The sequence below is a fragment of the Schistocerca serialis genome, chromosome 3 (genome assembly GCF_023864345.2).
Source record: "Schistocerca serialis cubense isolate TAMUIC-IGC-003099 chromosome 3, iqSchSeri2.2, whole genome shotgun sequence".
Lineage (NCBI taxonomy): Eukaryota > Metazoa > Arthropoda > Insecta > Orthoptera > Acrididae > Schistocerca > Schistocerca serialis.
In genome coordinates, this window is record NC_064640.1 from 93,547,737 (window position 1) to 93,691,915 (window position 144,179).

Consider the following 144,179-nt stretch of genomic DNA (forward strand, 5'->3'; position numbering starts at 1 on the left):
AGGGTCACAGAAATTAACATCCATAACATAGTGATATCAATATGTGCAAAAGTTACAAAGTGGCCTGAAAGGTCTGAAGGAAGGCTCTTGAATAACAAACTTGTGAAGTTGAGGCGACGGCAGTAGGGGCGGCGCCATGGTGTGTGTGTGTGTGTGTGTGTGTGTGTGTGTGTGTGTGTGTGTCGGCGGCATCAGTGGTGGTGGGTACCCAGGCGATGGTGAGGGACACCGGAGCACAGCACACTGAAACACTCCACCCTCGTGGGGATGAGAGAATGCTCCCAGGCCTGACAGTCACAAGGGGGCTTTTGCCCCGTAATATTACTTTTTCTTAAATCTAGGATTACAATGGTAATTACCCAAGTGGATGAATGAGAACATTACAAAATGACAATAATTTAAAGAGAAAACAGAATGACTTACATGAGTGTTAAGACTCGACAATTAATTTGGGATTCCATAGACATTACATAGAAATACAAATCCATTACAAAATTAGTTCATTGACCTGACACCTAGACTACAACTTAATTCTAAGGGGGGGGGGGGGGGGTCATGCCTGATCACATGCACCAAGATTGGCAGGTAGGTTCAGGTGTGATATTCACCTTCAGGTTGTGGGGGTGGTACTACAGAGTACTACAGAGTATCCAGGATACTATAATCAGAATCATTACAGTGATGATTACCGAACCAGCGCTGGCTAATACAACGGTGGTTAATCCCTTGGTTTGGTGCCAATTAGCAATATGTGAGGCAACTCGGTCACTAGCAACTTGGTTATGTTCCTGGGTAAGGAGATGATTGATCGATTGGAGTAGATCTGAATCATTGGTATTCGCTAAATTCTTTAGCTTCTCATGGTGATGGAGTTTCAAAGAGAGTTCAGGAAGGTATAAGGTAAATGTGGGAATGGTGACATGAAAGGTGGAGTGCAATTGAGCTGATGTCCTCATAGAAGCAGCGTATGCGTCACATCTTGACCTATTATACACTAGCCCACTATTATTCAGTGTTAACCGATACGATTCAGTTTCTGACATTGAACGGTAGCACACCAGGGTGGCGGTGACAGTCTGTGGAACAGCGAATAGAAAACTGTTGCCAACAGGTTGAATTATTGATTGACGAAGTGAAACTAGAACACGAGGACATGGAGGTGTAGTAGTTTCAGCTAAAAAGAGTGGCATCTCGCACTCAGTAGGTTTAGCGTGTAAAATTAGCGTGGAGCACAAGTAATGTGTTGTATGGGTGCAACTGGATAGTTCAGCGCGAGAGAGAGTGGCGTGGATTTGCCGATCCCGACTAACTATTTAAAATTCTTGAGTGTGCCAAACAGCATTGTGGTGAACGGTGGCCCAAGAGACTGGAAAAGTGTATATTTGATAGCAAGCGTATTCTCAATTTGCGCACCTGATTGGCAACCTCATTCGCATCCGAATACCATCCAAATTACGGGTAAGTCGGACCTCCAACGCAGCATAGAAAAAGGGGAGGTTGCTTTTCCGCACGGCATAAAGCATTTGTTTAGGAGCCAAAATTTGCGACAACACATTGTGTAGGATGTGCAAGAAGGGCTCTGAGGGTAACAAGTGTGGACTGAGTTTTCCTTGCAGTCCGAGTTGAATGGCTGAGTGTAACATCTGTTCTTCTAACTGTGCTGTGTGAGTATTAAATAAAAGAATCTGCGTGGTCTTCAGTGTCCAATGTGATAGTCAGATTACGTAATCCCGAGCGAAGATGAGTCCATTCTCGGTTAAAGGATTGTTCAAGTGCACCGTAGTGCCGTGTTAATCTTTAATCTGTCGGCTACAACTTGTATTTGTCTAGTTGTGGCTAACAGGTTATTCTCAAGATGTGTCGGGCGCACCTGTTGATGTACAACACTTCGTGACTAACTTGTGTTTCCGAAAGCGCTTGCTGTGTGTCCAGATCCCAGCGTTTTGCGTCTGTTTCGTCAGGAGTTCCAAAGACAGTTTTTAATAATTGTAACTGGGTAACCTCTTTTGATGCTAGTCAATTGACAGTATGAGCAATACTGCAAAGGGCATTTGATTCTGAAGCATTATGTCAGGGTGAAAAACAGTAAATAAATTACTTTTTCTCTCTTAACATGTGGGCAGGGTGGGTTCTTCCTTCGCTCAGGTATGAGGTAGAATGAAACAGCAGTTTTACATAAGATAACATGTATTAAAAGATTTGTACAATGGTTTCCTTACTGGATTGTTCTGGCTGGGAGAGCGGCAGCTGTGTCGTTTGCGAAGCCTTCTGCTGCATGAGCGGCAGCTTCTGACTACGCCTGGCAGTGTGTATCTCGTGTCGCTGTTTCGCCCAGTTGACTAAAGACGCGCATCGTGAGGTGGCCCGTTTAATTATGGAGAACGAAGTCGTGAAGCGGATGTGGCGTCCAAGTGTTTGTCTTCTCTATGCGGCCGCGTGTGTCAGTGTTGTGCGTCGGCCAGAGGGAGAGGCGTGGCGGTGGAAGGCCAGTGTCCCAGACTCGAACAACAGACTCCAGCTTGCCAGTCTTCGGCTGTCAGATCTTCATCACCAGCTCACAGGTGACTGCTGATGTGAGGCCGTCTCCTTCCCATCCTCACGAGTCACCCAGGTACGTAAAAATCAGTCTTCAAATACCTTCTAACTTCTGTCTTCTGGCGGCGAGGCTGCTGCTTGCTATTCCATTACAGTGGCGGACTTGGTGCTTCTGTGTACGACTGAACTGTACTGGAACTGAACTCGAACCGAAACTGAACTGAAAACTACTTTCGTGCCCACTGCGTCTCGCGTATTTATTTACTTCAATTCACTGGAGGTGAACGACTTTCCAGTCATTGCCTCTTCTGTCACGTTGAAAAGCTTCTCGAAGAATCTTCTTAACATCGGTCATTGGCTCTTGGAATGTAGGTGAGGGCCTTTGATCACATGTGACAATTGAGAAGCACGTGAGCCAGTCAGGCGATGCCCTGACAGCTGAAACGACAGCTTCCGCTTATGTGGGAAGGGCAATGGCTTCTCCTCAACGTGCTGACTTGCAGGCGCCGGTCGTTGCCACTGCTGCTCTGCCCGCTGTTTGCCATTGTGTAACTCTTCTAAACTAAACTAAGTTTTTCATTTATTTTCTAATTTATACTTCACTTCACATTGATTTCACTAATTTATTTACCTATCTGAAGTACCACTCAACAGTATGTAGTGGTTTTATAAGTGATTCGCTGAATCAGTAGCTTTAGTACCAGATGTTGGGGTTTAGGAAGAAAAGAGATTTGACTGATGGGAAAAAGCGTGTTGCATTTAACGCGGACTTTGTTCTGGGTATATTTGTGTGCAGCTGTCCACGATCGGAACGCCAGGGTCGTCCGACATACTGGCCAGCTATACCGAGAGACCCACCCATGCTGAACCGGAGGGTGTTCACGTTAAAGAATAAGGAATGGAGGTTAATCAGGAACGAGTTCAGGTAACAGGTTTCAAAGAAAAACTGATTTAGTGGTGATACCTACTAGTTGCAGGGTGTGGAGATATGGGATCGGATACACACTTCTACTGGATGATCGGGCACTTGCTCGGATAACTAGCCAAAACGCAGATTTTTCCCAACGGTAATACCTCAGAAAGTAGTTAACGGACCACTGCAATCAAGGGAGGAGCAATACCTCTATATAATGGCTGAAAAAGCGTGTCTAATATACAGGGTTATATTAGGTCTTATGGTCCTGCCGGAAGGGATAGCTAAGCTACCCTTCCCTGACAGAAGGAAAGAAGAACATAGAATAGAAACGTTGACCCGGCAGTAGGGTAAGAGACAAAGGGGAGGGCAAAAAAAAAACATCTGCTGCGACTAATACGGCAGCAGCGCATACCATCCACAGGGACTTCCACAGCTGAATGAGTCGCCTATCCCAGCCAAGCAGGAGAGTAAGGAACCAAGTCAACGAATTTGGCCTCTGGTCTTAGTCTTAGTCTTAGTTAACCGGCAGTGAACCGACTACGCAGCTCCTTGAAGAGGGGGGTGGGGTGCGATGTCCTTAAAGCAAAATAGATGGGCACGGGCAATTACCAATATCAACGCCTCGACAGTAGGAAGTGTTAGTGTGGGAGAACAGTGTCAAATATTCGGGGTTACTAGTGGGTGACTGTATATTTATGTTGTTGGTTGAAGAACAGCTCCACTTAATTCCGGTGCCAGGGAAAAGTAGAGGGTAGACAATCTTAAAACTACAGAAACTGGAAGTTACTCCAACTATTGGACAGCTGGTTCTTGCTCATTATCATCAAGATGGTATTTGGTATTGGCAAGTGGAAGGGGGGAGGCAACAATTCCTGGATGGAAGGGGTAAGTAGGCGATCATATGATCGCCTCCTTGGGCTGAACATAAACTCTAAGTGTGTTAATATTCAGTCCAAATAAAAATGAGACCAGTTTGATGCTGGTGGGGCAACGCATTGCCTGGGACTATGTAATGTCGCATACCGTCGACGATTCAGGAGTGCCAGTAAGGGTGGCACAACAACACCGGTAAGATGATCAAACTTGATCATTTAGAGGTAGTAAAGGATAGAGTATCAGAAAGGAGCCCTCGGAATTGGCAGAACGTTGAAATCGGCACTTTATTTAAAGTGCACGCAGGATATATTGAACGAGGATGGGATCTGTCAAGATGCGCCATATTAAAACTCGTCCAAGGTTCCCAAGTGATTTATTATTTCCAGCTACAGTGGCCCCATTCCTCTTGGTCTGTGTCACTGGGTCCCACAATGCTGAGGACACCACTTCGCTGTCTGCAAAATGGCTTGGCATGTAATGGCTGCCTCAGCCACCTGCGCAGTGCACTGCTGTGTGTCGGCCTTGTATGGCCATGGAGTTGTGACTATGTCAGGCTGTGCCGGCAGTTGACGCAGCGGTCTCCATCCCTGTTGCCTCAGCGCTGCTCGCAGGAAGTTGCAAGGTGCCTGAGCCATGCTTACTCACCGGCATGGCTAAGATCACAGCGACAACAAGCCCCTATGATCCGGCGTCTGAATCTGAGGCCTCTGGCGTGTGTTGGGAGCCAACAAGACTGACCGAAGTAGCAAGCCGTGGCATGGCCTGCCGCTGGCTGGCTGCGGACTTCACGTTGGCCTCTCAGGGTATAACCAGTGACCTGCCGTGGACTGGAACACTGACACCCCATCTGCTGCTGCATGTAATCGGTGGTGTGACATGCTCCACCATCCTGGAGAGCTGTCACACTTGAATGCATTGTTGGTGAACCGGCAGCTATTTATACATGGTTGTGCATCTCCCTTTTGCTAATGCGCTGCTCCAAGTCATGTACACATAACACCTGGGTTGGGCCAGTGGGCCCCTTCTGCTTGTTACTTGCGCCATGCACACTGCTGGGTTTACTCTTTTCAGCGGGTCTATGGCGCTGTGGCCTCCATTCGACTTCGCAACCGCTGGTAGCGTAACTTACTGTCAACATGCCCGCACCTGGCTGTAACTTGTGCACTCAGAAATATTGCACCAAATCTAACTTTCCTGTCTTAAACGGTGGTGCTGGTACACCTTTGTAACAATCCCATGAATGGCTGTGCTAAATCTGTAAAACCCTTCACGAACTATCGGTAGAAATTGTAAATTCCGACGAATGATTGCATTTCCTTAACTGTTTTCGGCATCTGAAAATTTCTTACAGCCTCTACCAACTTCGGATCTGTTCACACTCCGTCCTTACTGATGATACGACCTAAATATTTCACTTTTTTCAATGCAAAATAACTCTTCTCCATACTCAACGTTAACTGCTCTTAACCTCATAAAGACTTCCCTTAACTGCTGTCTATGCTGGCTGCTCCATATGTTATCCAAATAGACAAGACACTGCCGTTGTTTCAAACCCCTCAGCACACTGTCTAGTAACCTCTGAAACGTTGCTGAAGCGTTTTTCAAACCGAATGGCACTCTGATACACTGATAATGGCCTCTCGGAGTAGAGAAAGCAGTTTTTGGACGATCCTCTGGAGCCACCTCTAACTGATGATAACCACTTGTCAGATCCATCGTAGAAAAGTATTGGCACTCTCCTAAGTGACCCAAAGTCTCCAATATGTTTGGAATGGGGTATGCGCCCGTTACTGTCTTATTATTGAGGCATCGTTAGTCACAACAGAACCTGCATTTCTTACATCCATCCATAGATTTTTTAGGCACAACGACAATGCCCACGCCCCAGCAACTATTACTATGCTCCATAATACCGTCCGCAAGCTGCTGATCAATGAAATCTACCACAATTGGCTATAAATACCTCGGTATTCTGTGTGGTTTATGGTAAACAGGCGTTTCGTTGCCTGTTGATATCCTGTGTTGAACTAGTGGAGTTGCTGGTAACGACCCTCACGGAAAGAACAAATCCTTAAATTCACCAACAATTCTTCTATATGCTCTTTTTCTCCTCCTTTCATATGCTTAACTTGTTACGCAATGCAGTTCTATCGGCAGTTAGTGGTTGATCGCTACGCCTATCTCTAGAACACCAGTCTTTGTCATCTGGTATATCCAAATTCGCTACTAAAACACCTTTTCTCAAATTCGCGTCTACAGCGCTACAGTTATCCACGTGCACGGGAACTACTGGCCCATCATTTCCCTCCTGTACGTGTACAGTGCTACGCTTCACAAAACAACCTAATGGATGCAAGACTTCATTATTCTCCAATGGTTCAATAACACACCGTACCCACAAGTAGATTTGACTCTACACTTATCCAAAGCGACTTCCCGTTGCCACTAGACACACACTCATACGAATTAAGCCTTAATGCTAATGTATGTGGCTCAATTGGTTTATTCATTATGTTGAACGCCCCTCGTGACAGTTCTGCATCGAAACTGGTTTCCCCTAGCTTAAATAACACTCCACCAAGTTCCACAGTTCGTTGTCCAAGGTCAATTTTGGCATGATGTTGATGCAAGAAATCTACTCCTAGGATCATGTCGTAGCCCTCGCTTAAGCTTGGTACTACCTCTCTGCATGCATCAAATCGGACTTTCCTATGCGAAAGTCAACTGGCACTGTCCCCAAAGGTGTGACCTCCTTACCCCCCACTCCACGCAACCTATAACGTGGTGGGTCTAACTTCCTTCAACCCATTAAACTCTTAGTAGCCACTTACACTTGCGCCCCTGTGTCCAACGAAATCTTAAACGTTTTAGTTCCTATGGCTCCTACCACTGAACATTCCACCTCTGCATACATATTTGTAGCATTGAAATTAAACGGGAGTTCCCGTAGGTGGGTCTTTGGCCACTCTGCCGTATAAGAATTATCCATCTCTATTAACTCCACTTCTCCAACCTCTATGCCTCGCTGACTGGTACACCGGCTCTGCAGACGTCCCATACGACCACACTAATAACATTTTATACCTGCTGTGAACACTGTTTGACTATCACGTATCCCCGTTACCACATCTATTTCCTCACTTTGGATTGCCAGCTGAATGGCTGAATACAAATGTTTTAGAGTCCCTTCACGCACTTTCAGCGACATATACGCCGGTAACCCCCATAAAAATACCTCAAGTGCCCTTTGCTCGGCCTCCTGCAACAGAACACCGTTCGCTTCATCGCTCTGACCCAACTCGTAAGTATACTCGTTAATTTCTCTCCTTCTTTACGCAAATTTCTCTACCGTCTTCCCCTGTCTCTTCGTCATTGTACTCAACTTCTCTGTAAGTACCGAGCGCTATTCTGTTTCTTGTACCTCTGTAAAAGCCCCTCCTTCAACAGCTTAAACTGTCCTGCCTTCCTTAAGGCCTGAGAACACCTTACATATGTCTTCGCTTCACGCGTTAATCTACTCTTGGCTACATGTAACAACTGTTCATCAGACTAGCCATTCATCACAGCTGAGGTTTCCAAGTCTTCCACAAATGAAAGCACATCCTCAGATGCCTTGCCTGAAAACGGAAGAATAAATCTTGTGTAGCTGGATCATACGCCTGCTGCGGCACCCGAAGCAAAAACGACTGATCAGATGCTGTTTCCCACTCACTCCTAGATGTTAATACACTCCTCAACTGCGTATTGTCCGCTGTCAATTGTGCTTCCTTTTCCTACAAAATCCATACCACTTCTGGTTCCGACACACCTTGCGCCCCTGACTGTGCCATTGTGTTGCTCTCGTTCCCAGTTAGTCTCATTTCAACCTATAAAATCCAATGGAAACAAAACTTTTAACTACAAAAATAAACTTACTTCCTACAGCTCTGTATCTCATTTTACGTTTTATACGATGATTTAATAGGAGGAAATAAATAAAACATCATACTCAACCCAATACAAAAGTAATTAAATGCCGCAAAAAAAATCTTGCTGCCTCAAACACAGTAACACTTACTGTGACAACGCAAAGAAGGAAAATGTCCAGTACTCAAAAAGAAAAATTATTCAACACTCACTACATTTTGTGACTGTAATGCAGGCGGTGGGCTCGAATGTTGTACTGTACAGACGACGCCCGCTATTCTGTCACCAAATGTACGTGTCACTGCCAAATGTAGATGTTGGCGTGCGGTGGAGGAATGTTGGATGTGGATGGAAACTGTCAGGATGCGCCGTATTAAAACTCTGCCTTGATCTTCAAGTGTTTTATTATTCCCAGCTACGGTGCCGCATTCCTCTCTGTCTGTCACAGTGTCCCGTGATGCCGACGACGTCACTTTGCTGTCTGCAAAACAGCTTGGCGCGGAAGGGTTACTTCGGCACTCGTGCAACATACTGCCGGCTGTATACAGCTGCGGTCTTTTGACGACGTTTCGATGCGCCGGCAGTAGATTCAGCGGCCTTTATCCCCGTTGCCTCAGTGCCGCTCGCTGGGAGCCGCAGGGGAGCTCGCTGCTTGCTTCTTCGCCATCATGGTTAAGATAGCGGGCGACAACAAGCGCCTGCGATCCGACAGCCCAAATCTGCGCCCCTCGCCTCGGGATGCCTCCGGCGTGTGTTGGGAGCCAACAGGACTGCCCACGGTAACGAGCTGTTGAGTGGCCCACCGCTGGCAGGCTACGGACCCCACGATGGGCTGAGAGGGTCAAACCAGCAACCCGCCATGGACTGGAATGCTGCCACCACATCTGCTGCTGCTTTTAGCCGGTGGTGCGACATGCCCCGCCATCCAGGAGAGCTGTCACACTTGAATACCCCTTGTTAGTTTTTTTTTTACTTTATTGTTATTTTGACACCTGAACAAGCAGGTAGGCCGGCAGCAGCACAATACGCCGCTCTTCAGCCGAAGAGAGTACAAGGAAATAAACAGAGAAGAGACATCACTTAGAAAAACGGCGGGAAAAAACAGTAGACACATAAACATAAAACCACAAGAAGCCGTTCACACTCGATGACAATCCACACTATGAACTGTTGACACGACACACAAACACTGAAGAAGACGATGGCACTGGTGAACAATGCAGTGTGACGGCGAAACTGAACACTAAACATGACGGCACACACGATACACTGATGGCGGTGATCTCCGGCGCGCGAATGTCCACTGAGCGTGTGCGAGTCCGGGGACCTGCCAAGAGGGGAACAGGGGTGAGGTGGGGGAGAGGGGAGGAAAAAAGGATGCCAATGGCTTAGGAGACGGGGGCAGGACGAGAGGGACAGGGGAGGGGAGGCCTGGGGGAGGAGGGGGGAGAAAAGGAGGAGGGAGGGAAAAGGGAGAGGAGGGAGGGAGGGTGCCCAGAGGAGTAAGTACAGGAGGAGGGCGGGAGGATCAAAGTTGGTAGGAGGGGTAGATGGAGGGGAGGAGGGCATCATCAGGGAGAGGGAGCTGGCGGAAGCCACCTTGGTAGAGGGTAAGGAGGGTGGAGAGATGGAGACCGGGTGGGACGTGCGAATACAGGCGCGGCAGCGGGCGGGGGTGGGAGAGGATCGGGGAGACGAGCGGGTGAGGAGGATCGAGTTTGCGGGAGGTGTACAGGATCCGTAACCTTTCAAGGAAAAGGAGGAGGTGGGGGAAGGGGATGAGATCGTAGAGGATCCGCGTGGGGGAGGGGAGACGGATGTGATAGGTGAGGCGGAGAGCATGGTGTTCAAGGATTTGGAGGGATTTATAAAAGGTAGGGGGAGCGGAGATCCATGCTGGATGGGCATAACAAAGGATAGGGCGGATGAGGGATTTATAGGTGTGGAGGATGGTGGAGGGGTCCAGACCCCACGTACGGCTGGAAAGGAGCTTGAGGAGACAGAGGCGGGAACGTGCCCCCTTGTCAGAAAACTGGCACCTATTTATACACGGCTGTGTGCCTCTGTTTTGCTAACACGCCACTCTGAGTCTCGTACTCGTAACACCTAGGTTGGGCCAGTGGGCCCCTTCTGCCTTTAACTTGCGCCATGCAAACCACTGCGTTTACTCTTTTCAGTGGCTCTACGGCCCTGTGGCCTCCAGTCTACTTCACAACTGTTGGTAAGCGTAACTTACTGTCATCAGGCCTGCACCTGGCTGTAACTTGTGCACTCAGAAATATTGCACCGAATCTAAGTTTTTCCTATTTTAAATGGTGGTGCCGCTACATCATCAACACTGTGTAGCACCTCCTGCGTTTTGCTAAGGCGTAGGGAGCCAGCTGCGCAACCTGGTCCCTCTTTCACCTTCCATCCAATGACACGTGAACCCACCACTGTCTGCCACCTACTGATATGGGTGAGGATGGACTGGTCACATGTTGCGAATCAGAAGACGCAGCGACATCCATATCCCAGGGGACTCTAAAGGCACCGAAGGTATCGCAGGTCTCGTCTCCAGCGCCCTGATGCCACTGCAGCTGTTTATAGACAGGAGCCAATCTCCTCCTTTCCACTTACAACTAGCACAGTTCCTAGCGATATCGTAGTTTGTGAAAATAAGGTCTCAAATGACGTTACTGAGTTTGGAATGTACGCAAAATGTAAAAAGGAGAATAAAGAAACACTAAAAACTGTTCAGCAGGTTTCTGACTATACCCTCAGACGGCAAACTCTTAAGCAGAAACAAATTTCTCTACTGAAGTGGATGTATGTACAGTTACTTGTTACTGGAAATTTTACTTACCGGAAAGCTTCTGCACAAGATAAGAATAAAAACTAGATTGCACTAGTCTACACTGTATGCTATGTACCAGCACGAGATTTAATCTTAATGGTCTTTGCAGGAGCACAAGAAAACAGAAACTAAACTAAATTACTATTTATCAGGCAAATGCTGCTGCTGCTGCTACCGCTGCTGGCGCGTCCGCACGGCTCGGCATCTGTCTGGTTCCACTAGCATGCTGCATGCACAAATATCATTACCAGTTACCTGTGCCAGCTGCAGATTTGAGTGTTACCAGTTACACCCGTTCCCAGTAGCTTAGTCTACAGTTCAGAAGCACATACTCTGGCATACTAGTGACATTCTAATACTCAGTAAAGATCGTAAAATTCAGGCCACCAAGCATTTTAACGAAATTCAAACCCGTATACGTGACAATTGCTACATGTGTCCCACATTATCATTCAACACTGGGGTGAGGAACTGCTAACTTCCGTTATTCCTTGAGGTTCCAATATTCCACCTTGCCCTAGTATTATTTTTACAGTGTCCAAGCCTTCGGCAACAGGTTATTGTATTCCGTACACCAGTCTACTACTGTGCTTTTTCTTTTTGTTTTTCTTTTTTTTTTTTATCAACCTATTGCCATGTCCCAGACCTTTGAGATCGCTTTAGTGGACAGTGGTCTTTCGTTCAGTGTTTCTTCGTGTGATATAATCGCTCCTACTGTCAAGCTTTTAGTACATATAGTTTATATCCATAAGGTTCTTAGGCGTTTCTTGCTGTACCTACCTGAAGTGGCAGTCCCCTTGCCATAACTGCATAATTCCCTGAAGTTATCTAGCACATCTCGGAGTCACCTCTTAGAATCCATCAATAAATTCCTAGCCAAGGAGCATCGACAAATTTTCCTTCATCGTGCTAGCGCATACCTTACCAAATAGCATACTCAACATTATTCCAATCGAGTGGTCATTCCGTGTCTTGCGTCTGTGGCTTTATCTCTACTTGTCATTGGCTTTACTCTATGGATTTTATGTAGGTATGGCTACGGTAAATCACGTGAGCTAGCACGGTAGGTTGCATGAAATCCCCAACCAGATGGTGAATATAGGGATTAAAAATGTCATTTCATAGGCATGACCCTCCTTTAGGTTAAGATATGAATTCTATTTCTAGTAAGTAACCCAGGTCTGCTGCAGGTCTAATCAGACTAGATTTGTAAAGGGAAAACCTAGACCTACAGTGCACCACAAAGGTATTCAGCCACTCTCATCGTTCTTGAAATATGAAGTTCTCTTCGAAGCTCGTTCACAGCATGCCTGAACGCTTGGAACAAGTGATGAAGCAAAAAGGACTGCACACAAGGTATTATAATGTACAACGTTGTGATTGTTATACTTGCCGCCCAAAAATTTTTGTGGATGTGATAGTGGGCATGTTTTTTTGTGTGTTAATGTTGATGTTGTTTGAGTTAAGCTTTAAGAAAATGCTATTCTGTTATTTATTACATAGTCCTATATCATTTTGTGCCGAGACTACTCCTGTAATATGTGATACCTGAATTAATGAAGCAAAAATAAAACATAGCACTGGTGGCCGAATACTTTTTGGGGTCGCTGTATTTGTTTACTTCACATATAAAGTGTTTACTAACTACTATGAGTTACGTCAAGTTTCTTTAACTCATTTCTTTTGTAATAACGTCTTTAGTGGCAAACTGTTGTATCTGTAATGAGAGTCATAATTACTCTTCTGCCCCCCTTTCTGCAAAATGTAAACTACTGGTACCCCCACCGATGCTACTCCTGTTCGCGAGTGTTGCAGTCCGACCCACTTACTGCACGTCAGCCTCGACACCTGCAGTTTATCACGGCGCCCGTGTGACCATGCGCCGGCTCAGCTACAGCCCAGCTGACTGCCGCTACCATGCTCACAGCCACGTCTGGTTGACAACCGGCCACTGCAACAACACCGACAGCGTCGCACATTTGGCAAGAAACATTTTGAACTAAATTGTTAAGCAAGACGCTTCAAGAACTAATACTTGTGAACATGATTTATTGCAATACTGAAATTTTGTACCCCCCTAAACCTAATATGTTTAACATTTTATTTACAAGCTCTATCAGGATAAGTCCCCTTTTGTTAAAACATTAAATGTCGACCAACTTCCGAGGAGCCACTTCAACAGTAATACATTTCTCGAGTATGAAACTTGATGTAAATCAGTTAAAGGCCCATTACCAGCCCTCACGGAGACGATATTCCTTAAGCACACAATTTCACTACAAGCCGCTTGTGTGGTACAGTGTCAAAAGCCTTCTGGGAGTCTAGAAACAGGGAATCAATTCAGTATCCCTTGTCAATAGCACTCAACACCTCGTGGGAGTAAAGAGCTAGTTCTGCTTCACAAGAACGATGTTTTCTAAATCCGTGTCTATGTGTCAATAGACGGTTTTCGTCGAGGCAATACATAATGTCCGAATACAATATAGGGTAAGGTGTGGTAAATCCGACCTAGTAATTTCTTGTGGCTATAAAACGCTTATCCGAGGTCGGATCTTAACGTTAAATACGTTGAATTATAGGTAATATAAAGGAGCAACTGCTTGCAAAATATTTGTGTTATATCATCAGTAGTCTTTGATATATCCGTATTTTAAGAAACGTCCATTTTGCCATTTGCAAAAATGGTGGGGTATATTCGACCTCCTATTCGTTTGGCTGATTTTTCACAGAAATAGTTCTAAATTGACGGTTTTTTGTGAAATAGTTATATGCAATTATGTTTTTTACATAAATGAACAAAAAGTATTCAAGGAATAACAATGTTTAGAGTACTAAATGTACTGAAAGTTAAACGAATGTAAATTTTCATAGAAAAAAATTGATTTCATTGCACGGCGGTGCAACAGCGGTGTCCTAAGGACATTCCCATTTGCATTGCAGCAACTGCTCGGGGAATATCGTTTTGATTGCGTTTTGTGTTTTTCGTTTGCAATTTTGTACCATTTTCCTAAAAATTAACAAAAATTCACTTTGTTTCCATAAACAAATAATTCTATACACATAAAAAATATGTGGACGGATTTACCCCACCATTTAGCTGTCGGATTTACCCCACCATGCCATTTTTCATTTAACACACATAGAAACAATTTACACGAAATTTTCAACAAAAACGATACATACACTGAATAGCTCACGAAATGCACTACAAAATCACTTACCGTTTGTTTTGCGATCGCTTTATTTAATAAGGTAAATCTAGTGGTGCAATTTGCACAAAAATTAAATTGAAACAATCGGAAACACACTTGATGCCATTTGAGTGTCTTAATTTCAAATGCGGCAAAGCTGTCAAGGTGAAATTTTCGTTATTTCGACTGCTCTATATGGTAACACTAATGAGAAAACGCTCCGCTCTGCCGTTTCTCATAAATACAGGGCGGTCAGGTTTACCCGCCCGGTCGGATTTACCTCACCTTACCCTATGTTCGAAAATCCTGCTGCATACCGACGTTAATGATATGGGCCTGTAATTTAGCGGATTAGTCCTACTTCCTTTCTTGAATATTGATGTGACCAGTGCAATTTTCCAGTCTTTCGGTTCGGATCTTACGTCGACCGAACAGTTGTATGTGATCATTAAGTATGGAGCTATTGTACCAGTGTACTCTGAAAGGAACCTGTATACTGGTATACAGTATGGAGCAGACGACTTGCTTTTGGTAAGTGTTTTAAGTTATGAAATGGCTCTGAGCACTGTGGGACTTAACTTCTAAGGTCATCAGTCCCCTAGAACTTAGAACTACTTAAACCTAACTAACCTAAGGACATCACACACATCCATGCCCGAGGCAGGATTCGAACCTGCGACCGTAACAGTCGCGCGGTTCCAGACTGTAGCGCCTAGAAACGCTCTGCCATCCCGGCCTGCTACTCCGAGAATATCTACTTCTGCGTTCCTCATGTTGGCAACTGTTCTTGACTCGATTTTTGAAACATCTACTTCGTCTTCTTCGGTGAAGGAATGCCGGAAGGCTGTGTTTAGTAACTCTGCTTTGGGAGCGGTGTTGTCGATAGTATTTCCATTGCTGTTGCGCAGAGAAGGCATTGTTTGTGTGTTGCCGGTAGCATACTTCACATAAGACCAGAATCTCTTTGCATTTTCTGTCCCGTTTCGAGACAAAGTTTCGTTGTGGAAATTATTATAGACATCTCACATTGAAGTCCGCGCTAAATTTCGAGCTTGTGTAAAAGAACGCCAATCTTCGAGATTTTGCGTCCGTTTAAATTGGGCATGTGTTTTTCGTAGTTTCTGCAACAGTGTTCTGACCAGATTTAGCCGGCCGCGGTTGTCTCGCGGTTAAGGCGCTCAGTCCGGAACCGCGCGACTGCTACGGTCGCAGGTTCGAATCCTGCCTCGGGCATGGATGTGTGTGATGTCCTTAGGTTAGTTAGGTTTAAGTAGTTCTAAGTTCTAGGGGACTGATGACCACAGAAGTTAAGTCCCATAGTGCTCAGAGCCATTTGACCAGATTTGTGTACCAGGGAAGATCAGCTCCGTCGTTTGTTAATTTATTTGGTATAATTGCGTAAAAATCGTAGAGGGAGACCAAGAGATGAATACACCAAGCAGATTCAGAAGGATGTAGGTTGCAGTAGGTACTGGGAGATGAAGAAGCTTGCACAGGATAGAGTAGCATGGAGAGCTGCATCAAACCAGTCTCAGGACTGAAGACCACAACAACAACAACAATTCTCTCATTTTCTGGCGATACAATTTCCTTGAATTCAAGCCACATCTGGCCCACACTTCTATTGTTAATTTGGAAGGAGTGTAGATTGTATCTCAGGAAGGTGTCAAGTAACTTTTCTTCTGCTTTTTTGAATAGGTATATTTTTCGTTAATATTTGGAGGTTAACCATGTGTTCACAACATATCGCAAAAACCAAAGTACATATAAATTCCAACTCCATACAAAAACTGAAATGACGACCAACCACATGATTTCAGGCAAACGTGAAACTAACACTGAAAAACGTTGAACATGCACTCACAGATAAATAGAAATACTACATAATACAGAATAATCCACAAGCACGACCACTCTACAGCCAACCAAAGAGACATAAAGGAGATACAACAACCAGAGCAGTTATTAGCTCCAGGAATGTCCCAAAATATCACATAGCCAAACTTCTCCAAAAGTTAATCACAATACAGTATAAAACAGAAAGCAACAGACTAGTGATAAACACAGGAGACCAAATAGAACACATCCAGAATATACAGGTACCATACACAGCATCACTGATTTCATTCAATATGGAAAACTTGTATATATCCATCTCTTCACAGAAACGTAGGACTCATAGAACAAAATCTCATATCCCACTGCAACATTACTACAGAACCAATAACAGAAATAACAAATATACACAGATTGATAACTGAACAAAACTACTTCCAATTTGAGAATGAATATCACCTGCTGTCCATGGGATCCCTAATATCAGGAACTGTAGCCAATATTTTTATCAGTCGCCTAGAAAATCAGATATTGGAAACGATAACAATTAATGAAGGATTTAAAATCATATGTTGGTACAGATAAACGTGTGACATTATTTGTCTTGTAGATGAGCCAAACGGAAAAAATAGATGAACTCGACTTCGAAATCAACGAAGCATATCAGAACATAAAACTCACACTTGAAAACAAAAACGAAGACCAAATAAATTTTCTTGACATAACAACAATAAAAAAAACGGCATATATACATTTAAAATTTTCCGACAACTAACAGCCACAGACTCAATAACACATTCAACATTTAATCACCCCCACAACCAGAAGCTTCTTGTACTAAGACGTATGTTATATGGACTATGAAAAGAAATGCATACAGTCGTACAAATAACTAGGAACAATGGGTATGACATACGTGTTTTAAACAGACACAATCAAAAAAAATAAAAACACCAATACAAAACGAGCAAAACATACCCGACATTTCCAGAAGACAAGAACACTCATAAGACACAAACTCACAAATACACACAACACACACACAATGACAACATCACAGAGAAAAGAAGCAGAGGGTATACTTTGACTTACACACATAAATTAACATACAGTGTGACAGACATACTAAGGAATAGGGCTTCAAAATAACATTTAAAACGATGCAAATCCTTCAGTCAAACATAAGCCAACCAACAATCAAGAGGGAAAACTTCCAGGGATCAGGAATACACTAACTTGAACGTCAAAATTCTGATGCAATATGCATAGACGTGACATGCAAAAATTTTAAAACATTGTGCAAGAACACATCAGGTATTGGAGGTATGAAACAAACCATTCCACATTTACAGAGCATTTGCAGGCGTCATCTCGCAAACATGGAACAAGATACGAAAATAATCAGAATAAACAACCATGACAAATACCTTACAGCAATGCAAGAAAATTGTCCCACCCATAAAGCCGTTGCTGAACATAAATATGTGATGAATGGTCAAACATACGACAATGCAGACTCTCTACTAAAGGTAATAAAGATATAACATAAAAATCATTTCAATTGCACATGCAACCACATTAAAACAAATACATATCGTCTCTCCTTCTCTCTCTCTCTCTCTGTCTGTCTGTCTGTCTGTCTCTCTCTCTCTCTCAAATCATACACACACACACACACACACACACACACACACACACACATACATACACAAAATAAAAAAGTGAAATAACAGTTTTAAAATATCACAGCAAAACAAGTACTATTTTTCAAATGGCAATTATAAGAAGAAGAACAGCGCCAAACATGAAACAAAAACACAACATTTAGAACAGCATCCACGAAAGCTGTTCGCAGATCTTTAAATTATTACTATACCACAGAAAAGCAAACTTCCAGTAATGTTTATAAGCTATGTACATGTGGTGTCACCGCCAGACACCGCACTTGCTAGGTGGTAGCCCTTAAATCGGCCGCGGTCCGTTAGTATACGTCGGGCCCGCGTGTCGCCACTATCAGTGATTGCAGACCGAGCGCCGCCACACGGCAGGTCTAGTCTAGAGAGACTCCCTAGCACTCGACCAGTTGTACAGCCGACTTTGCTAGCAATGGTTCACTGCCTGCATACGCTCTCATTTGCAGAGACGACAGTTTAGCATAGCCTTCAGCTACGTCATTTGCTACGACCTAGCAAGGCGCCATATTCAGTTACTAACAGATAATATTGTGAATCATGTACCGTCAAGAGCGATGTTCATCATCAATGGATTGTCATGTTCCAGACCTCACGTCAGTATAGTTCTTCCCTCTTCACGCCAGCCTGCGTGAGCTAAAACGCGTGCATTCGTAACACGGTGTTGGTTCTTCTGCCAACACAACAGTATACATCGCCCCAAAGTGTAATCTAAATAGTACAAACAAAAATCTGTACATATTCCAGGCCACTGAAACATTCAAAGAATAAGGGCGAAACGCGTATGGCACGAAAATTGTGTTTCGCTCAATTGTAGTTAGGCAGTCCTAAAGTAAAAATTAGCAGCATACCGTAATAAAGCAAAAAGTGTGAATGTATGTTTATGTACACAGGGTGATTCTCCAACGAGTCCTCAGGTGCATTTTCTCTGGTGTTTCAGCACGTATTTGCAATTTCGTTTTTGCGACATGTGGCCAGTGTCAGCCCAAAAAATGCTGACCTTCATCACTTCCCCGCGACGTCTAATGTCAACGGAAAACGTCGGTTTGTTTCTCGTTACAAGTAAAGCTGTTTTTAAAGTGGAATTTAACGAACCCATTCAACAGATTCGCCCCTACCTTTTATCGTTATGTATTAACAGGGACAGTAAAACACGGAGTACAATCTGTACTACAGCAGAGGCTCAGTAGCGCTGCGCTTGGCGGTAGCAGAAAACTCGAGACATGGTGGCACGCGAGAAGGGGTAAGACAGATAAGGAAGCTGTACCGAAGAAATTTTTACCAACATAAAAAGTGCTATAAAACATTCGAACAGACAGTGGACGAAGTTCAGTCTTCTTCGCATCATGCCATATTGCAGAATACAATATGTATATTTACAGTGTCCGCAGCTCGTGGTCAGGAGGTAGCGTTCTCGCTTCCCGAGCACAAGGTCCCGGGTTAGATTCCCGGCGGGGTTAGGGATTTTCACCTGCCTCGAGACGACTGGATGTTGTTGTGTCGCCTTCATCATCATCGTTCATCCCCATTATGGTCGGAGGAAGGCAATGGCAAACCACCTCCACTAGGACCTTGCCCATTGCGGAGGTGCGGGTCTCTCGCATCGTTCCCCTACGCTCTGTCATCGAGTATGGGACTTCATCATCATCATCACTCCTTCAGAAGTAGTAGTCATGTTTCTGATAATGGATAAGTGCTGCTGAAATTTTATTGTACAAACACCCTGTTTAGCTCTTGCTACTGTAGTGGATATTTGTGTAAAGTTTCCGTATTACTAATCACGTTTCTTTAGGTATGTGTATTGAGGTTACCAGAAGGGCAGCTAAGTTGTACACTGAAAGGTATTCTGAAAGAGAAGGTAGGAATCCTTGTGCAGAGTCGATTACGACTGTAGTACGAGCTCGTGACAGTGGATTTGCGTCCAGCATAACGCCAGCGAGGCGGGCCTATTCTAAATCGAAACAACCCGATTGCTTTGGATATGGTACACAAAGCAGTAGAAGGGCGATCGGTAGGAATTTACACATCTCACGCTGCACTGAAAGACTGAGACATGTACCCACGTGCACCAAATGCTTTCAGTGGATGATGAGACCAATCTATAATTTTTTTGTGAGTGATCTTTAAGCCAACCTATTAAATTTCTTAAAGAGACTCTATTCACAGTCAACGACTTGGGCACACGTCTGCCAAAACATACTGCCAGACACTACTTGGCCACCCTGGAGAACCATTGGTTTTGTGAGGAAGATCATCAACATCGACAGACTGTCAAGCGATGAGCTGGTATTATCATTAAGAGTGTTATTGGTCCCAACTTCATACTGTATATTGAACTGGACAAGGTGCACTTTTTTTTTCGGAACGACCTGCCGATTCTGCTTGACGATATTGATTTAAGAATGAGGTGTGTGATGTGGATGCAATTGGATGGTGTACCCAGCCATTGCACTGTATGTTCACGCCAAGCAGCATGGGATCTTTTTCCCAATAAATCAATATGCAGATAAATGGATGTTAACAGCCAACTAGGTCACCTGATTTGTCTGTCCTTGACTTCCATTTCTGGGGTACAATAAAGCACATGGTGTATACAGAACAATATGAAAACAAGGACGAGATGAAAAATCGCATCAGGCAAGCCTTCTTTCATTTGATGGGTCATATGATGTACTGAGTACTACAGCTAGCATCCGTTGTAGACTGGAGCGTTGTTCAGAACAGAAAGGCAGTTCGTCTGAACACCTACACAAAGGGACAGACCCAATGAAAATGCGTTTAATTCTGGTTTAGCTTTTTTCCATAATCGTAGTTTATTATGTAATGGAAATAAGTTACAGAGAATTGATAAGGTGGCAACTAAGTAATTTAGGTTCCTGGAATTTCTGTGTAAATGTATATAGTCTTGTCAGTCATTAAGTGCAGTAAGTAAGTTAAATTAATCGTTTTTCGTCTACTTCGTGCTTTGTTTTATTAATCTCAAATCTGCTAAAATTCATCAGATACACAGTCGAGTCACCACCACATATTCAACGCCAAAGTGAGATAACCACTCACAGACGATAAGTAGCATGACCAGCCGGTGGGGGACTGATGACCTCAGAAGTTATGTCCCATAGTGCTCAGAGCCATTTGACCAGCAGTGGAAGGTAGACAAAGCGGGTGGACGGACGCGAAAAATAGAGCACTCGTTGTCACAATGCAGAAACGGAGCGATTTACATGAGTTTCAAATGGGCATGATCGTAGGCTTTCGGGGTAGTGGTGGATGCATTTCTCAAACTGTAAACAGTTCACGTGCCACCGTAGTTCATGTATACTGTGGATGGTAAAATGTTGTTGTTGTTGTTGTTGTTGTTGTGGTCTTCAGTCCTGAGACTGGTTTGATGCAGCTCTCCATGCTACTCTATCCTGTGCAAGCTTTTTCATCTCCCACTACCTACTGCAGCCTACATCCTTCTGAATCTGTTTTGTGTATTCATCTCTTAGTCTCCCTCTACGATTTTTACCCTTCATGCTGCCCTCCAGTGCTAAATTTGTGATCCCTTGATGCCTCAGAACATGTCCTACCAACCAATCCCTTCTCCTAGTCAAGTTGTGCTACAAACTTCTCTTCTACCCAATTATATTCAATACCTCCTCATTAGTTATGTGATCTACCCATCTAATCTTCAGCATCCTTCTGTAGTACCACATTTCTCTTCTTGTCTAAACTATTTATCGTCCATGTTTCACTTCCATACATGGCTACACTCCATACAAATACTTTCAGAAACGACTTCCTGACACTTAAATCTATACTCGATGTTAACAAATTTCTCTTCTTCAGAAATGCTTTCGTTGCCATTGCCGGTCTACATTTTATATCCTCTCTACTTCGACCGTCATCAGTTATTTTGCTCCCCAAATAGCAAAACTCATTTACTACTTTAAGTGCCTCATTTCCTAATCTAATTCCCTCAGCAACACCAGATTTAATTCGACTACATTCCATTATCCTCGTTTTGCTTTTGTTGATGTTCATCTTATATCCTCCTTTCAAGACACTGTCCATTCCATTCAGCTGCTCTTCCAAGTCCTGACAGAATTACAATGTCATCGGCGAACCTCAAACTTTTTATTTCTTCTCCATGGGTCTTAATACCTACTCCGAACTTTTCTTTTGTTTCCTTTACTGCTTGCTCAATATACAGATTGTATAGCATCGGGGAGAGGCTACAATCCTGTCTCACTCCCTTCCCAACCACTGCTTCCCTTTCATATCCCTCGACTCTTATAACTGCCATCTGCTTTCTGTGCAAATTGTAAATAGCCTTTCGCTCCCTGTATTTTACCCCTGCCGCCTTCAGAATTTGAAAGAGAGTATTCCAGTCAACATTGTCAAAAGCTTTCTCTAGGTCTGCAAATGCTAGAAACGTAGGTTTGCCTTTCCATAATCTTTCTTCTAAGATAAGTCGTAGGGTCAGTATTGCCTCACGTGTCACAACATTTCAACGGAATCCAAACTGATCTTCCCCGAGGTCGGCTTCTACCAGTTTTTCCATTCGTCTGTAAAGAATTCGCGTTAGTATTTTGCAGCCGTGACTTATTAAACTGATAGTTCGGTAATTTTCATATCTGTCAACACCTGCTTTCTTTGGGATTGGAGTTATTATATTCTTCTTGAAGTCTGATGCTATTTCGCCTGTCTCATACGTCTTGCTCACCTGATGGTAGAGTTTTGTTAGGACTGGCTCTCCCAAGGCTGTCAGTAGTTCTAACGGAATGTTGTCTACCCCCGGGGCCTTGTTTCGACTTAGGTCTTTGATATGGTAAAATGGCGCTATCGAAGCCTGGCGCAAAACCAACTGTTGTGCACCATGGGTGATAGGTGCCAAAGGATGAACAACACTGCAGAGATATATATGGGGGAAGAGACGTCCAACTCTTCAGCAACTGACGGCCCAGATGAAACAAGGGGCTACCAACAGTGCCTCCACAACGACCGTTCAGCCTCCACAGCCGGCGCCTGGTTCATGCACCCACGACGATTGCTGTTCATCGGTGACGAAGGCTGGAACTTGCACGCCAGTACAGCCATTGGACGTCCACAGAGTTTCGACAGGTGGCTTTTCCAGATGACAGGTTGCTGTTGGCGTTTACGGCGTGAAACGTCCGAAAGCAAACTACCCGAAAGACTTGCTGGAAGGGTCTAGGACAGTGAAGGAAAAGTTCTGGATATTTGTGGTAAGTTCTATGGGACCACAGTGCTGAGGACCCTGCGCTCACACACTACCTAAACTAACTTACGCTAAGGACAACATACACACCCATGCCCGAGGGAGGACTCGATCCTTCGACGGGGAGAGCTGCACGAACCGTGACAAAGCGCCCTAGACCACGTGGCCACCCCTCGCGGCGCCGGTGAAGGGAGTATTATTGTCTGGGGAATGTGGGAATGTTTCTGTGGTACCCCCTGGGTGACCCCGTAACTCTGTAAGGCACAATAGATCAACATAATGATACCATTTACCGCTGGGGACCATGTTCCCTCTCACCGCCACCTGCATGCTATACTGGTTTCCGGGGCACGATGGTATCTATCAGCAGGACAGTACAATGTGTCACACACCTCGGAATTTATATTTGAAGAGCACCATGGTGAGTTTAGCATTCAAGTGTGGCTACCAAACTCGCTGATTTTAAACCCAGTCAAGAATCTGTGGGATTACTTCGATCTGGTTGTGTGCACCATGGATCCTCATTCGAGAAACCTAGTGTACCTGGCCACAGCACTGGAGTCTGCATAGCTCCACATCCCTGCCGGCACCTTCTGGAATCTCGTTGACTCTATTCCTGCGTGTCTCACGGTGGTCTACCCTGCAGGCAGTGATTATTCAGGTTTTTGAGAGGTGGTCACTATTATCTGACTGGAAAATGTTTTGTAATATTAGGGGTATGGAAACTGTTACAGCTGGCCGTCCTATGAAATCGTCTTGAAAGTGATATTCTATTGGGTTGTATTACTACAGCAGCTACGTGGACTGCTCTCAGCCAGTATCTAATGCAGTTGATGCCCTCAACAGACACCAAACGATCAGTAAACATTTGTTGACCACATCTTCCTTGCCTAACTTCTCCTATCACCTGTGGCACCATGCTGCACACTTTTCCTGTTAATATGAATCAATGAAGCGAATATCGCACTAGAGCTGTCAGGGTCCGCTCTATCGAAAGGACTCGTTAGATTTCACGTGTGCGTGTGCGTGTGTGTGTGTGTGTGTGTGTGTGTGCATTGCTATAGTATGACGTTTGTTATGGTACTGTGCTGTGCTCGAAGAATATGGAGAATAATAGACGCCACAACAAACAGTTGTTGATGTGTTGAATTCCTAACTTTAATAGGAAAAGTCAGCACTGGTGGCAGGATAGGGTAATGAGTGCTGCTGCTGTAGATACACTCTCACAAAAGTGAGAGAAAATGCAGCATGCAGCTGCTGCTGCTATCGAACACTGTTGTTGCTTAGCACAATAGTTTAACACTTCTCTCTTTTTCTCTCTACGTGTGAAAAATAAAATCTTATCTCGGCATGATTACATTAGTTAAACAATACGTAGGAAAAAAAAACAAAAAAATCAGATGCTTAACTAAAAAACTCATTCTGCCCCTCATTCATTATTCAGTCTATACTGCACTGGAGTATACACTTGTTAGGAAAATAGCAAAGCTTCTAAGAACTACAATCACTAAGTGGATATTACCATTGAGTCATATGTCTGCTGTATTATTTCACATGTCCTCTCACTTTACTGAAGTGTTTTGCATGTATGATTTACTTTATTTTCCATGATATATTAATGATTTTAACCATCATCCAGAGTTAACGGACTGTACAAACACACACACATACACACACACACACACACACACACACACGCAACGTCAAATGTACCTTAAAGTGTCTATTTAATACAACTGTAGACCTTGTTCTATAAGATCGATTGAAATGTGGAATAAACTAACAAACAGAGACTGCATAACATGCAGACAGACGTACAACTGCGTTTATGTGTTGAATTTTATAGTATGTTGGTACAGCTGCATTGTACACATCCAGCGTTTACACTTCATTAAAGGTATTGTAATATTACCTCACTTCTGAGACATATGAATACACTTAGCACTACCCATACATTTGAGCTGGTGGCAGTAGCAGTGGCAGCTGCGGTAGAATCATCGGCACACACACATTATCAGCTGGCTGGTCTGATGATAGCTCTCTAAGGTATGTGTTTCAGTCCCTCTTTTATTACATCATAGTCGCTGTCAGGAACGCAATTCACATGTTCAAGCATTTAGATCTGCTAGCAGTCAAACTTTATATAGGAGTACTCTGCTGAGGCTAGGAGTGCAGTAGCAGTATCACTGGGTTACATGTGACAGTAGATAGGATATTTGCAAGTCTTGAAGGCTGACACATATAGCACTTACATAAAATGTCCAATATTTTACTTCTAGAAGCAAAAGCCATTAGTTATGGTAATATTAGCTACCACTTTTTTCCAGGTTGGATAGCCTCCAGACACACAACTTACCTAGATAACTAACATTTTTTGTAGAATTCACCACAGTGTCACACACAAGTTAATGTTAAAATATCTTACGTTAACATTTTCCATAATTTTACATATACACACTCCACTGTCAGGAAATCTTACCTTCGTAAACTAAGGAAATATTAGTTATAGAGATTTGTATTTTAAAAGATGACTTCAGGTAAACAGTGGCATCGAGATGGTGTCTTGTTGGCATTGCATACGCCCCACCCTATTGTTGTCTATTCTACCAATCTTTACAATCAGTTTTGCTATAGCCATCAAAGCAAAGAATTTTGTGGAAGTTTCACCACACATACGCTCCTGGAAATTAAAATAAGAACACCGTGAATTCATTGTCCCAGGAAGGGGAAACTTTATTGACACATTCCTGGGGTCAGATACATCACATGATCACGCTGACAGAACCACAGGCACATAGACACAGGCAACAGAGCATGCACAATGTCGGCACTAGTACAGTGTATATCCACCTTTCGCAGCAATGCAGGCTGCTATTCTCCCATGGAGACGATCGTAGAGATGCTGGATGTAGTCCTGTGGAACGGCTTGCCATGCCATTTCCACCTGGCGCCTCAGTTGGACCAGCGTTCGTGCTGGACGTGCAGACCGCGTGGGACGACGCTTCATCCAGTCCCAAACATGCTCAATGGGGGACAGATCCGGAGATCTTGCTGGCCAGGGCAGTTGACTTACACCTTCTAGAGCACGTTGGGTGGCACGGGATACATGCGGACGTGCATTGTCCTGTTAGAACAGCAAGTTCCCTTGCCGGTCTAGGAATGGTAGAACGATGGGTTCGATGACGGTTTGGATGTACCGTGAACTATTCAGTGTCCCCTCGACGATCACCAGTGGTGTACGGCCAGTGTAGGAGATCGCTCCCCACACCATGATGCCGGGTGTTGGCCCTGTGTGCCTCGGTCGTATGCAGTCCTGATTGTGGCGCTCACCTGCACGGCGCCAAACACGCATACGACCATCATTGGCACCAAGGCAGAAGCGACTCTCATCGCTGAAGACGACACGTCTCCATTCGTCCCTCCATTCACGCCTGTCGCGACACCACTGGAGGCGGGCTGCACGATGTTGGGGCGTGAGCGGAAGACGGCCTAACGGTGTGCGGGACCGTAGCCCAGCTTCATGGAGACGGTTGCGAATGGTCCTCGCCGATACCCCAGGAGCAACAGTGTCCCTAATTTGCTGGGAAGTGGCGGTGCGGTCCCCTACGGCACTGCGTAGGATCCTACGGTCTTGGCGTGCATCCGTGCGTCGCTGCGGTCCGGTCCCAGGTCGACGGGCGCGTGCACCTTCCGCCGACCACTGGCGACAACATCGATGTACTGTGGAGACCTCACGCCCCACGTGTTGAGCAATTCGGCGGTATGTCCACCCGGCCTCCCGCATGCCCACTATACGCCCTCGCCCAAAGTCCGTCAACTGCACATACGGTTCACGTCCACGCTGTCGCGGCATGCTACCAGTGTTAAAGACTGCGATGGAGCTCCGTATGCCACGGCAAACTGGCTGACACTGACGGCGGCGGTGCACAAATGCTGCGCAGCTAGCGCCATTCGACGGCCAACACCGCGGTTCCTGGTGTGTCCGCTGTGCCGTGCGTGTGATCATTGCTTGTACAGCCCTCTCGCAGTGTCCGGAGCAAGTATGGTGGGTCTGACACACCGGTGTCAATGTGTTCTTTTTTCCATTTCCAGGAGTGTATTAATGATGTGACCAAAGAATATTACACATTATAACTCAGCATAATGTATATCACTGGTTCTGTATCGTGTTTATTTGTTTCATATCGTGATTTTCATTAACACACTGTTTATTTACCTTAAAAAGTAATTATTATTGGGGAACATTGTATTGTAATTCGACGTGTTTTGTCGTAAACTGATTGTGACGTATGTGTGTACTTGAAATGTATGAGGGTAGGCACATCTTGTATTAACATGATACAGCTGATATCTACAAGACTTGGCTTCTGCACAGTCTCTAGAAGTTTTTACAACATCAAATGACCATTACAGCTGGCACATGGATTCATACTTCAAGGCACGACTTATATCAGCAGTTGTATATCATTTCTCTCTGTTTCATGTCTTAACATACATAGATCGAGTGTGGCCACAACAAAAACAAGGATTTTCAATCAGTTTAGCTTACAGAGTTTAAATCCATAACTCTGTGTATGTACTTGATAAGTGTGGGGGTGGTACATATCCTGTGATACAACCGACAGGTATGTGACAGTGCTGCTGCAAGTTCAGCTGCTGGCACTTTATAAACTGCAATTTTATGTGCTGTTATTACTGATCAGGATGAAAATGAAAACACTTTTTAGTACATGTTTATTTATATCATCTAAATTACACACACACTTAGCAACTCCCTCTAGATATTACTTCTTCATTCTTCGCTGAGAGAGCCATGCACATTTATGGCAGTCGCTCACTACATGACCTTACCTCCTGATACTGCGCAAACCGGCCCTGGCTTATATTGGTTGCATCCCAGAGCACAGTGGCCTGAGAGATTACATTGCATACATCTGATGGGATACAGGCAACCTCCCATCTCTCTTGTATTACCTATAAATTCATTCTAGACTATTGGAGGCTGTTGTGGCTGTGTCTTCATCAGATCATGGACTGAAGAAGATGGAGAGACTTCTCCAAAACATGTGTGGGTAGCAAAACAAGAAAAATTGTGTTCGCCCAACTGCACTGTCTCCTTACTTAGCTTGTATTTACAGCGAATCTCCCGCCTAGCGCAAAGTCCCAGGGGACTGAAAAAGAGCGAAGGTGACACCTGTACATAAGAAACGTAAAAAACAAATCCGCAAAATTACAGACCCACGATCTATTGACACATAGTCGGCACCGATTCAGAAAATGTCGTTTTTCTGCAACACAACTAGTTCTTTATTCTCATGAAGTAATGAATGCTATCGACAGCGAGTCTCAAACTGATTCCGTAATTCTTAATTTTCACAAGTTGTTCTAATCGAATTGCGTGCTTGTGGAGTACCGTCTCGGCTGTGCGTATGGGAAGGTCACAGTTCTTAGTTACTGACTGAAAGTCATCAAGTAAAACAGAAATGATATTGGCGTTCCGCAAGGAAGTTACATATTGAGCTTTTCCTGTGTTTTCTTAGTTGCGTATATTGCTTAAATTTCCTTCGAGATTTTCTGTTTAAGAGGCTTAATCTTCTACTTTGTAAGTATCAATTCCGGGATTCTGTAGCTCAGTTGTCATTTCTTCTGAACAGCCGTCTACACAGTTCATTAAGGTATCAGCGTCCAATGGTGAAATGTGACAAGTTTTATTTCCAAGTATCTGTCAGTTTTTATATTTTACTGCTTCAGTTAGTCTTGCTAGGTTGGGGAGGATGTGCGCGCGCTGTGTGCGGACGCAGGAGGAACTTCCCGCAGTTCGCGAACAGCTGAATGTGGTTTTGGCTACGATTCGCAGCCTGCAGGCTGCTGCCTCGCATGTCGTGGTGGCGGACGGGGCACCTCAAGCGACGCTTGTTTCACCGACGTTCTCTGTCGCCGAGGGACCTCCAAGTACACTCGAGGCGGTGGATCCACTCTCACAGCAGTGTGAATGGCGAGAGGTAACTCGTTTCCTCGCTCGGCATGGAGTCCAATATGGAGGCTAGGCGTCTGGCCCCACCTATTCGCAGATGGCCGATCCTTCAGCATGGTCCCAGCAGACAGATGTTGGCAGGGGCTTGCTAGTTGTCGGGAGCTCCACTATTAGATGGGCTATGAAGCCCCTTAGAAAGATAAACTTCAGGGTTGGAAAGAAAGCATTTGGTACGTCTGCCAGGGGACCTCATTCGAGATGTGAAGGCAGCCTTGGTTCAGAAAGTGGCTCTGAGCACTATGGGACTTAACATCTGAGGGCATCAGTCTCCTAGAACTTAGAACTACTTAAACCTAACTAATCTAAGGACATCATACACATCCATTGCCGAAGCAGGATTCGAACCTGCGACCGTAGCGGTCACGCGGTTCCAGACTGAAGGGATATGTCTGATGCTGTTCGGAGTACTTAAGCCGAAAATTATCTTGAGCACATAAATAACGAACAGACACGTAAGAAAAATGTCTTGGATCTCCTAGTTACAAACAAGACCGAATCTTCCATTAAGTTAAAATATAGCCGAGAATCAATAATCGCTAGGTCGGAATGGTTCTCTGACTACAGGTGTCAGTATGGTTGTTAAAATGGGAGGAAGGTATTTCTGCTTTGTAACTGCTACATGGAACAGATTCCAGATTACAGTCAGCATCAACCCGTCACCTCTGGTACTGAAAATGTTGAGTATAGATCGACAAGATTCAAGATTATTTCGCAATACACCTCAGTCAGGCAAATATCTAGCGAAATTGTGAAGGGTGTGAAACCCCACAACAGTTGCGTTAGAAAGTTGTTCCGAAACAAAGAGCACTCTACCACAAATTCTTATTGACAAATGAAAATCTCAAAGAAGGGAATTAAGTATAAGGAAAGCCTTGCTTGGAGTGTTTAATGTATTAGAGATTAAAATTCTCGCTACCGATATGACTAAAAAGAGTTCTAAGGTGATATGACCTTGCATTAAGCTAGTACAATGATGTAAACCATCTATCAAATCTCTCAGTGACGATACTGGTTCCGAAATGAAGGATGGCACAGACAAGACAGAAATACTAGATTCAGTTTTACGAAATTGTTTTTCTGTGGAAGTCCGTACTTAAGATACTTCTTTCAGTTATAGTGCGAACACTAAAATGACAGAAGTCGAGATAAGAGCCCGCAGGTAGAAAATAATCTAAAACCTCATTACGGGGGGAAGGTGATAGAGCCTGACGAAATACCTGTACGATGCTACATGGTGTTGTGAAATTCCTGTTACAAATTTCTAGGGTTCGTAAACGATAGTGAGTACATGAGATTTTGAATAGGAATCCCTGTCTGGCAACGTACAGTTTCCGTCTTACAGTCGTTTGTTAACATATTTGCTAGGTAGGTATGCAATAGGGTATTTATGGTGGTGGGTGGTTACGTCGGATCGGCTGATGTCATTTGACTCGTATCCTACCTCTCTGACCGGGTTCGAGCCTCTTCACGTGTGCGTGTTTGAGCAAGGTGGTTGAGTACACCTTTCCAGGGTACATCGACATGATCCTTCCAAATGTCGAGGCTCACAGAAACGGAAGAGCTGCTCGTCGTCTTTATCAAGATCGTTCTCCATAACGTCCGACTCCATCGCACACTCTTTCCGCCAAAATTACGCAAAGGCGTCGCGAGAGGGTGCCTTCACCGTCAGCAGGCGTGACTGTGGTGCTCCAAGAATATGCCGCACAACCGGATTGGAAAAGGCCGCACTGCAACATGGTCGAAGAGAACCATTCAACGAGTATACGAGCAATTTCTTTTGCTCTTAATGAGTGAAATTCTAAAACAAGTGTTCTACTGGGCCACGCCATGTCAATTACTTGTTAAAGTAATCGCGTTACCAACATGTTTTCAGACGGTTGTAGCACGGAAACGGAACGTTTGGGACATGGGTTCCCACTGAATATATTATGTGCTCACTACCCTCTACAAGCCCTATAGGTGTGTAACGGGAATTTCCGAACTACCTGTATATACACTATGGTAAAAAACTTGCACATCTCCTACTACCAGCCTACCGTAAGACGCTGAAAGAACGAAGCGTTGCAAGGAATTGAAATAAATTCGTAGGATATCAGGATGGATTATCAACAAATACCTATATCGCAGATGTCATTCAGTTGTAGAATTTCGGAGCACGTTTTCTGATGCTTGTTGCGACCTTCATAAGATAAAAAATCTCCTCGGTAGGGATCAACGAAGATCCTGCGAAAACGATCTTATGAAACTCAACTCGCTCTGTTCGTTCACGAGAACCAGGCGAAAGATACCTGCCCAGGTTGCCTAACGGGAAAGATACAATGAACGGAATGTAAGACCAGCTTTGTGATTAGACTGAAGAGTTCCTAGTAAACGGAACATAACTTTCACAGGGTGTCTCTTCTAACAGGCGTCAGACCCATTTTCTCTGGTGTTTCGGCAGATATTTACAATATCGTTTTTCCATTATGTGCGAGCCCCAGCGTCAACAGAAAGCACCGGTTTGTTTCCCATTACAAATAAAATGATTTTTAAAGCGGAATTTTTCGTACCCATTCGATAGAGTGGCCCCAGATTAGTCTAGTCCGATATCCGTTTTATCGATCAACTAACAACGAGAGTAAATGAGGAAGAATAAACCACAGTTTAGCAGCGACTCAGTAGTTCTTCATCCTTACCGGTAGCAATCAGCACGGGTCAGGGCATTGCTGTCTCTGCTGGAGTACTGGTAGTTCTTCGACTTTTACTGTCCCTGTTAATACTAGATAGAAAAAATATCGCAATAGACTAATCTTGGACCGCTCTATCGAATGGGCACGTAAAATTCCGCTTTAAAAACCATTTTGTTTATAACGGGAAACAAACCGACGCTTTCCGTCGACAATGGGCGTCGCATGAAACACGTGATGAGTACTTTTTGTTGGGTTGACTCCAGCTCCACAATGGAAAAACGAAATTACAAATATCTGCTCATAACTAGGTGAAAAAATCAGTATCTGTTTGATTACATAGGTATTGACACTCACCGGAAACAGCCGTATTCATTAACTACGAGGGAGGATATGTACAGAGCGATGTAAAGCGGAACATCTTTACGGAACTAGTGGCAGGAAACTGCGATGTAACACTAAGATTACCTGAAGGAATCCTGAGGTAGTGTAGGCCACCCTCGTGAAGGAAATGGGTTCACAAAATCCTCGTTCGACATTTACATGGGTTTTCTTTATCTGTCTTTGGCAGGCAAGGTTGATAGAGGAATTAGAGAAGACTGAAAGAAGAGCAACACATTTCGTTATGGGGTCGCTCAGTAATTGCTAAAGCGTCAGGGGGATGTTCATCGAACATCTGTAACAAAGAGACGTTCTGCAAGACGGTGCGGTCTACTGCTAAAATTGCGGTAATTCATTTCTCGAAAAGCAAATTAGCGTTTAGATTGCAGCTACATATAACTGGCGGAAAGATCATGGAGGTAAAAATAAAGAGGTTCGAGTCCATACAGAGGCCTACAAGCAGTCGAAATTCCTGCACATTCTTCGTGACTGGAACAGGAGAAGGTAATGACAGAGGTGCAGAAAGCAGCCTCTTTCATACACACTCAGGTCACTTGCGGAGTATACACTGACACAAAAAAGGAGCACCAAAAAACAATTAATGTTGACAAATGAAATTTCGTGAATGCATTTAAGTGATTAACATCGCCAGATCAAAAGTTAATGTAAATGCGAGAGAAGCCACTACAAATATGAAATGCTGGTATATTAATAATCGGCGTAACCACCAGAATGTTAAATGCAAAGTTGAAAACGTGCATGAATTGTGTTGTACAGGTGCCGGATGTCAGTTTTTGGGATGGAGGCCCATGCCTGTTTCACTTGGTCAATACAGAAACGGTTAACGCTGTATGTGGATGACGCTGGACTTGTCGTCCGACGATGTCCCATATGTGCTCGATTGGAGACAGATCTGCTGACTGAGCAGGCGAAGGCGACGTGTCGACACTCTGTAGAGCATGTTGGGTTACAACAGCCGTATGTGGACGAGTGTTATCCTCTTGGAAAAAAAACCTGGAATGCTGTTCACGAATGGCAGATCTAGAGGGCGAATCGCAAGAATGGCGTACAATTTTTGGAGTGAAGGTGCGTGCGTTAACCACGAGAGTTCTCCTGCTGTCATACGAAATCGCATCCCAGAGTATAACTCCAGGTGCATGTCCAGTGTGTCTGTCACGCAGACAGATTGGTTGAAGGCCGTCAACTGGTCTCCTGTAGAGCATGTTGGGTTACAACAGCCGTATGTGGACGAGTGTTATCCTCTTGGAAAAAAAACCTGGAATGCTGTTCACGAATGGCAGATCTAGAGGGCGAATCGCAAGAATGGCGTACAATTTTTGGAGTGAAGGTGCGTGCGTTAACCACGAGAGTTCTCCTGCTGTCATACGAAATCGCATCCCAGAGTATAACTCCAGGTGCATGTCCAGTGTGTCTGTCACGCAGACAGATTGGTTGAAGGCCGTCAACTGGCCTCCTGTAGAGCATGTTGGGTTACAACACCCGTATGTGGACGAGTGTTATCCTCTTGGAAAAAAAACCTGGAATGCTGTTCACGAATGGCAGATCTTGAGGGCGAATCGCAAGAATGGCGTACAATTTTTGGAGTCAAGGTGCGTGCGTTAACCACGAGAGTTCTCCTGCTGTCATACGAAATCGCATCCCAGAGTATAGCTCCAGGTGCATGTCCAGTGTGTCTGTCACGCAGACAGATTGGTTGAAAGCCGTCAACTGGCCTCCTTGTAACCAATACCCGGCCACCTGTGGCACCGAGGGAGAACTAGCTGTCAACAGAAAACGCAACAGACCTCCACCCTGCCCTCAAATTGGCTGGCGCTTGGCACCAGTGAAGTCGCAAATGGTATTGGTTTGGAGTCAGTGGACTGTACGCTACAGGCCGTCTAGCTCGGAGCTGTCCTCGAAGTAAGCCCTTTGTAGCACTTCGTTGTGCCAACTGCTACTTAAATTGCTCTGCAGATGCAGTACGATGGTTCAAAGCCATACGCTGAAGATGATGGTCTTCCCTCTTGGAAGTGCCACGTGGCCATCTGAAGCCCGATATTCTTGCGACCGTATATTCTCATAACCACAGCTTCCAGCAGTCATTTGCAGCAGCTGAATTACTGCCAAGTCCCCCTGCAGTATCTCAGAAGGATCATCCAGCTCGCCGTAGACCCATTACACTACCTAGTTCAAACTCAATGAGGTGTTGATAATGGCGCCTTGGTCGCCTCAGAGGCATTCTTGACTGATGTCAGATCACCTCGTCGAATCTCAAAGGTAAGAATCGTTCACTATTGTCACAGCGTGTATTCAAAGTTAACTTGATTTCCGTACTACTAGTCGCACTAGTAGTGCCACTATTACGTGACTAGCGCGAAATTTGAAGTGACAGCATCATTCAGATGTAGAAATATGTCTACCAGCCTTTCGTTATGTCGCACATCTCCTTCTTGGTGCTACGATTTTTTTATGGTCTGTGTAGATGTCGATGTAAATGCGGAAGTTTTGGTTGCGCCTTTTTCCACGTTATCTATATGCAAGCATCTTTCTGCACATTTTCTTAACGTCAACAACTCTTTTCACTTGTTTAATACCGCGTTTTGCTCTTTTGTTTCGTTTTATTTCTAAAGAGATGGAAAAACAGTGGTTACTATAAAGACCAGGAAATGGGGAGGTTTCGCTCTGCAAAGCTTGGTTACATGTAGTTCGTCAGTTCGCCGCTATTGATCGCAGTCTTCCGATATTGTGCTACTGGGGGTTAAGTACGAACCTGAACAGTGTCTGATGAACAATTAGCCTACTGGCCTTGTTAGTGTTAAGCAGGTGACATTTCAGAATATGTTTGGACTGTATGGAGCTTTGCTATTTGCTTGAGCTGCTGCAAATGGTGGTTACAGTAACGGGTCTGTTTTGACATGCAGCGTTTGTGATATATCAGTACCACTGGACGTAAAACACCAAAGTAATGGTGTTACGCGGCATTATGCTAGTACGAAACATGAGAAGAATAAGGAACTACAATGTACCAAAGATGAAATTTGACAACAATTAATTGGCGAGGAATGGCTTCTTCAACTGCAGTAAACAAAAGGATTTCTTTACTGGAACAGCAAAGACACTTACGCCATGTGGTATTCCTCTTTTGAAGCTTAACAGTCCTTTATGACAACATATTTGCAGAAATATACCGGAACATGTGTTTCAGACGAGAGCGCCTTACTAAAATCGTACCTTTAACCTCTACACGAGGCGAAATTACAACATACGCAAGTAACAGCTGAAAATCCCGTATATTTTCTACTAGATAAAACCAGTGATAGGCAAAAAGGTAAGTTCTAAGCATTTTAGTAGGACCCCTAAATGAACAGCAAGGGAAACCCACGCTGTTAAAAATGTAACTTCACAATAAAACAGACAACAACAGTGTGATGTAAAGTTTCAGTGATGCATGTGTTGCATCGTGGCCAGAAGGAATGCAGTATTATCGAGCGTGGCTGGTACTTATGCATGAATCATATTACATGTTATTGGCATTTTCCAACCTGAAACCGATGTGCGCAGAAGGTGCCGTACTACCACTGTCATACCGATGTGATGTTCTGCTCAGTGGATATGCATGCCGTTTGTCTGTCATGCCTGGCCACCCATCCTATGCATTGAAGGCGAGTCATGACAGGGAAAGGGGAAGAGTGGTTCGAAGAGCACCATGGTGAGTTTTGCACATACCTGTGGCTACCAAACTCTCTGGATTAAAATCCAATCAAGAATCTGTGGGATTACTTCGATCTGGTTGTGTGCACCATGGATCCTCAACCGTGAAACCTAGTGTACCTGGCCACAGCACTGGAGTCAGCATGGCTCCACATCCCTGTCGGCACCTTCTGGAACCTCGTTGACTCTATTCCTGCATGTGACGGGAAAAACAAAGGGCTGTCACCTCGGTGGCTGCCGAGAGCCAGCCTCCGGACCCTCAATGTTACAGGGCGCAGAGGCGTCGGCATTCTCATTGAGTCAATTTGCGGATTCTAGCGCAGAAAAACGGTTGTTGGAGCACGCCGGCGAAACAGAAGTTGGTAGGGTGAAGGTATCACGTGGCGACACCACTGAAGAGGATTTCTGAGTTAGGGAAGGAGAAGACCATTTGCCTTTGTTTGATTTCTTGGAGCCTTTGAGTTTGGCAGATGAAGACTCAGATGTTTGTTGGCTGGAGGGACGTAAAAAGTCTTTCCGGGAGTATTGTTTCTGTCCTTTCCCCCATGCTGTTGTGTAACAAGTGATTTCACCAACCGAGACGAGAATTTGTGGGCCTGTTGCACAGCTGGAAGAGGAGAAGGACACGGGGATACTAACGTGACACTGGGAGATTTTACAACCTCGATACTGAATTTGAGATGGTAAGTCTGCGTAGTTGTGTCCTTCATGGAGCGACATGTAGCAAGAACGGTACTGTAACTGTCAGATGGTAAGACTCAGAGCTTTCGACTAGCGAACTACTTATGAGCAACAGGGTAAGGCCACCCTCCGCCAAAACTTTAGTGAGAATAGCAGAATAATCACGTAGATGTAGATGTAACTTATAGACTATTACGGATATTGAAGGTTCGTCTTCACAGGAGTAATTGTCCATCTTTTCCGCTTCAAATGAGCCTCCTGGCTCTTCAGTGACACATATGGCTCAATATTTATTAATTGTGGCACTCACTCCGTCTTCAGGCCACAATTGGCCCATCGGGACCATCCAACCGCCGTGTCATCCTAGTTGAGGATGCGGATAGGAGGAGCGTGTGGTCAGCACACCGCTCTCCCGGTCGTTATGATGTTTTTTTTTTTTTACCGGAGCCGCTACTATTCCGTCGAGTAGCTCCTCAATTGGCATCACGAGGCTGAGTGCACCCCGAAAAATGGCAACAGCGCATGACCCATCCAAGTGCCGGCCGCGCCCGACAGCGCTTAACTTCGGTGATCTGACGGGAACAGGAGTATCCACTGCGGCAAGGCCGTTGCCTATTAATTGTGGGGTAACCTTTAATTTTGCACTCGACGCGAAAAGCGGCCATAAGGAACGAGCAACCATTATGCTGCACAGTGGAAGGGATTTCCTTGTCACGCGGTCACGTTAGGTTCCGGTAGAAGTCCAGAGACAACCCCATCTGTGGAGCATTGCGTGAAACTGGCCCTCCACACACTCCTGTCAAGCTGAATTCAGCCGCCAACATGAATATGACTATCTTAGGCGGCGCCTATGCGTCCGCAGCACCGTGTTTGTGACTGAATAAAGTGTGTCTTCCCTTTAAAACAGGCTGTCGTGTTACATGGAGTATTTCCACCCTTCGCTTTTAAAATGGCTTGATCTCTGCTGAGATACTTTCAATGACATGCCTGCGTGTCTGTGCAAAAATGGCTGCCCATTCTTCCTCACAAGTTGAAACCAGAGAACGTAGTGCTGTTGGCCGGCCGAAGTGGCCGTGCGATTAAAGGCGTAGCAGTCTGGAACCACAAGACCGCCACGGTCGCAGGTTCGAATCCTGCCTCGGGCATGGATGTTTGTGATGTCCTTATGTTAGTTAGGTTTAACTAGTTCTAAGTTCTAGGGGACTAATGACCTCAGCAGTTGAGTCCCATAGTGCTCAGAGCCATTTGAACCATTTTTCGTAGTGCTGTTGCACGCTGGGAATTGGAGGGAAATCGACGATCAAAGTCATTCCAAAGGTGTTTCATTGGGTGCGGTCGGGACTTTCGGTGGGACAGTCCATTTTAAGATCCTTATTTTCCACAAATTATTCAAATAGCTCTAAGCACTATGGGAATTCACATATAAGGTCATCAGTCCCCTACAACTTAGAACTACTTAAACCTAATTAACTTATGCCCAGGACAAGATTCGAACCTGCGACCGTAGCGGTTTCCAGACTGAAGCGCCGAGAACAGCTCGGTCACAACGGCCTATCACAAACTATTATCTCACAGATTCTGCTTTATAACAAGGTGCATTATCATTCTGATACAAACAGTCATCATCTCCTAACTGTTGCTGTACTATATACAGTGCACAATACTGCTAGATTTGTTCATATCCTTTCGCATTTAGCGTTTTCTTAAACGCATTAAAGTGGCCACACCGTAACCATCAGAAACAAACCCATACGATAACTCCACCTCCTCTGTACGACAGTGTTAACAAAGCACATGAAGGCATAAAATACCTTCCAGGCATTCGTTAAACCCAAACCCTTCCTTTGGATTGCCACAGGGTACAGCGTGATTCATCAGCCCCAGTCACTCTTTTCCAGTTACCCACTGCCCCTTGGTGCTGCTCTTTACATCTCAGGCGTCGTTTAGCACTGACTACAGGAATGTGTGGTTTATGAGGACGTACTGGACCATTTACCCCTTTCTTTTTAACTCACAGCGCACAGTCATTATGCTGGCCGCATTGCTGGTAGCACTTCGGAACTCTCGAGTGATTCCTTCCGCCGATTTCAGGCAATTTTGACGGTCCCTCTCCGTCAGTGCACTAAGCCTGAATGGTTTTAGTTTACCTGCGGTTGATACGTCGCGTGTCCGTTTTTCTCAGTCACATCTCAAACGGTCTACCTGGGTATCTTTAGAAGGGTTGGATTTTCTCTGATTGAATTCTTACTCGGGTGATCTCCAATTAATAGTCCACGTTAGAAGTCACCGAGCTCTGCTGACAGACCCAGTCTGCTATTACTTGTTCCCTACTGACAAAAGAAGGTAAAGGAAGCCTTGTTCCCCAAAATAAACACCTGCAGGAATTAGCAATTTCAAACAAAGCTCTGTACTTCACTGGGAGACGTACCGTTAATGATGTTTCAAACTCACTGAAAAAGTTACGTATGAGAATTAGTGTTCGCAGTCAATACTGAACAATTCAATAAAATAATCAAGCAATGTAATTAAGTCAATAGGCAATTATTTGCTTCAAATGCCACGTAGATAATGACAGACGTTTCAGGTACGTGCAAATATTTCTTCCAGAGTTTACCATGTAGTCCTTATTTATGTGAATCTTGTCAGATGACACCTCGACAATCAATTAGTATCGGTAGAAACAAACACTAATTGTTGTCAGTGATACCCAAGGATTTCTCTACTACCGAAACGTCACGTGTGTGCGTATGTTTGACCTACTACTCATACTCTTCGTAAAAATGAATCGGTTTAAAGTAGGACTAATTTCAGGGCTATTTTCCCAGTAGTAAGTGAAGAAAACATTGTTTCACAGAAGTTACATCAGGACGAATTAACAATGTTAAACAAAGCCATCTACTTCACAAACTTCTTACGTATGAGAATTACTCGTCTCATATAACACTGAACTGTCTAATAACATAAGCAAACAAAGTGATTAATTCAATATAAAATTACTTGCATTTAATACTACGTGGGTAGTAACGGACGTCTGAGGTGTCCGTAAATATTTCTTCCTGAATAGATGTATCCCTCACTTCTTAGTGAATCTTGACCCCCGTGTCACCTCAGCAATGAATTTGTGTCGATGGACCCCAACAGTAACTGTTGTCAGTAATACGCAGGGATTGTTCTACTGTGAAGCGCCACGTGTCAGTGCAACGGGGCGCTGCGGAGCAATAGAGCGACGTTATCAGGTGTCCTCCCGCTGGAGGATCCGTGACGTACGACACGCCCTAAGCGATGGCTGCGTGCAGCTGAGCGAGATTACCACAGGGGGCACCTGCGCTGAATTGTCACGTGTGGTTGACTGGACATTTATACTCATATGACGAAAAGATACAAATGACCCATGTATCTCTTAAAGTATTCTTCATCCATATTAATTACTACTACATACAAATACATATACAGCATTACGTACCAGGTGTGATGTTCACCGTATGTGAAGTTAATGTTTGTCAGTTACTTGGTGTACAGAATCTACCTATGTAGCAAGTACATGTTCTCTTCACTAGCTGAAGCTGTTGGCTGAATAATCACTTGTACAATTTTTCAATTACAACAGAAATGTTCAAATGTGTGTGAAATCTTATGCGACTTAACTGCTAAGGGCACCAGTCCCTAAGCTTACACACTACTTAACCTAAATTATCCTAAAGACAAACACACACACTCATGCCCGAGGGAGAACTCCAACCTCCGCCGGGATACAACAGAAAATCACTGTTTATAAACGTTGTAAATACGCTCTAAGATAAAAAAGGCGCACCACGAAGGAATTATCTTAATAGGATAGAAATCGATAGATGTTATTTACGTTCACAAACAAACAAATGAGTACAGCTTCAGAAAAATCGAATGATTTATTCAAGAGGAGCAGCGCGACAAATCGAGCATGTCGATAGCACTTTAATTCGCCTCTCACCCTTATGCAAGCCGTTATTCGGCTTGGCATTAATTGTTAGAATTGTTGCACGTCCTTCTGAGAGATATCGTACCTAATTCTGTTCAACTGGCGCGAAAGATCGTCAAATTTCCGAACTGGTAGGAGAATCCTGCCCATAGTGCTCCCGTCGTTCTCAATTAGGAAGAGATACGGAAACCTTGCGGGACAAAGTAGAGTTTGGTAACTATGAAGACCAGCAGTAGAAACTCTCGCCATGTGCAGGCGAGAATTACCTTGCTGAAAAGTTAACCCTGGATGACTTGCCATGAAGGGCAACAAAACGGAGTGTAGAATATCGTTGAGTTATTTCTGTGCTGTAAGGGTGCTGTGGATAAGAAATGGATCCTGCTACGAAAAGAAATGACACACCAGCCCATTATTCTCGGTTAGTTAGCCACATGAGGCGCGAAAGTCAGGCTGATACCCCGCCGCTCTCTGGGACGAATCCAGACACGTCTACGCTGGCTGTCGGGCCTCATTTCGAGGCGGGACTCATCACTGAAGACCTTTCTACTCCAGTCAATGAGATTTCAGGCTGAACACGTGTCTGTAGAGCCCAGAGTGCAGTCGTCTATGAAGCGTCGCAATGCAGGTTCTTGCTTTATTCCATGGAAACACTCTGTCCCCCCCTGCCTCCCCCCCCCCCCCCCCCCCAGAGATACTAGGTGATAATACTGTGGAACTGGGAGACTTTCGCGAACAGTTAAACTAGTTAACAACAAAGAGAACGCACCGATCTACAGGGGTACACTTTTAGGAATGTAGTATTTTCCAGTCGTGCAATTCGACTTCTTCAACATTATGGGTAAAGATGGCAGCTATATGTCTGTCGATTTTACCATAAAATGCGGAGCAAACTGCTGGAGACGACATGTGAAAAAGCACGCACATTGGACTGCATGGATTCATTATGCTATGTTGCCTTTTTTTGGTCTATGAAAATTACCTTAGAAATTGTTATAGTTTTTCTAGTGTGGTTAGCCATACCAAGAATGCCCTACACTAAAAAGCCATAAAACTTGTAACCTAATTTTCATAGACGAAGAAAAGAAGAGACTGAGTGCCATAAATCCATGCACCGCTACATTATATGCCCAACCAAAGATAACTATACATAAATTACAAATCCATATCCATCTAATTATAAGCTGCATACATAGCTCAACTTACCTTTCAAATAAAAAACTAAATAAACTGTTAAGTAGTCTATGCACATAAAGCAAAAAGTACATTGTAAAGGACACATGAACCTTAGCCTACATCATCGAAGACACACAAATCCTACAAACTGTAGTCAAAATAACCTTATTTGATACTATCAGTCTAGGTACCAATACATCACTTGCAGAAACTATGATTGTTTTAAGAAACAAGTCATCAATATAGAACAAAATCTATCGTAGCAACCCATGAAGCCATGGGCCTCCTAAGGCTTACACTCTCTCAAAGTTATTTGGAATTTAATAATAAATTTTCCACACAGCAGATGGGGTTTTAGTGGGCAACTGCACGTCAGGAATAATTGCAGGCATATTTATAAATAGATTTTAGTTCCAGCAGACAATCTACTAGACAATTTATGTATTACTACAGATATGTAGACGACACCCTATTGCTAAAATATGGTAACAAAGCCGACATCCAACAAATACATCAAAACTCTAACGACTTGTATCAAAAAATTAAATTTTACATAAAAACAGAAAGAAACAACTCCATAAATTTTCTTGACCTGAAAATAAGTAAGGTATGCAACAAAAATATTCAAAAAATACAGAAAAGGAATCACTACAAAAAATATTATTAACAAAAATCCTTGTCATGTAATGCTCATAGATATTCATTTTTCAAATTAATGATCAACAGAACTGCAAATTTGTCTCTAGAGCAGCATGCAACACAAAAAGAAATTACAACACTACAATGAAATTCACAGAAAAATAGTTTCCATCCAAACGTATGGCTCAGAATACACAATCAACAAACAAATCCTAAAATACAAACAATACAAACGCATAAAACACTGCAAAAAGAACCTATAACTAAAAGAAAAGTAACATACATGCAAACAATTGATCTGGGCCATGTAATGAATAAAACGAATGAAATTCTGCATAAAACAATTGTCCAATTAGCACTTTTCAGGAACAGTGATCTGATAACACAAATTATATAAGAGAAATACAAAATCTCAGAATTTCCGAACCCAGGAGACGGGATAATATCTTGTCGAAACTGTATGAGACTCTACACTGGACAAACAGCAGAAAAATCAATATTAGATTCAAAGATTTATTGAAATCTGCGACAATGAAATATGATAAACATATGAAATCAGAGATAATACATTTAGAAAATTTTTTAACCAAAAAGGTCTATGCAGAAAATACACCATCTCTGCCTTCCAAAGATGAGAAACCTGTAAACATACGATATATAAGCACTCCACTGGTCATATAGCTATTAACGGATATAAAACATTTATCATCACAAATTTCAGATAATAAGAACTACATAATTATAATAATACTATTTCCTAATAGACATCTCACAATCAGTATTTTATCTGACAATCAGTATGTACTCTACATATATCGTTTATCTCAAAATGTACCAGATGTGATCTGGTGCTGTATTACTGATGCTGTATTTAAAGCCATACAAAATAAATAAATAAATAAAATCTTATGGCTGGACCCTGGATGTTATTTGACCATCAACTCCACCCAGACATAGGTAAGTATGTAGTTTATAAAAATGACATAACTGATCATAAGCGAACATAAATAAGTCAATGTTTACAACAGGCACATATGCACAAATGGCATTTCAAGCTGAACAGGAAGCTTGTCGTGCAAAAATTGCCAAATACAAGAAATAAAGGTCACATTGCAGCCACTGGAATTTGTTGTTGTTGTTGTTGTTGTGGTCTTCAGTCCTGAGACTGGTTTTATGCAACTCTCCATGCTACTCTATCCTGTGCAAGCTTCTTCATCTCCCAGTACCTACTGCAGCCTACATCCTTCTGAATCTGCTTAGTGTATTCATCTCTTGGTCTCCCTCTACGATTTTTGCCTTCCACGCTGCCTTCCAGTACCATATTGGTGATCCCTTGATGCCTCAGAACATGTCCTACCAACCGATCCCTTCTTCTAGTCAAGTTGTGCCATAAACTCCTCTTCTCCCCAATTTTATTCAATACCTCCCCATTAGTTATGTGATCTACCCATCTGATCTTCAGCATTCTTCTGTAGCACCACATTTAGAAAGCTTCTATTCTCGTCTTGTCTAAACTATTTATCGTCCATGTTTCACTTCCATACATGGCTACGCTCCATACAAATACTTTCAGAAACGATTTCCTGACACTTAAATCAATACTCGATGTTAACAAATTTCCCTTCATCAGAAACGCTCTCCTTGCCATTGCCAGTCTACATTTTATATCCTCTCTACTTCGACCATCATCAGTTATTTTGCTCCCCAAATAGCAAAACTCCTTTACTACTTTAAGTGTTTCATTTCCTAATCTAATTCCCTCAGCGTCAACCGATTTAATTCGACTACATTCCATTATCCTCGTTTTGCTTTTGTTGATGTTCATCTTATATCCTCCAGTCCATTCCGTTCAACTGCTCTTCCAAGTCCTTTGCTGTCTCTGACAGAATTACAATGTCATCAGCGAACCTCAAAGTTTTTATTTCTTCTCCATGGATTTTAATACCTACACCGAACTTTTCTTTTGTTTCCTTTACTGCTTGCTCAATATACAGATTGAATAGCATCTGGGAGAGGCTACAACCCTGTCTCACTCCCTTCCCAACCACTGCTTCGCTTTCATGTCCCTCGACTCTTATAACTGCCATCTGGTTTCTGTACAAATTGTAAATAGCCTTTCGCTCCCTGTATTTTACCCCTGCCACCTTCATAATTTGAAAGAGAGTATTCTAGTCAACACTGTCAAAAGCTTTCTCTAAGTCTACAAATGCTAGAAACGTAGGTTTGAGTTTTCTTAATCTTTCTTCTAAGATAAGTCGTAGGGTCAGTATTGCCTCACGTGTTCCAACATTTCTGCGGAATCCAAACTGATCTTCCCCGAGGTCAGCTTCTACCAGCTTTTCCATTCGTCTGTAAGGAATTCGCGTTAGTATTTTGCAGCTGTGACTTATTAAACTGATAGTCGCTAATTTTCACATCTGTCAACACCTGCTTTCTTTGGGATTGGAATTACTAGATTCTTCTCGAAGTCTGAGGGACTTTCGCCTGTCTCATACATCTTGCTCACCAGATGGTAGAGTTTTGTTAGGCCTGGCTCTTCCAAGGCTGTCAGTAGTTCTAATGGAATGTTGTCTACTCCCGGGGCCCTGTTTCGACTTAGGTCTTTCAGTGCTCTCTCAAACTCTTCACGCAGTATCATATCTCCCATTTCATCTTCATCTACCTCCTCTTCCATTTCCATAATGTTGTCCTCAAGAACATCGCCCCTGTATAGACCCTTTATATACTCCTTCCACCTTTCTGCTTTCCCTTCTTTGCTTAGAACTGGGTTCCCATCTGAGCTCTTGATATTCATGCAAGTGGTTCTATTTTCTCCAAAGGTCTCTTTAATTTTCCTGTGGGCAGTACCTATCTTACCCCTCGTGAGATAAGCCTCTACTTCCTTACATTTATCCTCCATCCATCCCTGCTTAGCCATTTTGCACTTCCTATCGATGTCATTTTTGAGACGTTTTGTATTCCTTTTTGCCTGCTTCACTTACTGCATTTTTGTATTTTCTCCTTTCATAAATTAAATTCAGTATCTCTTCTGTCACCCAAGGATTTCTACTAACCCTCGTCTTTTTACCTACATGATCCTCTGCTGCCTTCACTATTTCATTCCTCAAAGCTATCCATTCTTATTCTACTGTATTTCTTTCCCCCATTTCTGTCAATTGTTCCCTTATGCTCTCCCTGACACTCTGTACAACCTCTGGTTCTTTCAGTTTATCCAGGTCCCATCTCCTTAAATTCCCACCTTTTTACAGTTTCTTCAGTTTTAATCTACAGGTCATAACCAGTAGATTGTGGTCAGAGTCCACATCCGCCCCTGGAAATGTCTTACAATTTAAAATCTGGTTCCTAAATCTCTGTATTACCATTATATAATCTATCTGAAACCTTTTAGTATCTCCAGGGTTCTTCCATGTATACAAGTTTCTTTCATGATTCTTGAACCAAGTGTTAGCTATGATTAAGTTATGCTCTGTGCAAAATTCTACCAGGCGGCTTCCTCTTTCATTTCTTAGCCCCAATCCATATTCACAAACTATGTTTCCTTCTCATCCTTTTCCTACTGTCGAATTCCAGTCACCCATGACTATTAAATTTTCGCCTCCCTTCACTACCTGAATAATTTCTCTTATCTCATCGTACATTTCATCAATTTCTTCATCATCTACAGAGCTAGTTGGCATATAAACTTGTACTACTGTAGTGGGCGTGGGCTTTGTGTCTATCTTGGCCACAATAATGCGTTCACTATGCTGTTTGTAGTAGCTTATCCGCACTCCTATTTTCCTATTCATTATTAAACCTACTCCTACATTACCCCTATTTGATTTTGTATTTATAACCCTGTATTCACCTGACCAAAAGTCTTGTTCCTCCTGCCACCGAACTTCACTAATTCCCACTATATCTAACTTTAACCTACCGATTTCCCTTTTTAAATTTTCTAACCTACCTGCCCGATTAAGGGATCTGACATTCCATGCTCCGATCCGTAGAACGCCAGTTTTCATTCTCTTGATAACGACGTCCTCTTGAGTAGTCCCCGCCCGGAGATCCGAATGGGGGACTATTTTACCTCCGGGATACTTTACCCGAGAGGACGCCATCATCATTTAATCATACAGTAAAGCGGCATGCCCTCGGGAAAAATTACGGCTGTAGTTTCCCCTTGCTTTCAGCCGTTCGCAGTACCGCAACAGCAAGGCCGTTTTGGTTATTGTTACAGGGTCAGATCAGTCAATCATCCAGACTGTTGCCCCTGCGACTGCTGAAAAGGCTGCTGCCTCTCTTCAGGAACCACACGTTTGTCTGGCCTCTCAACAGATACCCCTCCGTTATGGTTGCACCTACGGTACGGCTATTTGTATCGTTGAGGCACGCAAGCCTCCCCACCAACGGCAAGGTCCATGGTTAATGGGGGGGGGGGACTAAATCTGACCTAAAATGTTGTATTTTGACTCGGTTTATCCTGCAGGATCCACTGGCAAAAAACTGTTGATGTTATCATAAAAGAAGATATGATTAACATAATAAGTTGTTTACATCTAAAAATCTATAATCGAAGATTAATGTAATATATGTGCTACAATAGAAACTCAATTAGATACAAAATCATCCTGTTTCATGGAAGCATCAAGGTCAAAGCAAATTAATCCGTAGTGCAATGCCTTAACAACAGCAGAGCAAGAATACGAATGAAGAAGAAACCACAAACAATATATAACATACTAATGTACTCAACCAAGAACTTTATGTAGCATATTTGAGACTTTGTAGTAACATAACAGCACAAATATTTGTTTATGCAATAGCATTTATAGGTAGATATTTCATCCACACCACTCAACAAATGTGGCAAACACGGGAGATAAAATTTGAAAACCTAATGAAATCAAGTACCACAGCCAACAATGCGAAAAACAAACTGTGTCATCTTTCCACATCTATACATACGTAAAAAATCTAAGAAACATAGAAGTTATGAATTAAGAAATTTGGCTTTCTCAGCAAAAATCTAAAATATAGCCTGAAACCACAGTTACACAGTAAATCAATCAAATAACGAATAGCAATAATAAAAACTGTCGTTATTTAAGGAAACCAAAATAACTAACAGTAAACATGGAGGAAATTATAGAAACAGAATAGCAACACAAACACTCATACGAAACAGACAGAATGCAATGTTGTCAACAGCGTAAATGAGAACGTAACCACTCAAGATGCAATATTAGCCAAATCTGATAAAGAGAATATTTAGTTATTATATAAATGAAGTAATTAATTTTTCCCAGGACAATAATATTACAGAAATATAAAAACATTACCAGCAGGCTTGTTCCAGACACTAAAGCGGTTATATAAATTTGTAACATAGTTTTCACAGGCCAAGAAAAGAAGACAAGCAATGTCCTGAATCCATGCACTCCCAGACTACATGCCCAATTCTAGATACATACAATACAAATCTCTATCCATCCAATTACAAACCGCATAAATAACTCATCCTATCCTTAAGTAAGAAATTAAATCATTTGTTACATAGCCTATAAACATACAATGAAAACTACACTGTAACAACCTTATTAACCTTAGTTCATGTCATCTAAGACATGTAAATCCTACAAATGGTGAAATTAATCACATTCAATGATACTAATCTATATACTAATATTCCAGTTGCAGAAATAACAGTTATTATAAAAAACAACATTCATCAACAAAGAATAACATCTATCATAGCAACCTATGAACTCATAGATCTCCTAAAGTCTATGCTATCTCAAAATTATTTTAAAACTAATAAGAAATTTTATATACAAGCATGTGCATTTGCTAAGGGCTACTGTAACGCAAGAACAATTGCATAGATATATTGAAGAATATATTAGAAGATTAATTTTTAGTTCCAAAAGCCCATTACCTGGATAAAATATATATTACTACACATACATAGATGATATACTACTGCTAAGATATGGTAACGATGATGACATCCAAGAAAAACACCAAAAAGTTAACAACTCATATCCAAAAATTAGCTTTGCCATAGAAACTGAAAACAAAAATTATACAAATTTTCTTGACCTGGAAACAAGAAAATATACAGAAAATATACATTCAAAGGATATAGAAATTGACTACTACTGAAAAAATCATTAATAAACATTCTAGTGATCTAAATGGACATAAATATGCATTTTTCAAATGAAAATTCAGCAGAATTTGCAAATTTGGCCTTAGAGCAATACAAAAATAAATTACATCACTACAATACATTGCACATAAAATTAATTTCCACCCAGACATAGTGCTCACAACGTACAAACGACAAACAAAGCCTAAAATACAAGCCGTACATAAGAATATAACACTGGAAAAGAACAACAAAAATAACGTTTGTGCGAACAAATTGTCTGGACATACAACGGATAAAATGAATGGTTGTGTACATAATACAAACGTCAAATCAGCATTTCGCATGACCAATAATATTATAACACGAATTAAATCAGGAAAAGCCACAATCTCAGAACTTTCTCACCCAGGAGTATGTTAAAGTTCTTTAGAAAACTATACGAAATCCTGCGTCGGACAAACAGGAAAAAATATCAACACTAGATGAGAACTTGTGAGAGCATGTGAAAGCAATTAATCTAATTTCCACCTACATCTTAAAAACGAAAACCACAAAGCAGAACACACTGGAAACACTATACAAGTTTCAGAGAATATATCTAAAGAATGTACTATGAATATTTTGGAACAATTAAAGATATACACGTATCCTAGTAACTTACCAAATGACTTACTCAGTAAACAAACTGCCCCAAACGGAAATCCTATTTAGAAAATTTCATTGAAATTTTCGATCATGAGAAACGATAAACATTTGAAATCACTGATAGCATATACACCAAAATTTTAACTAAATAATAACTACACAACAAACACATCATCGTGACTGCCATGGATGATATATTTGTAAACATGAACCATCCAAGGATCCCAACTGTCAAACGGCTGTCAAACTATTACCATAAAAATTTCATATTGCAACAAATACGTGATTATAATTATATTATTTCATAACAGATAGCTCACAACTGGCGCCTGGATGCCAAATGATCGTCAGCTCCAGCTATACGTAAATGAAAATGTAATATATATAAAAATGACGTTATTGACCATAAGTAACACGTAAATAACATTCACTATTGACAACAGCCACATATTCACTTGGAAATGGCACTGCCAGTCGAAACAGGCAGTTTTGTTTTGCAGAAATCTCTAAATTCAAGCAAATAAAGATTATATTGCAGCTACTACAATTGACGTCCTAAAAAGTCTTCCTCATGGAGAACGTTCCTAGACTTGTTTTCGCGGGATAAAGTACCCTTTAAGTAGGAGTGGGAAAAGTACTTTGTAGACAACAGCAGCTAGGGTGAGAAGGTGACGGATGGATTATGTGTGTACATATAAACCCACCAGCTCACCTAATCGTTAGTACGATGCGGCTGGTCACGAGAGCCCTTTAATCGAGGGACTGCAATTCGCAGCGTGTCAGTGCCGATATCTCACCTGGCAGTGAGTTATGGCAGATGGTGGTTGAAATGGAGTCTGCGATACGTTGTAAGAGGGTTCAGCCGCGCAAATGCAGTAGTACCATTTGTGCGATGGACTATTGTATATTGAGAGTCAATTAACCGACGAGTTCATCCCTGACAACATCGACGTCAATATGAATGTGTTCACCAGTAGTGAGTTTGTTTAGTTCCTCAGTAGTAAATGCTTTTTAGCAGCTCATCAGTGAAACTACTGGATCGTTTGACGACGTATACTGTATTATAAAAACGAGAAAGTGTTGCGAACATCTGAGTGTTGTGTGATGCAATATGTCATGCTGCCGACCAGATATATCCATTAAGTGATGCTGTGGAGAATGTGATGACATCATACGAGATATTCTACAACATTTTCTGTATATTGACCCGAGTTGGGTGACTATACCAGCCCACAGGCGGGATAACATATATGATGAATTTAGGGTTTATAAATAAAAATTATTTGGTAAATACTTTCACATGGCAGGTAGCTGTGACAAAGGCAAAAATGGGCATGTATTGAATGTATGTCTACCTGGCATGAAGTTGTAATAAATCAATATTTTTCTTCTACAATTTTTTGTAATATGTGTTTAATTCCATTACACATATTATTAAGTTGTAGACGTATTTCTTCCACAAAATGTGTAATAAATTAATAGTAATTCCTAAAAAAAGCACTTGCTGTGGATGAAACACATCTCTGGTGCACATAACGTGTTGAACCACGCACTGACGCTGATTCAGGAGATGAATGTGGAGCTCACAGACCTCCACTATGTTGTCACACACTCTAAAGATCCAAGACCATGTCGCAAAGAGTCACATGATCAGAACATCATATATTCTTGTAGATGTAGTCCAACTGTGTTTCTCTATAGTGCTAGGCGATTACTAACGCTGAAGATCTGCCTGAAAATTTTTAGTGGGTTTGAGCTGTCGGTGACAGTGATAAAGCTTGGTGGAAATGTATTATATACACCTCCTACCAAGTGTGTCCTTCGAGAATGTCTGTTTTTGAGATATGAGTACATCTTACTTCGCTTTTCGCTTTCAGTAATACAGTCACAGATCCTGATCGGATAAAAAATTTTCTCGCACACTACCAAGCAACTAGAGAACAATGTATGAAATGTGTTACCTATGAATGTTGTGCTGTTTCCTTCGCATATCCTAAAATAAACTCTCAGTAATTGCTACAGAAAAACCTCTTACTGTAACTGAAACAAATCTGTTCTGCACAGCACGCACTGAACTTCACTACATTATCATACACTCTAAAGATCCAAGATGACAGCACAGCCAGTTGTGGTCATGGCGTCGTATATTCTTTTGGAAGTAATCCTGTTAAACTGCGCTATAGTGCTAGATGAACATTACTGCTGTATATTTGCCTGCTATTTTTTTAGTGTGTTTGACCTATGGAAGAAAGTGATAAAGATTGATGGAAATGTAGTATGTAGACATCTTACCAAGTCTGTCCTTCGAGAGTGAACCTTAATTCGTTTTCAGTAATGCAATGATCTGATAAAGAATTTTCTCATACGTTACCAGCCAACAAGCGATCAGTCTATGAATGATATTACCTGTGACTGTGGAGCAGTTTTCCCTGAAATTTAGTCGGAGTGTCCACTATTTGTAACAGTTTGTAAGATTAACTTTTTTGTCTCTGGTGACTCAGCCAGGAAATTTATATTGAGCTTACTTTTTAGCTGGGAGTGTAATTTAAAAAATCATCCAGAAGGTAGAATTTATTTTATTCACCTAGCTCAGAACTGCATTAAACATCATTTGGACATGACACGTAAAAGAAGGAAGCAATTGTAAATGAGTAAATTGTTTTATTTGGGAAAAGACGTTATCGAACTCTCCAGTCCAGCGATCCCGTCTTGCGCTCCGTCGCCCGGCAAGCACTATAGGTAAATTCCAAGGAAATCACAAAAATCGTTTTATGCGTATGGGCTAAAGCAGTGAGTGAAAATTTGTACCAAGGCGGGGAATCCAACTCGGATCTCCTGCTTACTAGGCACGTGCGTTAGCCACTAAGTCATCTTTTTTTTTTTTTTCTTATCAGACCCTGTGGAGTAGGATGGGGAGTAGGAAAGGAAGTCAAAATCTATTCACAGCGGTTCACACAACTGCATGGATTATCCTGGCACGCCTTCCTCCTATATCCAGATTCTCACCGCCACTCCAGTCTCCTTCAAATTCCCCCTTACACATGAACGGAATTGCTGACGCTCTCCATGTTCTGCAGTGGCACCTGAACATCGAATGTAAATGAAAGATCCAGCCTTCGGGTAGTTATACAAATGAAGCGACATAATTTCAGAGACTTTACTGGTCTCATAAAGTATGATCATATATGTATGAGACTTTACTGATCTGTACAGATACGATTTTATTAATGATAGGAACATATCTGTATGAGACTTTACTGTTCTATACAGATATGGTTTTATACATCATGTATGTATGAGACCAGTAGTGAAATTGACACAATTTCCCACTGAAAACGCTGCAGGAGCACCTTCATTGTCCCTGCACAGTGCAGCTGAGAATTTTCATGAAGAAGGAACGGCGTGACAGTTGTGTTAGGTGGGCTGCACAGCTTCAGGCGAAATTTCGCACCAGGCCCTCGTACTTGGCGGGAGACGCTATTTTGTAGGTACATCTACATGCTCACTGTGCGCTCAGAACTGAAAACAGCGATGTGACGCGCTCGACAGGCGTTCTACAGACACTGCCCAACACACCTGTGCAAAGCTTCATCGGGTTTTTACAGTGGTTTCCATTTCGCGACCGATCGGAACTTACTTCCTGGATAGCCTTCGTAGCTCTGGCGCATCGTACTACATGTGCAGCAGCAATCGGAGCAGTATTTGTCACCACAGTGACACAAAGAACTGTTACTAATCGATCACTTGGAAAACATGTCCGAACCAAATGCCCTGTAGAGCGAGTTCTATTGATTCCAACCCACCTCCATTTACCACTTCAGTGGCGTGAAGCAAGAGCTGATTGCAGGGCAAGATTGAGATCTGTAGTGTTTTCTGATGAAAGCTGATCTGTCTCGGTGCTAGTGACGGCCATGCGTTGGTTAGATGGAGGGCAGTGGAGGGCCTGCAACAAACCTGTCTGCGTGTTAGACACAGTGGGCCTGCACCAGGACTTATGGTCTGGGATGCGATTTCGTACGATAGCAGAAGCACTCTCGTCGTTATCCCACGCATCCTGCGAGCACAATTGTACGTTAATCTACTGATTCGACCTTTTGTGCTACCATTCAATAACAGCATTCCATGGGGCGTTTTCCAACAGGATTACACTCGTCCACACATCGTTGTTGTCTGCTCGATCACCACATCTATCTCCAGTCGACGATATATGGGACATTAGTGGACGACAATCTCACCGTCATCAAGAAACAGCATTATCTGTCCTCGTAGAGACCAAATGCAAGAGGCATGAACTCCATCCCGCAAAATGACATGCGGCGCCTGTACAACACAGTGCATGAGCGTTTGCACGTTTGCATTCAACATTTTGGCGGCACATTGGTTACTAATATACCAGCATTTCACAATTTCAATGGCTTATCTCGCGACTACATTTACATGCAACCTTTCAACGTTAATCAATTACATATTTTACCTAGATAAATGTATTCCAGAAATTTCATTACTCTACATTAATTATTTTTTGGTGTTTCATTTACTCATCTATAGTTGTTTGTTTATGTACAACGTTTTACAATAATTGTCTTAAAAATCTCCGTTGCGAAATTCTACATCGTCATTAGTAAAGAAACAACGTCCATAACACGTAAATAAATGTAAACATTTCAAGCCGGATCTCAGGAATCCGGAAATGTCACAATGGAAAAAGTAAACGACATTCAGACTAGCTGGTTGTCTGGGATTCATTATAAATCAACTTCACTTTCAACAATTGCGGTGTTTTCCTACCTCCACAACGGGCATGAATAATTTATTAATGTTAATACGAGAAAGAACAGAAAAACAGAATAGTGCACTGAGACAGACAATTCCAGTCGACAAGAAGTTAAGAGTGACTTCGTGGTTTTTGGCCACGGATAGGTCATTCGAGTGTTTGAATTCGCTGTGTTAATACTCGAAGACAGTATTAGTAAGCATTTTTAAATGGTTCTCCAGGGATGTATTTGATAACTGATCAGATAAGCGTTGATTGTTTCTGTAACACCAAACAAATGTAGCCTTTATTTCTTTGTTTATTTTAATAAGTATAAAGTCGAAATCGCTTGATGTTGGCATATATTGTCTGCATTATACAGAAGCCGAAATCAAAAAATATAAACTTTCACTAATCTGCATCATTAACTGCAAACCTGAGGTGAACCGGCTGAAAGTGCGCCCCGAGTGGAGTACATGACCGTCTCGCTCGCTCTCCCTCGAATTTCTTTGGCGAGGCAGACTGAAAACCAATCACGTATCATATTTGGCCCGCTGGTTACCGGTTCCTCACCTGTGGTATATATCAAGCGATTCCTAGCAAGTGAGATTTTGCAGAGGAGAGAAAATAGGAAAAACAGAAAAAAGTACGAATTAACTCTTGATGTTGAGCTATCGCACTATCACAGTACGCCGTACTGACGTGACAAATTCATCATCCGATTTCAAGGAAACTATTTGATGAAATTATCTGAATCTTCCGTACCTTACAGCCTGATATCTCCGCTCGATAACAGACTGAATTTCTTTTCGTTATTCTTCATAGTTATTTGCTGTATCGCTTTTAAGTAAATCACTACACGAATTTTTATTGTCTTTGCATTGGTAAAAACGCATTGCGTAGACCTAGCATATGCTTTATTTTAGCTCATACATTATTTCATATGAAATGTAGCCGACATATCCAAAGTGTATATGAAGTTGAGAGTAGAACGATAGCTGTCACCGTTCTCGAGATATTGACAGCCAGCACGTGAGTCGCATATGATAGGTCCAATTCCTTTCCTGCTATCGGCAACTGTCGTAACAGTTCTCATATTTCGTAAAGGGTTCAGGGTATCGAAACGTGTATTTTCACAAAAGACAGCTCGCAAAAAGTTACCAGTTTTGATACGTGATAAATACGCAAAACTTTTTTATCTATCGAGATATGGAAATAATATAGTTTTTTTTACAAGGGATCTATGTACTTTCTTAAACGGCATTTAACAGCACGTGAACTGAGAACCACGGTGACATGGAAAAAGTTAATTTAAAGTAACTTATTTTATATAGACCTACAGAGCTTAAGCCAAAACCAGTTGCGTTCATAAGATGTAGCTACAAGTATTAATTACTTCATTTTGCCTAATGGTGTTCTGTTTATTTGCGACGTTTAGAATACTTTATAACCCCATGTAATCGTCTTAAAATGCAGGATAAGTCGATTTCTTTCACCGAAAGATTGTACATCCCTTATCGCATCCCTGCGAAACACTTGGCATAAAGTAACAGATATAATACTCTGTGCATCGTCTTCAGTATACATAAGCTCTGCAGCACAATACATCGTACTAGACGAGCATTCTCACTGAGCCCAATCACTCAACAAGTTATAAAGGGTCAGTTATAATAGTTACTTTCATAGTTGCCACTTTAGCTGTTGTGATACAACGGTCGATTTGATACATGGTTGCCAAAACGTTAAATTCATTTTTGATTAATATGCTTTGCCAAGGCAAATGGTAACTAAAAATAGTTTCGTGCGACGATGGTGCACTCTTTAATAGATCTGAGAATGGCGACATGATATTTGAGGCCAGCAGAAAAGCCTCCTCTACAGCAAATACATATGGCTCCATTCGCAGAAGTGGATTACGATATACATGCCATCGACGAGTCCCGCACAGTTTGAGAACTGGCAGTGCATTCTAAAGTAATGGGTAATACGTAACTAAACTTTGGTTGTTGGTTCATGATGGAATTGACACCTTACGGAAAATCCCCACAAATTGCAGAGTGGCCAATACAATAATTCAACATTATCATTTACTGACAGTCGCCATAAGAATACTGCATGATGAGTTCTAACTTTTTCCAAATATAAGGGTGTTTGCTGTGAGTAATAAAGGCATAAACAAAAATATATGATAACTGACGTGCACTAGAGGCTACTTCAAACAAATATTCTGGCAAGAAATACTCAAATGACTTTGCTAGTCAGACGTGTTGCTAGTTGCTAATGGGTTGCATTAACATGAAATAAATTCGTCTCGCTGTTTGTTGTGGTCATCAGCGTGAAGACTGTGTTAATACAGCTCTAGCCTATGTTGTGTAAGCCTCTTCATCTCTACATCGCTATTGCATCCCACACCCATTCGAATCTGCTTACCTTTGTTGAGCCTTGGTCCCCCTCCACAAATTTGCCTCCATTACCAACCTACCTGACAATTCCTTGATGCCTCATAACATGTCCTCTCAACCAACGTCTTGTTTTCCACAAATTGTGCCACAATTTCCTTTTTCTTCCCAGTTTAAGTCAGTACATCTTTATTAGATTTACGGTCTACATATCTAACAGTCAGCATTCTTCCTTAGCAGGACATTTCGAATGCATCCATTATCTTCTTTGCAGAACTTCATTGTTCGTGTTTCACATACATACAAGGCTACACTCCTCATAAATACCTTCTTCAAATAACTTCCCAACATTTAAATTTATATTCGATGTCAATAGATGTTTCTTTTTTCAGAAAAGCATTTGTTGCCATTGCCATTCTGTATTTTATATCCTCTCTTCTTACAGATGCAGTCTGCTCTCTGTACAAGTTGTACATAAATCCGGTGTCACTGTGTTTTATGCCTGACACCTCCAGAGCTTCAAAGAGTGTATTCCAGTCAAGAGTGTCAAAAGGTTTCTCTAAATCCATAAATTCTATAAATATAGGCTTGCCCTTCTTTAGTCTGTCTACTAAGATAAGTGGCAGGGTTATTATTGCCTCAATTGTTCACGCATTTTACAGAAATCTAACATTGTGCTCAAGTTCGTTTGTATAGCTCTCTCATATCCTCTCTTCATATTCCTTCCAAATTCCAGCCTTCTCTTATTTTCTTAGTTCTTGATGGCCATCTGAGTCCTTGATGTTCATTCAGTTGTTTATCTTTGCTCCAAAGTTTTTTTATTTTCTCAAATTTAATTTTCCTGTATGCGAGAGCTATATTTTCCAAGTGCAAACTCGTAAAGCAAGAATTGCTAGGAGGAACGTTCAAGCCTCTAGACAGAACATAGAATTTTTCTCCTAGCCATCCTTGATTCGCAATTTTGCGTTTTTTCTCTATGTCATATTTTAGGCATCTCCGTCCCCTACAGCATACTTAATTTACAGTGTTTTTATATTTTGTGTCGTTGTCAGTTAAATCCAACATCTCGTGCGTTCTACTGTACGTTTTTCCCATTTTCATGACCTGCTGCCTTCACTACTTCTTCTCTCAGAGGTAGTCATTCATGTTGTAGTGTACCGAGCGAGATGGCGCAGTGGTTAGCACACTGCACTCGCATTCAGGACTGGACTCGTTGTTGACGGGCACAAGCGAGGCGTAAAGCTTTGTGCCTTGCAGTCATCAACAATACACGAGTGGACTTTCGGCTCCGGAAGCCCATATCGATGATGTTTCGTTGAATGTTTCGCACACTGACACTTTTTTATGGCTTAGCAATTTTCGGAAGGGTTGCACTTCTGTCACGTTGGATGATTCTCTTCAGTCGTCGTTGATCCCGTTCTTGCAAGATCTTTTTCCCGTCACAGCGATGTTGGAGATTTGATGTTTTACCAGATTCCTGATATTCACACTACACTCGTGAAATGGTCGTACGGGAAAATCCCCACTTCATCGCTACGTCGGAGATGCTGTTTCCCGTCGCTCGTGCGCCGACTATAACACCACGTTCAAACTCACTTAACTCTTGATAACCTGCCACTCTAGCGGCAGTACCCGATCTAACAACTGCGCCAGACATTTTCTGTCTTATATAGGCGTTAGTGACCGCAGGCCCGTATTCTGCCTGTTTACACATCTCTGAATTTTAATACGCATGCCTATACCAGTTTCTTTGGCGCTACAGTGTATATCATCAGTCTCTGTCTTCTTCTCCTTCTTCTTCTTCTTCTTCACCATACAATACTATGCTCCAAATACACGTTACCAGAAGTTTCTTCTACGTTGCCGATTTACTTCCAATCGATATTCATCAGTGAACTTGTCACTGATATCCTTTGCGTGTTACCCCGACTAAAAAGAAATCTTTGTTCCTTTTAGCATTAGTTATGTGAAGATTCCAACACAAAGAAAGACTCGTTCATTGTCTGGTATGTCTGTGACACTCCCACATCGAACACGTTTCCTGTATGAGCGGCTGTGTGTAACGGGTTAGGTGGAGGAAGGCAAGGGCACACCACGTCGAGTAGGGCTGTGCCTCGTAGATAGGGCACTGTCTGGTGTACAAAACAGCATTCCGGTTGACGAGCGCTTTACACACTAACTCACATGCTTTGTATAGAGCTAGAGCTCAGTGAGGTGTGACAGTGAAGGAATCTGACAGATATTCTCGAACTGTAACTAATTTGTTATGCTCTTCACTCCGAAGACCGTCTCCACATTACTTTATCCTGTGCAGGCCTCCATCCGAGCCCGCTTGTTGGTCTCCATCAATAATTTTTATTCTCCAATACAAAATTGGCGATCTCTTGATGTCTCTCTTAGAATGTACGTTACCACCTGATCCCTTCCTTTTAGCTGAGCTATTCCATTAATTTCTTTTCTCTGCAGTTAGGTACTCCCTCGTTAGTTACTCGATGTACCCATCTAACGTTCAGAATTCTTCTGCAGCATCGCATTTTAAAAAGATGGTTCCCTGAACTGGTTAAAGTACGTAATAGTAATTTTCTGATGAATGCTAATAATCGTAACCACACACACATCAAATCCCACGGAATCTACAGCAAATATTTTATATGTAATGGGGATAAAAATAGGGACATTTAATGCTGTAATTACTTTCATTGATGGTAAATTAATTAAGGTTTACTGATGCTCTTAAAAACGTGTGAAGCACATTACCACAAAATATTTGAAGAATGATCCACCAAGGAAAAGCAAGTACTATACTATTCACACATGGGTAGTTTTTTGTTCACAGAAGCTGATTTTCTCAGCTCTCAAATTTACAAAAAACTGGCTTCCCTTGTCATCGTTGTTATTATAACATTATTATTATTATATTACAAACTGAAAAAATAAATAAAATACTGTAGCGAAAAATGTTCTCTTTCCCTCTAAACAGAGCAGTGTATTCAGTCTGTGTCAGAGAATATAACCCATGCAAAGGTACACACGAACCTTGATGAAGACGCGTCTCAGCGTTGTACCGTTAATTTTCTGAAGATGAAGAACGACCTCTCCCATCAGGTGAATTTATGCGACATGTGTGGTATTCCAGAATTCCAGAACATGGCTCGCAAAAAAAATGGCTCTGAGCACTATTGGACTTAACATCTGAGGCCATCAGACCCCTAGAACTTAGAACTACTTAAACCTACCTAACCTAAGGACATCACACACATCCATGCCCGAGGCAGGATTCGAACCTGCGACCGTAGCAGTCGCACGGTTCCGGACTGAAGCGCCTAGAACATGACTCGCAATTAAGAGAAATAGAATATCTTCAGTGATATCTTTCTCCATCGCAATACATCATATATGAACTGACAGGTGCAGAAAACATTTGCTAAAACGGAAACACAGTTTTGGAGTAAGTCTGGTACACAAAACTCTATTTTCTACTCATTCATGTAATCAGGTGACATGACAGCGGTAAGTATATATCTACACACATCAAGGAAAGTTTTGCATCAACCCGGTTCCCAGAACTACTGAAGATAGATGTTAACTGTGGATATTGGATCAGAGACGCAGTACCTTTGAGTGTTCAGAGACGTTACTAAACACGCCATAAGATATAAACAACCACGCATGAGCAGCGCCTATTAGACGGAGGAGGGCCGACAGCCGATCAGTTCCAGTCATTCCACCAGGATGGAGGTACACGGCTCGTGTTGTCTGTAGTTCAATCACGCCTAGGCGGTCAATACCGTGGTTCGATCGCGTCTGCATTGTTACTTTGTGCCAGGAAGGGCTCTCAACAAGGAGAGTGTCCAGACGCCTCGGAGTGAATCATAGCGATGTTGCTCGGATATGGACGAGATACAGAGAGAAGGGAAATGTCGATGACATGCCTCCCTCAGGCCGCCGAAGGGCTACTACTGCAGTGGATCACAGCTACCTACGGACTATGGCTCGGAGGAACCCTGACAGCAACGCCACCATGTTGAATAATGCTTTTCGTGCAGCCGCAGGACGTCGTGTTACGACTCAAACTGTGTGCAATAGGCTACATGATGCGCAACTTCCCACACGGCGAGGTCCATCTTTGCAACCACGACACCATGTAGTGCGGTACAAATAGGCCCAACAACATGCCGAATGGACCGCTCAGGATTGGCATCAAGTTCTCGTCACCAATGAGCGTCGTATATACCTTCAACCAGACAATCGTCGGAGACGTGTTTTGGTACAATCCGGTCAGGCTCAACGCGTTAGACACGCTGTCCAGCGAGTGTAGGAAGGTGGAGGTTCCCTGCTGTGGGGTCGACTTACGCCGCTGGTGGTCATGGAAGGTGACGTAACGGCTGTACGATACGTGAATGCCATCCTCCGACCGATAGTGCAACTATATTGGCAGCATATTCATCTTCATGGACGACAATTCGCGCCCCCATCGAGCACATCTTGTGAATGACTTCCTTTAGGATAATGACATCGTTCGACTAGAATGGCCAGCATGTTCTCCAGACGTGAACCCTATCGAACATGTCTGGGATGGATTGAAAAGGGCTGTTTATGGACAACGTGACCTACCAACCACTCTAAGGGATCCACTCCGAATCGCCGTTGAGGAGTGGGACAGTCTGGACCAACAGTGCCCTGATGAACTTGTGCATAGTATGCCACGACGAATATAGGCATGCATCAATGCAAGAGGACGTGCTACGAGGTATTAGAAGTACCGGCGAGTACAGCAATCTGGACCACTGCCTCTGAAGGTCTCGCTGTATGGAGGTACAACATGCTATGTGTGATTTTCATGAGCAATAAAAAGGCAGAAATGATGTTTGTGTTGAACTCTGTTCCAATTTTCTGTACAGGTTCTGGAACTCTCGGAACGCGACGAAAAACTTTTTTTGATGTGTGTATATAAACAGCAGTTTAGCCTTACATCTGTTAGATGTTATAATTACTGACCTATTGAGCTACCCCTCCCCCCAAGTATATATGTTATATCTAAGCAAAGGCTGAAGTAGTTTATTGAATTTGCTTTTTTTTAAAAAAAAAAAGGATATACAGATAGACATAATATAAACTGATGTTGCATCATCAACTTTAATTACAAATATTTTATGGTAAAAGAAATATTGTATTGTGATATCATGCACGAACTCTGGGAGTGATATAGTGGCATATAAAAGAAGTTGATCGAACTAGTTGTAATACCTTTTTTGCACATGTATTATGGCTCACTCATTATCATAAGGTGAGTACGTTTAGTGAGAGCCCATCTACAGTGGAGATACACCCACATTCATCTCCTGAGACAGTACTACTGTGTAGTTCAGACTGTGATGTGCGAGGCATTGGGGTAGCCTATCCTAAATACAGAAAATGTGGTGCGAGACTGGCATCCTTTGATGGTTGTCTGTTAGCTATTAAGCAACGTTCTGACCTCTAAGTGAGGCTGGATTCTTCCGTATCGGTGATGTAGATCAAACTGCGTGCTTCAAATGTGGGAGAGAGTTAGGATGCTGGGAATAAACACGTGATTTGTGGATCGAACATGCTGTATGGATTTCCCAGTGTCTGTTCATAACTGCTGTAAAGACTAAAGATTCAGTGGACAATATTCGTCAGAACATGGATGCGAAAATTACCGCGAGGCAGGTGGCCAATATTAAACCTGTACCAAACCCCCTGAAAGCAGCATCAGTAGGCCATGTGACTGCGAGAGCTTCCAGCACTACTCACCTGTGTAAAATCTGCGTCAAGGAAGAGGTGAGAGTAATTTTCATCTCATATACAGGGTGGTCCATTATCGTGACCGGGCCAAATATCTCACGAAATAAGCGTCAAACGAAAAAACTACAAAGAACGAAATTGGTCTAGCTTGACGGGGGACACCAGATGGCGCCATAGTTGGAACGCTAGATGGCACTGCCATAGGTCAAACGGATATCAACTGCGTTTTTTTAAGCAGGAACCCCATTTTTTATTATATATTCGTGTAGTACGTAAAGAAATATGAATGTTTTAGTTGGACCACTTTTTTCGCTTTGTGATAGATGGCTCTGTAATAGGCACAAACTTATAAGTACGTTGTATCACGTAACATTTCGCCAATGCGGAAGGTATTTGCTACGTGATACATTACACATGTTAAAATGGACCGTTCACCAATTGCGGAAAAGGTCGATATCGTGTTGATGTATGGATATTGTGATCTAAATGCACAACGGGCGTGTGCTATGTATGCTGCTCGGTATCCTGGACGATAATCATCCAAGTGTCCGGACCGTTCGCCCGATAGTTACGTTATTTAAGGAAATACGAAGTGTCCAGCCACATGTGAAACGTCAACCACGACCTGCAACAAATGATGATGCCCAAGTAGGAGTTTTAGCTGCTGTCGCGGCTAATCCGCACATCATTATCAGACAAATTGCGCGAGAATCGGGAATCTCAAAAACGTCGGTGATGAGAATGCTACAGCAACATCGATTGCAACCGTACCATATTTCTATGCACCAGGAATTGCATGGCGACGACTTTGAACGTCGTGTACAGTTCTTCCACTGGGCACAAGAGAAATTACGGACGATGACAGATTTTTTGCACGCGTTCTATTTAGCGACGAAGCGTCATTCACTAACAGCGGTAACGTAAACCAGCATAATATGCACTATTGGGCAACGGAAAATCCACGATTAGTTAATGTATGGTGCGGCATTATGGGAGGAAGGATAATTGGCCCCATTTTGTCGATGCAAATCTAAATGGTGCAATGTATGCTGATTTCCGACGTAATGTTCTACCGATGTTATTAAAAGATGTTTCACTGCATGTCAGAATGGCGATGTACTTCCAACATGATGGATGTCCGGCACATAGCTCGCGTGCGGTTGAAGCGGTATTGAATAGCATATTTCATGACAGGTGGATTGGTCGTCGAAGCACCATACCATGGCGCGCACGTTCACCGGATCTCACGTCCCCCAATTTCTTTCTGTGGGGAAAGTTGAAGGATATTAGCTATCGTGATCCACCGACAACGCCTGACAACATGCGTCAGCGCATTTTCAGTGCATGTGCGAACATTACGGAAGGAGAACTACTCGCTGTTGAGAGGAATATCGTTACACGTATAGCCAAATGCATTGAGGTTCACAGACATCATTTTGAACATTTATTGCATTAATGTGGTATTTACAGGTAATCACGCTGTAACAGCATGCGTTCTCAGAAATGATAAGTTCACAAAGGTACATGTATCACTTTGGAACAACCGAAATAAAATGTTCAAATGTACCTATGTTCTGTATTTTAATTTAAAAAACCTACCTGTTACCAACTGTTCGTCTAAAATTGTGAGCCATATGTTTGTGATTATTACAGCTCCATCTATCACAAAGCGAAAGAAGTGGTCCTACTAAAACATTCATATTTATTTACGTACTACTCGAATATGTAATAGAAAGTGGGGGTTCGTATTTACAAAAACGCAGTTGGTATCCGTTTGACATATGGTAGCGCCATCTAGCTGGCCAACCATAGCACCATCTGGTTTCCCCCTTCAAGCTAGACAAGTTTCATTCTTTGTAGTTTCTCGTTTGACCCTTATTTCGTGAGATATTTGGCCCGGTCCCAATCTATGGACCACCATGTAGACATATTGTTGTTTGCGTCAAATGTGGATCTCCACTTTCCTCTTGTGCTTTGTGCCAGAGACCTGCATTTTTGTAGGAATTACCATTATTTTACTATACAAGCTGTGAACCACAGTCAAAAACAGAATTCTCATGAGTGACATTGCACTAACGACTAGTTAGGTTTAAATGTACGCACAGAAGGTCATTTTCCATCAATGATTTCTGCAATGAAACTAAGTAAAAAATTAAAATGAGATGTGGCTCTGTGTTATTATTACGGCGTATTTGACCCTCCCCCACACTGGATTATATGTTTGAATGTCCCAAGTGACGATACCTGCTCTAAAGACAGCTTCTGTTGATTAATACAATGTTGAGTGATATTTTTCGTCACACTGGTGAGCAGTACTGAAGCTGGTGGAGGACAAGATGGTTACTAACACACACGTTGAATGAATCAAAGGAAGACACGGTACATGTCTCATATGTGGATTGGTAGCCAACACATCCCCCTAAACTACATAAAAATGAAAATTATTGGCAGTAAAAGACCAACAATTACATCCCTCTTATTATTTGCAAATAAAATGTCGTGTAACTAGAGCAACCCGTCGGGTAGACAGTTCGCCGGGTGCAAGTCTTTCGATTTGACGCCACTTCGGCTACTTTCGCGTCGATGGGGATGAAATGATGATGATTAGGACAACACAACACCCAGTCCCTGAGCGGAGAAAATCTCCGAACCAGCCGGAAATCGAACCCGGGCCCTGAGGAGTGACGTTCTGCCACGCTGACCACTCAGCTACCGGCGACGGACATTATTTGCAAAAGAACCTAGGAATGATAAGTATTCACATTGTGCATTGCAAGACTGCACGTCGCTGCCGTTACAGCATGTGCGGTTGGGAAGGGTGAAGGGTACCTAACTTACCTCTCGAGCGAGCTGATAGCTAGACTCCGTTTCTGTGAGACTTACCTGCTCACCTCCTCGCCACACAGCGCAGGTTGCTATCTTTTATATGCATCTGCATCATAATATGGGACAACAACAAAAACAATTTATTTTGTATTACTATCTCTTTATTCACACAATCATTCAGTGTGTTTACAATAATGTCCAAATAATTGTTCTCTATATGTTTTAAAATCTGCCTTAGTCGTATTTGAGGCTATGTATGCAATCAAATACATTGGCCTTCCTTGAGTAAATTTGACCTCTACAGATTTTATAGTTACAGGCTCGATACTTATATTCTTTGCACTGGTTAAATACGTGCGTTTACGTACCTTCTAATTGTATTATATTTACACTATTCACATGCACATACTCTAAAGAGTCGTAGCATGCTGCTCTAATACATGGACGGTCAGGGTGTTAGTCTATCCATCACAGATGCTACTGCACATTGGAAATTCGATATTCAGAACACTTGGATGTTTTATGTAAATTTGCGTGTCCCCTGAAGTTAATTCAAGCACAGCTTCACTGTGCATACCAGCTACTGAAAACCTTGGTCCAAATTTGAAATACTCGCTAAGAGTATAAGTTGTATCGTAATCCGTCGTCATTTTCTTCTCGATATACTGTCTCATGCTACACAGATAGTCCCAATCATTCCATTAACACTGCACTTTCGAACTAACACGTTTTCTACCTCTGTAACTATTAAAAAGTCACTGTATGGTGTTAGGCAAACATTCACACGTTTAGAACCACTAGCAGTCACATTGCATGACAGTTGATGAATAACAGTTCTCTTGTGAGTCTTAGCTGAGGAAGCTCCAGGGGTGGTACAGAATAGTTGAACGACAGCAGGTCGATAAATCTGGAAGGTCGTCTGCGAGTTGCTGTCACTTCAGCTGTGGCAGCGTGGATGATGGTATATTGAACACTTGAGTATCCCCATCCAGAGCTTGTCCTGGGGCGGGCTACGATGCTCAATAAGAAAATAACAAAATGTAAGTACATTTTCCCAGAAAAGAATTGATGCAGCACGAATGCGTTATCTGAATGGATGGAAATCTGTAGATGTAGTATACCTTTACAGAAAGAAATTTCAGATCAAAAAGAATTGGGTAATATATTGAAGAGAAGGAGCTTCATAAATGGAGGAAGTCAGTAACGTGTTGGTCTACCTCTGGCCCTTACGCAAGCAGTTATTTGGTGTAGCATTGACTGACAGAGTTAGTGAATATCCTCCTAAGGGATATCATTCTAAAAGTAGCCAATTGGCGCGTTATATAGTGAAAATCCCGAGCTAGTTGGAGTGCCCTGCCCATAATGCTCCGAACGTTCTCAATTGGCTAGAGATCTGATGACCTTTCTGGCCAAGGCAGCGTTGGTACGCACGAAGACAAGCGGTAGAAACTCTCGGAATGTGCAGGTGGGCATTATTTTGTTGCTCTGTAAGCCCAGGATGGCTCGCTACGACGGGCAACAAAACGGGTCATAGAATATCATTGGCCTACCACTGTGTTGTATGGGTCCCGTGGCTGACACACAAACGGATCCTGATATGAAAAGAAATGGCGCACTAGACCATCACTTATGGTTGTCAGGCCATATGGCGGGCGACAGTCGGGTTGGTAACACACTACTGTCTGTGGCGTCTCCAGACACATCTGTGGCCTGGAACCTCATTGTCTGGAGTAGAATTGTCTGTACTAATCAATCTCGCATCAAACTGTGCCCCAATGACCATCAAAAACTTGTCTAGAGACGCCCTGGACGATGGTGGGATACCAACCTGACTGTCGTGGGTCATGCGGCCAGATTACCGGGAGTGATGGGCTGGCGTGCTACTTCTTTTCGTAGCAGGGCCCAATTATTATCCACGGCAGCCTTACAGCACAGCGATACGTCAGTGATATACTATGCCCCGTTTTGTTGCCCTTCTTGGCAAGCCATCCTAGGCTTACATTTCAGAAAGATAATGCCCGCCTGCACACTACGAGAGTTTCTACTGCTTGTCTCCATGATTGACAAACGCTACCTTAATCATCAAGGTTTCACGGTCGCTCCACATTTGAAAACGTTTGGAGCAATATGGGCTGTCCAACGATTTAACGCACCAGTTGGACAGACTTCGGTACCATATCCCTCAGAACATCCAACAACTCTATCAGTCGATGCCACGTCGATTTACTGGTTGCATGAGGGCCAGATGGGGACCAACACGTAACTGACTTGCTCAATTTGTGAAGTTCTTTCTCTTGAATAAATTATCCAATTTTTCTACAATTGTAATCGTTTGTTTGTCTGCACATGTCTACCCCATAAACCGATTTCCGTCACATTCGAATAATCCAGGTAATGGTGCGTGTGTATATTTAAGTGTATAAACACATGTATTTGTAAATTATTAACAATAATATAATTAATGATTGATGGACGATTTCTTTCCTTCAACCTTCTTGTGCTTTTTGGCTGATCTCTGCAGACAGCACTTTGTGACCGTCCTTTCACCACCACATACACATATCAAATCATCCCTGTTGCGGCGGGGTAAATTAGGAATAGGGAAGGAATGTGTGAGATTGGGGGGAGGGGGGGCATGACTTTGCAATGCACTGACAGTTCTCTTCAATATGACATGAAAAGCCATATTACGGCACCAGCGGGGTAGTGATGATGGCTGCTAAGTCAGTGATTTGAGACAGAACATAGACTGTCCCTCTGCTAACTCGCGCGTTCGAGATGAAACCGACAAAAAGGAAAGACATTTTGGTGCACATATTACATACAAAATACATAAATGAACCGTTTTTGGTTTTTACTGTTCAGACGTCGCTCAAGCGAGGAAAACGGTTGGCGATGCGCTTAAAATCAAGACCACTACTTATCCTCCCACCGAGCTGAGCGACCTCAGATTCTGAGTTTACAACATTTATGAGTTTAACAATAGCATAACATCTGCACTTCTGTTATTGATATATAAGGTATTGATCAATATCAAACACCAATCGACTTTTCTCCCAATTAGGACTGACTGCCCTTTTACTAGTCGTCTTTAAAGTTCTCCTTTTACAAATTGTTAATGGATACTTGCATTTAACACCCACTAATCACCTTCATTTTAAAATCCATACAATCCTTAATAATAAAATTTCTAAAAATGCTGAATGAATAATTTCTGTTTTATATGGATTAAAGTTGTATGCTTCTTACAACTCAGCGTCTTATGTACTTCATCCACATTAACGTTACCAACGTTTATGATTAAACTTCATTGTTACTATTTCGTGTTTCGGTCATAAAATGTGTTGTAGTTTCATAAACTGGTAAAGAAACTCGTTATCGTGTTGCATAACTTAAAACGCTTTTATCATCATGCTTAAAAGAAAATGGACTGACTTGTGTAAAACTTTTGTCATTATCTTCTTACCAGTTTAAGTCCTTAGCCCTCAGACTAACACTGCCAGCTTTTTCGTTTCATGACTCAATCCATTATGATGAAAATAAGATATGTATCTTGTACTTGGTCCATTTTTATACCATTTTTTAGATATTGCTATACAAGCGTATTTTATTTGATCCTATATGAGAGGTGCTATGGATATATTGGTAAACTAAATCATTTCCATAATACTAATGTCTCTAGTATAGCCTCTAACAAGAACGTCCTTCACCACTGTAATACCATAGAAATCTCATAATTCCACAAATTATAGTTTCTTGTAAGCGTATAGTGACCTGCTTTCCGTATATTATTAGTCATTGTACTTCTGCAATGTCAGTTTGGTGTTACTCATTATTTCCGTTTTGGAGAAGATAAACTTTGCTTTTACACAAGTCATTTTCTTATTCATGCTGCTCTTAAGCTTGAATTTATCTTTTACGTCATAATGTTTATATAAATTTCTTCATTCCTCACATAGAAGTAATGATTCATACTTTGCTTTAAAGATATGCCCTGGAGGGATAATAAACTGAGTAAAATGCAGATCCCAGGCTCTGGCTCTCGTCTATTACAGACCAGCTGACCACCAGATACGTACTTAGCTTTTCCTCTGTTTTCTTCCTCATTCTTAAATTCTGTGTTTGTTTTCCCATTCAATAATTGTAATCACGCGTTTTTGTTACCGTAAAGTGTAGTTCAGGCAGTCTGTAGCGCAGATGTACTTTTTTTTTTTTTGCTTTTGAAGAGCCAGCAGCCGTTCGTTTCAGCCGAGTGAGTCAGTCAGGCTCCATCTCTCTCCAGTACACACTAGTGGATCACAAAATTACGTATTTAGCTTTTCTCTATTTTTCTCCTAGTGTAATTCTTAAATTCCATGCGTATTTTTTTTGTTTTGTTTAAAAGGTGTAATTTCGCGTTTCTGTAACTGTAAATTTTGGTGCAGTCTATAGCACGGTTGTAATTTCTTTTCAACAGCTAGCTGCACATCTCAGTAAAAGTCAGCCTCCATTGGTGACATATCAGGAGCGTAGCGATCTGTATATCTACACTCGTTAAGGATAATTGCAGAATGTGGTGCCACACAACGTGGCACTACACAAAAGTGGCACTAACAGCATAGGCACATAGGGAACACACACAACACAGGTCTGTAAGTCCACGATATTGATGATAAGTTGAGAAAATCGTCCCGAAACACATGTGCTAGAACACGCCACTATTTCTTGCGCATGTACTCCGACATCAATATTGGATTTGATCACCATGAACACGTACACAGACCGCACAACGGGTTCGCATACTTTGGATCAGGTGGTCGAGCAGCTGCTTAGGTGTAGCCTCCCATTCTTGCACCAGTGCCTGTCGGAGCTCCTGAAGTGTCCTAGGGGTTTGAAGACGTGCAGCGATACGTCGAGCAAGAGCATCCCAGACGTACTCGATAGGGTTTAGGTCTGGAGAACAGGCAGGCCACTCCATTCGCCTGATGTCTCCTGTTGCAAGGTACTTCTCCACGATGGCAGCTCGGTGGGGCCGTGCGTTCTCATCCATCAGGAGGAAGATGGGACCCACCACACCCCTGAAAAGGCAGACATACTGGTGCAAAATGACATCCCGATACACTTGACCTGTTACAGTTCCCCTGTCAAATACATGCAGGGGTGTACGTGCACCAATCATAATCCCACCCCACACCATCAAACCACGACCTCGATACAGGTCCCTTTCAAGGACATTAAGGGGTTGGTATCTGGTTCCTGGTTCACGCCAGATGAAAACCCGGCGAGAATCGCTGTTCTGACCATACCTGGACTCGTCCGTGAACATAACCTGGGTCCACTGTTCCAATGACCATGTACTGTGTTCTTGACACCAGGCTTTACGGGCTCTTCTGTGACCAGGGGTCAGTGGAATGCACCATGCAGGTCTCTGAGCGAATAAACCATGTCTGTTTAGTCGTCTGTAGACTATGTGTCTGGAGACAACTGTTCCAGTGGCTGTGGTAAGGTCCCGAGCAAGGCCACCTACAGTACACCGTGGCCGTCTGCGGGCACTGATGGTGAGATATCGGTCTTCTTGTGGTGTCGTACACTGTGGACGTCCCGTACTGTAGCACCTGGACACGTTTCCTGTCTGCTGGAATCGTTGCCATAAGATTGAGATCACACTTTGTGGCACACAGAGGGCCTGTGCTACGACCTGCTGTGTTTGACCAGCCTCCAGTCGCCTTAGTATTGTACCCCTCATGACGTTTTCAATATGTGTTCTTTGAGCCATTTTCAACACGCAGTCACCATTAGCACGTCTGATAACGTCTGCACACTTACTCGCTGCGCCGTACTCTGACATGCACCAACACACCTCTGCGTATGTGGACTACTGCCAGCGCCACCGTGCGACGACCGCAGGTCAAGTGCACCGCATGGTCATACCCCGAGGTGATTTAAACCCGCAAACCGCCCACCAGAGCGTTGTTTCACCATGTATCAGCATTATCCTTAATTTATGAGCATGAGTGTAGGTTTCTCTCTGTGTTTATACAATTTACTTCTGCAGTTAGTCGTTCTAGGATGGGTAGAATGTGTGGATGTTGTGTACAAATGTAGGAGGAGCTGGACGCAGTTCGTGAACAACTGCATGTACTCCTAACTACGGTCAGACGTCTTCACGCAGCTGCTTCGGTGTGTAATGGTGACGGAGAATCTGTCGCTTGTTTCGCCCACAGGCTCACCCGCCAAGGCTCCTTCAAGTCTACACGGCGCGCCGTGGTGAATCTGCCATCACCGCTGGGTGAATGAAGAATAGCAACATGTTCGCTTAGCTCGAGGCAAATGGTCATTGTGGAGACTGGCTGTCCGTCCTCACCCATTCGCCCTGTGTATGGACAGGTGGCCGCCCTTTCATAAGTGTCGAGCAGTAGCAGAGGGGCTGTGGTTTGCTAATCGTTGGGAAATAGCGTTCAATGTCAGAAGAAAAGCCAATGTCCAGTAGGTATGTCGGCTGGGGGGCCACATCCGATGGACTTGAGTTATGAAGTGGAGAATTGTGGGACTTCCTTGGATAAGTAGGGGGTGCACTTCATAACGGAAGCTGCTGCTAGGATACAAGAGAACGTGTGAAACGAATATGAGAGTATTGTGGGCTAGGCAGCAGTTTAAGGTACTCTGACCAACACTCGCCAGTCGACACACAGATAGAAACATCAGAACGCACTCAGAGTAGAGACGCTTCGACTTTCAAACCTTTGTCAGTCAATTGTCGAAGTATTCGTAACAAAGATCCCGAATTTTCTGCGGTCCAGGAAATTCGTTGCACTCAAAAAATGTTCAAATGTGTGTGAAATCTTATGGGACTTAACTGCTAAGGTCATCAGTCCCTAAGCTTACACTCTACTTAACCTAAATTATCCTAAGGACAAACACACACAACCATGCCCGAGGGAGGACTCGAACCTCCGCCGAGATCAGCCGCACAGTCCACGATTGCAGCGCCCTAGACCACTCGGCTAATTCCGCGCGGCGTTGCGCTCAGAATATTCTCGTGACCGAAAGCTGGTTGAAACCTGTGAGGTCTAGCCCAGTCGCCACGTAGGGTAGTCGTGCTGTCTGAGGCGCCTTGCCACAGTTCGAACAGCTGCCCCCGTCGGAGGTTCGAGTCCTCCCTCGTGCATGGGTGTGTGTGTTGTCCTTAGTGTAAGTTAGTTTAAGTAAGTAGTGTGTAAGCTTAGGGACTAATGACCTCAGCAGTTTGGTCCCATAGGAACTTAGCACAAATTTTCAAAATTTCTTGACCACTCTTCTCGTATAGGGTGCCTAAAGGATGCTGCATTCTCGGAATGCTATACAACAATTCAAGCAAATAACATTAATAGTTTTATTACTATGAATCAGATTGACAGTACTTAACTTTGAATTTACAACAAGTGTCGCAAGCGCTTGGTGACATGCAAACAGTAATGTTCTTCGCCATAGATAGTGTCCAGATAAGCAAGCAATGGCTATGGATCGCTAATAATTGTTCTGCAAATGCCGGTCTACAGCTGTTCTAATACTGTCCTAATCCTGTCCGGCCGAGGCCGGCAGGAGCGGCGCTTATATTCTCTTCGGCTAGAGGGCGCTCCTGTCGTGGTGCGGTCCTAATCAGCGCACCATTGGCCGACGTCGTTCACCGCCTTCTCTGCTCTTGCGTTCTTCGTCTTCATTCCAGCACTTATGATTACGCCATAACATTCCTCTCCCCCCTCCCCCGCCCCAGCCCAACAAAGCGGCGGACCGTCGACGTGTAGGGAGTGTGACCACGGCGGGGGAGGCAGGAGTGTGGGGGTAATGCCAGGCCGGAAGCTGTGGCTGCAGGGGATGTCAAGCTTCCGGCCATACCCAGCCATCTGGCGTACGCTCTGGCGGAAACGTCCCCAGAAATCGACCAGAAGGGTACGCGTCCACCTCCTGCTGCCATGAACCAGATAAAGATGGCGGCGACTGCTGTGGTGTGGGCGGGTCCAGCTCCATCGGTAGGACGAGAGGCAGCGGAGGAGGTGAAGTCACCATCTCCATGCGGTCGTCCCACAGTGTCGTGATGACACCCTTTGGTGGCTGCTGTGACCGTGCTGTCCTCTGGATCCGTGAATCTGGGGAGAGAGGCTGAGAGATCATCGTGTACATGATAGAGGCGAAGTTGATTTTGACGGCGTTGCTGCAGTCCGTCTGGGTCTGAAATGAGATACATGCGTGCGCCAATTCGACAAACGATCTCGCCTCGCGCCCGCCGTTTGCTGCCGCTAAAAACCCTGAAAAACACAATATCATACGGCGCGAAGCGATACTTACGGCCTTCCTTCGGCAGCGGATGCTGAAGAGGGTGGATCAGGTGCAGCACTTTCCAATAGCGGCGGCCGTGAAGCAATTCCCCTGGCGATGGCCCATCTCGTGGAAGCGAACGATATGAGGGGAGAAACAGTTGCAATGCTTGATCCCTGGTGAGTTTGGAGCGAAGTTTGACCATCTACTGCTTGAAGGGTTCTGACGAAACGTTCCGCTCTGCCGTTTGACTGTGGGTGGGACGGTGCACTAGTTAGATGCTATATGCCATTGCGTTCACATAATCTTTCAAATTCATTTGACGTGTGCTCAGGGCCGTTGTCTGACATTATTACTTCAGGTAAACCTTCGAGGCAAAAATCTAACACCTGAATTCTGCTTCGTGACGTTGTCGAGTTCGTGGGCACAGAAAAAGGAAACTTGCTATATGAGTCAACCACAATCAATTAACGAGAGTTCCAACATGGTTCCGCAAACTCTTTGTGCACAAGTTGCCATGGCGATTGCGACTTAGGTCAAGCAAAGAATTTCCGCACATGCGTGACACTGACGTCATCTGTCCTATTTGGGTGTCCATACCCTACGAAGCCCCCCATGAACCATGGACCTTGCCGTTGGTGGGGAGGCTTCCGTGCCTCAGCGATACAGATAGCCGTACCGTAGGTACAACCACAACGAAGGGGTATCTGTTGAGAGGCCAGACAAACATATGGTTCCTGAAGATGGGCAGCAGCCTTTTCAGTAGTTGCAACGGCAACAGTCTGGATGATTGACTGATCTGGCCTTGTAACAATAACCAAAACGGCCTTGCTGTGCTGGTACTGCGAACGGCTGAAAGCAAGGGGAAACTACGGCCGTAATTTTTCCCTAGGGCATACAGATTTACTGTATGATTAAATGATGATTGCGTCCTCTTGGCTAAAATATTCCGGAGGTAAAATAGTCCCCCATTCGAATCTCCGGGCGGGGACTACTCAAGAGGATGTTGTTATCAGGAGAAAGAAAACCGGCGTTCTACGGATCGGAGCGTGGAATGTCAGATCCCTTAATCGGGCAGGTAGGTTAGAAAATTTAAAAAGGGAAATGGATAGGTTAAAGTTAGATATAGTGGGAATTAGTGAAGTTCGGTGGCAGGAGGAATCAGACTTCTGGTCAGGTGACTACAGGGTTATAAACACAAAATCAAATAGGGGTAATGCAGGAGTAGGTTTAATAATGAATAGGAAAATAGGAATGCGGGTAAGCTACTACAAACAGCATAGTGAACGCATTATTGTGGCCAAGATAGATACAAAACCCACACCTACTACAGTAGTACAAGTTTATATGCCAACTAGCTCTGCAGATGACGAAGAAATTGAAGAAATGTATGATGAAATAAAAGAAATTATTCAGATAGTGAAGGGAGATGAAAATTTAATAGTAATGGGTGACTGGAATTTGAGTGTAGGAAAAGGGAGAGAAGGAAACGTAGTAGGTGGATATGGATTGGGGCTAAGAAATGAAAGAGGAAGCCGCCTGGTAGAATTTTGCACAGAGCACAACTTAATCAAAGCTAACACTTGGTTTAAGAATCATGAAAGAAGGTTGTATACATGGAAGAATCCTGGAGATACTAAAAGGTACCAGATAGATTATATAATGGTAAGACAGAGATTTAGGAACCAGGTTTTAAATTGTAGGACATTTCCATGGGTGTATGTGGACTCTGACCACAATCTATTGGTTATGACCTGTAGATTAAAACTGAAGAAACTGCAAAAAGGTGGGAATTTAAGGAGATGGGACCTGGATAAACTGACTAAACCAGAGGTTGTACAGAGTTTCAGGGAGAGCATAAGGGAACAATTGACAGGAATGGGGGAAAGAAATACAATAGAAGAAGAATGGGTAGCTTTGAGGGATGAAGTAGTGAAGGCAGCAGAGGATCAAGTAGGTAAAAAGACGAGTGCTAGTAGAAATCCTTGGGTAACAGAAGAAATATTGAATTTAATTGATGAAAGGAGAAAATATAAAAATGCAATAAATGAAGCAGGCAAAAAGCAATACAAACGTCTCAAAAATGAGATCGACAGGAAGTGCAAAATGGCTAAGCAGGGATGGCTAGAGGACAAATGTAAGGATGTAGAGGCTTATCTCACTAGGGGTAAGATAGATACTGCCTACAGGAAAATTAAAGACACCTTTGGAGACAAGAGCTCAGATGGAAACCCAGTTCTAAGCAAAGAAGGGAAAGCAGAAAAGTGGAAGGAGTATATAGAGGATCTATACAAGGGCGATGTACTTGAGGACAATATTATGGAAATAGAAAAGGATGTAGATGAAGATGAAATGGGAGAGACGATACTGCGTGAAGAGTTTGAGAGAGCACTGAAAGACCTGAGTCGAAACAAGGCCCCCGGAGTAGACAACATTCCATTGGAACTACTGACGGCCTTGGGAGAGCCAGTTCTGACAAAACTCTACCATCTGGTAAGCAAGATGTATGAAACAGGCGAAATACCCTCAGACTTCAAGAAGAATATAATAATACCAATCCCAAAGAAAGCGGGTGTTGACAGATGTGAAAATTACCGAACAATCAGTTTAATAAGCCACAGCTGCAAAATACTAACACAAATTCTTTACAGACGAATGGAAGAACTAGTAGAAGCCGACCTCGGGGAAGATCAGTTTGGATTTCGTAGAAATACTGGAACACGTGAGGCAGTGCTGACCTTACGACGTACCGCAAGTCTCTAGAGGAACGGAGGGTTCCAAATGATTGGAAAAGAGCACAGGTAGTCCCAGTCTTCAAGAAGGGTCGTCGAGCAGATGCGCAAAACTATAGACCTATATCTCTGACGTCGATCTGTTGTAGAATTTTAGAACATGTCTTTTGCTCGAGTATCACGTCGTTTTTGGAAACCCAGAATCTACTACGTAGGAATCAACATGGATTCCGGAAACAGCGATCGTGTGAGACCCAACTCGCTTCATTTGTTCATGAGACCCAGAAAATATTAGATACAGGTTCCCAGGTAGATGCTATTTTTCTTGACTTCCGGAAGGCGTTCGATACAGTTCCGCACTGTCGCCTGATAAACAAAGTAAGAGCCTACGGAATATCAGACCAGCTGTGTGGCTGGATTGAAGAGTTTTTAGCAAACAGAACACAGCATGTTGTTATCAATGGAGAGGCGTCTACAGACGTTAAAGTAACCTCTGGCGTGCCACAGGGGAGTGTTATGGGACCATTGCTTTTCACAATATTTATAAATGACCTAGTAGATAGTGTCGGAAGTTCCATGCGGCTTTTCGCGGATGATGCTGTAGTATACAGAGAAGTTGCAGCATTAGAAAATTGTAGCGAAATGCAGGAAGATCTGCAGCGGATAGGCACTTGGTGCAGGGAGTGGCAACTGTCCCTTAACATAGACAAATGTAATGTATTGCGAATACATAGAAAGAAGGATCCTTTATTGTATGATTATATGATAGCGGAACAAACACAGGTAGCAGTTACTTCTGTAAAATATCTGGGAGTATGCGTGCGGAATGATTTGAAGTGGAATGATCATATAAAATTAATTGCTGGTAAGGCGGGTACCAGGTTGAGATTCATTGGGAGATTGCTTAGAAAATGTAGTCCATCAACAAAGGAGGTGGCTTACAAAACACTCGTTCGACCTATACTTGAGTGTTGCTCATCAGTGTGGGATCCGTACCAGAACGGTTTGACGGAGGAGATAGAGAAGATCCAAAGAAGAGTGGCGCGTTTCGTCACAGGGTTATTTGGTAACCGTGATAGCGTTACGGAGATGTTTAATAAACTCAAGTGGCAGACTCTGCAAGAGAGGCGCTCTGCATCGCGGTGTAGCTTGCTCGCCAGGTTTCGAGAGGGTGCGTTTCTGGATGAGGTATCGAATATATTGCTTCCCCCTACTTATACCTCCCGAGGAGATCACGAATGTAAAATTAGAGAGATTTGAGCGCGCACGGAGGCTTTCAGACAGTCGTTCTTCCCGCGAACCATACGCGACTGGAACAGGAAAGGGAGGTAATGACAGTGGCACGTAAAGTGCCCTCCGCCACACACCGTTGGGTGGCTTGCGGAGTATAAATGTAGCTGTAGATGTAGACTTATCTTAGAAGAAAGATTAAGGAAAGGCAAACCTACGTTTCTAGCATTTGTAGACTTAGAGAAAGCTTTTGACAATGTTGACTGGAATACTCTCTTTCAAATTCTAAAGGTGGCAGGGGTAAAATACAGGGAGATAAAGGCTATTTACAATTTGTACAGAAACCAGATAGCAGTTATAAGAGTCGAGGGGCATGAAAGGGAAGCAGTGGTTGGGAAGGGAGTAAGACAGGATTGTAGCCTCTCCCCGATGTTATTCAATCTGTATATTGAGCAAGCAGTAAAGGAAACAAAAGAAAAATTCGGAGTAGGTATTAAAATCCATGGAGAAGAAATAAAAACTTTGAGGTTCGCCGATGACATTGTAATTCTGTCAGAGACAGCAAAGGACTTGGAAGAGCAGTTGAATGGAATGGACAGTGTCTTGAGAGGCGTATATAAGATGAACATCAACAAAAGCAAAACAAGGATAATGGAATGTAGTAGAATTAAGTCGGGTGATGCTGAGGGAATTAGATTAAGAAATGAGACACTTAAAGTAGTAAAGGAGTTTCGCTATTTGGGGAGCAAAATAACTGATGATGGTCTAAGTAGAGAGGATATAAAATGTAGACTGGCAATGGCAAGGAAAGCGTTTCTGAAGAAGAGAAATTTGTTAACATCGAGTATAGATTTAAGTGTCAGGAAGTCTTTTCTGAAAGTATTTGTATGGAGTGTAGCCATGTATGGAAGTGAAACATGGACGATTAATAGTTTGGACAAGAAGAGAATAGAAGCTTTCGAAATGTGGTGCTACAGAAGAATGTTGAAGATTAGATGGGTAGATCACATAACTAATGAGGAAGTATTGAATAGGATTGGGGAGAAGAGAAGTTTGTGGCACAACTTGACCAGAAGAAGGGATCGGTTGGTAGGACATGTTCTGAGGCATCAAGGGATCACCAATTTAGTATTGGAGGGCAGCGTGGAGGGTAGAAATCGTAGAGGGAGGCCAGGAGATGAATACACTAAGCAGATTCAGAAGGATGTAGGTTGCAGTAGGTACTGGGAGATGAAGAAGCTTGCACAGGATAGAGTAGCATGGAGAGTTGCATCAAACCAGTCTCAGGACTGAAGACCACAACAACAACAACCCTACGAAGTACGGTGTCGATGCGCTAACTGCTTCGTACGAACAATCCCCCAGTGTCCTTGGTGAAATAACTGCAGCACTTCCTTTTGCAAGGCTTCAGGGATCAACACACGTGGGTCCAGTGTCATTTTGAAGAAGACTCACACCTTTCTGTACAGCGAGGCTATGCCGACGGGTGAAGTATCGGGGCGCTACCGAGTTCTTTATGCTATGCAAGGAACGAGGCCAAGATTGGCGAATGTATGTTAGCAAAATGTTCAAATCCGTATTAGCTTCCATGGCCTATGCTATTTTCTTATAGTTCAGCGGAAAAGATTGAAGCAATTCAGAATGCTCAGCATCGATGTGACAACAAGATGCAGCACAGGCGTCGAAGTCTGTAACAGGACCAATCGGAAGACGTGAAAGTACGTCCGCATTACCGCTTTGAGCTGTGGGACGATACACAATCTCGTACCGGTATTGAGACAACAATACAGCCCATCTTTGCAATTTTTAGGCAGTTCGTACAGAAACTGGTTTCGTCGGATGAAACAAGAACTGCAAAAGATTGTGATCCGTTACTATGTAAAATTTTCTGCCATACAAACAGTGGTGAAATTTGATGACACCATACACAATAGCCGATGTCTCTTTCTCAATTTGTGAATAGTTACTCTGAGCATTGGACAACAACTTTTGATGCGAAAGCAATAGGTCTGTCTTTATCTCCAATTCTGTGCGAAAGCACTGCACTGATTCCGTAAGAGGAAGCATTAAGTTGCAACACAACTGGTTTTTCAGGATCAAAGTGGACTAAATATCGATCACTGAGCAATGCACTTTAAGTTTCTGAAAAGCCACTTGGCACTCATCTGTCTAAACAAAGGGGACATTCTTGCGTTGCAATGGAGCTGCGATTTGTGCAGCACTCGATTTGAACCGAATATAGTAGTTCATTTTCCCTCCGTGATATTGCGAGAAACTGGCAAGTCTCGGATGGCTAACAAACGTGACTGAAGAGAGTGTACACCTTGCCTGTTCATGACATGACCAAGATACTGCAACTAAGGTTTTAAAAAATCGCACATGTCCAGTCTACACTTTAGTCCTGCCTCAGATAACACACAAAACAAAGCACGTAAATTTGCAATGTGTTCTTCAGGTGCACGACCTGCTATTACAATATCGTCCAAGTAGTTTGAATAGTTTGGTACTTGCGCAGTCAGCTGTTCCAAATACCATTGGAAAATGGCGGGTGCGGAACCACTGCCATAAGGCAAACGCAAATATTTAAACAACCCCAAATGTGTATTTACTACACACACATTTGAGATTCTTCATCGAGAGGTATTTGAAGATACGCATCGCACAAATCAATTTTTGAAAAGTAGCTTCCAGCGCCTAATTTGTCCACGAGATCGTTGGACGTGGCAGTGGATAAGTATCAATGACTGTTTGTGGGTTGACTGTAATCTTAAAGTTTACACAGAGGCGAAAGCGACCTGAACGTTTGTGGAGCAAAACCAGTGGACTTGCCCATTGACTACCTGATACAGGCGCAATAACTCCGCTATCTTGCAATTCTTTCAGTTCAGTAGCAACATTGTCCTGTAATGCAATGGGAAGATTTCTGGCACGGCAAATTTTCGGCTGAGCATTGTCTTTCAGCGTAATATGAGCAACAATATTGTTCGCTTTGCCTAAACCTTCGGAAAAAATATTCCGGGAATTCTTTTAGCATCGTCTTTTGCATGGAATGCAGACACTGACATCACATTGTCCTGACTGTTAAAGCTAAACAAATAAAATGGATCAAGACCAAATATGTTCTCACAATCGCGTGATTGTAGCACGTATGCGAATGATACATAGCAGGCAAAGTACATGTTCCGAGAACGGGAATGTCTTGTCCATTATACACCGTCAGTTGCGTGCTAGTTTTAGGCAGGCGTGGGGCGCCTAACAGTTCATATGTGTGACGATTTAGCAGTGTGACAGAGGCACCCATGTCCAACTGAAATTTCACATGTTCCACACAAATATGTAAATGAACAAAAAGTTTGTTTGACTGGCATATTACTGCAGAAACTGCACGCTTGTTAGTTGTGCTAACGAATATTGCAGATTTTGAATATGCTGCATTAATGACATGGGCCTTGTGACGAGAGTTCATGAGTAGGCCGAATCCTTACATAGGGATTGTACATATCCTTTCCTGTCACAAGTGTAGCTCTGAGCTTGTCGGGAAGGGCATTAGTGGTGTTTATGCCGTGAATAACACCGAGGGCAAGACTTAATTCTGTTCGCCGGTGTAGCCGCCTGTTTAGCGAACTGCTTACGCAGCGTGGAATGTTGTTTATTTGGCATGGGTAGAGCCCGCCACCAATGCGGAATGGGGCGATCGCAAGCAAAGGACTCAACCCGGCAAATAGCTGGCTGCTAAAATATATGAACCGACAAGGCACCGGAATCGTACTGATCTATTATTTGCACTAACTGCTGAAATGATGGCTCGGACTGTTTCAAAATCTGTTCTCTCAGTTTGACATCGGGTACAATGAACACGATTGCATCATGAAACATAACGTCTGAATATAAAGCACCGCAAGGACATTTGAATTTGAATTTCCTTGTCATATCTGGCAAACCTGTTACCCACTTGGGATAAGTTAGTTAAGACCGTTTTTTGCAGATAAAGAATTGATACCTAGCTGCTACAACATTCACTTGTTTTTCATAATAATTTGTTAGTGATTTTAACACTTGGTCCTACGACAGTTCATTCCGAATCGCGTTAATAAAGAGTTTTTGAATTAATCTAAAAACTAAACTTCCTACTATGGATAATAGATAGAAAGTTTCACAATTCCTGGTTCATTGTGAACGATGACGTACTCCTCAAACTGTGACAACCCCTCGAGCCATTCCTCTTCTTGGTCACGAAACTGTCGAAAAGATGGTATAGCAGCTTTAGTAGGCGGTGCTTGTTCCGCAGGGCGCGCAGCGTTGGCCAGTAGCTGCTGCACCGTGTTGAGTGAGGTGGAGATATGTTGCGTCTGGAACTGAAACAGCTGCATTAGCTGTGTAGCATCTAAGGCTTGCAGCTGTGGCGCCTGAGCAGGGGGCGGGAGAGGTGAGGTGCGCATTTTGGAGGACACAAATGCAACAAACGCACAAGGCAAAAATATGTGCAGAAGAAAGAAAATTTCTGCAACGCCCACCTGAAGACACTGATTATCAAAAACGACAAGAAACTTTTAAAGCAAATAAGCGCCCCTGCAGTGGAAAGACCATGGCCCATGACCCATGGCCGTCAGGCGCAGAGTCCGTTGTACTTCTCGTCGCCAAATGTAGGGCCTTGCCAACTTGTCTCGTATAGGAAGCCTAAAGGATGCTGCATTCGCAGAATGCCATACAATTCAAGCAAATAACATTAATAGTTTTATTACAATGAAGCAGATTGACAACACCTAACTTTGAATTTACAAGAAGTGTGGCAAGCGATGGGCGACATGCAAATAGTAATGTTCTTCACCATAGACAGTGTCCAAACAAGCAATGGCTATGGATCACTGATAATTGTTCTCCGAGTGACGGTCTACAACTGTGCTAATGCTGTCCTAACCCTGTCCGGCCGAGGTCGACAGGAGCGGCTCTTATATTCTCTTCAGCTAGACGGCGCTACTGTCGTGGTGCGGTCCTAATAAGCGCATCATTGGCCGACGTCGTTTCACTACCTTCTCTGCTCTAGCATTCTTCATCTTCGTTCCGGTGCTTGTGGTTATGGCAGAACAAAACCCAAAGTAGAAAGCTATGATGTATTTAGTTAATCATTGATCGTATATTGCAAAGACAGATTAGATATCATAGGAAGGGTCGTGTTCATGGCAGTGGTCAAAAATATTGTCTCTATTGAAATCGAAATTGAGTACAGCTGTGAAGCTCTTTGGAAGTGTATAACAGGTCTATGTGAAATCAAGCTAATTTTTGGATGGTTTTAAGGTCCATCCAACCTAGATGTGACAGCTTTAGTCATTCAAAGAAAGTCTACACTGATTAACACGGAAATAGCCAACTCAAACAATAGTAATTGGAGGCGACTTTAACCTACCGAGTATAGACTTTGGCGTCTAGGGATTCTTTACAGGCACTAGGTACAGGCAGTTTTGTGAAGTGCTTTTGAATATATTTTCCATAAACTGCCTCTAATAGACAGATAGACAACTCACACGCGATGGAAATATTTTAGACCTTACAGTTCTAAACAGGCCTAACCTTGCAGACAGTGTCAGTATGTTGTTGTTGCTGTTGTCTTCAGTCCTAAGTCTGGTTTAAAGCAGTTCTCCATGCAACTCTATCCTGCTCAAGCTTCTTCATCTTAGAACAACTACTGCAACCTACATACTTCTCAATCTGCTAACTGTATTCACCTCTTGACCTCCATCTACGATTTTTGTCCTAAACACTTCCCTACAATACTAAATTAGTGATCCTTTGATGTCTCACACTGTGTCCTATCAACCGATCCCTTCTTTTAGTCAAGTTGCAGTTCTGTTCAGTACCCCCTCATTTATGTGACCTACTCATCCAATCTTCAGCATTCTTCTGCGGCATCACATTTTAAGAGCTTCTATCCTCTTCTTGTCTTACCAGTACATCGACGGTAGTAACTAAAGTTAATAAATCCATCAAGAAGGTTAGGAGAGTATTTGTGTTATAAAAAGCAGATAAGCAGTTGCCAGAATCACACTTAGACTATGAATGGACATCGTTTGTTCTGCTATGACGGACGTAGAAGAATTGTGGGGCACGTTTAAACTGATTGTAAATCGTGTTCTAGAAACGTACCTGCAAAGTAGGTGGATTAAGGATGAAAATCCCCCCCTCCCCTTCGTTTAATAATAAAATTAGAAAAATGCTGAGGTAAACAGACGCATAAATGGCTACAGGCAAAAGTTAGTGGAAATCTGTGAGTCCGTAAGAAGACCGATGCGCGAAGCGTGCAGCGTACCTTTGCAAAAGGTCTTGCTCAGAAACCGAGAAAAGTCTAGTCATATGTAAAATCACTAAGTGAATCGAAAGCTTTTATTCAGCCACTGGCCGACACGTCTGGGATGACAATTGAAGACAGCAAAAGGAAAGCCGAAGCGTTAAGTTCACCATTTAAGAATCGTTTCACGTAGGAAGAGAGTAGAAACAAACAGTTGTCTGGCTGGCATACAGGCTCCCGCATGGAGGACATAGAAATAGGGCATTCCTATCATAGAAAGACAAATAAAAGAAGTCGAAAACAAATAAGCTACCAGCTGCAGATGGAATCCCTATTCTGTTTTACAAAGAGTACCGTGTGACATTTATAACGCGTCTCTCGCCCAGTGCTAAGTCCCAAGCACTGGGAAAAAGCGCAGACGACTCCTGTATATAGGAAAAGTAAGAGAACGGACCTGCAAAATTACAGACTAGTATCCTTAACATAAGTTTGCTGTAGAATTCATGACCATATTTTGGGCTCAAATGTAGTAAATTTGCAAGGAAAAGATTTTGTCCACAACTCAGCACAGATTCAGAAAGCGTCACCCGTGCGAAACTCAGCTTACCAATTTCTCACATTGTCCTGCGTACCGTGGACGAAACAAAACAGGAAGATTCGACATTCCTAGATTTTCGAAAAGCATTTGACACAATGCTCCACTGCAGACTGTTATCAAAGGTACGAACATTCGGTGTAGGTTCCCAGATCTGCGAATGGCTCGAGACTACTTAAATAGACTGCAGACCCCAGTTCAGATCCAGGCGCCGCATCCCCCACCACCTCCAGTAGCCGCAGCGGCGGCCGCACCAAAGATACCAGGAGAGGAACGGTGGAGGGGGTAACGGCTAGTATATATAGGGCGCCGAGAGGAACAGCACAGCATTCGTCAGGAACCACCTGAAGATGGCAGCGTGTACGTCTTCCGAAATACTGTGGAGAAATTACGACGCTACCCGGTCGGATACTCGAGAACTGTTCAAAATGGTAAAAGGTACCCTCCACCACGCTTCATACGGCGGCTCGCGGAGTATGTAGATGTACATGCACATCTGTGTTTCGTACAGGCATTGAGTATAACTTGAGTTAACATCGTGCACACCAGTTTTAAATCGAGAGTGTATCTAAGAAAGATTACAAAGATGCATCCCGTGACCTCTAAAATTCTGGGTCCCATAGGATAACCTTCATTTAATATGTCATTAAGGATAGTAGGGAGGTAATGATTAGCCCTATGGTTCTCACAACTTACCCGTTTACAACCTGAGTGCTACTTGTACCAGTGACGTGAAATGTTAGTTACTAGAGAATTGCTTTCCTCATAAGAATCCCAACGAGCAGCTGAAGCCCTTTAATTGGATTAGCACTACCATTTTTCTAGACCAGCGGCATTAGCCCCAAAGATAAAACTACTTCCCACGTAACTGCCAGTGCAGAAATTGCTTCCAAGCAATACTTTGGGTAATACGTACGAAACAGATAGGAAATACACATGTAGTATATAAAGTTTCTCTTTTAATGACCGATGTTCATACAAACGTCTCACTGATACCGTTTAAATTACTTCCACTGTCAAACACCTGTAGAACCAACATCTTACTCCTTCTCCCTATACTATATTACTGTGCTGCCAATTCTTTTTTTTTTTTTCATCCGTATTTATCCTCGAACATTGTAAATCATATAGTAACTACTTTCCCTCATTACCCTCCAATATATTGGAGCTACAGTTATTCATCAATTCCAGTAGCAGCTATCGTAAGTTAACGTTTATCAGTTCTCCATTACTTTTGCCCTACGTCTATGGTAAAAGCGAATTTTAACTTCTTTTATCTTATTGGTGATAACTTTTTGGACTTAGGGTCTAGCCTGTTGTGTAAATAAACGTGTTCAATACGGACTAAATGGACTGGAACAAGAACGGTCCTAGCTATAATGACATCTGTGCGGGAGGAAGGATTTAAGTCCGGTTTCTGCTCAGGCTGGCAGATAAATGAAAGAGACAGGACATACTCAGGAACATTGGAACCGGAGAGACAGAAGACATACCCCGAGAGACAAGTAGCCCTTACCGTCCCCCACCCCATGAATCCCCTCTGTGCGTTGGATTTATCACTACAGCCCAAAAGGAGCGATGTTCGTCTTCCTACAGAACGCGTGACATAGGTCTTCCTTACCACAACCCCGGAAATGTTGTTTCCAAGCGTAGTAACGGAAGAGATCTCACAGCTCACAACGGAGCTAAACATATACTCTTCCTTGAAGTCAGATTCATTGTTAGACTATGGTTGACTATGTCACATTACAGTATATTCCTCTATGTGCTGTCTTACACGTTTCTGACTAGTACTCATATGTATATCCAAACCAACACAATAAATCTGTTCACCATGCTCAGTTCTCGAAACAAAAATAACATTGACCTCTACTAAATATTGTTTATGGCTACTGGCCAGTTAAGGACCTACGAAAATTCAAAGAAGTACCTTCACTGTTACTGGTTGTTTGTCAGTTTCCTCACACAGTCCAGAGACTAGATACCTTATAAACAGTGTCTCACAATATTTTCGTACTTGTGATGCCTTATATAGTCCTTTGATAGATTCACTTACAGGATCGTATAAAAGAAAGCCTTTTGGGATGTAGAATATTGATTGCCTCCCAAGGGCCTTGAACGAAATGAAAAAAATTTCTGTCTTCTTTATGAAGTCTGGAACTTCTTGCACTCGTTTGCGCTATGACTCTATCCCCTAGGCAGAATTCATGTTCTACAGCTACTTCATTATATTTCTTAAGCCTATGTTCTACACTATTCCTTAACTTATCTTTAAAAGTGGGTGAGTTGATTTTTACTGGTTTGTCATTGTCTTTGGGTCACTTCAGTATCGCTAGTAAGGGCTCTCCCAACACATCTTTATCTATAACTTCCAAAGGTACCAATCTGATACCGATATGTGCTAATTCATTCAACTCTATCTCAAACTCAGATAGCAGATCTACTCACTTTGTATGTCATTCGGAACAATAGATCTGACACAGTTGAGCCAGTTCCCTCATTATTCTCTATCCTAGGTTGCTTTGTGAGTTGTGCTTATAAAACGTGAAGTGTCTAGTATTATACCTCTCGTATACACTTTTAAAGTATTTATTACTAAATTAGCAACCATTTTCTGACAAGAGATGCGTAGCAATCTTTATATTAAATGAACATCCTCATTCTACACACCTTGCGGCACTTCTGTCACTTGCTACTTTTAATGGTTGTAGTCAACTACATTTTGACCACCTTTCTGTTATTACAAATATATATAGCCAGTAACCCCTTCGTTTGGGTAGCTAACCTTATAAATCTACAGTTACCCGTTCCCATAGCCTTTCAGATATTGTAAGGTGCATCGTATACTTGACTATGGCTGAGGTTTCTGTCACGATATGAAGTAGTTGGAAACCGTGAATAATATTTATTACTAACTAACCCATAATAACGTTTCTTCATTTGCTTTAAACATTTCTTAACTCGAGAATTTCTATATCCTTGCTGTAAATACTCAATTAGCTGGCTATTAACATGCTTAGGAATACGTATCCTCCATCCAACAGTATTACTGTCACTATACAAAAATAATATTTCATTGTAAAGTGTCCAATTTCCCTCATTGTTGTTACTATTACCTACGTAATCCAGTCGAGTTGCTCCAATAAACCTTTTTACTTTAGAATCATTTGAAATACCTTTTTATACCTTTATTTTTGATTATCACCTTTCATAAAATAAATTCTAAACTTGGTAAGCTGTTCGTAAGATCCTTGATGCACCTCAGGCTCTACAGGCAACCAAGATAAAGCATCAGGCACTATATTTCTAATACTTGTAATATATCAGATCTCAAAGTCAAATTCCTGACGAACCAAAACCCATATCATCAACACGTGATTTAACAATTTTTTATTCATTAAGAAAGTAAGAGCCCAATGGTCAGTACACACTATGGTTTTATTCCCTGATAATTGGTACATCAACTTTTTAAAACTCTAGACTATAGCTAAGGCTACCTTTTCCATAATGGAACGTTAATTACGTTCATACTTCAAAATTTTACTTGCAAAAACTATGCCACAATGGTTATCCTTTTGCATAGATAAATCTTTTTGGAACAACTCACACGCTAAACCATAGTCTGGTGCATCAGTAGACAATGTGAACACTTAACTTAGATTGAAATAGGATAATAGTTTTGAATGTACCAGGTCCTCTTCAGTTTTATTAAAACTATATTTTCCGCCTCATCCCAGACCATTGAGAGTTTTGCTTTAACATTTGTGTAATAGTTGGGTCAGTCACATGACCTTCTGATAGAAATTCCCTAAAAAACGGTAACCATACCTAGGAACGATTTAAGCTTCTTCTTATTCTGAGGATAAGGACATTTCGCAATAGCTTCTACTCGTTGTGGGTCCGGACGAATCCCTTTAGCATTCTCAATTTGTTCTAAGAATTTAACCTCCCCCCGTACCAAATTAATATTTGGCTAAATTTATGGTAATTCCCTTATGTTTAAAGTTATTACATACCTCTTCTACTAATTCTTTATGTTCAGACCACATCTAAGAAATAATGAGAATATCATTGACATAAAAGACAAATATTTTAACAATTCACTGTCTAGAGCCAGATCTAATGCTCACATGAATACTGACAAACATACATTTAGACCGAAAGGTAACACTTTAAATTGAAATGATGGCCTTGAAGCAGAAATACAGTATATGGCCTTCAGTCTAGATAAAGACACACCTGCCAATAAACTACAATAAATTCGGTATTACTTATATACTTACCACCATTCAGTCAAGCTAGCACTAATTCCTCAGGTACAGGACTCTCTACATCCGTGATTTGATCTGAAGTTCTAGCGTCCAGAACTAATCGTGCACCAGCATTGTATTTTTTCACTAAAAAGTGATGATTACTATATTCACTCTGTGATCTTTCGATGACACAATGATCTAAAATTTTTCCTGAATTCTAAAGTAGTGGCTGGTTTTACTGCCGTCGGTATCGAATTGGATTTCTGAAAGAATGGGTTACCTTCTTCGACCTTTTGTTTGCATTCATACCTTGATATATCCCCTGATTTGACTGGGAAAACATCTTTATATCGAATCAGAAGTGACAGTAATTCAGATTTTTCCTTTAAGAGCAATCGATAATTTTCATGAAATTTATTAGCGAACTGATTTTCAACGAACGTTTCTATCAAATTACTATTATTACTACCCTGTTTGATTCGTGATACTTGTGTGGTAGCACGCCTGTGTATCTCTTCCTTTAGGTCTGTATTACTAAGATCTGTATTTACAAATACGATATACACACATTACCCTAAATAGGACATGACATAGTTTGCTTCTTAAAGTCTAATAATATTCCATGTTTAGTTAACCAATCCAGTCCTAATAACAAGGGGATGTTCATTTCAGGTACCACTAAGAAATTCTGAGTAAATCTTAAACTGCCCGTATGAAAGATAACAGCACGTTGTCTTCTACATTCCTTTCTTTACTTCCAATTGTACCTGCTATCTGTACTTTGGTGACAGGCAAGATTGGGCATTTTCATGTTTCCTTTCAGGTATCTGAAAAAACTTGATCCTACTTTCTGCTGCTCTTACTTGGACCAATATTTCTATTTAAATTTCCTGCTAAAGTCTTCCCAATTACGGAATTCTTTAGCATACAAAACGCCTCATTCTGCTGCTTTGGCATCAAAATACTCTTTCTCTTTTTGTGGTCCCATGAAGCCAGTACAGTATCTTCAAATGTTCTCAGAAAAATAACAGTATGTGCTGTTCCCTCAGGTTTAAGTCTGGTAAAACGATGTGATGAGCATCTGTTACTACCGAATCTTAACAACACGTTATTGACTGTCAGCTAACATCCATTAAGATCCAGTTGCGTTACGTAAGAACGATGTATACTGATCATACAATGTAAGCTTTCACGGCCGGTATTGTCTTCACAGCCGCTTTACCTCCGAGGATGTCTCCCGCAGTCGAAGACGAAACGTCAGGAGAGAGTTTTATACTTCGACCACGGCCTATCAGCCCGGAAGTTTTAAATGAAGATGTATACTGAATCCGCACTGGTTATGTCGTTATATCGTTTTATTACAGGTATCTCATAGCATTTGAACATAACATATGTTCCAAATTGGTACTACAGGTCGTTGTAAATCAGATGGATATACTATCTTATGGATTACTTCCACTTCCTTTTTATTTATTCGTTTGATCTGTGCAGAATTTCCGTTAACAATCTTTCCTGCTTGTGGGACCACAGTCAAATAGAATTTTTTGAAAGAAATTTCAGCCATTTCACTGTTAATTTTTCGTTTACTGTACACGATCATGATGTCGGCTTTGTAGCCATTCTCAAGTGTATGATGAAATGTTAAAATATATCTGACCTGTTGTGACATGTCGTTGTCGAAAATACATACTGTATTTATGGTATTACAGACCAGTTATCTTGTTACAGGATATGAACATACATCCAAGATTCAAAACCTAGGTGACATTGTGCACCAAGAAAAATCGTTGTAGAGTGCGGAATATTTAGCAGTTAACTTTTTTATTTATCGTATGGCAATACATATATAAAGATTACAAATTCTACACATCAACATTTAAGCACAGCTCTCCAGCACAAAATACCACAAATAATAACAGCTATAGACAGATATCAAGGTCTTTTATGTATTTTATAACATCACTCGTTGCTGTGAGGAAATCTTCGAAAGGACCGTTGTTGGCACGTGCGAGACATGTCGATACAACATGAGCAACTGTCTGTTCTTTCGCACCACAGTCACAGGATGGTGATGAAGATGGGCCCTACTTGTAGAGAGTGTCTGCACATCGTCCATGGCACGTTCGGATGCGGCTCGAGATAGTCCAAATTGGCCGAGGCTAGTCAAATCCAGGAGCCTTTCTTCTGGATGCAGGGCAGCTTCAGCATTGTGGAGAACAGTTTTGTTGCCAGCAGCGTGTCCATTCATCGATTTGATTGAATTCAGTTTACATTATAGTCCTGGTTGTGATGAGAGTGGCATGTCTTGATCTTATTCTTTTTCGCTCCGCAGGTAATATGTCGTCCACTATTGGAATGTAGGTGTTATTAGCCATCTTCTGGTATTCACGCAGTGGCGGGGTCTTCTGTCTGATATCAGGATGTGCAATGTGGCTGAAGATAGGTAGCCAGTATGTAGGAGTAGTTCCTATTGACCCACTAACAATGCGCATGGCCTAGTCAAGTTGTACGGTTATCTTTTTTACGTGCAAATCATTAAGCCAGACAGGCGCACAGTACTCTGCTGATGAGTATACCAAACCGATTGTTGATGATGATGATGATTGGTTTGTGGGGCGCTCAACTGCGCGGTCATCAGCGCCCGTACAAAGTCCCAGTCTCTACACTGTCCAATTTTATCCACTTTCAAGAATGATGATGATGAAATGATAAGGACAACACAAACGTCCAGTCCCCAGTCAGAGAAAATCTCCAATCCCGCCGGGAATCGAACCAGGAACCCCGTGATCCAGAGGCAGCAACGCTAACCACTAGACCACGAGCTGCGGACAAACCTATTGCTGATACGTGGAGAGCGTCTGCTGAATTTTTCTGTACTTGAAGAACGCTCAGAATGATTATCGTCGTATCTCTTCTGCCACTCAAACAACCAATGGTAAATATCTATGCTGCTAATTTACAAAAAGTAATACTTCCTTTCTTCTCAGGTGCTCTCGCAGATTGTAATATGTGAGTCCTAGATTTTGCCTCGTCATTTTACCGATTGCTGGAGTTTATACGCGGTTACCAATTTCTGAAATTTTTGCAGGAGACGGAAATACACGCCTGAAAGCATCTCCTTTGCTGCTAATCGTTTCGTTGTATCTCATATCCTTCTAGTTTACAGAAAAATGGATCTATGTTACACTTCGACTTCATTATTAAAAGAGCCTCTTCGGCTGTCATCATGTAAATGAAACCACAATCATCAGTAAGATACTGAAAAATAATTCCTCTGATTTTTTATTCTGTTCCCATCATCGGTTGAGGTATTAAACGTCATGCATACTACTCGGTCGACCTTCCCTCTTAAACGTCCCCTTAGAAAAAATAATGAATTACTGAGCTGATAAACCTCTTACATTATTTGATTTTCAAACAGCTGAGCAGAACTGAACGTACTCAGACATTTCGCTCTTTGCCTATTCTGATCAACACTAAATTGACACACAATATTTTCAGCGCAACGCAATCTGACTTTCAAAAATCCCTACAAGAGAATGGCCCTGACTAACATTAACCTATACGTTTCACAAATCACTTACCTCACAAAAATCTTCGTTACTCGAACTACTGCAGTACACCGAGCGCCACTATTGCCAGCTAAATAAAAGATTCAAACTACTGAAGGCACTAACTACTGATAGGCATAGTTATCAAATGAAAGATTTTGATAAAGTACAAACAATGTATTTACCTTAATAGTGTTCAAAAGTCATAATATAAATATATCAGTTCATGACATCGAGTCTTACAAATTTTCTGTCTCTGATGGACACACGTCCAGATCACCCGCTCTCAAAACTCCGCCATCTCTCTCCCCACATCCACCACTGCTGGCGGCTCATCTCCAACTGCGCAACGCTACGCGCTGTTAAATCCAACTGCCCAACACTACAATAGCGAATATTACAACAATGCTAACCAGCCACAGACTGCACACAGCACACCTTTTTTTTCATACAGAGCGCTAAGTGGCGTTACCAATATAAAAACCTAAACAGCCTACTTACACCTCTTTGTTGATGCAAGTTACAATCTTCTGCCGCTAGAGGGCTCAGAGTTGTAGCGTGTAACACGGCAGTGTGCAATGTAACTATGTCGATGCGTGTGAAACAGTGTGCTGTAATCGACTTTCTAACAGTAGAAAACGTATCTCCTATTGACAAAGAGGAGATTGGACATCTTCCAGCAATCTCTTTCGCGTTTTATGAGGCTGATGCGTTCCTCATCAACACTGCGACAGGTGATCAAAGCTGTATTCACCATTTTCACCCCGAAAGAGTCCATCAACGGAACGCCATCACAAGGGACAAAAAATGGCTCTGAGCACTATGGGACTCAACTGCTGAGGTCATTAGTCCCCTATAACTTAGAACTAGTTAAACCTAACTAACCTAAGGACATCACACACATCCATGCCCGAGGCAGGATTCGAACCTGCGACCGGAGCGGTCTCGCGGTGCCAGACTGCAGCGCCAGAACCGCGCGGCCACTTCGGCCGGCACACACAAGGGACAAAGACACCAAAAAAGTTCACACTCAGGCAGTCAGCAGCCAATGTCATGCTCATAGTGTTCTCAGGTGTTCGACGCGTGGTGCATTTGGAATTCATGACAAAAGGCACCACAATAAACTCTGCGAGATATTGCGAGACACTAAGATTACTGAAAGCATGACTTCGAAGAAATTGTCTACACATGGAGCAAGACAATGCCAGACAACACACAAACACTGCGACATCTGCAGTAAACCGACGCCTTCAGTTCACTGTCACTATTCATCCTAAATACATTCCCAATTTCGACTCATCCGATTTCCCGCTGTTTCTATAACTTAAAGCTCTTCTTCGAGGACCGTCCACTCTAGGAATGATAACGGACTTGGAGCAACACCTTTTAGGAGGTTAGCCTCATAATCGGAGAGGAAAGTGAGAAAAAATCCTCATCCTGCTATCCATATTTTGTTTTCATTGCATTCTCTAATTCACTTCAGGTTAGGCTTTTTTTAAATAAATCCTGGCTAATTCATCCCATCGTCCCTGATCAGTTGATCATACTTTTTGTCCCGACTAACCAAACCAACTGGGGCCACAAAAATCTAAAATTCCTCCTATCCTACTCACAACTATACACTGAGGTGACAAAAGTCATGGGATACCTTCAAATATTGTGTCTTACCTCCTTCTGCCGGGTCTAGTGCTGCAACTCGACTTAGTATGGGCTTAACAAGTCGATGGAAGTCCGCTGCAGAAATACTGAGCCATACTGCATCTATAGCCGTCCATAGCTGCATAAATGCGAAAGTGTTGCCGATTTATAATTTTGTTCACGAACTGCCCGGCCGGTTATGTCCATTAAATATTCGATGAGACTCACGTCGTGCAATATGTATGGTCAAATCATTCACTCGAATTGTCCAGAATGTTCTTCAAATCAGTCGCCAACAACTACAGTCTGGTGACATGGCACATAGCCATCGACAAAAATTCCATCGTTGTTTGGGAACCTGAAGCCCATGAATGAGTGTACATGGTCTTCAAGTAGCCGAAAATAACTATTTCCTGTCAATAATGGGTTCAGTTGGACCAGAGGACCCAGTCCCTTCCTTCTAAACACAGCCCACACCATTATGGAACCACCCCCAGCCTGTAGGAATGCCTTGTTGACAATTTGTGTCCATGGCTTTGTGGAATCTACGCCACACTCTAACGCTACCATCAGCTCTCACCAACTACAATCAGGGCTCATCTGACCAGACCACGGTTTCCCAGTCGTCCAGGGTCCACCTTATATGGTCACGAGCTCAGGAGAGGTGCTGGAGGCGACGTCGTGCTGTTAGCAAAGGTAATCGCGTCGGTCTTTTGCTGCCATAGTCCATTAATGCTAAATTTCACAACACTGTCCTAGCAGATACGGTCGTCGTATGTCCCAAAATGATTTTTGCCGTTATTTCACGCAGTGTTGCTTGTCTGTTAGCACTGACAACTCTTCGCAAACGCCGCGCGGGGTGACTGCGCGGGTTGAGGAGCGATGTCACGGCTTGCGCGGCCCCTCCCACCGGAGGTTCGAGTCCTCCCTGGTGCATGGGCGTGTGTGTGTGTGTGTTGTTCTTAGTATAAGTTAGTTTAAGTAGTGTGTAAGTCTAGGGACCGATGACCTCACCGAGCGAGGTGGCGCAGTGGTTAGACACTGGACTCGCATTCGGGAGGACGACGGTCCAATCCCGCGTCCGGCCATCCTGATTTAGGTTATCCGTGATTTCCCTAAATCACTCCAGGCAAATGCCGGGATGGTTCCTTTCAAAGGGCACGGCCGACTTCCTTCCCCGTCCTTCCCTAATCCGATGAGACCGATAACCTCGCTGTCTGGTCTCCTTCCCCAAACCCACCAACCAACCGATGACCTCAGCAGTTTGGCCTCTAAGGAATTCAAACACACGCACACGCACGCACACACACACACACACACACACACACACATGCACACGCACACACACATATACACCCTACGCAAACGCCGCTACTGTCGGTCGTTAAGTGAAGACCGTCGGCCATTACGTTGTCCGTGGTGAGACAATGCCTCAGATTTGGCGTTTTGGGCACATTCTTGACACTGTGGATCGCGAAACATTAAGTTTTCTAACGATTTCCGAAACCGAATGCCCAATACATCTCGCTCCAACAACCATTCGGCGTTCAAAGTCTTTTAATTCCCGTCGTGCGGCATAACCACGTCGGAAAGCTTTTCACAAAAATCACCTGACTGCAAATGACAGTGCCGCCAAAGCACTGCTGACCTTTTATACCTTGTGTACATGATACCACTGCCATCTGCATATGTGGATATCGCTATCCCATGAGATTTGTCGCTTATATATGAGGGCTATTCAGAAAGTAGGGAACGTTTTGGCATTTAAGAAAGCAAAATACAAGAAATACATTTTATTATATTCATCGGAAAGAGCGACTGACATACTACATTTCCACATAGTCACCAAACACATTGAGGTACTTATCATAGCGGTGGACAAGCTTTGAAAGACCTTCGTCGTAAAATTCTACCGCCTGAGACTTCGGCCAGTGAGACACGCCCGACTGGATTTCTGCGTCGTCATCAAAGCGCTGCGGTGCAAGCCAGTTCATCATCTTGGGAAACAAGTGGAAGTCGCTTGGTTCAAGATCGGGGCTGTAGGTCGGATGAGGGAAAATTTCGCATTTGAATGAATGAAGGAGTTCTTTAGTGCGGTTTGCCGTGTGAGGCCGGGCATTGTCGTGTAAAAACAAAATTTTGGACATCAGATTTGCTCAGCGTTTGTTTTGAACTGCACTTCTAAGGCTGTGAAATGTTTGACAGTACTGGACAGAATTTATGGTTGTTCCACGTTCGACAAAATCAATAAGAAGCACACCTTGCCTATCCTAAAACACTGTCGCCCTCATCTTCTTTGCTGAGAAGGTTTGCAAACATTTTCTTGGTTTTTGGAGGGACCTTGTGTATCCCCATTCCATGGACTGTAATTTTGTCTCGCAAATGACGTGTTTCACCCAAGTCTCGTCAGCATTTACGATTCGATCCAGTAATGAATCACCATGTTTGTGGTAGGCCTCCATAAATGTCAACGCTGCCCCCATTCGCTGTTCTTTATTGTACTCTGTAAGCATTTTGGGCACCCATCATGCACAAAATTTGTGGTAGCCTAGCTTCTGAGTGACAATATCAAACAACAAAGTCCGTGAAACTTGTGGAAAAGAAAGAGAAAGCTCCGTTATTATGAAGCGACGGTTTTCACGAATCGTTTCATCAACTTTAACGACAAAACCGTCAGTCACAATGCTCGGGCGTCCACTACTCTCTTCGTCAGGAATGTTGGTTCGGCCAATTTTAAACCGAATGCACCATTTACGGACGGAACATTCCCTCATTATGTTGTTTCCGTACACTTTGCACACCTCACGATAAATTTCTATAGGTTTTAGGTTTTTCGCCAATAAAAACCGTATCAAAGACCACACCTCACAACTGGCGGGATTTTCGATTGCAGTGCACGTTTCAAATTCGAATATCGAAAAAACCAGGCGCGCCGGAACGTTCCCGCTGTCACAGATGGATACCGACGAAGCCGCCGAGTACGCACATACCAAAATACACGCGATCGGCGTGCGCCTAGCGGCGTTAAATTGAAACGTTCCCTTCTTTCTGAATAGCCCTCGTATGAAGGAGCTCGACACACCGAAATGTGCTTAACAGAAATGTATTATCTGATGGCCACTCTGAAATTATAACGCTGTGCACAACCCCAAGCTTCGTTTCGATGCCACAGTGCTTTACTTGCTATGATTCTGTTGGTGTGTGTTTTGTCCTCTATAACATATGATCTGTCTTACCCAGAAACCTATAGTTGAAATTATATATTAATGCGGTCTCCGAACAAAACGCAATTTGAAATGTCAGATTATTAACTCAGTGGCAGAGATGAAAGTAATTATGAACGGGAAATAACATCCTAGGACTCGACTCATTGGCACCCCATTGAAATTCTTTACGACTTCGTAATCCTAGACTCGAAACAAGTCTACACGACGTGTTGGGAAGCAGCTAACAAAAACAAAAAGAAAAGTAGGTAGCGCTTCACCTCGGAATCATCAGCTGCGAATATCCGACCATTACCAAGTAGTGCTGATTCCAATATTTGATCATAGCATTTCAGTTATTCAGAACAAACTGTATTGCTCTCTGTGTAACATGCGAACAATAAGCTTCCACATTTTTCACTTCTCCAGCTACATACAATCCTCTGTACTACTTTTGTTTAATACGTGGGTTGTATCTGAATCAGATCCTGGTTTCTCAAGAGAAACTTATTCATTTCATCGTTTAAGACTTGGAGGCTGTTAACCAGCATTAGAGAGATAACTTCATCGTTAGTTCAAATGGTTCAAATGGCTCTGAGCACTATGGGACTTAACATCTGATGTCATCAGTCCCCTAGAATCTTTGTTAGTGCTTGGCAGTCCAGTGTGTAGTGTGTAGTTAGTGGTACGCATAAAGATCGGAATTATATTAGACTTCCCATTTTACATTCACGGTAAGTACATGAAAAGGCGATACTCGATATACCTCTCAGTAAGTAGTAATTCATATACCTTTCCTTTCATGTTAATTGCGTGTTATGTTCAGGGTGGCTATAATTAAACTTTCCTTACTTGAGAGGCGCCTCCATTTAAAACGAGTGATCGTAGAGCAATGAAACTTTTTGGGAACATTTGTAAGGACGTGCGAAAGATAAATAGCTACTAAACCATTGATAGAAACACATTTTAATTTCCGCATGAGGCTACGGCTACTTGAAACATTTCAGGTGGGATGTTGGCTGCCTCCCTCACTATGCTCATCTTAAGCCTACATGGTGTGTTGGTGGCCCTTGTTAAATCCTCCCCTTCAAGAAACCCCATAGCGAGAAACCATACGGGTTGAAATCTGGTGATCCTGGAGGCCACACAGTTTGGTACGATCGACCAATGATTCCGAATTACGTTCTTCGACTCCGGTGAGGAAAGACGACCGCTCTGCATTCCTTTAATGCGTCTATACTAGTGAAGAGCAGCAGCAATATTGCAATTATTTTGATAAAACAGCCTTAAGAGTAAATATCCGCTCACGTTTTCCGGATTCATGCTGTCATGCTGACTGTTTGCCGGCCGCGGTGGCCGAGCGGTTGTAGGCGCTTCAGTCCGGAACCGCGCGACTGCTACGGTCGCAGGGTCGAATCCTGCCTCGGGCATGGATGTGTGTGATGTCCTTAGGTTAGTTAGGTTTAAGTAGTTCTAAGTCTAGGGGACTGATGACCTCAGATGTTAAGTCCCGTAGTGCTCAGAGCCATTTGAACCTTTTTTTTTTTTTGCTGATTGTTTGCAACTGCAATGCACGTTGATGCTTGTGTTTTAACTCTGCAACGCCGTACCAGTATAACGATAGTAACAACGCAAATCCTGAGCATCATTACTATAAAATTTGATACTAACACGGTAAACATTCTGTCTACACTGGTTCAAGTAGCGAAAGATTATTTATAACCGCCCTGTACATCGAAAAAGTCTCTCCACTGAGCACCTTTATCTTGTAGCTTCTTCCATTGCGATTTGTTGACCACATTTATGTACTGTTATGACGAATCACATCGTTACTCTTTCAGTCTACTCAAATTTTTCAGTTAAATTGTTAAAGAGTACCACAGTGACAAACGAGATTTAACCACGTGAAACTTTTATGAATAGCTTCTACAGTTGTTATATTACACTTCAGTAGGAGCCTACTAAAAGATCTCACCCAGATCATCTGCAACTCTTTCTAAATGTAGCAAATAATATTTCAATTTCGTGATCTTTCTTAACACAACTGAATTGTTAGCTGTTAGTCTCAGAGAGGTGACTTTTGTCACACTCGTCCATGAGGGATGCCCGCTGCTGAGATGCAGTACGTCCTTCTCCTCCCCCCTTCTGCAACCACAGCTGTGCATGAGATTCAGGTTACTTAAATAGAATAATTACAGTAACTTACGTTATCCCACATCTAATACTGATTATGATGTACCACTGGTTGCATTGCGTAGCGTTATAGAAATTATAAATGTACAAAATTTGGCATACTCTGTGATCGGTGTACTGTGGTCACAAGTCACAAATCCTTTCTTAGTTGCTGCTCCGAGGTGGTCTTATAGATCAGTGTCACCATGTATGGATGAAAGTTAAAGTAAAAATCGCAGACTTGGTTGTTAAAGCAAAGGGTATTTTAAATTAGACTAACTGGATTTGATTTCGTTTAGTGCTACTCTAGTAGTTCGTGCGACGTGAAGCGACGAGCTTAAGTCATACGGGGCGAATAGCAGGCACACTCCTTCAGCAAAACTGAGCTAAGTGGTGCGGTGGATGAGACGCTTGGACGACGATAGTTCAAATGCTTATTCAGAAATCCGGGTTTACGTGTACTGTAATTTCCCTAAAGCGCTCTGGTAAATGCTGGGATTGTACCCATGAAAGCTCAGAAGGTAAATCCCGAAAATGCTTATGAAAAACTTTAATAGCAGACCCTGCCATGCACGCACGTCCTGTCACAACACTGACAGGCACTTTTGACGTGCAATGATTGGCGAAGCTCAAAGCATGACAAATCCTGACTCCACGCCAGCTAGCCTGATGCTTAGAACACGCGGTGGGGAAAAATCCGACCATTTGAGTTGTCTAGCGGAGATAGGAGCTATGGCTGAGCGAACTGAACAAGGAAAATATGTGTTAACGGGAACTCTAAGGAAAAACTGTACAAAATAAGTGACACAATAACCAGTCATGTGGTTTTAAAGAAACAAATTAGATGAGTGCTTGTGTGGAAACGCGCCGTCGCTACGAGATTTAGTTTCTTTAAAACTACACAAAACCTAAGATCAGCATTGAAAATCTGAAGAAATTTACGTCTCAATTCATGTGTAACGCGTCTCGACAACTTTAAATTTACAGTTTATAGATATTTTCAAAAGTCGGAAATACCTGAGTTTGACTCACGTCAGCGCGAGCCTCTATGTATCGGCGGCCGTTTTCGAGGGACACACTTAGATTTTCGGCGGGCATTTCGAGTGGAGTTCGGGTACACAAAGATCTTATGTGCTGCTGGAAGTTGCGTCGTGTGCGTAATCGAAATATTTTCTAAGTATTCGGTCGGGATTTTTAAACGTTTCACTCGTAACGATCCCGAGGAACTATGAAATAGTTTCAGCTTGTTCGTACTTAAAGGAAATTCATGTCGCGTGAACGGATGGTTGGGGCTTGTAAATACGAGGGCTATTCGGAAAGTAAGGAACTATAGGTCGTGAAATGGAAACCACAGTGAAAATCAAAACTGTTTTATTTGCAAAGGTTAGCTACACCTTCCAGCTACTTCTCTACACAGTCGCCGCTCAGACTTAGACATCTGTCGTAGCGTTGTACCAACTTTCCAATTCCCTCGTTGTAAAAGACAGTCGCCAGTGCTGTTCGATAATTTTCTACTCTGGTTTGCAGCTCGTTCTCTGTGTCTTCATAGCCAGCCAATTACGGGCTGTATTGTGGGTGATCAAACACTTCCCATCGAAACCGCTGCAGGAACATCTTCATTGCCCCTGGAGAGTGCGGCCGAGAATTGTCGTGTAGAACGAACCGTTTGACAGTTATGTTATGTGGATTGCATAACTTCAGGCGAAATCTTTCGCCAGGCCCTTATATTTGGCGGGAGAAGTTAATTTCTAGCCATCTTTACGTTCTCACTGTGAGCTCATAACTGAAAAGAGCGACATGATGCGATAGACTGGCGTACTAGACACAGTGACCACATCTGTGCCAAGCTTCATCAGATTTTCACTGTATTTTCCATTTCGCGACCGATCGTTCCTTACTTTCTGAATAACCCTCGTATATCGCGAGTGTCGACTGAAAAGAGTTTGAAACATTATTAATCGATTGGACACTGAATACTACTGGGTTAGGCGATTTTGTCTAAATATCTATGAACTGTTCTCCAGTTAACTTTGATGGTGATCTGCAATTAAAAATACCGTTAGTTCGCGATTGCAGCACTTAAATTTAGAAGTGTGCTGAAGTACTTTGAATAATTTTCCTGGTTTTGAAACTGGCTAAGTGAACACATGATGCTGGTCGACCCATTTAGCATTCCGCGCTGACGAATATTATTTTAATAATAAACTGTTGTGCATAGTGTATTTCGTTTGTTTTTCCTGAAAAAAATTGAGTCTGTTAAGGGGAGCCGGAGGTGCCTACGCTGCCCATGTTAAAATCACTAAGTTTGAGGAACATTTATGAATAAACTAACAAATAGAAAAATTTGAATTTTTTAACATATAGAGTGGTTTAGTATTGCAGTTATGACAGAGGGATTTTGGAGTATCTTTTCTAGTTTCCTTCCAATTATTTTTTTTATTAATGACCCAAATTTTTGCAAATAATTGCTTTATAATCAAACTGAAATGAAACTACTGAACATATTGCCAAATAGCTGTGTTACAATGTACGTTTGACCACTAGGAGTGCTGTATAAAAATTTCATCTCTCTAGCTTGAGTAGATTTTGAGAAAATGTTCCTTATATTTGAAAAATTCTAATTTAGGGGAAATGGCTATCAAAGTTTCTCAATACATTCCTGCACTATAGGATGGATTATCTGTAAATCCTAATGCCTTCAGAACTTCACACTTCACACTGTTCCCTTGGTTGTAGGTTGCTATTGCATCATAAATGCCAAAGTGCAGTGTTTTTACGAGGTGCGGCTAGAAAAAAACCGGACTGATGCTGGAAAAACATTTATTTACAATTATTTACAATTTCATGTTATCTCCTTCAATGTACTCTCCTCCTCGGTCTCTACACCTCTCCATACGAATTTTTCACTGTTCATAGCAATGCTGCAGATCATTTTCGGTAAGTCCATACATTACTTCCGTCGCTTTTTCTTTTACTGCTTCAACAGTCTCAAATTTAGTTCCTTTCAAAGCTGACTTGACTTTAGGGAAAAGAAAAAAGTCACAGGGGGCCAAATCAGGTGAGTAGGGTGGATGATCTAAGATGGGAATGTTGTGTTTTGCCAAAAACGTCTTCACTGACAACGCACTGTGAGCTGGGGCATTGTCTTGGTGAAGGATCCATGACTTTTTTCTCCACAAATCGTTCCGTTTTCTCCGTACTCGCTCACGTAGGGTAGCCAGGACGCTAATGTAGTAATGCTGATTCACTGTTTGTCCCTCTGGTACCCAATCAATGTGCACAATCCCTTTGATGTCAATAAAAACAATCATCATTGCCTTGAATTTCGATTTTGACATTCGTGCTTTTTTTTGTCGTGGAGAACCAGGAGTTTTCCAATGCATCGATTTTGTAAGAAGGTGGGATCACTTTCAATGTTTTCCAGGATGTCAGAACAAATCATTCTTCGGCGTTCCTTCTGTTCAATTGTCAGACACTTTGGAACCATTTTTGAACACACTTTGTTCATGTTGAAACTTTCATGAAGAATCTGCCTAACACTTTCCTTGTCAACTCCTGTTAACTCAGACACTGCTCTGATTGTTAAACGGCGATCTTGTCGAACAAGTTTACCGATTTTTTCAATGTTTGCATCAGTTTTTGCTGACAATGGTCTGCCAGTGCGAGTATCATCACTGGTGTCTTCGCGGCCATCTTTAAATCGTTTAAACCACTCAAACACTTGTGTTCGCGATAAACAATCATCGCCGTACACTTGTTGTAACATTACAAACGTTTCACTTGCAGATTTTCCTAGTTTGAAACAAAATTTGATGTTAACACGCTGTTCTTTCTGTACACTCAACATTTTCCGACGCACAGACAAAACGTCAACTACTTAAAACAGGCGCCACGGGCAGACTGAGTGCAGGAGGCAGATGAAACTCGAGCAGTAGGCGGAGCGAGAGTCACGTGACAGGCCACGCGACTTTCAGCCTTATTGCATTCGTTTTATTGTTTCACCAGTACTAGTCCGGTTTTTTTCTAGCCACACCTCGTATGCTTACAAACACCCTTTTAGGAATCACTTTCCAAATCAAATTGTTTACGCTCTCATTAGGATTCTGCATCTTTCCGTGTAGACATTTGTGTAAAAATTCTGGCTGTGCTAAGTCAAGAAAAATTGGTTTTATTGCATTTATCACAGCTGCTCGCAAACCATGTTTGTGATCATAGTCCTTTTTTGCATTATATTTGCACCAGGAATCTTGTGTCCACAGGCTGTGTTGAGGGTATTCATTGGAAGAGGCAGTATGAAGGAACAATGCCCACACTGCTTTTCGCATGTCACTAACATTACTAGTATTTTGCCTTATAGCATACCCATAGTATCTCTGTAGACGTTCAATCACCTCATCAGTAAGCCTACCTCTCCCTCCTACTGTCTTTCCATCACTGAGCTTACTTGAACCCAAAGTTTGCTTGGGCCTTCGAAGCCGTGCACCCATACGCTTTTGCACATGCCCAATGCATTCCAACTTTTCAACTACAAATTCATTTCCATATGGTTTCAGTTCCTCTATAGTCTTGAAACCTTTGGAGTCACCATCCCCAAGGTAGTATTTGTACCTAACATTGAATCTGGGAACTGAACATTCAAAAATTTGTTTCACTCCATCCACTTCCATTGCTCCACTTGATCCACTAAAATTTGCCTCACAGGTTCCACTGCGCTCTCCTTTGAATTTATTTTTGCACCTACAACGTTTTGATAATATTGCAACATCTATCACTTTTGCACTATCACCACAAGTAGCAGTTACAACCCCATTCAGGAATTTATGACCCCTCTTTTGTCAGGAACCATCTAATGCCACTACCAAATCCCTACAACCACCGTTCATTTCTACAGATTCCTCCACTGCTTCCTTCATGGTTTTCAAAGCAACATCTTCAACAGAGGATCCTACCAGTTCACAGTAGTACCCAAATTTGCTTGGAGGCGATGGCAAGTTCATAATACCACAAAACAGTTTACCAGCAGCAGTCCCTTTTCCAATGGATCTAAGACCATACACAAGTTGAACATTCACATCAAACACTCTAGATCGTCCATTTTCACCAAAGAGACTGGCAGGTGAATTGTAGAAAGTCACTTGATACTTGCAACATGCACAGATTATCTTCATCTCACAAGCTAAACCAAAGTGCTTTGTTATCTCTAGTCCCACTCCTACACTTGAACAAATTTTGCACAGAACACTTTCTTTCAGCACAGAAGATAATAATCCAATATTCCGTACTTCGTTAATATCATCACTGTCACTAACATATTCACGAAATCTGTCACTTCCACCAGTCAGCTTCTTGCTATAAGATGTCACAAGGATATGGCCGGCCACGTGTTGCTTAGCAGAAGAACGCACTGTTTCAGTAATTGTAGTATCGCAACTTGGTATTAGTGTTAATTTTCTTTTCCCTACGTTCTTTCTCTTCTTATATACACGGTTACTAAAACGTGGCATCGTAACCAGAACAACGCTTTACACAAGAAGTATAATACTACCAACAACAGGCGCAACACTGAACTAATTCGAAACAGTAAACAGCAAAGAGACGATGTTCCGCGCTCTTAGCGCTTCATTTGTCACAGAAAACAATGTAGCCAACCCTTCCACACTTGCTGTATGCGTAACATAAGGCGCTGTATGCGTAACAGGCCGAGAAAATCCCAAGAAGTTCGCCAGGAAGTCACGAGAGGGTGTTAGATACATTCAGCGGCTGCCCATTTCCTCTGCAGGCGTGGGGGAAAATGGTAATAACTCCACTTCTTGGGCGAGTAGAACAATAATTCAAAGTTTACATTAAAGAGGAATGTTCCAATTAATTTTCGGTAGCAAAAAAATCGTAATTTTTTGGATTTGACCACCCTCCCCCCTTAAAAGGGAGAAGTGAATATTATTTCACTACAAATTCCTCTCGGAAATTTTAATAAACGTAGGACTGTCTTCATTTATGGGGTTAAATGGGAAGGACGTGTTGACTGGCCTGTTGACAGTGGTGAAGCCAGTGTTTTGAAATCCAACAACGCACTGGGTATTTTTCCTGCTTTATTTAATATTTTATTCATGCTGAAGCTAACGAATGGTACTTTGTTGGAGGCTACAGTTAATGACTAAACCATTAGTCATTTACTTTTTCGTTAAGCAAACAGCAAGTAGAATATAACAGTTTAAATACAAACATTATTTCCCCACAAACGTTAACCGCAAATTACGTTGTAAAAGACACGGTCAGTTCCCTTCCCTAATAGGAGCTGCTATACCATCACAATGACCTACTCGTCAACTGGACGATACGACTTTACCGTACTTTACCTTTCTTTCTTCTCCAAACCATGGGTACTTCCGTTGCAGATCCACATCGCACTGGAGATTATGCTCAAGTCTAACGATAAACACTTTTAGATCGGAAATTAAAACAAAAATAAAACTAAGAAAAAATTCTTTTCCGGGTTTCGCGTTGATTGACTGAACATTCAGAAAATTCACTTTCATTCATTTTCCAAAGAAACAATTCCCACTAACTTGAAACTTAAGTAAAACGGATTTCATACACAATTATTCGATGATATCGAATTTCAATAAATATTTTCCCTCTAGGTCGCACAAGAGAGTTTTGTTTCTAACTTGTTTTGGCACAGCCACCTTCTGATAATGTAATAAGAAATACAACACATAAGAAAAAGATTAACATCAAAATTTAAAGAAGTGATAGTCGAACGACAATATCAATAAAATTAACTGGCTGAGTCCATCCCAGCGTTAGATGGAACTACCTAGTTTCATTTTATTCAATATGTAATTCGATGCCGTTCCCTTCTAATTTGTCACTAGTAGTATCCTTTGTGCAGACTAATGCTTATTTTTTATTCTGTCTTATATGTAAGAAGACTGTGATTATTATTTATATCGTTTCCCCTTAGAAGTCAGCATAGTATGAGAGACTTATATCAATAGTGTTATAGAAAGCAAGTTATTGCCGTTGTTGTGGTCTTCAGTCCGAAGTATGTTTTGATGCAGATTGTGACCGAACCGTCCGTCGCTTCTTTCGGCCTAATTATGCCCATAATTTCGTACGTAATTTTTATCTCAACGATTAGAATTTTAAGTTCACGTAAGAGCCACCCACTTTATCTTTTTTGTAATACCGGTTATTAATTTAACCACGCCTGCACGCTTATCGCCACATTCATTACTCGGATTGTATTACGTGAAGAATTTTATTCTTGGAGGAAAGTTTACGGACACCGCTGCCTCTTCGTTCGGCTTGCTCGCCTGTTTTCGCCACCAGTGTCGACCGCACGACTGCCACAAAAACTTTAGCCACCTGCCCAGTCTAACGCGTGTCACTGCGCGATAACTTTCTTCGTCAGTCACTCACTTGGGCCTGTATGTACTTCTTCACTTAACAAAACGAAAAATTTCACTCCTTTTCAAGCACAAAATATTTACTGAATATTTGACTGATATTCACATGACGTTGTCTAACTCGGATAAGGCACTTTGTATTAACGAACTTCATCACCAAAGCGCTGAGTTGACTGGATGGTTCTATCTACCATAGAGCACTGTTTTCATCGTCACTCGAAATAATACACAGGTTACCTTACGCACTACTTCAGTGCTTTGTGGTCTAATCATCCTTGGCAACATTGGGCCTGGCGAGAGCGGTGGTCACTTGCCATGTGAAATCCGCAGGAAATTGATCTAAAACTACGAAGACTGGTCGCTAGCTCTGAAGAAGCAAACTTGTTCAACGTTTCTGAAGGTAACTTGAATGTAATTCGTTTATGAAGAAAATGAGAGAGTAATTAAATTTTGAATGTGAATGTATTTAAGTTCTTTGTTTTAAAGAAAATAAATATGATTTTACTGAAATTTTTACCCAATTTTACGTTAATTTTCTGGAAACTCAATCACGAGGTGAGTAAGCTGACTTAACATTACTTGTAGGATACTTGCTACTATCGCAAAATTTTGCTGTGCAATGTAGCCAGAAAAAGTCATTGTGTTATTAGTCAGTTTAAAAAACCTATCATGAAAATTTACTTTCATTGAAATGCTCTTTCTTAGTAATTTTAAATTCGGAGAAGGCATTCCACTGAATTTGTTCATTACTGTTTGGCTCTGGGACAGAGTCCAGTGTCGTATTCTTACATTTATGACGACGAGTAGTTGTCGTATTTCCAAAACTTAAGAAAAGCACATTTGTATACTCAGATTAATACGTGACTTTACTGTAACCGTGGAAACAGGAACTTAATGACATAAATAACAGTTTGAATCTATAATTTGAAACTTTTCTATTTTTCAAATACGCATCACATGGATGCTCTCGAACACTTTCAGGGATGTGATGTAAACGTAAATGTTCATTGCCTTGACTGTGTTGCTGCTTATGAGATGGCGTGACGAATGAATGCTGTCGTATGTGTGCACATTACTGAAACAAGCCATTACTTTACTTTACTTTACTATATCTTCGTCATTTACCAGCCATGGCTGGAAAGACTGCGTCACAAATACAATGTTTATCAACTAACATTTATACAACACCATATACAAAATTTATATTACAACTAAAAGAAAATATTTATGCAGTGCACAATAACACATAGAACATAGCGGGAATGAAATATAACTAAACAGGAAAGTAAAACTTAATAGCAGCAAATGAAAATACCATAAAGCAAAATGTCACACACACAAAGTTTCATTTTGGCAAAATATGTACTTTAAGTAAAACACAAAATTAAATGTGTAGTTAACATAAGAAGAAGATTAAATTTAGGCAAAATTATATATAAAACATAACAATATTTATTATTTTGTCCATTCAGTAGAACTGCTGTTGGAAAACTCTAGTACTGGTACCACTGAGATTGGTCTGAAGCTGGACACCTCACAAGGATCCCCCTTCTTATATATTCTGGGAAGACACCGAAAGATAGAGATTTGTTTATTGCTATGGCTAGTGGCTGAGCTAATTCTGCAATAATTTTCTTTAGCAGTGTGCAGGACATGCCATAGATGTCTACACTTTCTGAGTGTTTGTAGGAGTTCACAATTTTTATCATGTCTTCAGGATGTACTTCCTTCCAGTTTTGAATACTGCAACTGTCTGCATTTCTTATGTTTGCAGTTGGATCTAGGTCATCAGAGTGTGGAATTTCACTCACTGTCTTTTCCACTATTCTGACAAAATACTCATTGAAGTCATCAGGGCTACACGAATTTAAGCAGGAGGTAGTCTTCTTTCTGTTCTCATTTACAAGATTCCAGGCAGCTTTACAAGGATTTTGGGCCTCTTTAATGTATGTATCATTATATTTCTTTTTTGCTTCCACTACTGCCTTCCTATAAGCTTTTTTGGCTTTTAGGTAGTTGCGGTGATGTAATTCTTTAGCTGGAATGTCTAAAGCTGATTTCATTCGGTCCTTGCACATTGTTACAATACACTTCAATTTATTGAGCTCAGCGGTGTACCATTGTTTCACATTGATAACTTTCTGCCCGCCTTGTGATTTGTCCAGAGGATTCTTCACTGGTCTTACCAGAAACATGTCATCAAATATTGCTTTTAAGGTTTGTAACAGATATAAGAAACAATCACTGCCTGCTAACTCTGCAATTTTCTGCTGCCAGTTTACACAAGATAGAGCTGCTCTGAGATCATTTAGTCTCCCTTCTTTAACAAATCTTCTTTTGAATGTGTAATTTGAATGCCACGTGCTTATCTGAGGTTAGCTCCTCATACTGGTTTCCATTACTAGTGCACAGTGATCTGCTATCATAGGTTCAACTACACTGAGTTTATAATCCCAGATGTTGAGGTTGGTGATTATGGTGTCCAGGCATGCACTACCCCTTGTTGGGAGCTTATTTGCAATAAACAACCCATAACTGGTAATTAATCTCATAAAGACCCTCTCTCTGGCATCTCCATCACCTATGTGTATGTTAAAATCTCCACATAGTGCGATTTTTGACTTTAGGCGTGTTAGGTAACACAAACAGTTCTCCATATGTCCAATAAAATTCTCAAAGTAACCATCTGGTGAATGGTACACAGAAACAACAACTAAATCAATATTTGTTAATAACAGTGCAGCTAATTCAAGATCAAAATCCACACAAAAACTGCCAAAATCAATTTCCTTGATGCTATGATCTCTGTTGGCATACACAGAGACCCCACCGTGGGTTGCAGTTCTTCGAAACCAAGCACCGGCCATGTCTAAGTATTCAACAGATTTATAGAAATCACCTTCTGCTTCAGCTAGCCAGTGTTCACAAATACATAAAACATCTGGTTTAATTTCTTCTATAAAAATGATAGGAGATCCATTTTGGTTCTTATGCACTGCACATTTACACTTGCAATAATTATAGGCATATTGTTTTCAGTATTAGAAACATTCTTGTGCAGTGATCCTTGATCCTTGTTTTTAACTTCATAATCTATTTTATTGGCATAACTTATGGTCTCCGGAACAAAAAACGCTTAATTACAACATTTTTGGGCCATAGAGCAGTGTCCATTAGCTTGTCTTTTAGATGAAAGTCTACACCAATCTTAAAACTACTATTTACACCCTTAGATTCCAATTTTTCTACGTGAAAGTTGCTATGACCTGGTAGGATTTTCTTCAAAAAGTTAATTACGTTTTCTGCTGTCGTTCCACTTTTCACCTTTCCTAAATGTAACCATGCTCTCTTTTGCCCATATAGCATTCCTTGGTCATCACCAGTGCCTATTATTTTATTTTTCCTGTCACTAACATTTGAATTTCCAACTACTGAGATGGCATTGGTTGGAGGAATTGATCTGATAGTCACTGTCTGTAACAGTTTGCATGGTATATCTGTATTTAGCGCTGTATTATTTGTTTGTTGTTCTGCAGAAGTTGTTGGGGTTTTCTTGTCCCTATGGCGAAAACTTATTTTCCTAGAACTTACTACACGCCACTCTGTATTGGGTGAGAGTTTATTTTCTGAGGAATCTGCAGAGTTGTAAAGACTATTTTCGTCTTTATTAACGCCAGATCCTGTTTTGTTGACCGATACATTGTTTACATCAAAACACTCATTTGATTCCATGATATCAGTTTGATTACAATTTACGGTTGGAGATTTTTCGTCTGGAATGATCTGTTTTCCTTGTTGTAGAAAGGGACTTGAACAGTTTCTGTCACTACTTACATTATTACAGCATTCATCAGCGCCATTTTCTCGATCACCACCAGTTGTTTTCGATGTGTGAGTCGTGTTGCACAGCACACTAACCACAATATGGTGTTTATGTTTATCTGCCGCCAAATCCGTTTGTTTACCATTTGCAGTACCAATGTTTTCCTGCACAAATTCACTTACTTTGCTATAACCACTTTCCAAGGAGTCAGCACCGTTTACAAGTGGTTTTTCACATATGTTTACGTTATATTTTGGAGACTGCAATTCTTCAATCTTAGAATCAGCACTGATAATTGTATCCAGCTTTTTATTCATTGATAGGTTATCTTCTGATATTTTATTTGTTAACTTGAGTATATTTTGCAAGTATTCTAATAATTTTGCGTCACCGTTCACTTCAATATCACTTTTGTGTTTCTGCACTTCAGGTTCATGTAAATTTTCGCTACTTAACCTCTTTTTGCAGGACACACAGTGAAACTTAATTCGGTCTTTAGAACATGCTACTGTACAAGCTTCACTGTTACTAACGCCTACACACTCGTTGTGAAAGGATTTATTACACCATAATCCACAAACTAGCACTATATCTGTCGTTTTAATAACTTTTTTGAACGCTTCACATGATCGAACAACATCACTTTCCGCCATCTTTGTCTGCTGTGGCCGCCATTATGCCGTTGGTGGCTGCACCAACGTTGCCATCAATATTAGTTCATGAACTTTTGCATTCCGCAACTTAGATGACATCATTCGCTGCTGCCGCTTCTGAATATTATCACTGGTCACACTAATTCTACATTTTCAACATCAATGAAAATACAAAAAGTGACTTTGGCCTGCACACTCGGCCTGTCCATTAGCAATTGGCTATTCCCTCACTTTTCACACTGCTCGGTCATGCAGTCATCTTGTCCATTGAAAGGAAAAACCAATATGGATCCTCTTCCTTACTCCATTTACATTATCCTGTTGACTGAAAACTATTGATTTTGAGTGAGCGTCAATCAGTTACTTTTACAAAATGACTATATGAAACCATCTTCGAACTATTAACGATTACTGCAGGGTATATATGCATTTAAATATGTTGCATGATGTCACTTTCTAGCTGTCACTGTTTCGCCTGATAAATATATATCGTTGATATGATTCTCTGACGAAACATGAAAAAATCACGAAAAATACTGCACATACATTCACGTTACATTATAAGCCCTCTTTGCCACTCTATCCTGGTCAAACCTTTTCATCTCTGGATAACTACTCCAACCTGTATTCTTTTGAACCTGCTAATTGTATTCATCTCTTGGTCTCCCTATGCAATTTTTAGCGTACACATCCCTCCAATATTAAACTGGTGATACCTTGATGTCTCAGAATGTGTCCATCAACAAATCCCTTATTTAAGCACAAATTTCTTTTTTCTCCAAACCTGCTCAGAACCTCTTCATTAGCTACATGATACACCCCTCTAATCTTCAGCATTATTCTGAAGCACGAAATTTCAAAAGCTCCTATTCTCTTTTTGTCTTAACTGTATCGTCCACATTTCACTTCCATACAATGCTACACTCGAGACAAATACCTTCAGAAAAGTATTAAACCTATCTTCAATGTTAAATAATTTCTCTTCTTTAGAAACGCTTTTCTTATCATTGCCAATGTACATTTTATATCGTCTGTACTTCCCCTGCCAACAGTTATTTTGCTTCCCAAATAGCAAAACTCATCTACTTCTGTTAATGACTCATATCTTCACCTAATGCACTTAGCATTTCCTGATAGAAATCGACAACATTCCATTAGCCTCTTTTTCTTTCGTTGACGTTCATCATACGTATATGCTCCTTTCAAGACACTGTTCATTCCATTCAATTGCTCTTCCAAGTCCTTTGTGCGCCTGACAGAGCTACAATGCCACCGAAACTCTCAAAGTTCGGATATCTTCTCCCTGAACTTTCATTCCTCTCCGATACTTTTCTTTGGTTTCCTCTACTGCTTTCTCAGTTTACATATTGAATAGCGTCAGAGACAGGCTGCAAACCTGATTCATTCCCTTCTCAACCATTGCTTCCCTTTCATGCCCTTTGACCCTTATGATTTTAAAGTGATTTCTGTACAAGCTGTATGTAACCTTTTGCTAGCTGAATTTTACTTCTGCTACCTTTATAATTTGACAGATTGTATTCCAGTCAACGCTGTCAAAAGTTTACAGTCTAAAATACTACGTATGGTTAATATTGCCTCGTTTGTTCAAACACACTCAGGAACCCAAAATGTTCTTCCCCGAGGTTAACTACTATCCACTTTTCCAGTCTTCAGTAAATAATTCGTATTACTGTTTTGTAGCCATGACTTTTAAACTGATATTTCAGCAAGATCCATACTTCTCAGCACCTTATTTCTTAGAAATTGGAATTATTATATTCTTCTTGATGTCTGGGGATATTTTGTGTGCCTCATACATGGTCCATACTAGATGGAATAGTTACAGCTCTGTGATGGCTGGGTCTCCTAACGACATCAGTAGTTCTGACGGAACATCATCTACTCCAGGAACCTTGTTTCGACAGAGGTCTTACAGTATTCCGTCATATTCATTCACAGTACCATATCTCCTACGTTATCTTCATCTACTTCCAATTTCCTTTCTATAATTTTGTCTTCAGGTTCATTTCCCTAGTTATATTCACTGGTCAACCATATTATTATAGCCACCGACCTACTAAAGCTATAAACCAGTCCAGGCGACAGCAGTGTCATCAGGTGAGGAATTACCGCTAGTCAGACACACGCACAGTGCGTTTAGTATCAATGAGCGTGCTGTCCGTGTGTAGAATGGGGAAGGCACGCTATCGATCTGAGTTTGACCGGGGGAAGATTGCAATGATTAGGAGGCTTGGTACGAGCGTTTCGGAAACTGAAGTATTTGTTGGGTGCTCGAGGAGTGCTGTGGTGAGTATCTTCAACACGTGGTGAAACCAATGTGAAACCACGTCCAGACGTCGTGAGGTGGGAAGCCACCCCTCATTACAGATGTCGGGCGTCGTAGGCTTGGAAGACTGGTAAAACAGGACAGGTGACGAACTGTGACAGAACTAACAACAGACTTTAATTCTGGGCAGAGTACAAGTGTGTCTGAACACACAGGGCACCGAACAGTCCGAACGATGGGCCTCCGAGGCCGACGATACATGCCTGTGCCAATGTTAACAGCATGACATTGGCACCTATGACTGATATGGACACTTGACCATCGGCTCTGTGCGTTAGTGCAGTGGCAGAGCGTTACATGGTCTGATGAATCCCGATACCCTCTTCATCATGCCGATGGAAGGGCGCAAATCCGTCGTCTTCCAGTGGAACAGCTCCTTGAAACCTGTACTGCGAGACGAAGACAAGTTGGTGGCGGCTAGATTATGCTCTGAGGAACATTCACATGGGCATGGCTACAGTGGAGCTCGTGCACGGCACCGTGACGGCTAAGGAGTATCGCACACTGGTTGCAGATCACGTACGACCTCAGTGGCATTTTTCAACAAGATAATGCGCTTATCACAATGCCAGGAGTGTGATGAAGTGGTACAAGAAACACAGTGGTGCGTTCCATTTGGTATGCTATACACCCAGTTCACCACGTCTGAACCCGATCGAATACATCTGGGATGATACTGAGCATGGCGTCAGAGATCATCGCTGCCCTCCCCGGAATTTATAGGAATTACGTGGCTTGTGTGTGGAGATGTGGTGCCAACACCCTCCAGCGAGCTATCAATGTCTTGCGAATGGCTGCCATTTACATTTTAGGGAGAGGATCAAATAGTTGTTGGCACGGAACTTCACTGATTAGGTTGATTGTTTAGGTGATTGAGTCAGCTGTTATCCGTGGTAAAGGTGGACAAACCGGGTATTAAGTAGGTGGTCATAATGTTCTGGCTGATCAGTGTATGCTTCTGTATCTCCCATCATTTAAATTCAATATCTCTTGTGTTATACAAAGATTTCGATTACGCTTTGTCTCTTTAGCTATTGCTCCTCCGCTAACTTCATTCTTTCATCTCTGAAAGCTGCCCATTCGTCTTCTGCTGTTTTCCTATCCCCTGTTTATAGTAAGTATAGATAGAGAATTAAACAGATGCAATTCTTGTAACTTTCAATAAAAATGGCAAATCCTTATTTCGATGCGCCAACTAACATCAGGTGAGCTTAATACCTTTGTTTGCATGACCATCTTCTTCAACACCTGTTAACAATTATAACTGGTTTTTTCTTCTTAAGCAAGGTCAGATGTGCACTCATTCAGCAGAACAATCAACCGCATTTGTGAAGTTCTATATCAACAAATACTTGAACTTTACTTACTGCAGTTGCAATGAGCTTAAGGCTGAATCACAAATAACAAGTGATTTTAATTTTTGCCGGCCTCGGTGGCCGAGCGGTTCTAGGCGCTTCAGTCTGAAACCGCGTGACAGCTACGGTCGCAGGTTCGAATCCTGCCTCGGGCATGGATGTGTGTGATGTCCTTAGGTTAGTTAGGTTTAAGTAGTTCTAAGTTCTAGGGGACTGATGACCTCAGATGTTAAGTACCATAGCGCTCAGAGCCATTTGAACCATTTTTTTTTAAATTTCTGTATTTCACTTATAATGCTTCTAGTGTTTTATTTTTTGTTTGGTATGAATATGTAAAATAATATTTTGCAATGTTTTTCACAAGCATCGTCTCTGCAGGCATGCCACTTTCTTGTTTCATTCAGCGATGTCTTGAGAGTGGCTTCCATTTACATTTTAGGGAGCAGTTCAAATATTTGTTGGCACGGAACTTCGCTGATTAGGTTGATTGTTTTCGTTATCGAGTCCGCATTGTACCTTGCACTGGTGATGTAGCTCTTTATTGTATTTTTTTTATCTTTATTCCAGCGTCTGAAGATGACATGGCCGAATCATTAACAAATAAAAACCTCTAGAGTGATCTATATTGAAAACATTCACTGACTGACAGACAGCACTTTTTAAGCGAAGTATGATAATAGAATGACACGCCTAATAGAATTAAATGGGTAAGCTTAATTTACCTCGAGATTGGCTGCCTCAGTCAATTTTATTGATGCTGTCGCTTTTTAAATATTGTTGCGAATTATCTTCTTACCATTGCAAATTATATTTGTTATTATCGCTATTGCAAATATCTGAAGATGACTGTGTCGAAATAATTCTTTGTTGAGAGATTTACGTATAAGGCATTAATTTATTTCCAGTATGATCGCAGACTGGAATACAGAGATTGTCTCCTTTATTATGAGTAAGTTTTATATATGTTAGAATGGCTTTTCTTCTCACTGAAATCTTTGGTTTATAACACAATTTCAACCGACATTCATGCATCATGCCGTAACTGCATACAAATCAGAAACTGATACACACATAAACGTGCTATATTGCCCAAGTGAACGAACGGTTAAAATAACGCTGCAGAGGTAGTGGCATTCACCAAATACAAGCTAATGATTTCGGGAGAATAGCAAAGAGATAAAAAACATTACCGATTCAACAGTTCCACCTCATGGCTGAAATATTGCAAACCACTGTCCGTTCACGTTTGCTTGCTTGCATTCCATATTCTAGCGTGTACATCGGTTATCAGTGTAACAGCGTTTCACATTTGCAATGCCTATCTCGCGCTTCATTAACCCATGATCATTTAAATATGCTACCTAGACAAACATATTCCACAAATTTTATTATTCTATATTAATTATTTTTTGGTGTTGAGATTTTTCTTCCATCAGTGTGGTTATATCGCCTTTGTTTCTGGTCGCTCGAGCAACATAACGTTAATGTGTGGTGAATATTTCGGATGGGTGTAAATAGCTAGATTTATGATTTAAAAAAAGCTAAATGATTTACGCTAAGGTTCTTAAGTTTTTCGGATCTAAGTATGCATTTGGGGAAACAGTTAAGTATCAATTAAATTATCGAACAATGTGCGAAAAGGAATTCATAAATGTTATTCCTTTCTTTTACATAAATGTCTTAATTATACTCGGAATATGACAGACTGAACGCAAATAGATTACCCGTTTTTCTAATGATGGTATGCCTGAACTTTGACAGATGCGTAAATTGCACATCGTAGTCAAAACTGTTAAGCCCTATATATGTCGGTATGTAACATGAAATTTAGCTTAATGAAGAATTTCCTCATCCTAGACAATCTAAGTTCGTTAATTTTTAACGTTATAGTTACAGTAATTCACCGTGGCCAACGATTAAGCTAATAGTTGAATGAAATGTGCGCCAGCTAAATGCTGTAAGGTTGTCACTCTAATAGAAATAATATTCATCGATATGCAGTGCTTCATTTCGCCCGGAACGCACTGGTACGGCGTTGTGGCATCTCCCTGGGAATTTTTTAACTCACTTCATGAAGTCGGAACCAGAGATTTAAAAGAGTAAACGTATAATAAATCGCATCGTAAGTATAATTCGCCGCTGCGCAGGCACCTGTGAACGTATCAATGGGCGACCAACGTGATGGGGCGTGGGGCGAGGTAAGTAGTGGGGTGATACCTGATTTTATTACGGTGGACACCTCTTTCTCTGTAGGTGGGAGATAGAAATTCCATTAAAGGAAAAAATGCCTGATTACCACTCCAACTCATGAATTATATCTGTGGTACTCTCATCCTCACTTCCACCTGCCCAGTAGCATTTCATTAATATCAAATTGATTGACTAATTAATTAAATTGATCATGAGACTCCCTTTGCATGGTGAGTAATATTTTTCCTGCAGTCGGATTATACTCGACAAATAACTGTTACAGTCACTTCAGTGGTATCACTGGAGGCTTCCCATAGGCTAGGTAGTCACTTCCTGCGACACCAAAATGGGTGGTAACCTTCTTCAAATAGCTGAAGATAGCCAACGGTAATTTATTTCTACCTCGGTTGCCTTGTCATGCTGGTAGAAGTAAGTCACAAAGAATTCTCGTATACTGCTCCTGAACTAATACTGCTGAGACCTGTTGGTCTGTGGGGGCAGTAGGATGTTTCAATCTCTTCTCCACCCCTGAAACCCCTCCGCCCCCATCCCTGCTGCCACCAACAGATCGCTACTGAAAAGCTGTCACTGCCACCACTAGGTCGTGAACCTCCACTTGTGTGTCAGGGCTGTACCGTTCCCAGCCAACAAGCCACCGCTGGTCCGTCTGACAGCTGTTAGTGATTCCACACTCACAAACAGTGTCCTATCCTTCTCACGTATGGACACTTAAATGTCGCTGGGGTAAATACTGGGATGTTGTACAATATGCTTTCTCTCATCCCTCCTGCAGACTCAAACGTTCTGAGATGTGTTTTCAAAATATCCCGGAAAGGCTTACCAAGTGAACAATAGCAAAATACCTGTTTGTGACCGTCTCATCCAAAACATGTATACTGCTGAGACCTGTTGGTCTGTGGGGGCAGTAGGATGTTTCAATCTCTTCTCCACCCCTGAAAATTCGAGAACTCAAATGGGAATCCCTTGAGGCAACGCAATGTTATTTTCAGTGAACACTATTGATAACCGACTTTTGAAACTTACTGAAGAAGGATTCTACTGCCGCCAACACACATTTTGTGCACAGATCACAAAGATAAAATACTAGAAATTACCGCTCATATGGAGGCATACAGACAGTCTCTTTCTCCCTCCCTCTATTTGTGAGTGGTATAGGAAAGGAAATGACTAGTAGTGGTACAGGGTACACACATGCATGTCAGTCCATCCAATTATAGGTATACAAAACTCATGGAAGAATGCTGTGTCTTATTTATTAAGAGAACAAAACAATGAACTTCTGGAGCTGGTTGTCTCTATAAAAGCCTTCGTATTAGCCTGTAATTTTCTCATTGCAGTCACTCTATGAGACATACGTGAAAGTGCATGATATATTTTCCCACAATACTTGGAAAAAATGGTGTAGAGCTAACCTCTCAACTCTCCTTTCGGTCGAGTATCGCTTATCTGCCGTATTCTCTCGAATGCACCAGTCTTCGACATATAGCATTTGAACTAAGCTGATTTCGACAAGTTAGACGTGTCCCTCACCAAGTAACAGACCCGTGCTAATTCTCTCGAAATCACAGCACGTTTCGACAGTACTGTTCTATTAGTTAGAAAGCCGACAGGTAGAGAGCTATCACAATGAGAAAAATAGTGCTCTAATGTACAGGAGGAAATTCATAACCGTGGAGAGTATACATAGACTGCACAGAGAAATTCAGAAGCATAACACATACAGTTCAGCGATATTGAATGACTGATTGTAAATATCCCTCTTGTACATAATCTAATCTCCTTTATCCGGTTCCTATGATTATCACACTAGAAATATGACAGCATAATGGTGTCTGAGTTTACATTGAGAGCACAGTGTCTCTCTCTCTCTCTCTTTCTCTGTCTGTCTGTCTGTCTGTCTGTCTCTCTCTCTCTCTCTCTCTCTCTCTCTCTCTCTCTCTCTCTCTCTCTCTCTATCCCCTCTCTCTCCTTGTTATTTTTAAAACATCAATTGGAGTAGAACTATAAAAACTTTGAAAACATCAACTGGTAGAGAACTCGATAAGATTTTACCACGTCTCTCTCTCTCTCTCTTGATATACCGGAAAACAAGTACCGTCTACGTGTTGACATCGAGCATATGTGGTGATTGCCGGCCGTTGTGGACGAGCGGTTCTAGGCGCTTCAGTCCGGAACCGCGCCGCTGCTACGGTCGCAGTTTCGAATCCTGCCTCGGGCATTGATGTGTGTGATATCCTTAGGTTAGTTAGGTTTAAGTAGTTCTAAGTCTAGGGGACTGATGACCTCAGATGTTAAGTTCCATAGTGCTCAGAGCCATTTGAACCATTTATGTGATGACTGCATTAAATATACACATATTGGTCCACTGGAGCAGGTCGCGAGTGATCAAAGTCACTTCCACAGACATGTGTAAACTTTTGTCATCTGAGTACAGAACTTCTTTTTTTAACACATCCAAACATTGTGTAGATACAGCTTTATAGAGCCCATAAATTTTTGTTCTACAATGACTTTGAAGTCTATGTCACATGCTAAACTGTCATTAACACATTTCAGTCCATTGGCTCTCACAGAAAACTTGACACTGAATGGTGTAAGGTAAGCTGCTCCCACAACATACAGGACTGTTGAGATAAAAGACAGAGGTGGTGTTCCTTATTGACAAAAGGTGGAAGACATCGCAACATTTGGAAATTGGAAGAGTTTGTGCCACTAGAGACCATTTTCAAATAGCTATCCAAAGGTAATGAGCTCTAAATTTAATCTCACCTTCCACAGTGACAGGGTTGCAGATGTCTCGGTGTTTTATGGGTTTAAGTTCTGCAAATTACACCTCATTCCACATGTGGTTAAGCATTGTAAGCCATAAAAATGAAAGCTGCAAATGTCCAAATATTTCGGGGTCAGGATGATCGTCACCTAGGACATCGAAACAATGATCATACACCTGGTTGCACCATGCAGCACCAATATGAGGAATCAGTGCTCTTGGTCTGTTTCATTTTGGAAGAGACCAATGTGGCTTTCGACCTTCCTTCTCTGCCGATGACCAACTCCTACACCTCACTCACCTCCTCTCCCTCCAGCTTTGTCTCCCTCGACCTCGAAAAGGCCTACGACCGTGTCTGGCATCCCGGTCTCCTGTTTAAACTCCAGACCTACGCCCTTCCTGTCAACTACGCCTGTCTGATAGCCTCCTTCCTCTCCCGCCGCCCCTCCTACACTACCATCCATAACGCAGATTCACGCACCTTCTACCCTTCTGCAGGTGTGCCCCAGAGCTCTGTCCTCTCCCCTCTCCTCTACCTCCTGTACACGGCAGATATGCCCGAACCACCACCACCCTCCCCCCCTCCAGTACACCTCCTGCAGTATGCCGATGACACCGCATTCCTTGCCCTCCCTCCGACCCTCCAACGGTCCCAACGCATTCTCGAGAATCACCTTCACTTTCTTGCCACATGGTGTAACCAGTGGCTCCTGAAAATCAATCCTTCCAAGACACAGGCAATCGTCTTTGGTCGTATCACTCGCTCCTTCCGGCTCCTTGATTTCTCCCTTAACATCTGCACCCATCCTGTCCGCTTCTCCCCCACAATCACCTAGCTTGGCCTCACCATTGACTGTCACCTCATCTGGATCCCTCATCTCTGCTCTATCCAATCCAAAGCCCACAACCGCCTCTGGCTCCTCAAACTCCTCTCTGGCCGGACATGGAGCTTGAACCCCTCTACCATCCTCCTCACCTACAAATACTTAATCTGTCCTATTCTCTGTTATACCAGTCCCACCTGGATATCCGCACCCCCAAATTCTATAGCCCCTCCAGATTCTCGAGCGCCATACACTCCGCCTCGCCTTCCGTATACGCTTCCAGTAGCCCATGCGGACACTCTATGACCTTTCCCCCACCTGCTCCTATTCCTCGAACTTATCCGCATACTCTACACCTCCCGCCGCCTTGACCCCCCCTCCGTCCCCCGGTTGCTCCTCTCCTCTCCAACCCTCTCCCTCTGCTGCGCCTTCACTGTTGTGTCCCCCCTACCATCCAGCTGTACGCCCTTCATCTCCTTTCCCAAGGTGGCTTCCGCCAAATCCCCCTCTCAGATGATGCCTCTCTCCTTCCATTTATCCCTCCTATCAACTCTGATAGGAGAGAAAGTTAGATATAGTGGGAATTAGTGACATTCGGTGGCAGGAGGAACAAGACTTCTGGTTAGGTGAATACAGGGTTATAAAAACAAAATCAAACAGGGGTAATGCAGGAGTAGGTTTAATAATGAATAAAAAGATAGGAGTGCGTGTAAGCTACTACAAACAGTATAGCGAACGCATTGTTGTTGTCAAGATAGACACGAAGCCCACGCCAACTAGCTCTGCAGATGACGAAGGAATTGATGAAATGTATAATGAAATAAAAGACGAAACTTTAATAATCATGGGTGACTGGAATTCGATAGTAGGAAAAGGAAGAGCAGGATACGTAGTAGGTGAATAGGGATTGGGTGTAAGAAATGAAAGAGGAAGCTACCTGGTAAAATTTTGCACAGAGCATAATTTAATCATAGCTAACACTTGGTTCAAGAATCATGAAAGAAACTGGTATACATGGAAGAAGCCTGGAGATACTAGAAGGTTTCAGATAGATTATATAATGGTAAGACAGATATTTAGCAACCAGGTTTTAAACTGTAACACATTTCCAGGCGCAGGTGTGGACTCTGACTACAATTTATTAGTTATGAACTGTAGATTAAACTGAAGAAACTGCAAAAAGGTGGGAATTTAAGGAAATGGAACCTGGATAAAATGACTAAACCAGAGGTTGTACAAAGTTTCAGGGAGAGCATAAGGGAACAATTGACAGGAATGGGGGAAAGAAATACAGTAGAAGAAGAATGGGTAGCTTTGAGGGATGAAGTAGTGAAGGCAGAAGAGGATCAAGTAGGTAAAAAGACGAGGGCTAGTAGAAATCCTTGGGTAATAGAAGAAATATTGAATTTAATTGATGAAAGGAGAAAATATAAAAATGCAGGAAATGAAGCAGGCAAAAAGGAATACAAACCTCTCAAAAATTAGATCGAAAGGAAGTGCAAAATGGCTCAACAGGGATGGCTAGAGGACAAATATAAGGATGTATACGCTTATCTCACTAGGGGTAAGATAGATACTGCCTAGAGGAAAATTAAAGAGACCTTTGAAGAAAAGAGAACCACTTGTATGAACATCAAGAGCTCAGATGGAAACCCAGTTCTAAGCAAAGAAGGGAAAGCAGAAAGGTGGAAGGAGTATATAGATGGTCTATACAAGGACGAAGTACTTGAGGACAATATTATGGAAATGGAAGAGGATGTAGAAGAAGATGAAATGGGAGATATGATACTGCGTGAAGAGTTTGACAGACCTGAGTAGAAACAAGGCCCGGGGAGTAGACAACATTCCATTAGAACTACTGACAGCCTTGGGAGAGCCAGTCCTGAGAAAGCTCTACCATCTGGTGAGCAAGATGTATGAGACAGGCGAAATACCCTCAGACTTCAAGAACAATATAATAATTCCAATCCCAAAGAAAGCAGGTGTTGACAGCTGTGAAAATTACCGAACTATTAGTTTAATAAGTCATGGTTACAAAATACTAACGCGAATTCTTTACAGACAAATGGAGAAACTGGAAGAAGCCGACCTCGGGGAAGATAAGTTTGGATTCCGTAGTAACGCTGGAACGCGGAAGGCAATACTGACCCTCTGACTTATCTTAGAACACAGATTAAGGAAAGGCAAACCTACGTTTCTGGCATTTTTAGACTTAGAGAAAGCTTTTGACAATGTTAACTGGAATACTCTCTTTCAAATTCTGAAGGTGGCAGGGGTAAAATACATGGAGCGAAAGGCTATTTGCAGATGGCACAAAAGGGAAGCAGTGATTTGGATTAGGTATTAAAGTCCATGGAGAAGAAATAAATACTTTGAGGTTCGCTGATGACATTGTAATTCTGTCAGAGACAGCAAAGGACTTGGAAGAGCAGTTGAACGGAATGGACAGTGTCTTTAAAGGAGGATATAAGATGAACATCAACAAAAGCAAAAGGAGGATAATGAAATGTAGTCGAATTAAGTCGGGTGATGCTGAGGGAATTAGCTTAGGAAATGAGACACTTAAAGCAGTAAATGAGTTTCGCCATTTGGGGAGCAAAATAACTGATGATGGTCGAAGTAGAGAGGATATAAAATGTAGACTGGCAATGCCCAGGAAAGCGTTTCTGAAGAAGAGAAATTTGTTAACATCGAGTATGGATTCAAGTGTTAGGAAGTTTTTCTCAAAGTACTTGTATGCAGTGTAGCCATGTATGGAAGTGAAACATGAACGATAAATAGTTTGGACAAGAAGAGAATAGAAGCTTTCGAAATGCGGTGCTACAGAAGGATGCTGAAGATTAGACGGGTGGATCAAATAACTAATGAGGAGGTATTGAATGGAACTGCGGAGAAGAGGAGTTTGTGGCATAACTTGACTAGAATAAGGGATCAGTTGGTAGGACATGTTCTGAGGCATCAAGGGGTCACCAATTTAGTATTGGAGGGCAGCGTGGAGGGTAAAAATCGTAGAGGGAGACCAAGAGATGAATACACTAAGCAGATTCAGAAGGATGTAGGTTGCAGTAGGTACTGGGAGATGAAGAAGCTTGCACAAGATAGAGTTGCGTGGAGAGCTGCATGAAACCAGTCTCAGGACTGACGCCCACAACAACATCAACTCTGATCCTCACCTCCCCCTCCCTTCCTCTGTCCTTTTCCTGGACTCCCTCTCCCCCCCCCCCTTCCATCTTGTTTTTTCCCCACTTACCCTCTCTCTGCCTCCCTTCTCTGCCCCCCCCGCCCCTGAGTCCTTTTGCATTCCCACTCCTTCTCACATCTGCCCATCTCCCCTTTTTTTCTATGTCCCCTCCCTCCATTGGCTCCCCCTGTTTTTCCTTTCCTCTCCTCCCCTCTCTTTCCCCTTCATCGGTATGGGTCCCTCCCCCCTCCTTCCCCATCAGCCACTGTATCACCTGGTTTAAGTGAGTGTTCAGTGTTGTGCGTCTCCTGTCAGTGTTGCAAACAGCCACCGTACTGTTGCTAGTTGTGGTTTTTTTTTTTCATGCGAACAGAAACCAGACTGTCGCTGTGTTTTTTATTTGTGCATGTCTCTTTACTGTGTGTCTCCATCCGCATCGTCAATGCCATGTTTTGTATTTTACGTTCCTCCACTTTCCGCCATTTTACTGTTTTTAACGAAGTCACCATTTTATCGCATTTTTATATATTGTTTGTTTATTTTTTCTCTCGGTTGTAGAGCAGCATATTAAGCAACTGTCAGCCTGCCCCTCCCCAGGGGGGGGGGAGTCGAAAATCAATAAAGGAGAAAAATTCTCGCTGTACATACGAGGGTTGGCACACCTCTTCCACCCAGGAAAATTAACTGGCTAGGCTGCATTCAGGGTGTATATCAAGACAGGCAATGGTTTTCAGTGATCTTTGCCTTCGCTCCCAGGCCATGCTACATGTTATCACCTTCGCCGTCAGTGGTTGCTACAGACATCAACATCCATACTAGATGTCCCACAGAACTCCACTGGGGGCATCAGTTTAGTGTTTCCCTACAGGGTGACGTTGTCCCCATCCCCCACCACACCTGTCCTGAAAGGAACACCACACCCAGTGTCATCCCAGCATCTCCCAATCTCCTTGGATGTCTCACTACAGAAGTTCTTGATTTGACTCAAAGTGATCTCCTACCTGTACTCCTCACCATCTCCTCTGCACAGCCTCATCCCCATGCACCCCATCCCAAACCAAAAGTTATCCAAGAGTACTCCTTTGCCAGTGGGGATGCCTACCAGGGATTCGTAAGAGAGCCAGATTGGAAGCCACCCTCCATGCTTCCAGCAATCTGACAATATCCCTCATGCCACATCTTTCATGCAGCAAATTTTGTCAGACGCTATATCCACAGACATTATTACGAAGACCATATTTCCTCGCCGCCCCTCCCTTCCCCTCAAGTCCCTCTATTCCTCTGGGAAATACTGTCATAAGTACCACTCCTTCTTGCAGAATCATGACCAAGACACACTTACACATCACCAGCAAATACAGAGACATATCAAGAATTTATTAAATTTAAAAAAACGCTGGTACTAGTGAAAGACATGGACCAAACTCAACGCTACACTCCCCATTAACTCTTCCCCATAGCTTACTACGTGCTACTCCAGGAGAACCTACTCTTCCCTGACAACCTGAGCAAAGCTAAACACTTGGTATCCTACCTGTATGACATCTTCTACAGCCTTGATGACCCCCATTTTGATCACTCTCTTTCCCCTACCATCCATGAACGTGCAGATACCGCTGTGCCACTTCCAGCTTCCAATAATTGCACAACATACCACATACAGTATTAAATACACCAGTTATAGCAAGTGATATAAAAAAGTACTCACATAAAACGCAACACTTCCCCAGTCACAACTGCATTACTTATCGATATTTCAAGGAAACTCCTTTCTTGTTTCTCATCACTCTTGCAATCCATTACACCACAACCCTCTTCACAGGTTACTATCCTCAACATTGTAAAATATCCAAAATCGTACTTTCACGCAAACTCCACATACCTCCTTCTGAAACTTCCTCTTACTGCCCCCTCCGCCTCGCCTCAGCTTTTAGCAAGTTCTTTGAATCCATTCTCTCCCGATGCATCCGTCAACACTTTAACCAACACCACTTTTTTCTCGTTAACCAGTGTGGCTTCCATCCCAATTTCTGGTCTGATGACCAGCTCCTGCACCTCGTGAGTCTCATATACTACCAACTCAACGCCCTTAGATCGACTATTTTTTGCTCTCTTGTCCTACTAAAAGTCTACAACCGTGTATGGCATTCTGGCCTCCTTTTCAAGCTCCAGACGTATGCACATTCGATTAACTATGTCTGCCTTATTGTATCCTTCCTATCTAATCGTCCATCCTTTGTCACTATTAAAAATAGAAATTTCCATATCGTTCCATCCCAATGCAGGAGTGCTTCAAGGCACAGCCCTCTCTACTCTCCTCTATCTCCTTTACACCACTGATGTGTACAAACCACCCCTACCAGTCCATCTCCTACAGTATGTTGATGACACCACCATCTTCGCCCTCTACCCTACACTACAGATATCCCAATTATCCCTCCAAATTCACCTCGATCAGTTTAATTCCTGGTGTAACCAGTGGCTCCTTAAGATCAACTCCAAAACCTAGGCCATAATTGTAGGATGAACCACCTGAACCTTCCATCTCCATGACTTCCACCTTACCATTTATCACTGTCCTGACCAGATAACTAACACACTAAAATATCTTGGACTAACCCTCGACCAGTAAGTAATATGGAAACCTCACCTACTAATCATACAACTGAAGGCCCACAATAGATTAAAACTACTCACAGGCTGAACTTGTGGATTGCACACCTACATGATCTGACCCATCCTCTGCTGTGCAAATGCTACATGAATCACTGCCCTGCCAAAATTCTGTAAGTCCCTCCAAATCCTCAAGCGCCATGCACTCTGTCTTGCTTTTCCCAAACCTGGATCCTCTATCATCTAATCAAATGCCCACCCTCCTCACTCACATTGAACACCTACACCTTTTCTATACAGTCTGCAAACTAGTTTCCAATAATCTCATTGTCTTCCCTCTGATAACCAACCCTGGTATGCTGCTGCACCATGACATACATGTCCCTCCATCCGTACACTTACAAACATTCTATATGCTATATCAACGCAATTTCAACCAACTCCAACTCCCAGCCAATGAGATCCGCCCCAATATTTATCCTTCCTACCAAATTTAACTCTTTCGCACCCATCCCACACCATATAAGGCTCCTCTCTCCTTTTCCTCTCCATGCATCCCTGTTACCTTTCCTCTTGAAACCACTGCCTTACTCACACAACACACTACACCTAACTCCCTTTCTTTATCGCCAACTGCATGTCCCACTATCCACCTCAGTTCCTACGTCCTCCATAGCTTTCCTGTCTAACAGACTCCATTCTTCCTACCCAAATGCCCCAGCCCTATGGAAGATGTTCTTTCCTCCAGCAATACGTCTCACCCTAGAGTAGATCCTCCACATTTTAAATTAAAGTGTTTTAACTGTATTTTTCACTGTTTTTTTAATTCAGCTGGTTGAAGAGCTGAGAATTCTGCCAATGGCAGCCCACCTGCAGCCTATATGGGGCGAGGAGGATGAAATAACAATAGAGAAAAAAATAACTGGACTGGGAAAATGGTTTGCTCTTCTAATATTATCATCTATCCCTATGTCCCTCCCAGAAGCTATTCACTTGTATATCAGCAGGAGTCTACACCCCTGCACTTCAGTGATATCTCGCTGTCCTACCATTATTACCCATCCCTCTCACATATGGCTATTGGCTAGACTGCCAGGAGCAACTCTCTAGTGCTAGACTAACAGAGAAAATATACTCTCTGCATTCAGAAGCTACTGACAAAATCTGATAGTGCTATTGTCTAGTGCTGCATCAATGGCTGCTACTGTGCTTCGCAGCCTGAGGAAAATAACTGGATTCTCCCTACAGTTTTTGAATTTCCCGTCAATAGGAGGAGGGGAGTAACCCAGTACTCTGGGCCAGCTATCTTGGGTTGTGATGCCATAGACTGTATCAGTATTCCAAGATTATGAAATAAAGAGAGTACCCTACATCCTTCCATACCAGTGAATTTCTATAAATGAGGAATACATTATTATTATTATTATTATTATTATTATTACCATGTCTTCCGCAATACACTGTAATTATCATTTGAATTTACCACAAAAATTCGAACTTACCACGAAATTTTGAATTTACTGCCGATTTGTGAATTTCCTGCCAGTAGTAGAGGGAAGGGGAGAGGACCCTCCAACGGGCTGGGGATTTCCTAGAGGGAGAGAGGGTAATTATTTGATCAATTAAATTATTAGTAAGTTAGGTGCACGGGGATTGGCATCCATTTTTGCAGAGGGGTGGGGCGAGAGGGTGAGATGGAGGGTTTGGTTCAAAATGGTTCAAATTTCTCTTTGCACTATGGGACTGAACATCTGAGGTCATCAGTCCCCTAGAACTTAGAACTACTTAAACCTCACTAACGTAAGGACATCACACACATCCATGCCCGAGGCAGGATTCGTATCTGCGACCCTAGCGGAGGGTTTCTCACAAGGACTGATTATCCCCAGGGTTTCATAAATCAACCCTCAGAGGTCATGAACCACTTAGCAGAACAATAGGATAAAGGCAGCTGTCGTTTAATTGTACAATTCCATAAATTAGCATGTCAGTTTGATACCATGAGTGCACCACGACCTGCTTTACCCTACTGCATCACGTTGGTCGCGTAGTGTTATGTTCACAGGTGCCTGCGTAGTAGCAAATTATAATTACATTACGATTTAATACACATGTACTCCTGTAAATCTCCGAAGCCGACTTGATGCAGTAAGTAAAAAAAAATCCGTTTGCGGTGCCGGAACGCGCTTCCAAATGCGTTCCGGCGGAAATGAATCCTTGCTTATTGCTGAATCTTATTTCTCTTAGAATGAACACCATACAGCATTTAGGGGACAAAAGTTTCATTCAGTTGCTAGCTTAATCGTTGGCCATGGTAAATTGCTGTATTATATAAATATAAATTAACAAACTTAGAGTTTGTATGAAAAATTTCATGTCACATATTGATATACATAAGCCTTAACAGTTTTGATTATAATATATAATTTACGCAGCTGTTAGAGTTCATACATATCACCAGTAGAAAAACGGGTACTCTATTTCCTTTCGATCTGGCTTGTTTCGAGTCAAATCAAGATTTTTATGTGAAAGAACGGAATAACAAAAAATGGTTCAAATGGGACTTAACTGCTGAGGTCATCAGTCACCTAGAACTTAGAACTACTTAAACCTAACTAACATTAGGTCATCACACACATCCACGCCCGAGGCAGGATTCGAACCTGCGACCGTAGCGGTCGCGCGGTTCCAGACTGTAACGCCTAGAACCGCTCGGTCACACCGGCCGGCCACGGGATAGCATTTACGAATTCTTTTACGCACATTTTTCGGTAATTAAGCTTTGAATTAATCCCTTACTGCTTCATTAAATGAGTACTGAGATCCAAAAAACAGTTGAACCTTTGCGTAATTCATTTAGTTTTTTTTAAACCATAAACCTAACTATTCACACTCACCTGAAATATTCGTCACACATCAATTTACACTCCTGGAAATGGAAAAAAGAACACATTGACACCGGTGTGTCAGACCCACCATACTTGCTCCGGACACTGCGAGAGGGCTGTACAAGCAATGATCACACGCATGGCACAGCGGACACACCAGGAACCGCGGTATTGGCCGTCAAATGGCGCTAGCTGCGCAGCATTTGTGCACCGCCGCCGTCAGTGTCAGCCAGTTTGCCGTGGCATACGGAGCTCCATCGCAGTCTCTAACACTGGTAGCATGCCGCGACAGCGTGGACGTGAACCGTATGTGCAGTTGACGGACTTTGAGCGAGGGCGTATAGTGGGCATGCGGGAGGCCGGGTGGACGTACCGCCGAATTGCTCAACACGTGGGGCGTGAGGTGTCCACAGTACATCGATGTTGTCGCCAGTGGTCGGCGGAAGGTGCACGTGCCCGTCGACCTGGGACCGGACCGCAGCGACGCACGGATGCACGCCAAGACCGTAGGATCCCACGCAGTGCCGTAGGGGACCGCACCGCCACTTCCCAGCAAATTAGGGACACTGTTGCTCCTGGGGTATCGGCGAGGACCATTCGCAACCGTCTCCATGAAGCTGGGCTACGGTCCCGCACACCGTTAGGCCGTCTTCCGCTGACGCCCCAACATCGCGCAGCCCGCCTCCAGTGGTGTCGCGATAGGCGTGAATGGAGGGACGAATGGAGACGTGTCGTCTTCAGCGATGAGAGTCGCTTCTGCCTTGGTGCCAATGATGGTCGTATGCGTGTTTGGCGCCGTGCAGGTGAGCGCCACAATCAGGACTGCATACGACCGAGGCACACAGGGCCAACACCCGGCATCATGGTGTGGGGAGCGATCTCCTACACTGGCCGTACACCACTGGTGATCGTCGAGGGGACACTGAATAGTGCACGGTACATCCAAACCGTCATCGAACCCATCGTTCTACCATTCCTAGACCGGCAAGGGAACTTGCTGTTCCAACAGGACAATGCACGTCCGCGTGTATCCCGTGCCACCCAACGTGCTCTAGAAGGTGTAAGTCAACTACCCTGGCCAGCAAGATCTCCGGATCTGTCCCCCATTGAGCATGTTTGGGACTGGATGAAGCGTCGTCTCACGCGGTCTGCACGTCCAGCACGAACGCTGGTCCAACTGAGGCGCCAGGTGGAAATGGCATGGCAAGCCGTTCCACAGGACTACATCCAGCATCTCTACGATCGTCTCCATGGGAGAATAGCAGCCTGCATTGCTGCGAAAGGTGGATATACACTGTACTAGTGCCGACATTGTGCATGCTCTGTTGCCTGTGTCTATGTGCCTGTGGTTCTGTCAGTGTGATCATGTGATGTATCTGACCCCAGTAATGTGTCAATAAAGTTTCCCCTTCCTGGGACAATGAATTCACGGTGTTCTTATTTCAATTTCCAGGAGTGTATGTTCCTTGAGCGACTATAAACCGATGATATAACCACACTTACGGAAAAATAAATTTCAACACCAAAAAGTAATTAATGTAGAGTAATGGAATATGGGAATTCATTTGTGTAGGTAACATATTTAAGTGATCACAGGTTAATGTAAGGGTGAGACAGGCCATTGCTAGTGCATTAATAACCGGTGTAAACGCCAGAATGTTGAATGCAACCACTAATGGTTGTGTTGAACAGGTACCGGATGCTAGTTTGTGCGACGGAGTTCCATGTTTGAAGCACTTCTCTGGTCAATACAGGTACTGTTAATACTATTTGTGAATGGCACTGGAGTTAGCGTTCGGTGATATTCCATATGTGTTCCGTTGGAGACAAATCTGATGATCGAGCAGGCCAAGGAATCATGTCGACACTCTGTAGAAGCTGGGTTACAACCGCCGTATGTGAGACAGCGTTATTCTGTTGGAAAACACCCCTAGAATGCTGTTCACGAATGGCAGCACGACAGCTTGAATCACCAGATTGACGTACAAATTTACAGTCAGGGTGCGAGGGATAGCCACCAGAGTGCTCCTGCTGGGGTATGAGATCACATCCCAGACTAAAACTCTTGTTGTAAGTTCATTGTGTCTAGCATGCAGACGGTTTGATTGCAGGCCAACTGGTCTCCTAACCAACGCGTGGCTATGACTGGCATCGATGCAGAAATAACTTTTATCAGAAAGCACAACAGACCTCCATCCTACCGTCCAATGGGCTCGCTTTACACCACCGAAGTCGCAAATGGCAGTGGTTTGGGTCAATGGAATTCAAGCCACAGAGCATCTGGCTCGGATCTGTAACGGATTTGTAACCGGTCGTTGTGTCACTGTGGAGACAAAAAAAAAGATTCAAATGGCTCTGAGCACTATGGGACTTAACGTCTGTGGTCATCAGTCCCCTAGAACTTAGAACTACTTAAACCTAACTAACCTAAGGACATCACACACATCCATGCCCGAGGCAGGATTCGAACCTGCGACCGTAGCAGTCCCGCGGTTCTGGACTACGCGCCTAGAACCGCTAGACCACTGCGGCCGGCTCTGTGGAGACAAATGCTGCTCAAATTGCTGCTGCACATGCAGCACGATGCGCCAATGCCATATGTTGAACACAATGGAACTGCTCTCAGTAGTGTCACGTGGTCGTGCGTATCCCGATTTTGTTACGACTGTACATTTCTGTGACCACCGCTGCCAGCAAACATATACAGTTATATGAACGCGTGGTGTCTGTTCTTTCCCACATGTTCGAAAGAAGAGGCACTACTCACTTTTATAACTGATTCACCTCGATAGGCAATGAATCCACCATCTTCACTGCGCATGTTCAACTACGTTCGCCCTCTACTAGGTTCTAGGCGCTACGGTCTGGAACCGCGCGACCGCTACGGTCGCAGGTTCGAATCCTGCCTCGGGCATGGATGGGTGTGATGTCCTTAGGTTAGGTTAGGTTTAAGTAGTTCGAAGTTCTAGGGGACTGATAACCTCAGAAGTTAAGTCTCATAGTGCTCAGAGCCATTTGAACCAACCCTCTTGTAGGAATCTCAAGTAGCAAGCATGGAGGAAATCGTTGGGGACTCTGTATAGATAGTGCTGGGTGAGAGTGCGGGTTGACTGGAAGGCGTGGCAAGGTAGTCGACTGTGATAAGCACTATGTCAATCTGGCGCAGTACTTAACACAACTGCCTGGTAAGAAGATCCTGGATTCGAATCCCGATGTGGCACATATTTTCACCCGTCACCGCTTGCTGCATAAAGTCCTGATACAGCTGACATCAATAGCCCCTTTCGTTTCCATTCTGCCCCCTTCTCCTACAATTTACATAATCATATACAGTGGCTATATTACTGGCAAGTGTTTCTGCAACATCGCAGAAGGAACATCCAGCTTCTCGAAGCCCCACTACACGACCTCGTTCAAACTCATTGAGATGTTGATAGTGGCATCTTTGTCGCCTTAAAGACATTCTTGACTGTCAACAACTCAGCACGTCCATTCTTAAAGATAATTAACGCCCATGACCGTTACAGCTTGTATTTAAAGCAAATCTGATTAGCTTAATCTCAGTGGCGCTGATAGGTCCGGCACGATTTTTGTAGGTATATCGTGAGTTCTATCACCTCAGCGTATATGTGTATTCAACATCTCCTCCTAAGCTACTGGGTCAATTTCATCCAAATTTTATACGCATATCACTTGCTAGCTGGAAAGAAGCACTGTGGCCGTAAAAACCACCGACCTCTGAACAGGGTAGGGATGGGGGTGAAAAAGTGGCGTAACGCACTGCTAGCTAATATGCACGCTATATTAATTGAGTATTTGGGAATGAGAGTACTTAGCGACTCGCAACAAACTTTTCACATAATTTCAAACTCCTATGAAACTTTTTCTCGTTGCCACTTCCCAGAAAATGATGAAAGGAAAAAAGTTTATCGCTTTCTAAAATTTCGCTGTTCGTGCAGTAAAGCCTCCGCGTAAGGCATGACGTTTGAATTTATTACGTCTTTAGTAACACCTCAATAAAGAAAACATTTTGCAGACAGTATCTATATATACCACTGAAGAAACATGCAAAACTATGTTACGACAGACAGTTCAAGAGATATGATGTCATAAACTTTGAGCTATGTGAAAACCTACCGCAGTACGCATGACGTAATTTGTTGCTTCATTACTACTAACTCTAACCGCAACACATTTTGCAGAAAGTATCCACATACACAACTGAATGTACGTGCAAATTTATGTCAGTTTACGACAGATGGTACTGGAAACATAACGACATAAACACTGAGATCAATAATAAATTAGGTTTCTTGAAACGGAGCGCAAATTACCCACATTTTAGTCATCCAGTTTTTTTTTTTTTTTTTTTATAATGAGAGCACTTAGCGACTCCCAACGAAATTTAAACTTAATTTCTAACCATTTATGAATTTTTTCTTGCTTCATGCTTAACGCAAAATATTGAACACATTAATTTATTTGTAGTCAGAAGTTTGAAATTGTTATATACAGGGGACCTCGATTCTATATAGAATCACGGGTTTACTGGTTACTTACTATTTGAAAAGAAGCATTACGAAGTTAAGAACCACCTACATCCCACCGGAATGGGAATGAAAACGAGGTGACATTAGAGCACTACTGTGGAACACTTGGAACAATTTGAACCAAATTTGTTACGTACATGACTTATTCAGTTCCTTATCTGGTCACCCAGATTCAGGCTTTCCATGGTTTTCCTAAATCGCCTAAGGCTGGGATTATTACCTGTGTAGAAATACTGTGGGAATACGATTTCCCACTACCACTAAGAGTGGTGTTGTGTATGAGAAGGAGTGACGTAAAATGTTCGAAAACGATCTATTGCTGCATATTTAACTGATGCTGAATTCATTTAAAAGTGTGAAGGTCAATTTTTCTCTCATTTACGGTGATAAATGTTAACCATGTTCCAAGAATGAGCACTGCAGCAAGCCAATAATTTTGCCATCGTGTTTCAGGACCTAAGATCAAGCCAGATGGCTAAATATCACAGTTAAATTTAACATCCACGCTAGAGTGGTATGGTGTATCCTTTCTAGAGTGTTATGATGTAAAACAGAAGACAAGTAGACACATATATCTACAATATGTCACATACAAATGCATTCAATATCTCCTCCAAAGCCACTCGAAGTATTCCATCCAAGCTTGATACATATATTAATTCTACATCTACATCTACATTTATACTCCGCAAGCCACCCAACGGTGTGTGGCGAAGAGCTCTTCACGTGCCACTGTCATTACCTCCCGTTCCTGTTCCAGTCGCGTATGGTTCGCGGGAAGAACGATTGCCGGAAAGCCTCCGTGCGCCCTCGAATCTTTAATTTTACATTCGTCATCTCCTGTGGAGGTATAAGTAGGGGGAAGCAATATATTCGATACCTCATCCAGAAACGCATCCTCTCGAAACCTGGACAGCAAGCTACACCGCGATGCAGAGCGCCTCTCTTGCACAGTCTGCCACTTGAGTTTGCTAAACATCTCCGTAACACTATCACGCTTACCAAATAACCCTGCGACGAAACGCGCCGCTCTTCTTTCGATCTCCTCTATCTGCTCCGTCAGCCCGACCTGTTACGAATCCCACACTGATTAGCAATACTCAAGTATAGGTCGAACGAGTGTTTTGTAAGCCACCTCCTTTGTTGATGGACTACATTTTCTAAGGGCTCTCCCAATGAATCTCAGCCTGGTATCCGCCTTACCAACAATTAATTTTATATGATAATTCCACTTCAAATCGTTCCGCACGCATACTCCCAGATATTTTACAGAAGTAACTGCTACCAGTGTTTGTTCCGCTATCATATAATCATACAATAAAGGATCCTTCTTTCTATGTATTCGCAATACATTACATTTGTCTATGTTAAGGGTCAGTTGCCACTCCCTGCACCAAGTGCATATCCGCTGCAGATCTTCCTGCATTTCGCTGCAATTTTCTAATGCTGCAACTTCTTTGTATACTACAGCATCATCCGCGAAAAGCCGCATGGAACTTCCGACACTATCTACTAGGTCATTTATATATATTGTGAAAAGCAGTGGTCCCATAACACTCCCCTGTGGCACGCCAGAGGTTACTTTAACGTCTGCAGACGTCTCTCCATTGAGAACAGCATGCTGTGTTCTGTTTGCTAAAAACTCTTCAGTCCAGCCACACAGCTGGTCTGATATTCCGTAGGCTCTTGCTTTGTTTGTTAGGCGACAGTGCGGAACTGTATCGAACGTCTTCCGGAAGTCAAGGAAAATGGCATCTACCTGGGAGCTTGTATCTAATATTTTCTGGGTCTCATGCACAAATAAAGCGAGTTGGGTCTCACACGATCGCTGTTCCCGGAATCCATGTTGATTCCTACAGAGTAGATTCTGGGTTTCCAGAAATTACATGATACGCGAGCAAAAAACATGTTCTAAAATTCTACAACAGATCGACGTCAGGGATATAGGTCTATAGTTTTGCGCATCTGCTCGACGACCCTTCTTGAAGACTGGGACTAACTGTGCGCTTTTCCAATCATTTGGAACCTTCCGTTCCTCTAGAGACTTGCGGTACACGGCTGTTAGAAAGGGGGCAAGTTCTTTCGCGTACTCTGTGTAGAATCGAATTGGTATTCCGTCAGGTCCAGTGGACTTCCCTCTGTTGAGTGATTTCAGTTGCTTTTCTATCTGGAAATAAATACTGTGGGGTTAACAGTCATCAACCTGCCTTTGAGGTGGTGGTGGCAGTGATAACGGGGTGACGGACAGATGAGGGAGAAGGAAGTGGACAGAGACAGCAGACTGAGGAGATGGACAGAGAGGGGGAGGAAGTGAACAGACAGAGAGGTCTGTAGGAGATATGCAGAGATAGCAGAGATAGGGGGGGGGGGGGAGGAGATGGAGAGAGAGAGAGGCCGGAGGAGATGGACAGAGCGGGGGGGGGGGGGGGAAGAGGAGATCGACAGAGATAGGAGGGAAGAGGAGATGGGCGTAATAGGTGGGGGAGGGGGGGGGGTAACTGGACATAGATAAGAGAGAGGAGGAGCTGGACTAATAGAAGACTGAAATAAGTAATTACCCGAGCAACGCCTGGTTTCTTTGCTAGTTACGAATAAAACTGGTATAATCCTTTCAGAGGCGGTAATCATTTATCGTCCATTTACACTAGCACATAACAGTGCACTCAGCATTACAGAAATATTACAGATTCATTTCGTATCACTTTGTACTATCATACACAATAACATTACACTTTGTCAATATGTATGTGAATGGAAGTGATAGATTAATTTTATTATTGCTCTACCAAGTACATATCTCAATTTTCTGCGAAGTTTCTGTATGCCTTTGAAAGCGACAATTTAATTAAATCTTGGACTGCCCTACGTTGCTGGTAGGCCTTTGTAAAATCGTGTCGGGTATGTATAATTATACTCCTTTAATACTACGCAGTGCTCAGATACGGGAGCTATTAAAACGTCAAGAATAACATGGTAACAGCACGTTTGACCCCTTTTCACAGCCGATAAAATGCCTGTCGAGTGCGCGCTTTTAACGCAGTATTTTGAACTTGGCGTTAGGGGGAGACGCAGTTTTGCTAGACTGCACTCAATACTGTGAAAGCTCTTTGATCTCCCGCTGTTGGTGGTGGATCAATACAGCTTCCCAGGTGAGCACGTACGCTCACGCAAAATCTACTGACAGCCTCTATACTCTTACACGCCGCAGTCTGCACTCGCAGGAGGTCACACACTTAACGTCTGGAGACTTGTTCGTAAACTACAGTGAACGGATTTTTCCCAAGTCATATACAGCATATAACAGCAAATTTTTACATTTTATTATAACTGTTTTCAAGGAGACATGTTGTCACGAGTGGATAATGGTCAGCCGGCACCAGATTGTTAATATTTCTGTATCGTAGTCGAAATGTTTTGCACGACTCTTCCAGTCATCGAAGCACCACTAACAGATTTTTGTGGCAATATATTAGAATACATTAATTGCAGAGGGCAAAAAGAAATAGTAAATACTTCTCTTTCCATCGGACTTATTCACCACTTGTTATCGAAAAACTGACTTTTATTTTGTGATGGTTTAACTATCTGCTTCATATATACTTGACTGTGCAGCTGGTAGAAATCTCTAAGCGCATATTATCTCTTTTGTTGACAATATATCACTGAGTATTCCTAATGATAATTTCATATTTTAATTTACTGTTCAGACACACGCCCGATAGATGAGAAAAAATCAAGAAAACCGACAGAATATTTTGGAAGTTCTGAAACTGAATAAAGAGAAACATCAGCTGTCTTTAGAGGTAAATGTTAACCGGATAACTTCCACTGTACTCGTTACCGTGTACGTATCACTTTTTGCGATATGTAAGTCTGATTGAATTGAGTCCGATGGATTTTTTTTACCTCAACCTTGCTGCTCATACATTCTGCTACTATGTATAGTTACACTTTTAGCATTTGTTATGTCTTCTTTTAAACGTTGATTTATCGATTCAGAGCCCTTTGTCGCGCTTCACAATGTAATGTAACGATCGGCCGCTATGCTAACAAAACGTCACTTCCAACATTTGCCCACTAATCAGTAATTCTTCTCAGTAATGTGGGCATGAAACAGTTGAAAACGTTAACGCGTTATTTAATAATTTAAGAGATAGAAAACAAACACGGCAGGACCCGCAGGAGTTCCCTAGCGTTTAGTTTTATCTCAAAATAATTTGGAAAAGGAGTATTAGGACATAACTATCCGTTGACAACGAGGTCAGAAGAAGCGGAGCCCAAGCACATTTTTAAAAGCGATGAAGACGGGAACAGCCGCAGTCATTTTAAGTGATACATCCTCTATTCACCCGAAGTTATTGAGGGAAAATGAAAAATACGTAGAGTTTTTGACACCACCCACATCGTAGTTACATTCAGCAATGGTGAAACTACGTAGCAGTAATTTAGCAGACGAAGTAAAACCGCTATTGTTGGGGTGATAACATTTTTAATGCCTCGATCTGAGTGTTCAGTTTGTCACACCTGCCAGCTGTAGGATACAGGTGGGTCTGTTTTCTGCTGTCCGCACTCCACATGCTTAAGTGATAGGGCAGGTCAGAATAAGTCGTACCAACTGCGATGAGTAGCCTTCTCTAATGCTGCTGCACAACACAGGGCATCTGATGAAGGAAGAGTGTTATTTGGGGCTTTCCATGTATGGCGATATTGGCTGATGACGTAGGGAACGAGAAATTCGCACCTAGTTAGCTCACTCATAATGCGATACGCCCTATAACTTGTCGGCCATTCTTGAATGCAAACTGTAACACTTCCCTGAGTTAGAACTTGTTTCCTAAGGTTAATGCATCGTGTAGATTCATGAAACGACATTATGCTCAGCAGTAATGTATACTTTATAGGCTGCCTTTGTAGCGTCGTGAAAAACGACACAGCGACACGCAAGAAATGTATACCGGATAACGGTCCATGGATCAACGATGGCACTTACCACGAGTGGCGCTACTTCACTGGTGGCGTACAGAACGTCGATACGGAGTGTGATGTCTTTTTGTATGTATTTATTTTTGGCTTTGGACATCAAAGATCATACAGCCACCAGTAGCTATAAAAGTGTCATATTAACACGATTGCAATTTCGACATTATAACAATAAAAAGAGTTAGATGTACAAACATATTTCTTAATAGAAAATGAAAACAATTAAAGGCGAATACCAGCCAGCCAGCAATACTTGCAACAGTGTCAAGTTACCATCAGTGCAGTTTTCACAATGGAACAATTATAAAATTTTGAAGTACAAATATAAGTTCGCTAAATAAATTTAAAGTATACACTAAGTTACGACAAAGAGTTCGAACCGGGCCAAGTCCAGAGGAGAATAACATCGACGGAAACTTATAGTTGAAAACCGGGAAACAGCGTCGTTTACAAAGATAAGGTCTTAATACAAAGCTGAAAACAGAAATAGACGTCCCAGATTTGGAAGCGGGCTGGTTCCTTGAGAGGACAAGATCCACACAACTTATAGGTGAAAGCTGCATACAGAGGTCGTTTAAATAGTTGGTGAGAAAATAACATCTATATGTATCGAACCGGTGAAGTAAGATAGTTACACATGTAGGAAAGTGGTAGCCTATCGCAACCGATTTTTTGTACAGGACTCCTTGTGCGGCCGACTACTTGGTACCAACCAACGTAACGTGCATCAGATCCTCCACCGCATTTGTGTTTTGATCACTGTGTCCAGAACCGATGATTTTCAATCGGTATAGTTGTACGAAGTGACACCCACGTCCCAGCCTAATGCAGTTGAGAGAGGTCACATGACGTCTGCTAAGCTTCACTGAGATGAATCATGGACGATAAGAGACATTCGAATGTATGGCCACCAGGTGTCCGCCCTTATAGTGCTCGGATACGCGTCATTCACAGTTCCAATGGTGATAAGCAGCTTCCTTGATCGTTCACTTGAAATCAGTATAAGAGGTTGGTGTTCGGCGGAACTTTCCTTCCGTAATTCTCCTCTTAGTCAGGCGGTCAGCATTTTCGTTATCGGGAATGCCTTGATACCCTTATATCCACAGTAAACGAATTTCAGAGTCCGATATCCGCGGGTCTGTTATGGCCTCCAAGACAAATCTGTTAGTCCGTTTATCAAATGTCGCAAGTTGTAGTTTCTGCAACACTCTTTGGGAGTCCGTGAGAATCAATATGAGCCGTAATGTCTGAGTGCCATAATAAATAGCCTCCCTGATGGCCAGTAACTCCGCCGTATAGACAGACAATTCAGGCAGCAGTACAATAATTTCGTATGTGTCGCTGGAGGGGCTGAAGGAGGCGTATTCCACACCCGCCTCAATTTTGGACCCATCCGTACAGATGCAAGTATACTGGGGCCAATGTTGGGTAAGTAAGTGCTCCAGGTCTTTTAGTTTAGTTTGTTATGTCATGTTCCGTAGATCATTTTCCCGATTATTTTATCGATATGATGTGGAACAAGTCAGATTATACGATATATATACACACATGAATAGTGCTAATACTAATTTTACTGATATATTTAGTTCTACAAATGCAACTACATTTAGAAGTACAATTTTTTTTTTATCACTTCTGAAACAGAAACTCGTCCATGGAGCAGACGGAGTTGTCCAAAAGAAATGATTTTAAGCTAGATTTAAAACTTGATCTGCTACCTGCCAGACGCTTTATGTTGTTGGGCAAATGATCAAAGATTTTTGTTGCTGAATAATGTTCTCCTTTTTGAGCAACTGACAGCTTCAATAACGGATAGGAAAGGTCACTTTTCCCTCTAGTGTTGTACGTATGAACATCACTCTTCTTCGCAAATTGATATGGATTATTTTTAACGAATATCATTGGCGAATATAATATGTACTCTGATGGTGCAGTTAAAATACCTAACTCCTTGAAAAGGTGCCTACATAACGTCCTTGGGTGAACACTACTAATTATCCTCACTGCTCTCTTTTGTGCAATCAATACTTTATGTCTTGTAAGGTGTCAGGCAAATCCAACACCTTCCATAAAACCCCTGACATGATAAGTAAATTCAGTAGTGTGTCACATAGCTCCGAATAAATCGTGACATTAAATTAACCAAAGTAATACGAGTGACGAGTGAGCAAATGGAATACCACAGACTAACACAAGAATGCCTAAATGCATGTCATACCTTCCCACCGTGAGACAGACGCAGTTCCGAGGGGAGAAACGAGAACAGAAGCCGAGAGCAGAACCGTGTTAAGCTGGAAGGCCCTACGATAAGGGACGGACGGACACTCACGTCGCCAGCTAACCGCTAGGACCACACCACCCGCAAGTTTTAGCGTGGGACTTTTTCGCGTCTCTGTTACGTCAGGACCACCCCCCAGCCAATGTTAAAAGATAGAGCCCTCAAGAAGAACAGTATAGATCTTACGATAACGCAAAAAGGGCTACACCACCCGCAAGTTTTAGCGTGAGACTTTTTCGCGTCTGTGTTACGTCAGGACCACCCCCCAGCCCATGTTAAAAGATAGAGCCATCCAGAAGAACAGTATAGATCTTACGATAACGCTAAAAGGACCACACCAGCTGCAAGTTTTAGCGTGAGACTTTTTCGAGTCTCTGTTACGTTGCAAACTTTAAAAACATTGCCCCACCACGAAAAGTATAACGTTTCTCATTGGATAGACAGAATTTTTGTAGGCGGAGCTTAAGGTTAACATTGAGACCCTGATTGGTCAGATGAAAACACAGTCAGATAGTTTTTTTTTTAAACCAACTTCGGTAAATTGTAGTAAGGAGAAGTTAGGGGAGTTGCTTCCGAGACGGAGAGGTGAGCGGAGCTGTGCTGCCCCGCGCCCCCTGACGAACACCGACAAGGTAATGAACGCACGCGATGCCGCATAACAGCGCATAAAGCTTCACTCAGAACTGCAGAAGTCTCATCTGTTACACCCCCTTTTTGCGTAATACTAGTGTCGATCGTCAATTAAAGCTCATGGTGTTCACATTTGCCACTTGAAGTAAAAATCTGAAACGTGATGATTTTTCTGTTACATAGTTATTGAGAAGCCACATCAGCCACTGTAATTTACGACAAGTTAGATAAGTAATTAAAGATAATTGAGGGTCACTGTAGACCATTTTGATAGTTTTCTCTCTTGTGAAACTAAATTTAAACCTAGATTATAGATGTGATATGGCATAGGTAATCCTTCGATCCATTGTAGAACTTGGAAACTAATTCAGGGAATATTCGTTCACATTTTTGCTGAACGCAGTTGGTTTTTACTATCCTGTATTAAAACATTTCCTTTTATCAATAGTGCAATTTACACTCCTGGAAATTGAAATAAGAACACCGTGAATTCATTGTCCCAGGAAGGGGAAACTCTATTGACACATTCCTGGGGTCAGATACATCACATGATCACACTGACAGAACCACAGGCACATAGACACAGGCACCAGAGCATGCACAATGTCAGCACTAGTACAGTGTATATCCACCTTTCGCAGCAATGCAGGCTGCTATTCTCCCATGGAGACGATCGTAGAGATGCTGGATGTAGTCCTGTGGAACGGCTTGCCATGCCATTTCCACCTGGCGCCTCAGTTGGACCAGCGTTCGTGCTGGACGTGCAGACCGCGTGAGACGACGCTTCATCCAGTCCCAAACATGCTCAATGGGGGACAGATCCGGAGATCTTGCTGGCCAGGGTAGTTGACTTACACCTTCTAGAGCACGTTGGGTGGCACGGGATACACGCGGACGTGCATTGTCCTGTTGGAACAGCAAGTTCCCTTGCCGGTCTAGGAATGGTAGAACGATGGGTTCGATGACGGTTTGGATGTACCGTGCACTATTCAGTGTCCCCTCGACGATCACCAGTGGTGTACGGCCAGTGTAGGAGATCGCTCCCCACACCATGATGCCGGGTGTTGGCCCTGTGTGCCTCGGTCGTATGCAGTCCTGATTGTGGCGCTCACCTGCACGGCGCCAAACACGCATACGACCATCATTGGCACCAAGGCAGAAGCGACTCTCATCGCTGAAGACGACACGTCTCCATTCGTCCCTCCATTCACGCCTGTCGCGACACCACTGGAGGCGGGCTGCACGATGTTGGGGCGTCAGCGGAAGACGGCCTAACGGTGTGCGGGACCGTAGCCCAGCTTCATGGAGACGGTTGCGAATGGTCCTCGCCGATACCCCAGGAGCAACAGTGTCCCTAATTTGCTGGGAAGTGGCGGTGCGGTCCCCTACGGCACTGCGTAGGATCCTACGGTCTTGGCGTGCATCCGTGCGTCGCTGCGGTCCGGTCCCAGGTCGACGGGCACGTGCACCTTCCGCCGACCACTGGCGACAACATCGATGTACTGTGGAGACCTCACGCCCCACGTGTTGAGCAATTCGGCGGTACGTCCACCCGGCCTCCCGCATGCCCACTATACGCCCTCGCTCAAAGTCCGTCAACTGCACATACGGTTCACGTCCACGCTGTCGCGGCATGCTACCAGTGTTAAAGACTGCGATGGAGCTCCGTATGCCACGGCAAACTGGCTGACACTGACGGCGGCGGTGCACAAATGCTGCGCAGCTAGCGCCATTTGACGGCCAACACCGCGGTTCCTGGTGTGTCCGATGTGCCGTGCGTGTGATCATTGCTTGTACAGCCCTCTCGCAGTGTCCGGAGCAAGTATGGTGGGTCTGACACACCGGTGTCAATGTGTTCTTTTTTCCATTTCCAGGAGTGTACATGTCATGTGTGGTCTGACGTCTCCTTACCAGCAAGAGGTCCCAGGTTCAAATTAGTCAATTCCGTAAAAAACACGCTCAGAGCGTCGTTGCGCGAAAGTGGTAGGGAGACATGATATATAACAAACAGACACCACGCAGAATGTTAGAGTCTGAGTGGCGAGTTACCCCAGAAAAATATTCCATAAGACATTATTGAGTGGAAATATGCACAGCACGTTAGGAGGCTGATCTGTTTATTACCAAGACTAGCAATTATACGAAGAGCGAAAGAAGCTGAACTTAGTTGTTTGAGAAGCTCAGTAATATGCTTCTTCCAGTTAAAGTTGTCATCAATGTGAACACCCAAAAATTTGGAGAAATCTCCCCCGTTAACTGAGCCCTGTTCATATGCTACACCAAGTGTCGGTATGACTCTGTTCGGTGTACAGAACTGGATAAAGTGAGTTTTTTCAGAATTAAGGGAGAGTCCATTTTCTGAGAACCACTTAATAATTCTTTGAAAGACATCCTTCACAATATATTTGGACTAATGTTCGTCCCCGTTCTGAAATCGGGTGGCAAGTAAGACACAGGGGCTGGGGTGAAGAAAGTACCAAACAGAGAGCAAAAGCAGGGGAGTTCCGAATCTTGTAGGACTAGCAGTCAAAGACGAACAGAAATTTCAGTGCCTGTGTTGTAAAGAAGTACGATGCAGTGTTCCTTCGGACATGCATGCTCGGGTGGCATCACTTGGATGCGGGAAGTCCGACAGAATGTGGGTGGCAGTCCGTCTCGCCCGAGTGACATGTTAAGCGAAACCTTGTCTAGTGTGTCTTCAACGTCGTCCTGACAAGGGAACCTCCCCATCGCACCCCCCTTAGGTTTAGTTATAAGTTGGCACAGTGGATAGGCCTTGAAAAACTGAACACAGATCACTCGAGAAAACAGGAAGAAGTTGTGGTGGAACTATGAAAAAAATAAGCAAAATATACAAACTCAGTAGTCCATGCGCAAGACATGCAATTTCAAGGATAGTGAGAGCTCAGGAGCGCCATGGTCGGGGGGTTAGCGTGAGGAGCTGCGAAAAAGAGGTCCTTGGTTCAAGT